Source organism: Rutidosis leptorrhynchoides, chromosome 6 (genome assembly GCF_046630445.1).
Source record: "Rutidosis leptorrhynchoides isolate AG116_Rl617_1_P2 chromosome 6, CSIRO_AGI_Rlap_v1, whole genome shotgun sequence".
Classification (NCBI taxonomy): Eukaryota; Viridiplantae; Streptophyta; class Magnoliopsida; order Asterales; family Asteraceae; genus Rutidosis; species Rutidosis leptorrhynchoides.
In genome coordinates, this window is record NC_092338.1 from 5,702,561 (window position 1) to 5,846,739 (window position 144,179).

A 144,179-nucleotide genomic window follows, 5' to 3' on the forward strand; every position below is an offset into this window, starting at 1 on the left:
AGTCTTCTGTGATACATTTGAATCATGTCTAGTTAATCTTGAACGAATGCTTATTAGATGCGAGCAATCAAATCTAGTACTTAATTGGGAGAAATGCCATTTCATGGTTAAAGAAGGCATCGTTCTTGGTCATAAAATTTCAAAGGAAGGAATTGAAGTGGATAGAGCTAAAGTAGATGTAATTGCTAAACTTCCACATCCCACCAATGTTAGAGGAGTTAGGAGTTTTCTAGGGTATGCCGGTTTTTATCGACGTTTCATAAAAGATTTTTCTAAAATTGCCACTCCTATGAATAAACTCCTAGAAAAGGATGCTCCATTCATCTTTTCAGATGAATGCATTAAATCTTTTAATATTCTTAAAGAAAAACTCACTAATGCGCCAATTATGATAACTCCAAATTAGAATCTACCATTTGAACTAATGTGCGATGCAAGTGATTTTGCAATGGGAGCCGTTTTAGGACAAAGGATTGAAAAACAATTTTAACCTATTTATTATGCTAGTAAGATGTTACAAGGAGCACAAACGAATTACACAACTACTGAAAAAGAACTCCTTGCTATTGTCTTTGCTTTTGATAAATTTCGTTCATATCTCGTTCTAGCAAAAACGGTGGTCTATACTGACCATTCTGCTCTTAGATACTTATTTTCAAAACAAGATGCTAAACCAAGATTAATCCGTTGGATCTTACTCTTACAAGAGTTTGATATTGAAATTCGAGATAAAAAGGGAGCAGAAAATCTCGCAGCTGATCATCTTTCTCGTCTTAAAAATCCCGAATTAGAAGTTCTAAATGAATCGGCCATACAAGACAACTTCCCTGATGAATATCTATCGAAGATAGATTATAATGAAATTCCATGGTTTGCAGACTATTCAAACTATTTAGTATGTGGATTCCTTGAAAAAGGATTGTCGTACCAAAAACTAAAGAAATTCTTTAGTGATATAAAACACTATTTCTGGGAAGATCCGCATTTGTTTAAAAGTTGTCCCGATGGAATAATACGCCGATGTGTATTCGGAGATGAAGTCAGTCAAATCTTAAACCATTATCACACAGGACCAACAGGAGGGCATTATGGGCCTCAGCTCACAGCAAGAAAAGTTTACGATGCTGGATTCTATTGGCCTACAATTTTCAAAGACGCACACCTTCTTTGCAAATCCTGTGATGCTTGTCAAAGGGCCGGAAAAATAAGTCAACGTGATGAAATGCCACAAAATGTCATTCAAGTATATGAAGTATTTGACGTCTGGGGTATTGACTTTATGGTTCCATTTCCAAAATCTCATAATAATCTCTACATTCTCGTTGCCATTGATTATGTATCTAAATGGGCGGAAGCACAAGCTCTTCCAACTAACGATGCACGAGTTGTAGTCAACTTTTTAAAACGTCTTTTTGCTAGGTTTGGAACACCGAAAGCTTTAATAAGTGATCGGGGTACTCATTTTTGTAACAATCAACTTGAGAAAGTTCTCAAAAGATATGGAGTAACTCATAAAATCTCCACTGCTTATCATCCACAGACAAGTGGACAAGTTGAAAATACCAACCGAGCTTTAAAACATATTCTAAAGAAAACCGTAGGATCAAATCCGAAGGAATGGTCCATGAAATTGGAAGATGCACTCTGGGCTTTTAGAACAGCCTACAAAACTCCAATTGGAACCACACCTTTTAAACTCGTTTACGGAAAAGCATGTCATCTTCCAGTAGAAATTGAACACAAAGCATTTTGGGCTTTGAAAACATGTAATCTTGATTTACATGAAGGTGGACGTCTACGATTAAGTCAATTAAACGAATTAGAAGAATTGAGACATGAAGCATATGAAAATTCGTTAATCTATAAAGAAAGAACGAAGAAATGGTATGATAAAAGAATCAGAAGTTCAAAAGAATTTAAGGAAGGAGACAGAGTTCTTCTTTTCAATTCACGATTCAAGCTATTTCCTGGAAAATTGAAATCAAGATGGTCTGGACCATTTATAGTCAAAAGAGTTTTTCCATACGGAACAATAGAGTTAATAAATTCAAATGTGATTGAATTTAAAGTTAATGGTCACATAGTTAAACATTACATACATGGTCCGATGAAAGTTGACAATGAAGTTAATCACAATTTCAACACCAGAGCTAACTAAGTGTGGGGAGGTTAGAATATTTTTAGGGTAATATGTATTTATGTTAGAGTTAGATATTCTGTTTTTGGGTAGTTCTCGAGAATGGAATCCGAATGGTCTTTCCCTAGCAGACCCTAAAGAACTAGTCTTCTCTCCCCATTCTAAATTTTTATTTTTTTTAGGTTTTACGAGATGAAGAATTCCTGTGAGCTAAACCATGGTCTAATGCTACACGCTTTGATCACTAAACGTAATAATGACACACTCCTGAGTGACCTGGTATCAGTAATAAGAGCCAAATTGGACGGAGTAAGAAAAGAACTCAGAAACGATCATAATAAGTTACATTTTGGTAAAGGAAAATCAAAATCCGCAGCGAAAAGAAGAGCACGACACCTTGAAAGATGTCACAAATGCGGAAAATGGTCACACGAAGGAAAATGCTCGACGAATCAGACATATTCCAATACCGAGTTTGTTACTTTATGCAGAGAAGGACCGTTCATATGTTTCGAAGAAAAATCGTTGAATGCTCGAGGTTATGCCTATGTAGCTATGGAAAACCAATTAGTCCAACTATCTTATGAGTGGGCTAAAGCAGGTCACTGAGAATTCTATCTCACAGGTAAGTATGTACAGTTTTTATTTTTATTTTTATTGCTTTTAACCTTTTGATAATAAACAATAAATCGTTCGCTATAAAGTATTAAATTGATACTCAATAAAATTAGATTTTGCGACCAAAATTATTGATATCATAAAAAAATTTATTACATCACTGCGAAATTTACCGTTTATTCTTAAGGTATAAATATCTTCAATCAATCAACCCAAAATATTTCAGAAATTCGTCAGGAGTAAAACTAGGTAATATAACAGAAATTACTTTACCAAAAAGAGGGGCATATATTTTTGATAATATTTGATTGATTAAAGTGGGATAAAAGACCAAAAAGATTTTTAATTTTTATTTTTACTTTGTTTTTAAAATTAATTTTAAATTAATATTGTAAACTTTTTAAAATCAATATATTTAAGTTTGTAAATATTTGAAAAATTAATATTTTTAATATAAGTTTGTATGTATAAAAATAAAAATATAATATAAATTTGGTATGAATTTTTAATAAAATGAATTTTTAATTTTATGCATTTTAAATTTAAGTTTGGTGTGAATTTAAAAACAAAAATTTACTTTATTTCGTTAAGTTAAAAATGTGATTTTTAAAATTTGTCTTGAGTTGAAAACTAGGTCGTTGAACTGAAATTGCTCTACCCAAGGGAGGGACGAGAATTTTTATTATCATTAATTTTAATCTTATTGAATTAAAGTATGCCAAAAACATTAAAAAAAAAACCCAAAAATCCTTACTTTTAAAACCGCGCTTAAAAATGACAAATTTTAAAATTTTGTCGAAGGACGGAGTAGGACGATGATCCAAAACGCCCTCATCCTAAAAAGAAACAAAATTTTAATTTTTAATTAATTATATGTTTCATTAGTATAAGGTTTTTATTAAAAAAAAAAAAAAAAAGAAGCAAAAAGTTATTGTACCTGGACCCCATGCGATTGCATGGGATTTGGCCTTCAGGACCATGCGATCGCATAGAGCTGAATATTTGGCCAGAAACAAAAGTTCCAGCGGGTCTGTTTTTGCACTACACCACACATACAACACACACGAACACTCTCCAAAATCCACCCTAAAATCACCAATTTTTCACCAAAATCAACCAAATTTCTCATTATAATCCGCTCTAAACATGAATTTGATAAGAAGTTTATCAAGAAGGGTAACAATTTCATCCCTAAACCTCTTTAAATTTGATTTTTAGTGTTCTTGAGCTATATTTTACCTAATTTGATTTTGTTAATTTCTAGTGTAATTAGAGTTAAATTGTTAGTATTTTATGCATGTATAACCTAGATTGATGCTATTTAACATGATTTGAAGCCAAAAACTTCAAAAATTTTAGAAATCTAGGGTTTGTGTTTTTGAGCAATTTGGGGATTTTTGATATAAACAGGTTATGGCCGATTTTTGTCATGAATTATTGCTAAATTAAGTAGTATAACATGTTTAGGTAGCTAAATAATCCAAACTTTGATCCTAAACATGATTTTTGAGAATTAAAGTGGACTTTTTAGGTACAAAATTCATGAACTTGATTAAATTGATGTAAATATCATTTGAAACTTGTTTAATTACTAGTAATGGTTGTTTTAACATGTTATTTGAGTTAAATGCTTATGAACTTTGTAAACATTTTCATATATGCTTATTTGAAAAAGTGTAGAATTGTAAAAAAAAAATTGTAAAAATGTGTATAAGTTTAATTTTGATTTAACATGTTATTGTAATTGTTTCAATTTGTTATTTTGCTAACACTAATGCATATTTGGATGCACAAATTTTGTGTTTAATGTGTTTTGCAGAGATTTACAGATACTAATGGTGCAACATCATCATCCAGGCAACCTGCTCCAGAACCTGAACCAGAAATGCAATATGAACCTGAACCGGAGCAACAATAGGAACCACAACAACAACCTGATGAACACGTACCTTATTATGATCCGCTACAATTTGTTGATGTCTTCATAGTATTTCCGATGCATCCGCTAGTGGAATACCCAACGATTCCTGAACACACGTTGCATCCTAATATGAGATTCGATAGAAGCTGGAGAGATTACCCAACATATCAAAGTAACAAATTCAAACTGATATCGAAAAATGTAGAAGTGCTGAGGGTAATCGATTGGGAGCCTTTAGAAAGGGTCCAACTTGCTAACTCAGTTAGACAGCATTTGATCCAAAGGTATGGCAGCTCTTCTTTTCATGATTGGGAACGTCTATTCACCATTCGTAGACCTGTATATAAGGAATGGTGTATTGAGCTTATGAGTACTATAGCGTTAAATGCAGATGTAGATAGATCAGATGATAGAAGTTTTCTTAGATTTATACTTGGCCGTAGGATGTACAGGATGTCCATGCTGGACATGGCCAGGGCTTTATAGATATATACTCCTAGTGAATTACTACTACCCGATTGTATGAATTTGATTTATCGTGGTGAAAGGGTAGATAGGAATTTTGACGCGAACGCCGTCTGGAGGCGTATGTCAAATTATAATGTTTTTACACTAGGAGGAAAACACTCCTACTTACATATTAACAAAGCCGAGCTTCATATAATTCATAGATTTCTGGCTAACTCGATTACACAGAGAGGTCACAATAAGGAGAAAATGACCTTACATGATTTATTTTACCTAAAGTGTATTCGAGACCCAAGAGGCTTTGTTAATATCCCTTACTGTGTTGGTTTTTATTTGTCTAAGATGGTAGAAGGAATACAGGAAGGGGGAATAATAGGAGGAGGTATTTTTGTTACTCTCATTGGAGAGTATTTGGGTGTAGATAGGGACCAAGGGGGTCCACTTTTGGAATGTAGGGAACAGGTTGAGCCTTTAGGATTGAAGGTCTATCAGGGTGCTAAGGTATTAAAGAGCAGACGAAACCAGGCAGTACCCTATGAAGGTCGTCATCCACAGGTAGAGAGAGGATCAGATGAGGAAATGGAGGAAGCGGATGATATTAGGGATGTCATTAGGGAGGTTATGACTGACGTCTACCAGCGTGTAGATGAGGTAGATATGACAAACACGGAGAGATTTAGTCGGATGGAGCAGTGGCAAGCCCGGAATGATTACGAGCATTCCAGGCAACGATAGCATGATAGATGGGACTATCATCAGCGTCAGATCATGAGCCGGCTGTTACCTCAGGATCACTATGTCCCAACCCGACCCGCTTACTATCCTCCACACTAGCCCGAGATGAGACCACCATATACTCTTTACGACCCTAACCAGGCCTACCAGTACACCTATCACCAACCATGAAACCCGGACGACGACATGCACTGGAACCCCTATCCAGATTGATATAGTTCCTATTGGTGATTTTTATGATTTTTATCTTTTTATTATTTCTGTTTATTTATATTTAAACACATTATATTTTGATACTTTTATGTAAGTTTAATATTTTTATTATGTTGTACTAATATTTCATATTTGAAAGTGAGATTTTAAGTCTCATTTCAAATTACCATACATGTTTATATTTGTATTGTATGTATGTATATTGTCAATTGTACACAACAGGGTAAAACAACGCATTTTCAAATACTGGCATTAAGTTCAGCAAAAGCTAGTACTTTTGACGACAAAACAAAAAACAAATGTGATGTAACAACAAGACGGAATGAACAAATGATGTGCACCATTTATCATTCAGCAAACAAACACCAATATGTTTGGAAACTTTGGTAAAATTTAATCATGTTTCTACGCTAATCACCCTCAATAATTTAAATTGTTACCGATTTCTTGCAAATGAGGGCATTGCAAGATCTTAAGTGTGGGAAGGGGTTAAATTCTTTCAGATTTTTAAAATTTTAAATTTAAACACTTGGTTACCATTAAAAATACTAGTAAAGCAGTAGTTGTATTAGAATCTAGTGCTCTCTGATAATAAAGAACAGCCCTAGTCTTATATACTGACTACCCAATTCTAGTAAAAATTTTCAAAATTTTCAATTAAATGAATTCAAAATCATGTTTATACATATTTATGAACGATAAAACTAGGTGTTAACACCGAAATTATTGTTACCTCGGAAAGGACATAAATTGAGAAACAACCCAAAATGTTAGATTTCATTTAAAATGGAATAGAGGACAATAAAAAGGCAAAGAAAGGAAAATAAAAGCTAAGTGTGGAAAAAATTTACCAAGTTATTTAAAACATATATCACATATTTCTGTAACAAATAATTAAAGATACTTTTGCTTTAGACTAAACTAATCAGTTTTACCAAATCTACTGTAATATATTTGAAAGAAAGATGAATCTACACGATGAATCAATTCCATCATTAAAAGGAAGTAAAGTCTTCCGAAAAAGACACGCGCTTCTTGATTTAGGTCAGGAAGTTGTCGTCCAGACCAGCTGTAGGTTGACGAAAAATCTAGAAAAGTCATCACGAAAATCAGCAGGAAATCCACGGACCTCAGCATCAAACAGGGTCGCCAAGTGGTCAGACTTATCCTAACCATGAGAGGATCTGTCTCGTAAAATGGGGAGGACGCCGTGCAAATTAGCTTGATAAGACTAATGAATCAGACCCCCAGAAAAGGATAATCTCCTTAAAGATCAAAAATCAGCTTTTAAGACTGATATTACTCAATCCTTGAGATTGACTTTAAAGATTGAGAATTACAAACTCATGAAATTCGATGATATCTAAACTCGAGCTTGAATGAGAAAATATTTTGATAAAAATTACAAACCGATTTGTTTTATGAAAACCCTATTTTTAATGCGTTCATTACCATTAAACGTAAAATCCTAGGAATTCACCTGGAATTCATTAGATCACCTAAACCAAATCGGGTATCAACCGTAAGAATGGTGGTTGCATAGCATGGTCGAAGACAGGACCTTGTGCCAGACCGAAAAACTATAGGGTGAGCTTTACTATTGCTCCTACAAAGGATAGTAATTGCATCCCGCACGTTATAGACCATAATTAAAAGCATGTCAGGGGACATTGCCTTAACAGTTGCTTGTTCAACGCTTTCCTTTACAACCGGACGGTAGTTTATCGAAAGGTAATATACGAAGCAAGTATACTGGACGTGTTGCTTTCCCAATACAAGGTTAGCAAGTGGGTGACACAAAACCATAAGTTTTGAGCTAAAATTTTCAAATCTGAAACCCACCAAACCCACAAAAACATTTTACAACACCGGTGAAGGGTTATTCCGGAAAACTTATCTAGGGTAAAAACTAGATTTAATTTTCAAAAGATCAAATGTTTTTCTAAAGATCCAATTTCCTTAAGGATCTAAATTTTCATAGTCATGTGGGACTGTAAACCACATCGTTACTACCATTGTTCATACCGCTGTATAGAAATCACTGATGTACAAAGTGTGAAGAATAAAGAAGTGATTCTAGTATTTTTATTTCAAGACTATATTGCTTGAGGACAAGCAACGCTCAAGTGTGGGAATATTTGATAATGCTAAAAACGAACATATATTTCATAGCATTATCCCTCAAGAAAGACAAGCTTTTAGTTGAAATTGTTCTATTTACAAGCAATATTCGTTTAAATAATAAAAGGTGAAGACAAAAGACAGATTCGACGAATTGAAGACGCAAACGACGAAAAACTTAAAAGTACAAAGTACAATCAAAGTGGTTCAAATTATTGATGAGAAACGTCTCAAAATTACAAGAGTACAAGTCGCAAAACGCAAAATACAAGATATTAAATTGTACGCAAGGACGTTCGAAAATCCAGAACCGGGACCAAAGTCAACTCTCAACGCTCGACGCAACAGACTAAAAATTATGAGTCAACTATGCACAAAATATAATATAATATTTAAATAATTATATAAATTATTTATATATTATATATATTTAAAAATAACGTCGACAAGCTTGAAAACAAAATTATGTGAGCTGGTACCTACCTCCATGCGATCGCATGGCCTGTAGGCATATTATCCATGCGATCGAATGGGCCACTTTTTGTGGCCACATGCCTATAAATTTCGCAGTTGGTGATCGAATATCATATCTTTTCCATCTATCTCTCACTCAACGTATATATATATATATATATATATATATATATATATATATATATATATATATATATATATATATATATATATATATATATATATATATATATATATATATATATTATATTTTAATTTTAATTTTAAATTCTAATAATAAGGGTATGTTAGCGAATGTTGTAAGGGCGTAAGTCGAAATTCTGTCCGTGTAACGCTATGCTATTTTTAATCATTGTAAGTTATGTTCAACCTTTTTAAATTAATGTCTCGTAGCTAAGTTATTATTATGCTTATTTAAATCGAAGTAATCATGATGTTGGGCTAAAATATTAAGACGGGGTAATTGGGCTTTGTACCATAATTGGGGTTTGGACAAAAGAACGACACTTGTGGAAATTAGACTATGGGCTATTAATGGGCTTTATATTAACTAAACGATACCTCGTTAATTTAATATATAGACTTATAATTTGACGTATTTATATATAACCACATACGCTTGAATGGGTATGGTGGGCGGGATATCTATAAATACCAATAATTGTTCATTTAACCGGACACGGAACTGGATTAATAGTTAATAGACTTGTTGAAATAGGGGTGGATTACATTCAAGGGTAATTGGTGTAATTGTTAACAAAGTAGTAAAACCTTGGACTACACAGTCGATAACCTGGTGTATTCATTAAACAAAGTATTAAGACCTTGTTACAATTCGAATCCCCAATTAGTTAGAATATTTGACTTCGGGAATAAGAATAATTTGACGAAGACTTCTGCACTTTATGATTATGACTGATGGACTATTATGGACAAATCCGTATGGACATATCGAATAATCCAGGACAAAGGACAATTAACCCATGTTAATAAACTAAAAACAACACGTCGAACATCATGATTACGGAAGTTTAAATAAGCATAATTCCTTTATTTCATATTTAATTTCCTTTATTTCATATTTAATTGCACTTTTAATTATCGCAATTTTATTTATTGTCATTTTAATTATCGTACTTTTTAATTATCGCAATTTTATTTACCGTTATTTTATTTATCGCATTTTTATTTATCGCAATTTCATTATCGTTATTTACTTTACGCTTTAAATTAAGTCTTTTATATATTTAATATTTTACATTATGTTTTAACTGCGACTTAAGTTTTAAAATCGACAAATCGGTCATTAAACGGTAAAAACCCCCTTTTATAATAATAATACTACTTATATATATTTTTGTATTTTTACAATTATAAGTTAAAAATATAGCGTTAAACTTGGCGAGTTCCCTGTGGACGAACCGGACTTACTAAAAACTACACTACTGTACGATTAGGTACACTGCCTATAAGTGTTATAGCAAGGTTTAGGTATATCCATTCTATAAATAAATAAATAACTTGTGTAAAATTGTATCGTATTTAATAGTATTTTGTAGTAAAAATATAACTATTTCGTATACACATCGCATAACTTCAGAAAGTTTATGTCGTTGTATTACCCACACATATATAAAGTTTAAGTACTCGTGCCTAGTATGTAAAACTTAAAATGCGCATGTATTCTCAGTTCCCAAAATAGTTAAAGTAAAAAGGGATGCTATAACTCACAGTGGTTAAGTAGTAGTAAAGTTGACACGGGAAAGGTAAGCAAGTATGTTTGTCCGAAAAGGTCCTCAACCTAAGTCAAAAGTTACTAAGTCAGTAAATCATCCCAATAGGTTTATAAGTATGTAAATTAGGTCTTAAGTATCATCATCATTCATCATTTAACAAAAAGTGTAAAGTACGTTTCATTCAAGAAAAGAGTTTAAAACAAAGGCTGACTTCGATCAGTCACCACGGCCTCTATACCTACTGAAATGAGGTGAGACCAGTGGCCATGGCTCCATATATGAGTCCTTTAGTTGCTGTAAAAATTCCAGAACCAAACTCGTCTTTGTTTGACCGTGGCGACGGTTTAAGTGTGAGTAGGTCAGAATTTTCAGCACAACGTTAAAAGGACATAGTGACGTTCGGAGGGCCATAGATCCTAAAACGTAACTTGGACTAAGACGAGTCTTAAACGAAAAATTATCTAATCGAACAGAGCTAACTGAACAACAACTTTACAGTAGCCCAGGTGTAACGACCCGTCAAAATCGCTATTGACGCAGCACGTTAATCATTGATTCCACAGTGAGGTTTTGACCTCTATATGATACGTTTTGATAAAATATTGCATTCATTAAAATAAGTGACTTTCTAAACATAGAAAGTTATAAACATGTGGGCGAGTGCTTAGGTATAAGCAAAACCCCGAAATACATAAGTCTTTAATTTACAGGTTGACATCACAGTCCAGTTATTTATTACACAACGCAGTTTTATTTTGAATGCAATAAACTTTGTACAAAGCATGAGAGACTCCATGCAGGCAACAAGCACATCACAGCGGAAGCATTCTAAGGACCTGAGAATAAAACATGCTAAAAAGTCAACACGAATGTTGGTGAGTTATAGGTTTAATTGCTCGAGTCATAAACATATATAAAGATAGACCACAAGATTTCATCAAAAGTTTATCAATAGATTCTACGTAACAGAGCACCCTGGTAACTAAACTTAACGCTATAGTGATAATTACCCCATTCGTTTTAATACACGCAAACCAACGTGTCTTAAACTCAAATAACATACGTCCGTTAAAAGGCTAGCGCTCTAGCTCGGACGGGGATGTCAAGCCCTATGGATCCATATACAATTATTCGCGCCCACCAGTCCATATCCTATGTACTGGCAGCTACTAGTTACCAAAGCTAAGGGATTTTCGGTTTAACTCAGTGTAGAATTTTGTATGTACTTGTGTCTTATTGCGTTTAAAATAAATTGCATGTATTCTCAGCCCAAAAATATTTAAAGCATTTAAAAGGGAGACTATAACTCACAGTTCAATATTGAGACTCAATATTGTAGGCAAAGTGCGTAGACGTAATGATGGTAGACGACTGTATGGTTGGCCTTAGATTCAAGAATAATACCCCGGACAATACCCAATATTTCCTTAGCTTAAAGCGGTTTGAAACCCGAATTAAAACACACTCGAATATACTTTATTATTATTAAACTTAAAATTAAAATTAAAATTATAATTATAAATTTAAATTTAAATTGAAGAAGAATAAGAAAGAGTTGAAAAAAATCGTCGAGCAAACTGGTGTATTTATAATACTTTTCCATTTACTGTAGCTCATGCGATCGCATGAGTTTTCAGTGTTTTTGCCATGCGATCGCATGGCCGCCTTTTCTGTTTTTGTTTGCTAGTTCGTCGACATCAAATAGTGTTTTTACTGTAGCAAATAGTGTTTTACTGTAGCAAATAGTATTTTACTGTAGCAAATCACTGTAGCAAACTCGTTTTCACTGTAGCACTGTAGCAAAATACGGGTTCACTGTAGCAAATAGTGTTTTACTGTAGCAAATTGTGTTTTACTGTAGCAAAGTAATTTTTACTGTAGCAAATAGGGTTTTACTGTAGGAAAGTCGTTTTTACTTGTACATATATATATATACATACATATAATTGTTCATGAATCGTCGAGAGTAGTCAAAGGTAATTGTATATATGTAACAGTTCTAAAATTTTGAGACTCAATCTAACAGACTTTGTTTAACGTGTTAAAATAATAAATCGTATAGAGAATTGGTTTAAATAAGTCAAAAATTTTCGGGTCATCACAGTACCTCCCCGTTAAAGAAAATTTCGTCCCGAAATTTTGAGTAGTACCTGTTTCATGAGCGATATCAGTGAACAAATGTGGATACTTTTGCTTCATTTGATCTTCACGTTCCCAAGTAAACTCGGGTCCTCGTCTTGCGTTCCAACGAACTCTAACTATCGGTATTTTGCTTTGTTTTAATTGTTTGACCTCACGGTCCATGATTTCAACAGGTTCTTCGACAAAATGGAGTTTATCATTAATTCGTAATTCGTCAAGAGGAATTACGACATCCTCTTCAGCTAAACATTTCTTCAAATTTGACACGTGAAATGTGTCGTGAACACTACTAAGTTCTTGCGGTAGCTTTAATCGATAAGCAACTGCTCCAATTCTTTCGGTGATTTCAAAGGGTCCTACGTACCTAGGACTTAGCTTTCCTCGTTTACCGAATCGTACAACGCCTTTCCAGGGTGACACTTTCAACATGACTTTGTCGCCCACTTGAAATTCTAGCGGTTTTCTTCTTACATCAGCATAACTCTTTTGGCGACTCATGGCCGTTTTCAATCGCTGTTGTATTTGAATGATCTTTTCGGTGGTTTCATGAATAATTTCTGGTCCAGTAAGTTGTCTTTCTCCTACTTCACTCCAACAGATAGGAGATCTGCACTTTCTACCGTAAAGTGCTTCAAATGGCGCTGCGTTGATGCTCGTATGATAGCTGTTATTGTATGAAAATTCTGCCAACGGTAAGTGTCGATCCCAACTGGTTCCAAAGTCAATCACGCATGCCCGTAACATGTCTTCCAATGTTTGCATTGTTCTTTCACTTTGACCATCTGTCTGTGGGTGATAAGCGGTGCTCATATCTAATCGAGTTCCCAATGCTTTTTGTAATGATTGCCAAAAACGTGATGTGAATCGGGTGTCGCGATCAGATATGATGGAGATGGGTACACCATGCCTGGAAACTACTTCCTTCAAATATAGGCGTGCTAATTTCTCCATACTGTCTGTCTCCTTTATTGGTAGGAAGTGAGCTGATTTAGTTAGACGATCAACTATCACCCAAATAGTATCATGACTACTTGCAGTCCTTGGCAATTTCGTAATGAAATCCATGGTTATTCTTTCCCATTTCCACTGCGAAATTTCTGGTTGTTGCAGTAATCCTGATGGCTTTTGGTGCTCAGCATTGACCTTTGCACACGTTAAACATTTGCTTACATAAGTAGCAATTTCTGTTTTCATATTAGGCCACCAATAAAACTTCTTGAGATCGTGGTACATTTTCCCGTTTCCTGGGTGAATTGAGTACCTCGTTTTGTGTGCTTCATCTAGTACTAGTTGCCTTAGGTTACCATGTCTTGGTACCCATATCCTACCAGCAAAATACAGGGTTCCATCGGCTTTTACTTCAAGTTGTTTTTCTAACCCTTTGCTCATTTCACCTTTTTCGTTTTCTTCTTTTAAAGCTTCTAACTGTGCTGCTTGAATTTGCTTTGTGAGATCAGTACGAATTGTAATATTCAAAGCTCGAACCCTAAGAGGTTTTACTCTTTCTTTTCGACTTAAGGCATCAGCTACAACATTAGCCTTTCCGGGGTGGTAACGGATTTCACAATCGTAATCGTTTAACAACTCTACCCATCGACGTTGCCTCATATTGAGTTGTTTTTGATCAAAAATATGCTGAAGACTCTTATGGTCGGTGTACACTGTACACTTGGTGCCATATAGATAGTGTCTCCATATTTTGAGTGCAAAAACTACTGATCCAAGTTCTAAATCGTGCGTCGTATAGTTCTTTTCATGAATTTTTAGTTGTCGTGAGGCATATGCGATGACTTTTGTGCGTTGCATTAATACACATCCTAAACCTTGGCGTGAAGCATCACAATAGATCACGAAATCATCATTTCCTTCCGGTAATGACAAAATGGGTGCAGACGTTAACTTCTTCTTTAATAACTGGAATGAGGATTCCTGTTCTGTGGACCAATCATACTTCTTTCCCTGTTGAGTCAATGCAGTTAAGGGTTTGGCGATTCTAGAGAAATCTTGAATGAATCTTCGGTAGTAACCAGCAAGACCTAAGAATTGGCGAATTTATGTTGGAGTCTTCGGGGTTTCCCATTTACTAATGGCTTCGATCTTGGCGGGGTCAACTTTAATTCCATGTTTACTGACAACATGGCCCAAAAATTGTACTTCTTGTAACCAGAAATCACACTTCGAAAATTTTGCGTACAATTCTTCTTTCTTGAGTATCTCCAGTACCAGTCTTAAGTGTTGCTCATGTTCTTCCTTGTTCTTCGAGTAAATCAATATGTCGTCGATAAAAACAATGACAAATTTGTCTAAATACGGTCTACAGATGCGATTCATTAGATCCATGAATACTGCTGGAGAATTAGTCAATCCAAAAGGCATGACTAAAAATTCATAGTGACCGTAACGGGTTCTGAACGCTGTTTTAGGAACATCTTCTTCCTTCACTCTCAGCTGATGATATCCGGAGCGTAGATCAATCTTAGAATAAACACTTGATCCTTGCAATTGATCAAACAAATCATCAATCCTCGGTAATGGGTACCGATTCTTGATCGTTAATTTATTTAATTCTCGGTAATCTATGCACATTCTCATAGATCCATCCTTCTTCTTGACGAACAGAATAGGAGCACCCCAAGGTGAAAAACTAGGACGAATAAATTCACGGTCCGATAATTCTTGCAACTGGTCTTGTAATTCTTGCATTTCTGAAGGTGCAAGTCTATATGGAGATCGGGCTACAGGTGCAGCTCCTGGTATGAGATCAATCTGAAATTCTACACACCTGTGTGGAGGTAGCCCCGGTAATTCTTCTGGAAATACTCCGGGATATTCTCTTACAACCGGCATGTCATTAATGCTTCTTTCTTCAGTATCGATCTTCTTTACGTGTGCCAGAATAGCATAACAACCTTTTCTTATAAGTTTCTGGGCCTTCATACAGCTAATAAAGTTCAGCTTTGAGTTGCTCTTCTCCCCATAAATCATTAATGACGTTTCATCCTTACGAGGGATGCGGATTGCTTTCTCAGCGCAAACAACTTCCGCTCTTGTTTTGGACATCCAGTCCATGCCAACGATTACGTCAAAACTTCCTAATTCTACGGGTATCAAATCAATTTTGAAGGTTTCACCAGCGAGATTCATTTCGCAACCATGGCAAATTTTATCGGCTTTTATCAGTTTACCATTAGCTAATTCAATAGTATATTTATCGTCTAGAGGTAATGATGCACATTTTAGTTTAAAACTAAAGTCTTTACACATATAACTTCTATCAGCACCCGTATCAAACATAATAGAAGCTAGTTGATTATTAACGATAAACGTACCCGTGACAAGATTAGGATCCTCACGTGCTTTACTGGCACTAACATTAAATGCCCTCCCACGTGCGGGTTCTTTGTTCTTCTCCTTATCAGGGCATTGATTTATAAAGTGACCAGACTTCCCGCATCCATAACATTTCTTGACATCGGTCAATTTTGTCTTTACTTCAGAAACGGTGGCATAACAATCTTTCGCCACATGTCCTTTCTTGTTGCACTTATCACAGACCACTTGGCAATAGCCTGCATGATGTGTGTAACACCTTTTGCAGAACGGATGAGGTCCCTTATAGTTTGGACTTGCAGTTGCCCCATCTTGTTTACCTTTAAAAGTTTCTTGTTTCTTCAGGTGAGTACTTTTGCCCTTATAGTCTTCCCATTTCCTCTTTCCTTCAGTTGTCTTGACTTCGGTAATTGGTGCCTTAATCGAACTCTCTGTGATCTGGTCCATGAGTTGGTGTGCCATTGTCATGGCTTCCTGCATCGTATTCGGTTTGGACGATGTAAAATTTCCTTTGATATTGATCGATAAACCGTCAATATACATTTCTATCTTTCGTTTCTCGTTTGGCACCAATTCGGGACACAACAAGGCTAGTTCCATGAAACGCTTTTCATAGTTATTGAGATTCGCGCCGATAACCTTCAGATTACGTAACTCAGATTCCATTTTTCTGATCTCGTTTCGAGGACAGTACTCCTCGATTAGCATCTTTTTCAGTTCTTCCCAAGAGATATCATATGCCGTATCTATTCCTTCTGCTTTAGCATAATTGTTCCACCAAGTAAGTGCACCGTCTTGCAACGTACACGAAGCATACTTTGACTTGTCTCCGTTCGCACAATTACTGATTTTGAAAACGGACTCCATCTTTTCAAACCATCGGGTTAGACCGACTGGTCCCTCGGTTCCACTAAACGTCTGTGGTTTGCATCCTTGAAAAGTTTTGTATGAGCATCCGTTTCGTGAGTTTGTGTTTACGGCTGCTGCTTTGGCTGCTGCTTCGGCTGTTGCTTTTGCTGCCTCGGCTGCAGCAATTCTTTCATTCACACGTTTCTCGACTAGTTGCTCAAACTCAGCATCCGACATTTGAGACATGTTTCTTCAATAAACACAACAGATATAATTTAATCATATAGAATATTATAGGTAAAATGAGTTGTCAATAGTTAATCGTAGCATATTAATAATATGAACCGATTATTATAAAAGCCTTTTCTTCTTATTAGCATTTTATAATTATTTCTAGGGTATTACCTACCCGTTAAGTTCATACATAATAGCTAGTACAAGGAATTAACTACTAAAATCCTAATAATATTCCACTATGAAAAATTATAGCGAGTTACTACATTATTATGTAATAATAATAATAAGAAGTAGTAATAATACAAATAATCATTCCATGCATTTATTATTAATAAACCAAAATAATACAATACCATACAATACTGATATTTTACATATGCTTATTTTACATAACAAGATAGAGTAGCACACATAAGCAATAAAATAGCGCATGAAAGATTTATGGTTGCGAGGTCGTTTATTCAGAACTATCAGAAACTTCTTCCCATTTGGTTCTCTCTGCCAATTGTTTGTGTGCACATGGTCCGACAGACATTCTGGCAGTGTATTTTATTTTTGGTTGGGGTTTTGAGGTACCCGTTGCCTCAGTGGGTTTAATACAATAAGGGTGGTTACGGATCGAATGGTCCTGTTCTTTTTTAATAATTAAGGACATTTTATTATTGTGGTTGTTTTTATTATCTATAGCAAGTTGGAATTTCTCCTTAGTGATCTCTTTTATTTCATTAGCGAAATCCTCCTCCTTACTGATCTCGTCTGATGACGAACTGTCTAAGTCATGTGTAGGAGAATATGATGACGAACTGCAAGAAAATGTACCGGTGGTCATGAACCGAAATCTGCCAGGCGTAATCGGCACAACCCGCCCGTCGGCGGTATATCTGGACCAATGTCCATATTTGTTTAGAAATGGACGATCCTCGTTTACTCCAGGGATCATGGGTCCATGCCAACGATACTGTGGCTCCGGAAAACTAAAGCTGGGTGGAGCTGGAACCTCCTCTGGGTTTACCGGGAGTTGAGATTCCCCGGCTAACACAATTTCTTCTTTAATAGGTATTGGAACGCCCTTTTCAGTTGTGGATAGAATAGATTCAGTGTCCGATTCCGAGTCGTACAAAATGATAGGATTAGAAGAAGTCATCTATCACATAATTGAAACAACAATTACGTTAGCATATAAATATATTACATATAATGTTTTTGACCAAATGATAAGCAAAAATCAGTAAAAACAAATATGGTCATAGTCCAGACTCACTAATGCATCCTAACAATTACCAATTAAACACACTAATGTAATTTCTGGTTCCCTATGACCTCAAGCTCGGATACCAACTGTAACGACCCGTCAAAATCGCTATTGACGCAGCACGTTAATCATTGATTCCACAGTGAGGTTTTGACCTCTATATGATACGTTTTGATAAAATATTGCATTCATTAAAATAAGTGACTTTCTAAACATAGAAAGTTATAAACATGTGGGCGAGTGCTTAGGTATAAGCAAAACCCCGAAATACATAAGTCTTTAATTTACAGGTTGACATCACAGTCCAGTTATTTATTACACAACGCAGTTTTATTTTGAATGCAATAAACTTTGTACAAAGCATGAGAGACTCCATGCAGGCAACAAGCACATCACAGCGGAAGCATTCTAAGGACCTGAGAATAAAACATGCTAAAAAGTCAACACGAATGTTGGTGAGTTATAGGTTTAATTGCTCGAGTCATAAACATATATAAAGATAGACCACAAGATTTCATCAAAAGTTTATCAATAGATTCTACGTAACAGAGCACCCTGGTAACTAAACTTAACGCTATAGTGATAATTACCCCATTCGTTTTAATACACGCAAACCAACGTGTCTTAAACTCAAATAACATACTTCCGTTAAAAGGCTAGCGCTCTAGCTCGGACGGGGATGTCAAGTCCTATGGATCCATATACAATTATTCGCGCCCACCAGTCCATATCCTATGTACTGGCAGCTACTAGTTACCAAAGCTAAGGGATTTTCGGTTTAACTCAGTGTAGAATTTTGTATGTACTTGTGTCTTATTGCGTTTAAAATAAATTGCATGTATTCTCAGCCCAAAAATATTTAAAGCATTTAAAAGGGAGACTATAACTCACAGTTCAATATTGAGACTCAATATTGTAGGCAAATTGCGTAGACGTAATGATGGTAGACGACTGTATGGTTGGCCTTGGATTCAAGAACAATACCCCGGACAATACCCAATATTTTCTTAGCTTAAAGCGGTTTGAAACCCGAATTAAAACACACTCGAATATACTTTATTATTATTAAACTTAAAATTAAAATTAAAATTATAATTATAAATTTAAATTTAAATTGAAGAAGAATAAGAAAGAGTTGAAAAAAAATCGTCGAGCAAACTGGTGTATTTATAATACTTTTCCATTTACTGTAGCTCATGCGATCGCATGAGTTTTCAGTGTTTTTGCCATGCGATCGCATGGCCGCCTTTTCTGTTTTTGTTTGCTAGTTCGTCGACATCAAATAGTGTTTTTACTGTAGCAAATAGTGTTTTACTGTAGCAAATAGTTTTTACTGTAGCAAATCACTGTAGCAAACTCATTTTCACTGTAGCACTGTAGCAAAATACGAGTTCACTGTAGCAAATAGTGTTTTACTGTAGCAAATTGTGTTTTACTGTAGCAAAGTAATTTTTACTGTAGCAAACAGGGTTTTACTGTAGGAAAGTCGTTTTTACTTGTACATATATATATACATACATATAATTGTTCATGAATCGTCGAGAGTAGTCAAAGGTAATTGTATATATGTAACAGTTCTAAAATTTTGAGACTCAATCTAACAGACTTTGTTTAACGTGTTAAAATAATAAATCGTATAGAGAATTGGTTTAAATAAGTCAAAAATTTTCGGGTCATCACACCAGGTGGTCTTATCAGTTCCAGAAAACAGTAGCTTTAGTGTTCCGGTGGGTTCTTGGTGCTCGATGCTCATCACGGTTCTCATCCTTGATGCATATAACTTCAAGTGTACAACTCGTTGATGTGTTTGCATCATATTTACCAAGTTTTAACCATCATAACACAAGTGCAAGTCTAAGATATGTAGCACAACTCAATTAAGGGTTGTAAGTAGTTCGAAGAACCAAAGTTACATCAAGATCTTAGATCCGACACATACATGAACTCTAATAGTGATATTAACCAAGTTTTGACTATCATGACACTTGTGTAAGTCTAAGATATGTAGAACAACTCACTTAAGAGTTGTATGAAGTTTGATGAACCAAAGTTGCATCAAGATCTTAGATCCAACACATACATGAACTTTAAAAGTAATAATAAGCTATAAACTTGAAAGTAACCTTATATAAACAAGATCTTAAGTTTGTAGAACATAGTTCTTAGTTAGATCTTGAAGATCCTAGACCCAAAAGTCTAGATCTAACATAAGTGTACAAAGTTATAATTAAAAGTTTTACTTACATGTTCTTGAACTTACAAAGTAGTTTCAAGAAATATGAGATCAAGATTAACTAGTAATACTTGACCAAATTAACAACACTACAACTTTAAATGAATGAAATGAAGAAATAAATTAAAACTACAAGTATTATGTTCATATTTGCTTCCTACTTGAGAAGATTTAAACCAAAGTTTAGATCTTAAGATTTCAAGTCTACAAAACATAAACATAAAGAAGATTATCAAGTTTATGAACCTTAGATCTTGAAAACATTTAAGTGTAGAACCATAAACTAGAAAGTTTAGGTTCTTGCTCTTGGTTCTTTACAAAGCAACCAAGATTACATGAAGATTCAAGTTAGATAACTTGATCTTTAACAACAATGAACAACAACAAGTAATTAAACAAGAATAAAGAGCAAGTAATGATGATGATGGTGTGTTTAGATTTCGGTTTTTGAAGAGAAAAAGAAGAAGAATAAAGTTTGTAACTTACAAGGTTTGAGAGAAAATGAGAGAAAAATGAAAGTGTAAAGTGAGGTATGTGTGTAAAATGAAAGAATGCAAGTAAGTAAGTAACAAAGTAAATTGAAAATGAACTCCCAAACACACCATCAAGTGGACGGTTTTGCAAGCATAAATGGAGAAGTTAAATAGCCACTTTCAAGTGTTGGAAGGAGGTGTTAGCTAGAAGGGGTAATAAGGTTAAAAGAAGTCTTGCATGCTTGAGACAACTTGGTCTCCAAATTAGTTTAATTAACCATGATTATCCTTAATGTAATACTAACATAATACATGGGCTTACAAGTCCATTAAATGTGTAGGGTGGGCTTACTAGTCCAAATCCATTAATTATAGCCCAAGTCCAAGTAAGTATGCAATTAAATAAATAAAGCCCAAGTAATTAACTACTAACCTTAGTTAATTAAAAATGATTAATAATAAATAATCATAAATGTAAATAATATTTGAAAATATTATTCGTGAAAAGTACGCGTGTCACAAAGACGTGTCGGGTCATGGAAAAGTTAAATACGGTAACAAGTAAATGTATACAAATACATTCATTAATGCGCAAGTATTAATAATAAATATTAATAATAAACGTTGGAAAATTCCGGGTCGTTACAGCTCTCCCCCACTTGAATCGGAGCGCATCCTCGCGATCCAAGCTGCATGACAAGCCGGAAGATAGACCAAAACAAACTCTTCAGATTCCCACATAAATTCGGAACCCTTTCGATGACGCCATTGGACTTTGAAAGTTCTAACTTCCTTGTTTCGCAACATCTTAACCTTTTCATCAAGAATTTCAATCGGCTCTTCAACATACTCTAATTTGTTGTTCAACGCAATCTCATCTAACGGCACCCAAGTCGAATCATCCGCAAGACACCTACGGTTATGGGAAACATGAAACGTGTTATGGATCCCCGCAAGCTCTTCGGGCAACTCTAGTCTATAAGCAACCTCACCAACACGTGCCAAAACCTTGAAAGGACCAATAAACCGAGGAGCTAACTTTCCTCGCTTTCGAAACCGAATAACACCCTTCCATGGCGAAACCTTAAGCATCACCATGTCACCTTCTTGAAATTCAATCGTTCGTCTACCTTTACCAGCATAAGGTTTTTGTCTATCTTGCGCTGCCTTAAGTCGAGCCTGAATCATCTCAATCTTACTATTCGTCTCTAGGACCAAATCGGTACTCCCGATTTCTCGTTGCCCCACTTCACCCCAACAAATAGGAGTTCGACACCTACGCCCATAAAGCATCTCATAAGGTGGCATTCCAATACTAGTGTGATAACTATTATTGTACGAGAATTCAACCAATGGTAAGTGCTCATCCCAACTACCGCCGAAATCAATAACACACGCCCTTAACATATCCTCCAACGTTTGATTCGTACGTTCGGTTTGACCGTCCGTTTGAGGATGATACGCCGTGTTCATTTTCAATTGAGTACCCATATCTTCATGAAACTTATTCCAAAACCGAGACGTGAAACGAGTATCCCGATCCAAAACAATAGATATAGGAACCCCATGTCTCGATATTACCTCCTTGATAAACAACTTAGACAAAGTCTTCGACGATGTCATTTCTCGAATGGTAAGAAACAAAGCACTCTTCGTCAATCGATCAACTATCACCCAAATCGTATCATATTGGGTTCTCGCCGTCTTTGGTAACTTTGTAATGAAGTCCATGGTAATGTGCTCCCATTTCCACTTCGGGACTTCCAATGGTTGTAACTTACCGTACGGCTTTTGGTGTTCGGCTTTGACTTGCAAACATGTGACGCATTGTTCAACATACTTAACAACATCACGTTTCATGCCCGGCCACCAATACTCCTTCTTTAAATCAAGGTACATTTTTGTCGCGCCCGGATGAATGGAATACTTTGACTTATGTGCTTCATCAAGTAGCACCCATCGGTAATCACCCATCCTAGGTACCCACACTCTTCCTTAAAAAGACAACAAACCATGCGGGCCTAAAGTAATGAACTCTGTTTGCCCCACGATTCATTCCTCATGCTTGTTGTGAATATACGCTTCTATTTGAATCTCACCAAGCTTTACAAGGAAATCGTTAGTAATGATCATGCGTAACGATCCTACTCGTATTTCCGGATGTTGACTCTTTCGACTTAGCGCATTCGCGACCACGTTCGCCTTCCCCGGATGATAAAGTATTTCACAATCATAATCCTTTACCACATCCATCCACCTACGTTGATGATAATTCAAATCTTGTTGATCAAAGAGATGTTTCAAACTCTTATGATCCGAAGAAATCGTACACTTGACACCATACAAGTAGTGGCGCCAAATTTTCAACGCATGTACCACCGCCGCCAATTCAAGATCATGAGGTGGGTATCTCTTTTCGTGTTCCTTTAATTGTCGAGAGGCGTAAGAAATGACTTTACCCCTTTGCATTAGAACACACCCGAGCCCATTTAAAGAAGCATCACAATAAACTATCATGTCTTCTACCCCTTCCGGCAACACTAACACCGGAGCTTGACACAACTTCTTTTTTAACAATTGAAAAGCAATTTCTTGCTCATTCTCCCAATTAAATCTCGTGTTCTTCCTCGTTAACTTCGTCAATGGAGAAGCAATCTTAGAAAAGTCTTGGATAAACCGACGATAATAACCGGCCAATCCGAGAAAACTTCGGATTTCCGTAGGCGTAGTCGGTCGTCCCCAACTCTTCACCGTCTCTATCTTCCCCGGATCTACTTGAATACCATCTTTGTTCACAATGTGGCCAAGGAATTGAACCTCCCTTAGCCAAAATTCACATTTGGAGAATTTAGCATACAACTTCTCCTTCCGCAATGTCTTCAACACTTCACGCAAATGGTGCTCATGTTCCTTCATATTCTTAAAATAAACAAGTATGTCGTCAATGAACACAATTACCGACTTGTCCAACATAGGTTGGCACACTCGGTTTATAAGATCCATGAATGCCACCAGTGCATTCGTGAGACCAAAAGGCATAACTACAAACTCAAAATGCCCGTAAAAAGTTCGGAAAGCCATTTTCTCTATGTCTTCCTCAAGGACCCGCACTTGGTGATAGCCAGACCGTAAGTCAATCTTAGAAAAATACGTTGCACCTTGGAGTTGGTCAAACAAATCGTCGATCCGAGGCAATGGATAACGATTTTTGATCGTCACTTTGTTCAACTCCCGATAGTCGATGCACATCCACGTACTACCATCCTTCTTCTTCACAAATAAAACCGGAGCACCCCATGGCGAGGAACTCGGTCGAATAAAACCCTTTTCAAGCAACTCTTGGGTTTGATTTAACAACTCTTGCATTTTCATCGGTGCTAAACGATAAGGAGTTTTAGCAATGGGGGTAGCCCTGGAACCAACCCAATGCGAAATTCAACTTGTCTTTGTAGCGACCCGACCAAATCATGTTTGACGGCTCCGTCTACGTAGGTCCTGTTACATGGTCATAAGTCTTTAAGACAAAGTTTGACCGAAAATATGCCGCATTCATTTCATAAGTGTGGATGTTTCAAAGTTTACAAAAGTAGTTTCCATAACTAGTACAAAACGATGTTTAAGTACAAATGAAACACGTGCGACACAGTTTAAAGTAGTCAAAAGACGCTCCACATATGCATGTATACTCGACATCTAAAGCAAGTATCAAAAGAATGAGCGGAAGCATGTATCACCTAATGTTCAAGGACCTGAGAAAAACATAGAAATCTGTCAACGAAAACGTTGGTGAAATCATAGGTTTAAGTAAGTAAGTGAGTAAAAGTAAGTCGAACCACAAGATTTACATCAATGATAAAATAGTAATACATTCTAAAAGTTAATATTCACGAGCACCTAATTATCAAGGCTTAACATTCCGTCCGTTGAACCCCATTAATAGTGCTAGAACAACACTGTTTCTCGAAAATATATTTCATCTGTGGACGGTAGCGAACCGTCCGAGATGAGGGTTTGTCAAACCCATATGGCCATACAACATAAGTTCACACCTACACTTACACCCTGCAAGTGTAACTAATGATAATCAAATTGAGGCTTTCGTTCTAAACTCGTATGTAGAATGTTTGTTTTCCTGTACTTGTGTTCACTTAGTTAAGAAGAAACGTTTATGTTTTCTCATCCCAAATATAAGTTCAAAAGAGTAAAAGTGGGACTATGATCTCACCTTGAGTGCAAGAGTAATAAAGTACTTCAACAAGTAAACGCGTGCAAAGACAAAGCTAGTCTTGACCTAAACAAATAGGGTTGTATCAATAACGATAGTCACGATTGGTCAAAGATGTTCAATTAGTCCTATGGCTCGTTACGACTCGATTATGTAGATGTGAATCAATTTGTCAAGTTTCATGCAAGATACAAGTATAGAAACAAGTTAGGAATGTTGCATAATCATTTGGTTAAGTTTGACAAAAAGTCAAACTTTGGTCGGTCAAAGTCAACAAAAAAGTCAACACGTTCGGGTCGGGTCCCGAACTATTTTTCTGAGGTTTTTAATCATATATGAGCATGTTAGAACAAGTTACATGTGAATCGGAGGTGCATAGCATAGCAAACATTACCTGTACAGAGAAAACTGGCAGTTTTTAAGTTTTATGCACGAACCTAACTTCAAACAATCACCATTTATGACCCGCAAACAACCAAAACATGTATCTTATATCATCGGAAAGGTATTTTGACAAGGAAAACAACTAAATACATTTCAACAATCACATTTACCTTTACAGCAACCAAAATCACATTCAAAGCTCCTCATTAAATGCATTCAAGTTCATAAATGAAATTTGATGATTCGGCAACCAATTTACATGAATGATATGCCGTTTCGAAGGTGATCAAGCATACAATACAACCTAACACTTACAAATAACATTTCATGTCATTCAAAGCATTAAATTTTCACATTAAATTCTATCAAACCCTAACCAACAACATCAAAATCACTAATCATGTTTATGAAGTTTTCTAAAACAACCTACACATCAAATTGAAGCTAGTGATACTAGGAACACATTTAATACATGCATTTATAACTTTTAACAACATTCAAACAACCAAATCACCAAATCAAACACACCAAAGTTCATATTCAAACTAGTTACTTCAAATAACGAAATCGAACATATAAATCATATATTCATGTTAGACTTGAGCCATAGACACTAATTAACAACTTTATAACTTAAAAACATCAAGAACACAAAATCTAGTGATTTTAGAAAGTTACCCAATTGTAATGAAATTGGTATGGAATCGAAGAGGAAGTTGCAAGGATTCCAAATATGCAATTTGTTTTGATTGATGCTTGCTTGAACGATTTTAGATGATGAATCTTTGTATGAGTGTTTGAGAGAAAAATGAAAAGTATTAAATGAAAAGAGAAATGAAAGGGATAATGGATGGTGGAAGGGGTGTTGACTAGTCAAAAGCTAGTCACACCTTTGATCACTTGACAAAACTAGTCCCTCAAGTTCGGTTGCGGGTGCGTGAATTACCTAGACGAGATATTTTTAAAACACGTATTAACGGGAGATGTTATAAACATATAACGGGATTTAAATAGTATAACGGAAAAGTAAACGGAAAAAGGCGGGATGTTACAGTCTTTCCGCCGGAACACCCGGTAACTCATCCGGAAAAACATCTTCAAATTCGTTAACCACCGAAATTTCATGAATGGGTGGTGGCTCATCACGAGTATCAACTACATGGGCAAGAAAATCCATGCCACCACTAACAAGGAAACGACGTGCCCGTGCATAAGTGCATATCGGCACAAGTCTTCTTCTCTTATCACCATGGATAATTAACTCTCCCCCACTTGGGTTCTTCACACGAATGAATTTATCATGGCATGCAATATCGGCTCTATAACGATCGAGCCAATCCATACCAACAACAATATCAAAATCACCCAAAGTCATCGAAATGAGATCAATTTTAAACGTTTCGGTACCAAACACAGCATTACAATTTTTACACACATCAACCACTAGCACCGTCTTGCCATCCGCTATTTCGACTTCTACCGAATGACTTAACTTAGCTAACGATTTATTAAGTTTAGGCACAAATTTTGGAGTCACAAACGACAAATTTGCACCACTATCAAATAGAATCCTTGCCGGATTAGAGTTAACCATGAAAGTACCTGAGACAACTTCGTTAGATTGCTTGGCTTCGTCATTCATCATCAAATAGTTGCGACCCCTAGCCGTACCCGCCGCTTTCTCTAGTCACTTAACATTATCATTGCGCAAATCGGGACACTCCGGCCTCTTATGCCCTTCTTTTCCGCAATTAAAACAAGTGAGCTTGGTTGTGGATGATGGTTTCGGGCACTCACGAGCCATGTACCCCCTTTGCCCACAATTGTAGCAAGCATAAGTAAAATCTCCGGAAGCACCCTTCTTCACACTACCGACAATCTCGAAGCCCTTCTTGTTCTTCTTGTTTGAAAAGTTCGAATGACTAGTAGCTTCAAACTTCCTCTTGCCAAAAGTAAAGCCACTCTTTCTCAAGATGAGCGACTCGAAACCTTTGGCCATATCAAACAACTCATCAAAGCTTTTCACCACGTTCACACTAATCTTTTCTTGATAATTGTCATTCAAGATTCGATAGAAGTCTTCCTTCAACATTTTATCATTCCCGACATACTCCGGACAAAATTGGATTTTTGACAAGAAAACGGATTTGAGAGTGTTCAAATCCATTAACCCTTGCCTCAAGGAACGCAACTCGTCCTTAAGTCTAGTAAGATCGGCCGAAGTTCGGTACTCTTGGAAAAAATTCCGCCTTAAACTCGTCCCAAGTAAAATCGATACACCGGGGTGATGCTGCTGCTGGTGTTTGTAATCTCTGCACCATATTCTCCAAAGTCACTATCCGAGCGCGAAGCTCGTTGACTTCTTCTATTACACCGGGGTGATTGTCAGTTCGGACGAGCGGATAAATAAAATCTAAAATTTGATGTAATATATAATCGTGACGAGATACTCTGGAAATGAGCGAGAAAATGGTGTTTCGGACAGGTTCGCCGGTAAGTGCTTCAGGTTCTTCGTCAAGAGGGCAATGTGGTGGATGGAAGGGATCACCTTCTTCTTGTCTCCAATGATTGAGGAGGCTATGAACCCATCCCCAATTGATCCAGAATAGGTGATGACTGATTGGTTGATCTATTCCGGTCACACTGCTTTCGGAGCTTGAATGGGATTCCATTTCGGAATCTGAGTGACTTGAACTGATGACGAATTCCATTTCGTACGATTGGATAAAGGATTTTTTTTTTTTTGATATGAAATGATTTTGGCTAACGGATGGTATTCTAATTACATAGAATATATATATATATATATATATATATATATATATATATATATATATATATATATATATATATATATAGATTAAAAGATTTCGTAGATTACGGAGGGCTTTGCGGGATATGTCAGGCAAAGTTTAAAGTAACAGATACGATAAGATATGATTTAGCAGATATGCTAAGATATGAATTTTTGTCTATACACTATTCATGCAATCAATGCAGCAAGACGTGTCTTAGACTAAAAATGATAAGCAGGTAATTTCCTGAGGATGATAAGTAGTTAATTTTCGACACAAAATGATAAGCAAAACTTTTGACATGCAGACACGGTCGAAGTCCAGACTCACTAATGCATCCTATCGACTTATCAGTTAGACACACTAATGCAGACCTGGTTCGCTAAGACCACCACTCTGATACCAACTGAAAGGACCCATTCATATATATTATAAACGATTCACAATAGTTGATTACATTGCGAGGTATTTGACCTCTATATGATACATTTTACAAACATTGCATTCGTTTTTAAAAGACAATCTTTCTTTACATCGAAAATTGACAGGCATGCATACCATTTCATAATATCCACTATCCAACTATAAATTGATTTAATAATAATCTTTGATGAACTCAATGACTCGAATGCAACGTTCTTCGAAATATGCTATGAAAGACTCCAAGTAATATCTTTAAAATGAGCAAATGCACAGCGGAAGATTTCTTTAACACCTGAGAATAAACATGCTTTAAAGTATCAACTAAAAGGTTGGTGAGTTCATTAGTTTATCATAATCATTTATTTCCATCATTTTAATAGACCACAAGAATTTCATTTCCAGTTCTCATAAATATACGTCCCATGCATAGAGACAAAAATAATCATTCATATGGTGAACACCTGGTAACCGACATTAACTAGATACATATAAGAATATCCCCTATCATTCCGGGATCCTCCTTCAGACATGATATAAATTTCGAAGTACTAAAGCATCCGGTACTTTGGATGGGGTTTGTTAGGCCCAATAGATCTATCTTTAGGATTCGCGTCAATTAGGGTGTCTGTTCCCTAATTCTTAGATTACCAGACTTTAATAAAAAGGGGCATATTCGATTTCGATAATTCGATCATAGAATGTAGTTTCAATTACTTGTGTCTATTTCGTCAAACATTTATAAAAGCGCATGTATTCTCAGTCCCAAAAATATAAAGGGTAAAATGAAACTCACCATACTGTATTTCGTAGTAAAAATACATATAACGTCATTGAACAAGTGCAAGGTTGGCCTCGGATTCACGGACCTAAATTAATTATATATATTTATATGTTGGTCAATATTTGTCTAACAAATTAGGTCAAGTCATAGTGTACCACAATCCTAATGCTCGAGACTAATAAGCAAAAGTCAACAAAAGTAAATTTGACTCAAAATAATTTCCAAAAATCTATACATGATTAATATATAGTTTAAATATCGTCGTTTAATATTTTTAAATATTTTTAAAAGATTTATTAGAGTAAATAATATAATTTATTTATTAATAAATAAAATTTTATATTAAATTTATATAATAAAATATACTTTTATATATATTAAAGAATAAAATTTATAGGGTTAATTTAATATCATAAAGATAATATGATAGGTATTATTAAAGTAAGTTATTACACGTAGTAAAATATGTTTGTATCACATATTTATTTGATAAAATAATATCTATAATGATAGTAAGTAAAAGTTGTATTATTTTGTAATAATAATTATTATTATAAAAATATCAATATTTATAATTACTAAGATGACATTATGATAAAACGATAATTCTAATTATGATAACTTTAATATTTACGATAATTTTTAATATTATCTTTAAAATAATAATTCTATTTAAAATAATAATAATAATGATATTTTATAGTAACAATGACATTTCTATTAAAATGATAATTTTTGTTAAAATGATAGTTTTAATACTAACGATACTTTTAATAATAATAGTAATGATAAAAATAATAAGAACGATAATTTTATCTAAATCAATATCTTATAATATTTTAATTTCATCATGATACTCTTACTCATTATTTCCTAATCGTTTCGTTTAATAGCTTTTAATCGTCTTTTATATCGTGTTCATAATAATGATAATAATAGTAATCAAAATAATTAGGTGTTACAAATATTTGTTTTAATTACACTAATATTAATAATGATAGTTACTATAACATTATTAACGATAATACTAATAATTATCTTAATGATAATATAGTATAGTAATAATAATAATAACAATAACAATAACCATTTTTAAATAATTATATATATATTAATAATGATAATAATAATAATAATAATACTAATAATAATAATAATAATAATAATAATAATAATAATTGGATAATAATAATAATACTAATTATAACTTTAACGATAATAACGATAGTAATAATAAAAAAAAATAACAATTTCTAATGATAAATCCCTTTTATTGATAAATATAATAATAATCATAATAATAAGATAAAACTAGAACGACGATAAAAACGACGATAATAATAATCATTTTTAATAAAAATATTGAAAATTCAATTGATTATAACTTCTAATCCGTTCATCGAAACCATTCGATATCTAAAGGAAAAGTTCTTAATTTTTCGCTAGCTTTCCAAGGACATGCATATCTTATACCTTATCTCAACTGCAAGTGTAACTAATTCAAGATTCAACCTAACCTGTCTAAGGGCAATATCAAAATTACAAGCATGCATAATCCTAAATACTCGAGCACTAGTCAGGGATACACTATTAGTATGTAAAAGTTAAATTATGAGTACTCACGTATCAATATTGAGATTCAATATTGCAGGAAAGGTACGTAGACGCAACGGAAATGATAAACACTATATTGACCTCACGAGCATACCCATGAACCATACTCAATCACCTCCATAGCTATAACCCATAATTTCCTTAATCCTATCCCACTCGAAAAACAATTTCGAAATCACTCGGACAGCACTCCATCGTAATATTTTATGTATACTAATAATATCTTGAAATAATACGGAGTAAATATATATATGTAAATCGATTGAGAGAGTTTAGAGAAAAATATTTTCAAGTTTCTATGAAATAATGAAACCTATTGAATTCTATTTATAATAGATTTTGAATTATTAAAGTAAATTATTAAAGTATGAATTATTAAAGTGAATTATTAAAGTATGAATTATTAAAGTGAATTATTAAAGTATTAATTATTAAAGTGAATTATTAAAGTATGAATTATTAAAGTATGAATTATTAAAGTATGAATTATTAAAGTGAATTATTAAAGTTAAAGTAAAGTAAAAATAAAGTAAAGGTAAAGTTTAAGTATAGTAAAAGTATAAAACTATGTACGTATAATACATGTATAAATATATATAATATTAATTTAAATCATTATATATATTTAATAAAATAAAATATAAATTGTGATGACCCGTCCTTATCCCTCTGGACGAAATCATCAATATCTGGTTCCATTGCGATGATCGACTTCAAGTAATGTCTTTAGTATGAGCTAATTCACAGCGGAAGACTTAATTTGTACCTGAGAATAACATGCTTTAAAATGTCAACATAAAGTTGGTGAGATATATAGGTTTGATGCTAGCAGCGTTATAACTATGGACCACAAGATTTCATGTTTATATATAATACACTCCTCGTGTATGAAAAGTCGTTGAGCACTTGGTAACCATACTTAACATTTAAATCACAGCAGCATATTCTTAAATAAACCCTACACCGTACCAAGTGTAGTAACGAAACGAAGTATTGTGCAACCGTTAAAAACTGGTCGTCCAGCCCGGTTGGGGTTGTCAGGCCCGATAGATCTATCCACAGGATTCGCGTTTACGCTCCTCACGTAAATATTAGCTACCAAGTATAAAGAGATATGCCATGGTACAACTCAACGTAAGATTTATTTTTGATTACTTGTGTCCATAACGTAAATCATTTATAAAAACAGCGCATGTATTCTAAGCCCAAAAATATTTAGAGTTTAAAAGGGATCTATATACTCACCTAATGTATTTTGTAGTAAAAATACATATAACATCATTGAACAAGTGTAGGATTGGCCTCGGATTCACGAACCTATATCATTTATATCTATATTAACACATATAATTGAGATCGAACGAAATTTTGTATTATTACAGATATATTTGTTATTTTAATAAATTATAAGTTATATGTATTAAATGTGATTTTATGTAACTAATTGTTATTAAGTAAAAAGTTGTATTAGCTTTTAATAATAATAACAATAATAGTAATAATTGTTAATAATAAAAATAATTACAATGTCAATAATCATGAAAATAATAATAGTATTAGTGGTAATCAAAATAATGATAAAAATATTGTTAGTAAAATTAATAATAATGATTGAAAAATAATGATACATATAATAGTAATAGTAGTTTTTAATAAAATGCTAGGTTTAATAATAACGATAATGAAAATATTAATTTTGAATATAATACTTAATACTTACTAATAATAACAATAATAATAATTATAATAATAATGATGAAGATAATAATAAGATAGTAAAAATAATAATAATAAAAATGATAATGATAATAATAAAAGTAATAAAAATGTATACCCTTAAGATCTTTCTCTAAAAAGATATACCCGAGACATGGCTCGAACCCGTGACCACTCGCTCAAACAAAACACACCAAGACCACTCCTCCATTTTCATTTTTCTGTAATTATACCCAATGAAATAACTATAACCCGTTTAAGATTCTTTTTTTTTTTTAATTCTTCTTAAAAACTAAACGATCTCAACCGCACATAACTTTTATCTCGAGTAGACAGGTAAGAAGGTAGCAACCACGACCCAATTCACTTTGACCCAACAGCCCAATTCAGTAATTGGTTAAATGACCCAGCGGTTTAGGACGTTTCTAATCCATTTAGAGTTTAATGACCCATTTGTTTTGGATTATCATTTGGCCCGTATTTGTTCTTTATCACCCGTCATTTTCCAAGTTGATCATAATAGGCCGATGGCTAGCATATAATAATATTAAGTGTATTAAGTATAATACTTTTAGTGTTTAACAAATTGAATTGAGTGGGTGAGTTGCTTCTTCGACCCACCACGAAAAGAATAATCCAAAAATCAACCTGTCGACCATCACAAACCTTTTTCCCCATACATTATTTCGTATCCTGTAATATTCTATCTCTATATTCCAACTAGCGAATATTTTATTGTGTATGGGGTGTTGATTGATTAAAGGTTGTCGGCTCAAAAGAAAAAGTACGAGCAATTATAAATCTAATGCCAATTAAAAACTGAATTGTATTTCAAACCAAAAATAGCTGCAGCAGGTTCGTAGTTGTGTGGTTTGTTCCCAGGTTCAAAACAGAAAACATAAAACAACAAGTTTGCAGGTGGTGTTTGATGGGTGGTGCAAGACGCAAAAGGTGGCGGTTGTGATTTTCTTGGGTTTTGATCGAACAAGGTACCCGACAGAGGACGGTTATGGTGATATGGTTGATCTTGGAGGTAGTTCAAGTAGGGTGAGAGTGATGAAGATGATTATAGAGGTGGTGTCGGTTGTAGGGTGATCGAATAGAACTCATAACATCGAATAGTTAATCATTAATGGTGGTAAAAGGTTCTTGGTGGTAGTAACAGTGGTTGTAACGGTTTGATCGACACATAGAAACAGTAAATTATTAGCGTTTCTTCCTGGGTTTGGTTTGAAGTAGATTTAAAATGATGAAAGGTGGTGTTCGTTTGAGTCTGGGTTCATTAAATATAAACGTAGTAGTATCATGATCAAATAGAAAATACGATGGTTTTGGGTTCCTGGTGGCTCACGGTTTGAAGTGGGTTGTCGAGCAAAACAGAAACAATAGTTGTTTTAAAGTGGAATTAATCGAATCCACAGAAGATAGAATAAAAGGGGGGTGAATGTTTGGCTTGAATTGCATAGTTATTGTCGATTGTAGATATAGTGACCGAAGGTTGATAATGGTGATGAAAAGGTGATGTTGTTTTGGGTTGTTTTGGGAAGGTAGTGATGACCGTTTGATGGTTTTAAAAATATATGATAGCAAGATAGATGGTGAAGTGGTGATCAATAATGAAAAAAAATTTGGTTGATTGAATTCTTAAATATATCAGAAGATGATCTCCTGTTAAATGGTGAGCTGGCTCGACATTAGTCACGAGCAAACAGGATTACAAAATAAATATAAATATCTGATTTGTGAGATTCGTTTTCCTAATGTGCCAAATACTAGAACAGATTTGATAGTGAAGTTAATTGTTTCTAACTAATTTCGGAAAAGCAGAAATTCAAAATAATACAAAACAGATGAGGATATATATATGTACACGCGTATATATCTGGTTTTATAAGATTTTTTTTTTAATAATAATTAATATCAATATAAAGTAATATATCAATATTAATAAAAAGACTAAATGCGATAATAAAAATGATAATAATAATAATAAATATTTTTATAATAATTACAATATTAACTATTATTATCATAAAATGTAATAACATAATTGTATTATTAATAATAATAGTGTTATGATACTATATCCTTAACCTATAATTATATCTAATATTTTAATATTTCATTTTATTAATTATGTATTATTGAATAATTATTATACAATATCTATAACTTCTATATATATATATAATCCAATACACATAATTGTTCACGAATCGTCAGGCGTGGTAAAAGGGTAACTAATTATCCAAACATAGATTTCAAGCTTTCTAGACACAACATTAAGGTTTTTGCTTATCGTGTCGGAAACATATAGAGTTTAAAGTTTAAATTTGGTCGGAAATTTCCGGGTCGTTACAGTACCCACCCGTTAAAGAAATTTCGTCCCCGAAATTTGGTAGAAGTTGTCATAAATAACAATAGGAATGTTTTCATGACGAATATGAGGTAATAATAGAGTTTTATCATTATTGGAAGATACGGATAAAACGATTCGATCATGTGAAGCACACGAGTGAAGCTATCACAAAAGAATGAAATGAGTGAATATGGAATTGTTTTAACCGATGACGTGGTTAGGATTAATTTCCGGAATTTAAGTAATCTAAAGAAAATCTTACGTAATAAGATTTGGTTCTTCGGCGATCAAGATCTTCTTTGAGTTAATGCAGCAAATTGATTTTGATTTCTTTGTCGGATATTTTACTATAAAACTACCCCTTCGTTTCCTTATTTCCATATCCCACATCTCCTACTTTTCCTCCTCTAATTCATACCTTAAGGTATTCTTTAAAATGCTTCATCCCGTTTTGATTTTTGTTATACTTCTAACTTTCATATCTTTCATTCTTCTTTTTCATCTGCCGCCAGAAGAATCTATTCACTTTTATGATTTCCTTGGAATTATAATGTTTCTAATTCTCCCGTGTCTTTACGTTGCAATACGTATTGATATACACGGTTTGTAATTTCTGGGTGGTTGTTGGGTTTTATATTTTCCCTTATATCTCGATGTTCCTACTTCTGTCTTCTATAATCATTGTTATCCACAGTTAATGCTTTCTCCCATTTGCTGCGATCTATACCCCAATTTCTACTTCGAAGCTTCATTCTTTCGTTTCCTCTTCTTGCGTTTAATCGTCTCTTGTAATGGTCCGGAATTCGTAGGTAGGAGATTTGAAATGAACATTGCTAATGCTCTAAGAAAGAAAGGGTATTGGCACGATTTTTGATTTGTTAAATTACCAGAATACCCTGGAAAAGATAGAACTATCAAGACGATATGTTCCTAATACGTTTGGGAATTGGACAGAATGTAAGAGCCGTGTAACATGGCACATGATGACGGTACTGTGAATCATCACATTCCATTAGAAACTTAACATGGCTTACTATAATATAATGAAGTTGATCAAGTTTCATTATATTAAACTAATTCATGTATCAGTTCCCAATACTACTTCAAAACATTCGTATTCTAAACTTGAAGGTTTCAGAATTTAGAAACAAACACAGTTTCTTTTATGTTGTAACACAGATATAACGGAGAGATACATGATCTCAGATAAGGATAGTTGTGAAAATATCTCCAGAAATATGGAGGATGTTTATAATGGAAAATACGGAGATATCTTATAATATTTAAGATAAGATGATAATGATGAATATCATCTGGAAAGGTTTAGAATAAGGAGTAGGGTTCTTACTAACGATTTCAACAGGTGTTGAATCATTTAGATTCTTTGAAGGCAGGTTCAATCCTTGTATTTGTTCTTTGTTTCCTTCACGGTTATCTCAATCCATTTTTCAGTACCAAATTTTCTATCGAGCATTCCTAACACTTCCTTCTTTTATCATCCACTTTTGGTTATTAAGACCATCTACAACATGCTGCTTCGTCAGCATTTCCAAAGTTATCGGATCTGGGTCATTGGTTATCAAACCAAGATGGTTTCAGGAGAATTGTATTTTTAGATGATTAAACGCTGATGGTAATATGATGGGATATAAAAGGTTCCACGGTAACAATAAAAGAGCACGCATGTATATCAAAGTTATAATATGATTATTTCGAACGAAAAGTCGAAGTTGTCTTGTTGGAGCTGTGACAAAATTTGGCTAATTTGGAAAGGAATTGCATAGTTATTTTGGGTAATAATAACGCCAAAGGAATTAACACAGCTATGTCTTAAACGTTTACTCAGGTTTCGAGAGTTTTTCAGATGCATTACTATATGCATAAATCTTTTCTTCCGTAGATGAAGTGCGGATGGTCCATCCTTTCGATCGAAGTGTTTTCAAGAATCATGAAATGTTTAAACGCAGATTGGAATCGTCAAGATACAAATGAGGTTTAAGATGAAATCAAGTGGCAAACTTGAAGAATTGTTTAGTTTCATATGTTATAATTAATATTTTAATTCATTTTAATTGTCCAAAGTTAGCAGTCCAATAGTCCAGTTGTCCACTAGTACAATATATTCATATATAATTTAATATATAATATTTGAATTAATTAATACGTATCGTGACCCGTGTACCGGTCTCAGTATTGATCACAACTCAAACCATATATATATTTGAAATCAACCTCAACCCTGTATAGCCAACTCCAACATTCACATATAGAGTGTCTATGGTTGTTCCGAAATATATATATAGATGGGTCGATATGATAGGTCGAAACCTTGTATACGTGTCCCGTTATTTAAAGTGCGTAAAATAATTAAATATATATCATGACCCATTATACAACGTGTTGTCTCAGAATTAATCAGACGTATTGTTGTACATGTGTCCATACAACGTGTAATATTCGTTTATATTTAATAAGTGCGAAGACAAAAGACGAAAACGAAGAATTGAAGACGGAAAGGTCCAAAATGCTCAAATGTACAAGATACAATTAAAAAGGTTCAAATTATTGATGAAGAACGTCTAAAAATGACAAGAGTACAAGTTGCGGAACGCAAAGTACACGATATAAAATAGTACGCAAGGACGTCTGAAAATCCGGAACCGGGACCCGAGTCAAGAAGAAACGCCCGACGCAACGGACCAAAAATATCTAGTCTACTATGCACAAGAATAAAATATAATATATAAATAATTATATTAATTATTTATATATTTATATTTATTTTATATTATGTCGACAAGCTAGGAGCCAAAACAATGTGAGCTGTCCCTGGTCCTCATGCGAGTCGCATGGCCAGAAGGCCATTTCCATGCGAGTCGCATGACTCCAGATTTCAGGCCACATCTATAAATTCCAGTGTTTTCGCTCGATTTAAATCACACACATACACAAATATATATATACTCCGTAATATTATTTATTATTTATTATTATTATTATTATTATTATTATTATTATTATTATTATTATTATTATTATTATTATTATTATTAAGATTAATATTAATCTATTATTATTAGAATTATACCTAAAATACTACGACGAGGTCATGAGCGTGTCACTTTCAAAATATGTTTTCAAGCGGGATAGAGTTAAGGAAATTATGGGTTATTGCCATGGAGGTTATGGGTAATGTTCGGGGGTATTTTTATGAATCAAACCTCGTGTTTATCATCTCCGATGCGTCTACGTGCTTTCCTGCAATAATGTATATCAATATTAAACAGTGAGTTTCATTACTCCCTTTTTATATATATTTTTGGGACTGAGAATACATGCGCTGTTTTATAAAATGAATACAAAAACTAAAACTGATTTGAGTGAGTTTCATATGATCCCTTTTACTCTCTACATTTTTGGGCTGAGAATACATGCAAATGCTTTATAAACTGATTTACAATATTTATATGCGTAAGTTTCATTTGCTCCCTTTTTAATTGCTTTTGCAATATATATTTTTGGACTGAGAATACATGCACTTTATTTTAAACGCAATGGATACAAGTACATACTAAATTCTACACTGAGTTTGAACCGAAAATCCCTTAGCTTTGGTAACTAGTAACTGCCGGTTATAAGAACTGGTGGGCGCGAGTAGTAGTATATGGATCCATAGGGCTTGATATCCCCGTCCGAGCTAGAGCACTAGCCTTTTAACGGACGTATGCTATTTGAGAAGCGTACACATTAGTTTGCGTGTATTATTAAGATGATTATACAAAGGGTACAAATTATACAAGCATTAAAGTTTAGTTACCAGGGTGCTCAATTTTGTAGAACCGATTGATAAACGTTTCGGATGAAACAACTGAAATCTTGTGATCCACCTTTTATTTAAAACATAATGATAAACGTTTTGAATAAAACAACTGAACTTTTGTAATCCACATTGATTTACGGATTATGTGTAATATTAAAACTATGAACTCACCAACCTTTATGTTGACACTTGAAGCATGTTTATTCTCAGGTTTCTAGAAGTCTTCCGCTGTTTGCTCATACGTGATACAAGTTATGTGCTTGGAGTCATACATGCTATATACAAGAAACTTGCATTCATCAAACCATTACCATGTATCTTATTTTGACTGTATTGTCAACAGATGTATTATTGTAAACCATTTAAATGGTGATTGTCTATACGTAGGAATCATCAGATGTAAAAAAAACCTGGAATTTATATATTCAATTATGAAATACCTTTTCAAACGAATGCAATGTTACAAAACGTATCACATAGAGGTCAAATACCTCGCAATGAAATCAATGAATGACGTGTTCGTCCATATGGATTTGGAGCGATCGTCACAGTGTGTTTACCTGAACTTTTAATTTCATTCTTAATCCTATGTTTGACTTGGTCATTTGCAAGATAAAGTATGGATTAATGACCTTGCGTGTTTTATGTTAAGATGTCAGTCATCACTTATGCGTATATGTGTGTTTCATCAACAAAACATATTCTTTGGTTAATCATACTTAAGTTTATCGTTTAGTGTATTAACCCACATTCAACCAACATTCTCCCCCTTTTTGATGATGACAAACATACAAGTGATGAGGGACATTTTGCTATAAATACGTAAGTGTTAACAATCACTTGTATCCATATTTCTCCCCCTTTTGTCGAAGCAAAAAGGTTAGCTCCCCCTAGAACTAAGCTCGCCCTTAGAACAAAACTCCACCTTAAATTGTGCACGTTGGATAAACATATATATCAATACAACAAGCACGCATTTTATTCAAATCACATACTAGGCACACATAATTCATAGATAATACATGACAGTCACGAGAAGTTCAATCATTGTGATGAGAGGATTGACCCTTATCTTTTCCTCGAGTCGTGATAATCTTCGACCAAGTTTTAGAATGTTTGCATGTATTACACTGTCTTGTCCTTGTGTCGAAGGAGAACAAAAATTGGGTGGATTTTCAAGAGGAGGTTCTTGGATATGCTTGGTTGAAGCTTTGCATATTGGATATGAAGATACTTGAATGGAATGATGAAATGGAGATGTCATTCCAACATATGCGAAAAGCTTGGTTAGATGAAGACCATACGGGAGTGATATGTGGGAATGTTGACTTGCATGTTGCATTCTTGATGCCATGAAGTGTGCAACATTTACTTTTGTGGAGTTCAAAAGACACCACATGAAGGTGACTTCATTTGCATCTAGTTGATCCAGTAGTTCCCCCTTTCCGTAAACATTTGCGGTGATGATCTATTGCCAAAGATCATACGTTGATGGAAGATGTTGACAAAGGAATCCATCCTTTTTGATGAATTCGGGTCTAAGAATTCCGTTGCACATAATGTCTAGTGCATTGTCTTTCTTTACCCATTTAGGAAATTCATTGAACGAATTTGGTTCTAGAAAGAATGTTCGACCTTCACTTGAAACATCCATAATATTTCCAAATTCCTTAAGCGTTAATGAATAGCTTCTCCCATAAAGGGAAAATGAGATTTTCTCATTATTGTGTGAGAATTGAACATTCTCATAGAATTCATTGATGTGAAGGGGATAGAGTGATCCTCTTAGATTAAGAAAGACATCCCACTTGATGTTTGTGAAGCTTTCAAGAGAGTAGGTAGTAAGATGGTGTGTAAGAACTTCTCTTCCTTCAACAATGGACCTTATTGTGAAGAATCTTTGCTTTTGCAAAGAAATCTTTGGAGTAGATGATGGGTGTGTGAATTTGTTAAAGGTATTTGCTTTAATAGACAAATGATGAATAATGTCTAGAAAACTTTAATGGGGTAGGTAGCTAAATTGTGAGCACTTTATCAGAGAAATCAATTTGTCCTTTAGCAATCTATTGATCATTGAATTCGTGTAAGAGTGCCATGATAAATTAATTCTGTCAGGTGTTCTGCGGTCGAACCATGGTCGACTGTGGAAGCAGCCGTACAGTGACAGATTTATATTTTTGCAAGCAAAATCAAATTAAGCACACAATAGGCATCACATAAGCAAAATCAACTTAAGCACAAAATAAACATCACGTTACTAGTTATTTTACACATAATTGTTTTAGTGCCAATAGTTAAGTACTTCACATATTACACAACTAAAGATTATTATCCCAAATACGCAAGTTATGACCTATTACAAGAAATTGTTTTGACAAATCCCTTCAACGCTTTCTTGAACCTAGAGTGATTTTCACTCATCTCTTCCTCACGCCTCAGAATCCTATCGATCTTGGTTTCAAAATTTGAATTAACAAATTCTTGATGTTCCCGTAAGTTAGCTTCCTCATCTTCTATCTCCTCTTCATCCGATTCTTCCTCTGGTTGATAGTTCTCAATCTCTTCGAGATCCTCTTGAAGACTTGATCTTCTTCCACGAGAGGATTCTCCCTGACGACCACTTCGGATGATGGTTGACTTATCCAGTGGATCAAATGAAGGTTGTTGAATAATAACGTGAGACACTTTGAGATAGGTGAACAAACTGTTCATATGCGTTCCATATGGAAGAGATCTAGTTGATTCAGTCATTAGATTGCTCATTCGGGATGCCATCAGAAATGCCACATTAACCTTCATATCTAATTCAATTGCCCACATTGTAACAACCCTGATTTTTCCGTTACTTCCGTTAACCTTCCGTTAGTTTATTTAACGGCGATTATTTAACTTTTATGTGTTTATGTATAATAAATGCATACTTGATCTTCGGAGGGTTACAATAATTAATATGGGTTGATATTAATTCAAATAAATATTTCGGATAATGAAATAAGATAAAAACGATATGATTTTGATAATAGCTTTCTGAGCAACGAAACGCTCGGGTTTATTTTAATAATTAAATTTATTAATTATTAACTTTTTAAAATATTTAATTTATTGGGTTTTTAAGAAATTAAGCGATTGGTTGCGTTTAACGATCGGGTTAGCGTTCCGGGCCTTCGGTACGACTAAACGGCACTTAAAACGGATCACGACTACGCGCTTTTGCAAAACACGAGCCCGGGAATACCCATTGGGCCATGTTCGGCCGATTGTCCCACCCCACCTCACCTTATTTTTATTTTTGGGCTAACTTGTGGACTTATGTGTAACTATGGGAGTTTAGGGCCTAAGTGTAAGTATTAGACTAGTTAACCTAGCACTACACAAACTCTAAACCTAAAAAAAAAAAAAAAAAAAAAAAAAACGCAGCAGCTTCCCTCCTTCTTCTCTCCCTCACGTCGACAACCACCATCACATCTTCATCTTTCAAAATTAGCAAAAGTGTTCTACACGAATCGCGTTCATCTCATCGTTCTCTATCCATTGATATAAACAATTTTGTGATCAAAGGTATATTTACATGAACCCTAATTCTTAAAAATATGATTTTTATGAGAGTTTGATAGTTATGTTGTCAATTGCTCAAGTCTATACGCGTACGTGTTAATCGTTATCGTTATTTTGATTGTTTGATGCGCTAGGGTTTAAAAACGAATTTGTTTTTGCAAGATCAGTAAAATTAGGTTTTTCAAATGTAAATTATTATGTTATAATTAGATTCCTTGTGAAAAACTATTGAGTTCAGGCTTTGAATTCGCTTGATTTCGTTTCCGTATGATTAAGTTATGTCAATTTGAATTATCGTTGTGTTTTTGTTGCTTGATCAGAAATCTGGATTTGTTAGACAATGAATTGAAATGTGAAACTTATACCACTGGGAATATAATTTAAAAACACTCAATTTAGACTAGGATATCATGTCATTTGCTTATGTATAACCCGAGATATGCTTGAATTGGTGTAAAAGTAGTTTTATACAGTACTTGCATGAAAATGACCTTGTATAATAAAATGTGTTAACTTCTGTGATTAAAGCTTTGCATATTTGAAATGTAGACAAACATTACTTCACTTTTCATGTGGATATCATAGGATAATTTTATCTATATCTTCAGATAATCGCGTACGAATGTGACTAGCTAAATGAGAATCGAATCTGCAAATTGCTCACTGTTTTATACTCTGTGGATTGTGTTTATTGATTAAGCATGTATTCTTCTGGAAAATTAAACTTAACATGATATGTGACTTATTGTTAGTTTATGTCAATCTCTGAAACCTTATGCATTGGGCACAATAGAGCCATACTTTATGTGAATTCTGATTTGAGCTGAAAAATGAATGTTCAACTTGCACGAATAAACTGTACAAATTGGCTAAACAAAAGTTTCTATATTTTTGATATGTGTTACTTTGATTTGTCTTTGAACTATGGCCACTGTTCTTGTATCAATTGCATGTTCCTAACTCCGCTTATACCCAAAATGAAATCAGTGCGCGGTCAGAAACTGACTTGGCAAACCCCAAATGTATCCCTTCTGAATCCTGACTTTTAATTGTCGTATGAGTCCCTGGCCAGACTTTTTGGAATCTATTTTAAGTATATTTATGATCTGGAGTTTGTCATGTTTACTTGAATTTTGTACTATGAGATAATGTGCTAAGTATGCTACATGTTCATGAACTTTGTGCATAACGATAAACTGAACTTGTGAAAATGATCATTCATGACCTAAAACATATTGTTTGACTTAGGTATGACATGTTGACCAATATTTGACATGAACCTACTGATGTTGACTTTAGTTGACCACATTGACCAAGTTTGACTTTCGGTTTGACTTCAGTTGACTTTGTTTGACTTGCATGATATAGTTGACTTTTACTTTGAAACGCGTCGAGTCGAGCAATAAGACAACGTACACTATGAAACCACACTTATTTAAGATACATATATTGACCAACCTAAATACGTATACTTAGGTTGCATTACTCGGCTATAAACCATACAAGTTAATTGTCCACTTTTCAATCCGAGCTTTATTCAAAGGTGAGTCTACAGTCCCGCTTTTTACATGTTTTCAGGGATGAGAATACACGCTGTTATACTTACATTTTCAAATGCTTTTGTATTGACATGAGTACTATATATGCATATTGAGTTTGTTCAAAAAGCCTCTAGCTTGAATACTTTTAATACCATCGGTGTAAGCACAATTTATATGGACGGATCCGTTAGGTTGACAACCTCGCCCAAACAATATTAACCGTGGCGCATTTACTTTGAACATTAAATACATTCGAATAAGTGTATAACATTTTACGAGGTAAGGCGGGTATAGTGGCTTCTATACTCGGGTCATTGCTAGTATTCAGGTGCTCATATTATGCAAACGGTTTACGGCTTTGTGTTGTACTTGTAAAATCTCGTGGTCAAGGAAATTAAACTATTTTTCTGATAACTATTTTTCAGATACTATACAATGTTATTTAAAATTGTGGTTTATGAACAAATGAGATAAAACTTGACATGTTAGTGTCAACAAACTTTTGAAACAGGAAACGATGTTGTCTACAACTATAACATTAAACCTTGGTGGTCTTCCACTAATAAACGTTTTCTCAATATTGAATATTAAACATACTGTATTGTTTACCTAAAACCTGTAGATTCACTCAACATTATTGTTGATCTGTTTTGCATGTTTTATTCTCAGGTATTAATTGCTTCCGCTGTAGAATATTGCTGTTACGTAGAAGTTAAGCCAAGCACTGGGACCAGAGTTAACATTTCGTCAAAGGAATTTTCAACGGGGTGTTAAAGTTGGTATCAGAGCTTTGGCTATAGGGAACTAGGATACATTAGTGTGTCTAACTGTAGGGCGCATTAGTGAAGTCTAGTCTATAGCCGTATGTCTTGGACGACTTTTATGCATTATACTTGCACTGTTTGTGACACCATGAGACATATAGGACTACACATTACATCACATATATATACACCCTATACCCATATGATATGGACATGAACTAAACGCTATACTATGAATCACATACGTACCCGCGACGCGGGGTTTAACTAAATTAAGTTGACTACGCCATCTTGAACTTATGGAGTGATGTCGAATGGAAATGTGAGATAGCGTAATGTAATGACCGGGATTACATTACGGTAACTCATATGGAAGTTCCGACATCGCAAAATAAGGAATTGGGGCCGAGTCAAGTAGGTTACTTGGATAATCAACGTTTAGAAAACGAACCGTGTAATCCCAAATATGAGAAGAAATATACAATGTGCAAACTAATTGTTAATATAACTTGTAAGTAACTTGTAATCATAACACAACTCGTCACTGCTTGACACTGACCGCCACCACCGATCACTACTTGTCACTACAAAGACACTACTTGAACACACTCGTCACCTCATACCACTACTCAACACTATTTAACACTATAAACTACTACTCAACGCTGCCTCTCACTGCCAGTCACAACTGATCACTACTTCTCACTGTTGGTCGTTACTAAATACTACTTGCTGCTACCCCTTGCTACTTGCTACTACTCAATACTAATCATTACTACTTACCATTACCAAGTACTACTCGTCACCACTAACACATCCACGCTTTACTACTCACTACTGTGCATCACAACTCAATTTTGATACGTATTTAGAGGAGGATTTCCTGGTAACAGCCTGCACAATACGTAGTAGGTATTGCCCACTCGATTTCCAACTTACCTATCATTCAGCAACCCGCCGTTCATGATTTTGTTTCCAAACACGAGCCTACCGACTGATGACTATTATGCCTTATTGGGTGCATTAGAATACATGTGAATATACTTATGATGCGAGCATGCTACCTAACAACTTATACGTCACTACTATCATCACTGCTTATCACAACCCATCGCTAATTATCGCTAACGCCACCACTCGTTGCAACTAGCAATGCTACTCGTTACCATATCCCTTCTCATTCTGTTCCAACGTACGTCTCTTAAGCGGCAATCATTTTCGTTATACACACAAACATTACCAATCAACTTTGAACTCATCGGCGCGAACTACACTTCATCTATTCTTCTGCGAGGCACATGCATCTGGATGTTTGCACCAACCCCTTTTTAATTAAATATCAGATTTTGTTTGAGTTGCCATTACACCTCGTTCATTTTCGTTTTCCACGAAATTCATCACGTTCTCGCTCATCAACCATAATTTTTATATATGCTGTCAACACTGGTGCTGAGAGAAGCTTTAATGCTAGAGAATTTGGTCACAATGTTTATAACCCTGTACCTTCCTTAGACAACGTGTACTCTATAAAACTATTAAACTTGGAAGTTTTAACTTAGTGGTTGAAACAAACTGGTTATCTAACGATACAACCAAGGTAGCTACGACCAGAAGACTATTCGAATTTCTTTCACCGACGATAATAGTGTACGGAGAAGAGATCAGTACACCGTCATGTTACACTAATTACTCGAAGGTCCAGAAGTACATGAGATGAGAATGTCTCGCAATTCTGGCACATGTGAGTAAAGATGAGCCGACATTTAAGAAACCCGAATATTTCCCAACTATTAGGGATTGCCCTGAGGTAACACGTCCACCCCACTGTGAAGTCGAATTTCGAATTGATTTGGTGCCAGCAGCTGCACCCGTTATGCGTACAATAAACGGACTTGCACTTTTAGAACTACAAGAGCTTCCCATGGTGAAGAACATCAGAGTTGTAATGCCCTAAGTTGTGACAGGTACTAGAAGGTAGGTCACATAGCCATGAATTTCTGAGCTGGAGCTCCAGTCTTGTTTGTTAAGAAGAAGGATGGGTCGATGAGATTGTGTATCGACTATAGAGAATTGAACAAGTTGACAATTAATAATCGGTATCCGCTACCGAGGATTGATGACTTATTTGATCAGCTACAGGAATCTAGTTGTTATTCGAAGATTGATTTGAGATCCGAGTATCACTAATTGAGAGTCAAGGAAGCTGATGTCCCGAAGACAGCATTTAGAATACGTTATGGACATTAGGAGTTTACAGTGATGTCGTTTGGTTTGACGAACGTACCAGTAGTGTTCATGGATCTCATGAACCGTGTGTGTAAGCCATACCTAGACAAATTCGTCATTGTATTTATTGATGATATATTGGTGTACACCAAGAACAAGGAAGGGCACGAACAACATCTACGTTCGATATTGACTATGCTTAGAGATGAGCATTTGTATGCAAAGTTCTCTAAGTGTGATTTTTGGTTACCAGAGGTACAATTTCTTGGCCATGTTGTAGGGGCCAATGGAATACAGGTCGATCCAGCAAAGATTGAGTCGGTTAAGAATTGGGAAACTCCAAAGACGCCAACTCAGGTCCGACAATTTTTGGGTCTAGCTGGTTACTACCGAAGATTCATCGAAGGATTCTCTAAGATCGCCCAACCCCTAACCGCGTTGACTCATAAGGGCAAGAAGTATGAGTGGTCAGAACTGCAAGAAACCGCATTTCAGTTGTTGAAAGAGAAGTTAACAACTGCACCAGTATTGTCTCTACCCGAGGGAAGTGAAGATTTTGTTATTTATTGTGATGCCTCATATCAAGGAATGGGTTGTGTGATTATGCAATGAAACAAGGTTATTGCTTATGGATAGCGTCAGTTAAAGATTCACGAGCAGAACTACACTACACACGACCTTGAGTTAGGAGCTGTTGTCTTTGCACTTAAAATGTGGAGACACTACCTGTATGGAACCAAGTTTACTATCTTCACTTACCATAAGAGTTTACAGCACATATTCGATCAGAAACAACTCAACATGCCACAACGACGTTGGATGGAACTACTTACTGATTATAACTGCGAACTTCAATACCATCCGGGCAAGGCGAATGTTGTGGCGGATGCTTTAAGCAGAAAAGAGCGAGAGAGACCTCTTAGGGTTAAAGCGCTTAACATAGTTGTCCGTACGAATCTCACATCACAAATCTACGAAGCACAACAAGAAGCCATGAAACAAGAAAATGTCGATGTTGAATTTCTCAGGGGAATGGATAAGAAATTTGACATCAAAGAGGATGGAACACGGTACTTTGCTAACCAAATTTGGGTACCAAAGTTTGGTGGATTGAGAGAACTAGTGTTGGAGGAAGCACACAAGTGGAGATACTCAATTCATCCGGGATCGGATAAAATATACCAAGATTTGAAGGCGTTTTATTGGTGGCCAAATTTGAAAGCTGACATTGCTACCTATGTCGGGAAGTGCTTAACTTGCGCTAAAGTCAAGGCTGAACATCAGAAGCCATCAGGATTATTAACTCAACCAGAGATTCCCCAGTGGAAGTGGGAAGGTATTTCTATGGACTTCATTACGAAACTACTAAGAATGGCGGGAGGTCATAATACTATTTGGGTTATCGTGGATCGTCTCACTAAGTCTGCACACTTCTTACCGATAAGGGAAACTGATAAAATGGAGAAGTTGGCTCAGATCTACATTAAGGAAGTCGTCTCTAGGCATGGAGTGCCTATATCTATTATATCCGACCGCGACAGCAGATTTACATCCAGGTTTTGGCAATCATTACATAAAGCAATGGGGACCCGTCTAGATATGAGTACAGCATATCACCCCCAGACGGATGGCCAGAGCGAACGAACTATTCAGACTTTTGAGGACATGTTGAGAGCATGTGTTATTGATTTCGAAAAACGGATGGGATAAGTATTTACCACTAGCTGAGTTCTCGTACAATAACAGCTACCATGTGAGCATTAAAGCTGCACCTTTCGAAGTGTTGTATGGAAGGAAGTGTAGATCTCCCGTTTGTTGGAGCGAATTGGGAGATAGTCAGTTGACAGGTCCTGAGATTATTCAGGAGACAACTGAGAAAGTCCTACAGATTCAGGAATGATTGAGAACGGTTAGAAGTCGTCAAAAGAGTTACGTCGATGTTAGACGGAAGGACATAGAGTTCCAAGTTGGTGACAAGGTTATGCTTAAGGTATCACCTTGGAAGGGTGTTGTACGATTTGGGAAACAAGGTAAACTGAGTCCTAGATATGTTGGACCGTTTGAGATAACTGAAAGAGTTGGACCGGTAGCTTACAGATTAGAACTGCCACAAGCACTCAGCGGTATTCATGACGTTTTCCATGTATCCAATCTAAAGAAATGCCTAGCCGATGATAGTTTGATTATTCCTTTAGAGGAACTACGTATCGACGACAAACTTCATTTCATTGAGGAACCTGTTGAAATCTTGGGTCGTGAGGTCAAACAGTTGAAGCAAAGCAGAATTCCTATCATTAAAGTTCGGTGGAACGCGAGAAGAGGACCAGAGTTCACGTGGGAGCGTGAAGACCAGATGAGGCTGAAGTATCCGCAATTGTTTCCCGAGGAAACTACTTCAGCGGACGATCACTAAAATTTCGGGATGAAATTTTCAATAACAGGTGGGTAATGTAACAACCCTGATTTTTCCGTTACTTCCATTAACCTTCCGTTAGTTTATTTAACGGCGATTATTTAACTTTTATGTGTTTATGTGTAATAAATGCATACTTGATCTTCGTAGGGTTAAAATAATTAATATGGGTTGATATTAATTCAAATAAATATTTCGGATAATGAAATACGATAAAAACGATACGATTTTGATAATAGATTTCTGAGCAACGAAACGCTCGGGTTTATTTTAATAATTAAATTTATTAATTATTAACTTTTTAAAATATTTAATTTATTGGGTTTTTAATAAATTAAGCGATTGGTTGCGTTTAACGATCGTGTTAGCGTTCTGGGCCTTCGGTACGACTAAACGGCACTTAAAACGGACCACGACTACGCGCTTTTGCAAAACACGAGCCCGGGAATACCCATTGGGCCATGTTCGGCCGATTGTCCCACCCCACCTCACCTTATTTTTATTTTTGGGCTAACTTGTGGACTTATGTGTAACTATGGGAGTTTAGGGCCTAAGTGTAAGTATTAGAGTAGTTAACCTAGCACTACACAAACTCTAAACCTAAAAAAAAAAGACGCGGCAGCTTCCCTCCTTCTTCTCTCCCTCACGTCGACAACCACCATCACCATCACATCTTCATCTTTCAAAATTAGCAAAAGTGTTCTACACGAATCGCTTTCATCTCATCGTTCTCTATCCATTGATATAAACAATTTTGTGATCAAAGGTATATTTACATGAACCCTAATTCTTAAAAATCTGATTTTTATGAGAGTTTCATAGTTATGTTGTCAATTGCTCAAGTCTATACGCGTACGTGTTAATCGTTATCGTTATTTTGATTGTTTGATGCACTAGGGTTTAAAAACGAATTTGTTTTTGCAAGATCAGAAAAATTAAGTTTTTCAAATGTAAATTATTATGTTATAATCAGATTCCTTGCAAAAAACTATTGAGTTTAGGCTTTGGATTCGCTTGATTTCGTTTCCGTATGATTAAGTTATGTCAATTTGAATTATCGTTGTGTTTTTGTTGCTTGATCAGAAATCTGGATTTGTTAGACAAGGAATTGGCATGTTAAACTTATACCACTGGAAATATAATTTAAAAACACTCAATTTAGACTAGGATATCATGTCGTTTGCTTATGTATAACCCGAGATATGCTTGAATTGGTGTAAAAGTAGTTTTATACAGCACTTGCATGAAAATAACCTTGTATGATAAAATGTGTTAACTTCTGTGATTAAATCTTTGCATATTTGAAATTTAGAAAAAAACTACTTCACTTTTCATGTGGATATCATAGGCTAATTGTATCTAGATCTTCGGATAATCGCGTGCGAATGTGACTAGCTAAATGAGAATCGAATCTGCAAATTGCTCACTGTTTTATACTCTGTGGATTGTGTTTATTGATTGAGCATGTATGCTTCTGAAAAATGAAACTTAACATGATATGTGACTTATTTTTAGTTTATGTCAATCTCTTAAACCTTATGCATTGGGCACAATAGAGCCATACTTTATGTGAATTCTGATTTGAGCTGAAAACTGAATGTTCAACTTGCATGAATAAACTGTACAAATTGGCTAAACAAAAGTTTCTAGATTATTGATATGTGTTACTTTGATTTGTCTTTAAACTATGGACACTGGTCTTGTATCAATTTCATGTCCCTAACTCCGGTTATAGCCAAAATGAAATCAGTGCGCGGTCAGAAACTGACTTGGCAAACCCCAAATGTATCCCTTCCGATTCCTGACTTTTAATTGTCTTATGAGTCCCTGGATGGACTTTTTGGAATATATTTTAAGTATATTTATGATCTGGAGTTTGTCATGTTTACTTGAATTTTGTACTATGAGATAATGTGCTAAGTATGCTACGTGTTCATGAACTTTGTGCATAACGATAAACTGAAATTGTGAAAATGATCATTCATGACCTAAAATGTATTGTTTGACTTAGGTATGACATGTTGACCAATATTTGACATGAACCTACTTATGTTGACTTTAGCTGACCACATTGACTAAGTTTGACTTTTGGTTTGACTTCGGTTGACTTTGTTTGACTTGCATGATATAGTTGACTTTTACTTTGAAACGCGTCGAGTCGAGCAATAAGACAATGTACACCATGAAACCACACTTATTTAAGATACATATATTGAATAACCTAAATACGTATACTTAGCTTGCATTACTCGGCTATAAACCGTACAAGTTAATTATCCACTTTTCAATCCGAGCTTTATTCAAAGGTGAATCTACAGTCCCGCTTTTTACATGTTTTCAGGGATGAGAATACACGCTGTTATACTTACATTTTCAAATGCTTTTGTATTGACATGAGTACTATATATGCATATTGAGTTTGCTCAAAAAGCCTCTAGCTTGAATACTTTTAATACCATCGGTGCAAGCACAATTTAGATGGACGGATCCGTTAGGTTGACAACCTCACCCAAACAATATTAACCGTGGCGCATTTACTTTGAACATTAAATACATTCGAACAAGTGTATAACATTTTACGAGGTAAGGCAGGTATAGTGGCTTCTATACTCGGGTCATTGCTAGTATTCAGGTGCTCATATTATGCAAACGTTTTACGACTTTGTGTTGTACTTGTAAAATCTCGTGGTCAAGGAAATTAAACTATTTTTCTGATAACTGTTTTTCAGATACTATACAATGTTATTTAAAACTGTGGTTTACGAACAAATGAGATAAAACTTGACATGTTAGTGTCAACAAACTTTTGAAACAGGAAACGATGTTGTCTACAAATATAACATTAAACCTTGGTGTTCTTCCACTAATAAACATTTTCTCAATATTGAATATTAAACATACTGTATTGTTTACCTAAAACCTGTAGAATCACTCAACATTATTGTTGATCCGTTTTGCGTGTTTTATTCTCAGGTATTAATTGCTTCCGCTGTAGAATATTGCTGTTACGTAGAAGTCAAGCCAAGCACTGGGACCAGAGTTAACATTCCGTTAAAGGAATTTTCGACGGGGTGTTAAACACATGATAAAAATCTGGGAGAAATGAATGTTAGTATGGTTTCCCAGCCTACAGTAGATGTTGTGGTCAATGATTTTATTCAAGATAACCAAATCTAATCGGAGATCCTTTCCGGTCAGTCCCTTGGATAGGATTTCTGAGTGATTGGCATTAGGATTGCAAAGTAAGGTTATCACTTCGATAGCTTGAATAAACCCAGGAAGATGTTCTAGTTTGTGCCGTCTGCTGTAGAACTCAATTCCTTCGGTAGGAACACCCAGAATTTCACCAAACGTGCTGAGAGGATATTCCCACCACTTTTTGTTAGAATGAAATCTTATCATCTTAGTTTCTCTGTTGAAGCTAAAGTTGGAATAGAACTCTCTTATCAACTCGGGATATATAGGCCCATTGATTAGAACGAACGAACCTAGATCCCTCTGAAACAGCTTGTCAATTACTTCAGGGAATGCTTCAAGACTTATGATTCTTCCTTCTGCTATTGCTCTAGTTTTGAGCCATTTCTTGTTATATGTTGTGCATTGTCTTGCATCAGTTGGAGGATTATATCTATTCTCTCCTCCTCTAGATTGACCATCTCGGGTCCTTGCCATTTTCTACACAATGATACTTCAAATTAATTCAAGGTGTATAATTCAATTGTAGGCAACACGTTTTGCAAACTTTAATCATCATCAATACTTAGATGTATTGATGTTAATGTTCTTCACATTTTCACTATTCATTAGTGTTAATGAGTTTGCAACTAGATTAAGATTTTCACAAAGTTCATATGTGTTCTAGACTTTTGAAATCATCATCAACACATGTTTTGACATTCAACATTATTACACTCAATTAGCAACAATGTCATTCATATCATATGAACAATGCTTCTATGAAAATCTAACCTTGATGTATAATAAACACTAGAATCATTCAATGTTAAATCAATGCATAGATATACGATAATCATTACTACAATTGTTTCTAAATTGTTCTTTAAGAACAATTTCAATTGTTTGCATTAATTTGGGTTTTGATTCATTCTAGTTACGATTTCTTCTTAACCCTAATTCATCATACAAACACAATTGAATGTTAGGAAAGCAAGGATTAATCATACCGAAAGTAGGAATTGAATTTGAAGGAATGCACGTTTTTCTTCGTGCGGTCGATCTCTTCAGCCGTGTGTAGGTGTGTGTGTTTTGTAGTGGGTTGAAAAGAAATAAGAGTGAGGGTTTAGTTCAATTTAAAACTGAATCAGACCACGCACGGTCGAAGCACGGTCGACCGTGGTGTTAGCCGTGAAGAAATTTTTCCACGAACAGGACAGGTGTCTGCGGTCGAGTACACGGTCAGCCGTGGTGCTACCGTGGATCCTTCTGATCACTCGTTTCTTCACTTTTTCTTTCTTCGAACGCGTTTTGACGATTCTTAGGTTCTATAGAATACTTGAGGACAAGTTTTCTTTTCCTAACATTGAATGATTACATCCTCCCGATGTTTTAATCATCAATGACACGTAATATATATATATATATATATATATATATATATATATATATATATATATATATATATATATATATATATATATATATATATATATATATATATATATATATATATATATATATATATATATATATATATGTTCAATCACATAGTATACACAAAACGCATCAACCTAGTATTTAGCATGCAATACATGTTTTCACATAAACACACAATCCTAAGGCAAGTAAGCTTCCTACACTTAATCTTTTAAAATCATTTTTCAAAAATAATTTGCATTTGTAAGAAAAACCTTCCTTTTATACAAAGTCTTTTGAGAAGGTTATTCTCATTAGTATTTTGATCATTGATTTTGATTGATTTTAAGATTACCCAATCCTTGACTTATCCCTACCATGGAATTGCTAGCTTGGTCCATTTTTTCCATGTTTTTAATTTTCCTAATAATAGATAATGGACTTTGATTACAAGATTTGTGTTTGCTAGAGTTGTGACATACATTCATTTCATGCTTACCTCTTGAAGAATCACAAATAGTTATCCTTTCAAGTTTTCTTTTCAAAGTGTTATTTTCATCAATTAGAACTTTGTTAAGTTGTGTAACTTTGTGTAATTCTTTCTCCAAAAGTTTTACTTTGTCACGACTACTATCATACACAAATTTAATAGTCTTGTAATCATCTAACAATTCTTCATAATTAGAAGGATATAGTACATGTACCTCATTGCAATCCATGCTTGACACATCATCTTCTTTGAATGGAGATTCAACCTCTTCTTCACTTTGACCGTCTTGATCCATGTCATTCCAAGAGCTCATGAGGCAAAAGTCTTCATTTTCATTCAACCCTTTTGCTCGAAAAACACCAACCCTTTCCGAACCCTTCTCTATTCCTTTACCCTTTAAACTCTTAGAGTTTAAATCTTCTTGAGAACATAGTGAGTCCCAACATTCTTTTGCACTTTCACATGAGATTATCCTTAATCTTTCTTCACTAGGAAGAATTCCATGAAGTAGTGAAATTGCATCAAATTGTTTCAAAACATCATTGTTTTGAAATGTTGACTTCACTAGTCTTGAACTAGCTTGTGGTAGTAATCTTTAGATTTGAGATAAGACTCAAATCTTAATTTTCACACATCAATATTCATCTTATCAAAGATTGGTGCTTCTTTCACCAATTCTTTCAAATATCCCATCGTTTGAGTTGATCCGAGAATCGTTGACTCAAGTTTTTGCACAAAACGAATTTTGACGCTTTCTCGATCGTTTGTAGCGCAATGATTTGAGCAACCCCTCTGATACCAATTGTAAGTAACTAGAGGGGTGTGAATAGTTACTTGTGACGATCACTCCAAATCCATATGGACGAACACGTCATTCATCGATTTCATTGCGAGGTATTTGACCTCTATATGATACGTTTTGTAAACATTGCATTCTTTTAAAAAGGCACACCATAAATGAATATTTAAATCAAAGGTTTTCGACATCTGATGATTTCTACATATAGACAATCACCGTAAATAAGTTTACAATAGTACTTCCATTGACAATGCAGTCAAAATAAGATACATGGTGATGATTTGGTGAATGCAACGTTTCCTTGATAAATATGCCATGTAAGACTCCATGCACATAGCTTGTCTAACATATAAGTAAACAGCGGAAGACTTCTAGGAACCTGAGAATAAACATGCTAACAAGTGTCAACACAGAGGTTGGTGAGTTCATAGTTTTAGTGTTTCGCATAATCTGTATATAAAAGTGGATCACAAGATTTCAGTTGTTTCATCCAGAAACGTTTATCAAAATATTCTACGAAATTGAGCACCCTGGTAACTAAACTTAACGTATATATAATTTGTACCCTTTGTATAATCATCTTAATAATACACGCAAACCAACGTGTACGCTTCGCAAATAGCATACGTCTGTTAAAAGGCTAGTGCTCTAGCTCGGACGGGGATATCAAGCCCTATGGATTCATATACTACTACTCGCGCCCACCAGTTCTTATAACTGGCAGTTAACAGTTACCAAAGCTAAGGGATTTTCGGTTCAAACTCAGTGTAGAATTTAGTATGTACTTGTATCCATTGCGTTTAAAATAAAGTGCATGTATTCTCAGCCCAAAAATATAGATTGCAAAAGCAATTAAAAAGGGATCAATGAAACTCACCTTAGCAGCATATAAAGTCGTTCACCAAAATGTGATCGAAACACGGATTACCAAATAACCGTAGATCTCAACCTAGAGAACATATGTTGGTCAATAAATGTCTATCAAGCTAGTTCAGTTCATAGTGTATCACAATCCTAATGCTCGATATCGACATAGAAAAGTTATCCAATGTTGTTTCAAAAAGTCAATTTTGACAATAGTTTAACAAAACGAGACGTACCTTATATAAGGATTCATTTACTCGGTTGGTAATATCCAAAAATCCATTTTATCAATCTTGTAAACAAGTTGTTTAAATCTTAATTACAGATTCAAAAGCAATTTCAATTAACGTTAATCATAATTCAGTTGATCATATCTTTTAATACGTTCATCGAAACTATTCGGTATCTAAATGAAAAGTTATTGATTTTTCGCCAGCTTTCCAAAAACATGTATATCATATACCTTTTACCAGTAGTATATGTATTTAATTCGTGATTCATTATAAACTGTTTAACGACGAAATTTAGCATACAAGCATGTATAAATATATATACTCGAGCACTAGACATGGATACACAATTAATATATAAAAGATAAGATATGAATACTCACGTATCAATATTGTGATTCAATATTGCAGGAAAGTACGTAGACGCAACAGAGATGATAAACACTAGGTTTGATTTGCAAACAATACTCATGAACATTACCCATAACCTCCATAGCTATAACCCATAGTTTTCTTAACTCTATCCCGCTCAAAAACCCATTTTGAAAGTGACATGCTCATGACCTCGTCGTAGTATTTTATGTATAATACTAATTAATAATATTACTACTAATAATATTAAGATTAATAATAATATTAATCTTAATAATAATAATAATAATATTAATAATAATAATAATAATAATAATAATAATAATAATAATAATAATATTATTATTATTATTATTATTATTATTATTATTATTATTATTATTATTATTATTATTATTGAGAGACAGAGAGATTTGAGAAGAAAAAAATAAATAAATTCGAACAAAACTGCGAGCTTTATAGACCTGGCTTGATTTCCACTGTCATGCGATCACATGGCTGGGCAGTGTAATTCCCATGCGATCGCATGGGAAACTTTTCCAGCTCACAATGTTTTGGCAACTAGCTCGTCGACATATTTTTATAATATATATAATATATAATTTAAATTAATTAATTATATATTATATTTTATTCTCGTGCATAGTTGATTTGTAATTTTTGTTTCGATAAGTCGTACGTCGTCACTCGACTTATGTCCCGGTTCCGGTTTTTTGAATGTCTCTTCGTACGCTGATAAAACTTGTACATTAAATTTTGGGACACGTACCTTAGTCAAAATATAGCCTTAAATTATCCCTAAATTATATCACTCAAAATATAACTTATACATTTGAGTGTTTTGGTCATTTACTTCTATAAATCATCGTCTCGCTATTTTTTAAAATACATTTTAAAATAGTGTTTACTGTAGCAAAGTTACTGTAGCAAAGTCAATTTCACTGTAGCAAATAGTGATTTTCGAAAACACTGTAGCATTTTGGGTACTGTAGCAATTTGAAAATACTGTAGCAAATTAGTGTTTTACTGGTTCATCTTAAATGCTTTAGTTAACTTATCTGAATATCAATCGAATCAATAAACGAATGTTACTATCATTTACTAAATAACTTGAAATTATATATATGTATATATCTTTTTAATATACATAAATCAGTTTTTAAATACACATTGGAAGTTATTTATAAATAAATTTTAATAATAAATATTTCAACTTATCATATATATTCAAATAGATATTTAAACCAATAAGTTTAATGTACGGTATCAAACAATTAATACATTATTACCTTTTCAAGTTATAGTATATATGTATCTATTTACATATAATTGTTCGCGAATCGTCGAAAACAATCGAAGAGTATTTAAATATATAAAAGTAGTTCAAAAATTTTGAAATTCAGTTTTACAGACTTTGCTTATCGTGTCGGAAATGTTAATCATACAAAGATTAAGTTTAAATTTGGTCAGAAATTTCCGGGTCATCACATTACTTAATACGTTTTTAACATTTTTTTCGATTGATCACCAAATTCGATTTTACTTTGATCAACCAACTCAACTCAAACTTGATGTGTGTAGTGTAATGTAAAGAACATAGACACAAGGATTTATAGTGGTTCGGGTAGATGTTAACTAATCCACCTTAATCCACTCCCCGATCACACTAATCGGGATTTGTTGCTTCACTAAGCACTTTTCTCCAAATCCGGTGGAGATCCGATTTACAAGTCTTCAATCTTCTTTAGTAGACAACAAACCTAATCTTTCTATCCCTTTGAAAGATCAACTCTAACCTAGATCAACTTGTCTTCACCTTGGACAAGTACTAATCTCCAAATGAGATTAATCAACTTCCTAAGTCCCTTTAAGGAAGTAGATCACTAAGCTAGCCTTTGCTTCCACTAATTGAAGTTACAAGACTCATACACTCTGCAATGATGACCCTAACACAATACTAGGACATACATTACATTAAGTAAACTCACAAGATAAATGATTTTAATTAGTAAGTTTACAATAACCCAATTCTATATCTATAAGATCATAGAATCTTCTCTTGCTTGATCACATTTGAGTAGTAATTGATGCACTTGTGATCACTGGAGATAAGCCTTTTAAATGTGCAAGAGGGTCAGCTTCAAATGCTCTTAAATGTTTGCCTTTTATAGTGGGATTCAAAAAATAGCCGTTGACACACGGTTGTCTTCATGGTCGACCGTGGTGCGACCGTACGTGCTCCAGTCCAAAATTGGTATCCGTTGTATAGCCGTTTGACTCAGATTTGAACACCACATTTTGGCACCTTTACTCCTTCTAGCACCTGCAAAAGAAACCAAACATCCTATACAAGTACTATATGCATTAAGTGTGTGAGATTTGGTCTCATTGCATGAAAGTGACTAATCATTCCAAAAGTGACAAACCCAACATTCTTGGAGAAGTGTCTTGATTGATATTTAGGGAAATTTCAGATTGGTCAAGACTTAGTTAGTCACTTTAATGCTCCTGGTTCAATTCTAAAAGCTAGTCACTATATCATTAACTCCCTAGTTCCAATTAATCACAAGTCATGTTTCATTTGAGTTTAGTTAGGGATTAATTGAATAATACCTCTATAAGATAATCATGAAGTGTGTAGAGACATTAAGGTTAAGTTATTCTTGATCAAGCAATCATACTTAGTTACTTAGACTAGACCAAATAGACAATTGACTATAGTTTCATTGTGAACCATTTTACACTTAATCTATTGGAGTAGTTTAGTTACTTGAATCCTAACTAATGAGCACATGGCAAACATATTAATTAAGTTGACAAGTTTATGAGTATTAAGCATATTAGCAAGTAGCAAGTAATACTCACATAGCAAGAGATAGTTATTCTAAGATCAATCATGTGGATACTTGTACAACTTATAATTCAAGTACTTAAAAAGTATAATGTGCAATATAACACATTACATGATTAATGTGTAAGCACACATTAATGTCCAACACATGAACAAGAGAAGGGCAATCTCTAGTTGGAACTTGGTGACCATCCTAAATGTATCTAAGTGTGTTTTAGGATTACAAGTCATTTCTAGTTTAACCTTGAGATCATTGTTCTTCATTTAGCCTTAATTAATCACTAAGTCATTTCTAATAGCAATCATTGTTCTAGTGACATTGGCTTAAGTGTGTTGGCACTTGATGATCGTACTAAATATATCTAGATAAGAATTAAGATCACAAGTTGTTGATTAACACTTATGTGTTATGCCTAATCTTGGTTAATTTGTCATTAAGATGTCATTAGGCGTAATTAATCATAATTAGTGTTTTTATGACCAAAACTCAATTGAGTATGGAGAGGGCATCTATTCTAAGCATGTTTAGAAAGGTTTCATGAATTATAGATGTCGGGAACTAGTCAAACTTTATTTGGTCAAAATTGGAGACAGAAGAAACTGCGATCGCACTGCGGTTGACCGTGGTGGCGACCGTGCAACTTGTTTTCAGAAAACTACGTTGCAATTCAGTTTGGGGTTTCACGGTTGACTATGCAGTCGACCGTACCTCGACCGTGTGTTTACCTGAACTTTTAATTTCATTCTTAATCCTATGTTTGACTTGGTCATTTGCAAGATAAAGTATGGATTAGTGACCTTGCGTGTTTTATGTTAAGATGTCAGTCATCACTTATGCGTATGTGTGTGTGTCATCATCAAAACATATTCTTTGGTTAATGATACTTAAGTTTATCGTTTAGTGTATTAACCCACATTCAACCAACAATTCAAGTTATTTATTTCATGTTTTTTGCAACAAAAAAAAAAAAAAAAATAAATAGGGATGATATCAGATCGGGTTTAGGTAACCCTAGGCCTGGACTCGGTTATAAAAACTCGTCCCAAACTTTGATCCAGACCCGTCGGGTTTCTAAACGGGTTTCTCCGCGGGTATTCGGGTCCCAATTTACTTACGAACTTACGGGCAAATGGGTTTTTCCACGAGTATTTAAGTCTTTTTTCGAGTATACGAGCCGGTTAATCGGATATACGGGTCGGGTAATCGGGTTCACGAGGCGGACAATCAGGTTTACGGGTCGGGTATATGGATTCGGGTCTTTATTCGGGTATACGGGCCGGGTAATCGGGTTTCTGCCTAAAATCATCCCCGGATCTGAACCCGCGAAAAAAATTAAAACCATCCCCATACCGCCCCAAGACCCATTTACCAGGCCCGGACCCGACCCAAAAATATCGGTTTTGGGTTTCCTATCGGGTACGAGTTTTTTTTACCATCCCTAAGTATTAGGTAGTACAAAATGCAAAATTAATTGATATTATATTTATCATTATTCTCTTGTTATTATTTTACATATAAATATAAATATAAATAATATAAAAAAATTAATATAACAGAAAAATAAAAATAAAATGTCACATCAGTACTGCACTAACAACCAACACAAAAAATTCACACCACCACTACTCCACTAAAAAAGCCAACACATCTTAATTATCAAAAAAGTGTAAAAAACAACCAACGCGAACATCCAACACGAGTCACCACTACAAATAGTCTTACAGTTTATTGTCTTCTTGTACTTTGTAAATACTATCCATTTCTTCGGAATGCTAAATGCATTTCATGATATAACTTACACACTAAAAACGTACTACCAACAACCACAATTTTAAAAGGCACGGTGCATGTACCACATCAATGATATTTAAAAGTCGTTCAAATTTATCCAAACACAATATTACATTCTAAGCTTTTCTATGATGTCTTATATCAGATGCTTCCCTTATTTCTCTCAGAAAACATAGTAATAGGTTGTGTTTGTTTCTCAATTACATCAAGCAACACTATAGGTTCAAGCAGCTCTCTCTAATTATCTAAAATAGAAAAGGCCAATCTCACCAAATGCAATTCGAAATCACTAAAGAATATACGGAAACCAATAGGTAAAAAAAAACACTCGCCAATCACATCATGTGCACGCAGGCTTTTAAAGAACATAATAACTATAAATTAACCAAAATACCCCTCACATGCAGTTCACGTGAAGTCACTTAACGGTTCAAATTTAACGACTGTTGAATTTAAGGTTATCCATGGAATAACTTAAAAGATCGAGGTCAACGAAGCCAAAAAACAGATGAAGGTCGCTAACAATATTTATTGCAAAGTTCAGAAACCATCGACAAAATGTTATATTTTTTTTATCGTTCTTTAATTTCTTACGTGAAATGAAATGTGAACATACAAACCTATATCTACATCTACATAGGGAATTGATAAATTAGACATTACTTTTATTTCATCCATCACAACTGTGTATTAACAGATTATATACTACAACATGTTAATGCATGATTTACGGTGAATTAACTAAAAATTACGGTAGATATATCAAAACCCATCTACATAGTATACTATACTACTTTCCGTATAATATAGTAGACAAAATTTCCATGACCGTCGGATTCAGATGCAGTCACCATTAAACGTCCAGCAGTGGTGCAGAACACTGTAATATCATGGACTCGCGATACACAAAATAACAATAACAATAGTGTTTGTTGTGTATAGATCTCTCCTCCTTCAATCTTCTGTCTTTGAGTTGCAAAACAAGCCCTAAAATTAAAAATTATATGGAAGAAAAACACAATTCACCGACAACTGTCACCGAATCACCACCACCGCCGTTAACGGCGGAGCTACCGTCTTCACGGAGACGAGGTGGAGCTTTAAAAAGAAAAGCCTCGAATTTTGGCAACAACAGCTTATCAACACCGCCACCGTCATCGAAGCGTCAAACACGAGAGAAACCGTCTCCGGTGTTATTTCCCCCGATCCACAACGGTCCGTTGACCAGAGGTAGGTTACAGCCTAATTACATTGACTCGACGTCGTTTTGGGATGCGGTGGCTGTGAACGGTGAAACTGACGTTGGGGCTGTTGCGAAAATAGAAGCGAAAGTGGAAGAGGAATTGGTTGCTAGGAGAGCAGCTTGGGAAGCATTAGAAGCCAAAATTGAAGCTGAATTTGAGAAATTGAAATCACGTGATGTTAATTCACATGTTGTCCCAACTTTTTGTGGTAAGTCACTGTAAATTGGATTGATAGTTGTATGCATATGTATATACTGTATCATTAATTAATATGTATGTATGTATGTAGTATATGTCTGCATGATTAATTTAATTGCAGAATAGAATAGTAATATACTAGTACTGATGATTAGGATGGTCAAATTTAGGAACTTCACTTTTGAAAAGTAATTGAAATGTTAAACTTTGAGCTGGTATGTGTGAAATGACTTGCTGCAGTCGGAATTTGGAAGAATAGGTTTCTAAGTTGTTTTATGCTTTATTTATGTAAAAATTTCCTAATTTGAGTTACTGTTATCAGCTGAAATTATAAGTTTGATTTACTTATGGTTCTCAATATTGGACCTGGGACTTGTGTGTGTTTCTGACCAAATCTTATTTATCCTTTAGTATTGCACTGAAGTTTAGTAGTTTCAAGGGTACTAAAATATAGAAATGAACCTACTGCGAACTGACAAGGGGTGGGATGTGCAGGTTGGTTTTCATGGACAAAAGTTCATCAATTGGAGGAGAAGGCATTGCCGTCTTTCTTCAACGGGAAGTTGGAAAACCGGACTCCTGAAATCTATATGGAAATACGGAATTCCATAATGAGAAAATTTCATGCGAATCCCAACACCCAAATAGAAGAAAAAGATCTTTCTGAGATATCAGTTGGTGATTTGGATGCTAAGAAAGAGGTGATGGAGTTTTTAGACTATTGGGGGTTAATTAATTACTATCCATTACCAGAGGCAGGTGTTGCCACCTCAGTTGGTGGTCCTGAAGAAGCTGCAAAACATAATTCACTGATACAAAAACTTTACGAGTTTGAGGTGGAACAAGTGTGCTCTCCTGCTACTCCTAGGAGTAGTTTTGCTACGCCTGCAGTTCCATCCCGGTTGGCTGAGTCCATGCTAACTGATGAATCGTTACAGCCTGAGGGACCATCTGTTGAGTATCACTGCAATTCATGTGCAGCTGATTGCTCTCGTAAGCGTTACCATTGTCAGAAACAGGTACGTCTTCTCGGACTTGTAACTCATTCTATAAATAGTTTACTGTTATTCCTTTCTGTTGTATCTTTAGTTATTAATAGGAGTAGATATGTACTATGGCACCATCCATAGAGAAAAGTATCACCAAGTGTCAGATAATGGGAAAGTTGTCCATGATTTTTCCCAGGAAAAAGTTATGAAATAACATATGAAATTATACAATATATATGTTTTATCAGAGTTTTGTGCTGCATGTTGATTTGGTTTGTGTTAGGCAGGCAGATTATGACTTATGTACTGAATGCTTCAATGATGGAAAGTTTGATTCTGATATGGCACCATCTGATTTCATCCTTATGGATGCCGGTGATGCTGCTGGGACAAGCAGCGGGAAATGGACAGATCAAGAGACGTTGCTGTTACTTGAAGCTCTGGAGCTTTTCAAAGAGAACTGGAATGAGATTGCTGAACATGTTGCGACTAAAACTAAAGCTCAATGTATTTTACACTTTGTTCAAATGCCAATTGAAGATACATTCCGGGATTGTGACGATGAAGATGATGCAAATCACAAGGAAAGAACTAATAAGAAAGATACAAATGATGAGGAAAAAACTGAAAAGAAAGATACAGATGAAGAGAAAAAAACTGAGACGAAAGATACAGATGGTAAGGAAGAAACTGAGATGAAAGACACAAATCTTGATGATAATGACGAGAAAAAAGAAGTTAGGTCAAGTTTAGAAGAAGAAGAAGAAGCTGACAAAAAAGAAGTTGATGAGGAAAATGGTGATTCGAAAGGTGTAAAAGAAACTGAGGATACTAAGGTTGTACTTAACAATGATGATTTACGTTCTGATAATGGCAAACCTGACGCGTCTCCAATGGATACTTCAGAGCAGGTGGATAATGATAAATTAAAAGATATTAATCAGGAAAATGGTGTGAACATTGCGGTGAAAGCACTCAGAGAAGCATTTGATGCTGTGGGCTCTCTTTCTCCTCTCAATGAGAAACTTTCTTTTGCTGATGCTGGCAACCCTGTCATGGCTATGGTAAGTTAGTTGCTTAAAGAATGGGCACTAAAACCAATATAGATAATTGAATTCAAGAAGCTTCCTAAATGCAAATTTTGATACGTGTAGTGTATAGTGTTTTTAGATGTTTGTTTGAGTTCCGTACCTTTGTTTAGTTGGTTTATCGGTTTTGCATTTTTCAGGCAGCATTTCTGACTCGGTTGGTGGAGCCTAATATCGTGACTGCTTCAGCCCGTACTTCTTTGAAATCTGTGTCTGGTGGTGCCACTGGTTTGCAGCTTTCTGCAAGGCATTGCTTTGTTTTAGAAGATCCAACCAATGAAAAGAAGAAAGCGGATGACAAAGAGAGGTTAATAAACTTGTAGATTCATCTCTAACTAACCCTTGAGGCAAATATCAACCCATTTACTTGTAAATGGGTCATGTGGGCTCTATCTAACTCCAACAGATAATATAGGCCGAAGATAAAACTTAACTAATATGAAATGGTTTTGACAGTTTGAAGGTGACCCAAAGCATTATTTGAATATTTTTATCCTACCGTATCTGTTCTATTCAAAACAATTTGGATGCTTTTTATAAAATTTTTTGTTTATTTTTCTTATAATATTTTTCATTTAAGGAAAAAAGAAGTGTTAGTGGTTTGAGCCCAGCTGACCTGTTTTGACACGATAAATATTTTATATTTTGACTTAGTTAATTTGTTACACAAACTGACCATATTGCCACCTGTAAAACTAACTAACATCAATGTGTACTCAGAGATGACCAAGAAGTGGTGGAGCAAGAAGGCTTAAAAGAGCAGTCTGATCCAGTAAATGAGCATAACGAGAAGGAAGATACGAATGTAGCCGGGAATGAGAAGGAAAAATTGGTGGTCTCTAGTGAAAAGGAAGAAGATCCAATTACACCAGTAGTTGTGGTTTCTAAGAAAGGAAAAAATGCTGGCTCACGAAGAAAGTGTTCTACAAAGAAAGACAAGGTTACGGTTACTGAGAAACAGGTCATTACTGAAGAAACGGATAAGCAAACACAAGTTGAGAATCCTGTAAACATTAAAAAGGAATCTGAGGATTCTGCTGATGCTGTTCCACCGTCAGTGGCTGTCTCTCAGTCGACAGATGCTCCCAAGGATGTGGAGATGGCGGAGAAGGCAGAACCTCCCCAGTCTGCACCGGCTGAAAAAACAGATAATTCAGGTTTGTGTAAGTTATCTACAGCACTAATGTTATTAATATCTTGATGAGGGTAGAAGGGATATAATAGGGAATCTGTTGTACTGTAAAAATTAGCAGTACAAGTTGAGGTTTCAACTTATTTACTTGGGAATTGGTTATTATGGTTATGTTTTGTAATGCAAATAAACGTGGCCAAACAGAATTTAACGATTGAATAATACGAACAAAATAAACAAAGAAGTTTGCTTCGACTTCTTTATTCACGAAAACAAAAAGCTCAAAGCTTTGTTGACTTTTTATTAAATTCAATATCTCAAAAAAACTAAAACAACCGTAACCGGTAGACATATTATATACTAGAGCAAATTAAGGATAAACATAAACTAATAAGGATAAACATAAATTCAAATAAAATTGTTGAACCCTTCCTATCCAATACCAACACGTGATTTTGCATGTCCACCATTTTGTTTTCCAAGCCCAACATAATGATTCATGTATTTGGCCCAATAATCCACCAACCCAATTGTTCCAACATATTGACCCAATCCTGCATCATTTTGTTAAACAAAATCTTATAGATATGAATGTGAACAGGTCAAAATTATTCAAAGTGTAGTATTAATAATCTAAAAACTTCATTAAAAATATGATTATTATATACTTTATAGTTTTGTATTATAAGTGGGCAACTGTCACAGAAATTCCGATTGTTAATTCAGCCACTCAGGAGTAGTTTTATGTCGGTTAATCCTTGCAGAATGTCTTGTCCATGAACATTTCTGAATTGCTAAATCTATAAGGCCATACTATGTTGGGTTTGTCTGGCATTTGCTCCATATTAACACATTTAATTATGTATACGAAATGGTAAAATTTTGATATGGGTCGACGCAACCCTCTTGATCTGTACTAAACGTCACTCATCTTAACTTAAACTGAATATGACCCGCAACCAACCCTCCCATATTAAACATCTATCTCTTAGTAACAGTATGCTCTACTTGAACGAATCGGTGTGCTGGTGTGTGATTCTCCGTCTTTTTCGTGTTAGGGGAAAAAATGTTCTTTCCAGTTATCATGCTTTTCTGTTTCACAACAAGTAAACATATTAGAACCTTTTCAATTATTTGAAAGGGACTCATTTGACATTTTTTTTCTATGGTCTAGTTTAATTTATTTTCTATGTTCAATATTGTAGGCGAAATAGAAGCAATAGACACTGATAATGTGAAGAAACAACCTGTGGACACTAAAGATGACCCAATTATGCATAACTTGACACGTGCAGCTGTTACTGCCATTTCTGCTGCAGCTGTCAAGGCAAAACTCTTGGCGGACCAGGAAGAAGACCATATTCGACAGCTTGCCACGTCATTGGTAGAGAAGCAGGTAATTAGTTACTGACTAGTTTCTATTGAATGTTGATATTCAATATGGGTAGCAATTTTCACAAATCTGCTTATTAATTGGTTGATTGACGTTATGTTTTGTTTCTAATGGATCAAATTGTAAAACACCTAAAATTCGGCTGAAAAGAGAACATGACAAACAGGTTGAGCATCTTCTTCCAAAGTCTATTTTTGAAGTATAGATGAAATTATGTATGTTTTTGGGCAAATACGTCTCAAATCATTTGCCTAATATGCCAGACCCGCCCATTTAGCCACCTCTATTATTAACAACCATAGATCTCTTTTGGTTGTAGTGATAAGTTACTTATGTTACTTATATACTGCAGTTGCACAAACTGGAGACCAAGTTGGCTTTCTTTACGGAGATGGAGGGTGTTGTATCAAGGGCTCGGGAACAATTGGAAAGGTCAAAGCAGAGACTTTACCATGAACGCGCCCAAATAATCACTGCCCGATTGGGCATGTCTGCTTCTTCTGCTGGTAGACCTATGGGACAACAACCATTACCAAACAGGCCCGGAGCGACATTACCAAATACTGTACAAAGACCACCAAATCCAATGATGAGCATGACTCCTCAAAGGCCACCACTTTCAAGACCTATGATGGGGCCCACTCCACCCGTTTCTAACTTGAAGGGTCCCGGCACAGTTGCAGGAAACTCTGATCAGGTTTCAAACAACCAGGGAATGAAGTAATATGGCCCTCATAAATGTTATTTAGCATTATTACCAAAACACGCGAACTACTAACAAGGTATACCAAGTGAGTCATCTGCTTGATCATAAGCTTAATATTTGGGACTATAATAAAATAACTTGAATCTCTACTTGGCAGGTAAGATTCGTCATTGGTGAAGCTTTGAAATCAAGGGTCTGGATGGGTTGAAGGGTCAATTAATTAGAAGGTCAACTAAAGAGCGTATATGTTATCTAAGTCGGTAATAATGTGCAAGTTGGTAAGTCATTTGAGTTAGCGTTGTTGTTAATGCAGTATCAATGGGAGGTGCAGGGGCTGTGGTAACGTTTCATGTTGTGTAGATATACTCAGGATTTGTAGCGGGGTATTATTGACTATTAATAGGCGTGTCATGTCATTCTGAGTTTCAAGAACATCCTAGGGTTCATTTGCACCTGAATATTATTATCTTGTCAAGGTGTGGGTAGGTATTAAATTATCTGTTGTATCTTCATCATGTGTTCTAAATTTCTAACTATAAAAGCTGTGTGTTCTCCCATTTTGTATTACCTTGTATCTTTTTGGAAGGAAATGCGGATACATCCAAAATTACAACTTGGTTGAACTTTTCAAGAAAATATTAAGTTTAGAAAAAAAAAATTATTGATGTTATTGTCTCCCTTTTCAACTTATACACTGTACTTGTTTATATGAGTTGAGATTATATTTTACCATGTGAAAAATTTGGTATTTGTTTAGACTTTAGAGGGAGTAAAAGTCAAGAATTCGTGTTTAAGATAATTTGGTGTTTAGTGAATTGTTTTGTTGGATATCATGTGAATTCTACTCGTCAATAAGTTGGATTTAGAACCGGTAGAATTCTTCAAGGATTGATTCAACAAATCCAGTGCCAACATCATGTTGCATCCATGAATTTTGATAATGTTTTCGTGTTCTGTTCAAGTGTTAATTGCATGTTCAAGTGTTAATTGATGCATAATGCAAGTCTGCTTTGACTTTTTATAATTAAACTTGTATAAAGTACCAAAAAAATATCGGATAGAAGTATATAAGGAATTGGGCGATAAGGTCATATCTCAATCAAAACAGGCGCAAATTGAATAATTACAAAGATCAGTTTGGGCGTATTACCGATCCAAACTGATGCACAAGTCACAAACCTACTATAACCATATTGGCACACATCTATAGTTTTTCCATAACTGGGAATCAACTTACAAGATTGCAACATCCACATGGACTTAAAAAGGATCTATGTGGCAGTATCACACAGTTTATTGCAAATTTACAGTTATAGTCAAATAATTAAAAGAAGTGGGCTAAAGAATTCCATATTTGCATTTAGCACTCGCATTCGGTGGACCTTTGTTGACTGGTGCTTCCTACATCTGGCAAGTATCTTCACAGATTCAGGCAAAAATATTCAGAACGCTCATACAAGAAAGATGGTTAGATGAAAACTTTGACTTTCGATGTACATGAGAAGAAGACTCAAACGTAAGAACTGATATTATACATAATTCATATTTGTGATGTGAGGTGTGATCATCGATTTGTTGCTTCCATGATACGGATTATTATTTTTTTAAGTAGCAAATGGGTAACGGGTCAAAAGTAAGAACTGATAGTTTTAACACCAGCTGTAACAAGTCATGTTGGGTTGTTGACTTGAAACACTTTCTTGTCTATTTTGTTAAGAGTAACAGGAAAAATGGGTAATGGGTCGAAAGTAAGAACTGATATCAACCCTATGCAAGTCAATGGGCCTGAATGGTCAGCTATAATTTTCATACATGCACCCCCCACTAAAAAGAGTAACAGGTAAAATGAGTGAATTTTAGTCCTTACATTTCTTCCTCATCTCCAGTATTCAAGGCATTCTTTGCAATGACCTGAAAAGCTTCTTCAACATTGATTCCCTCTTTTGCAGAGGTCTCAAAATATGGTATACCACCTTTCGAGGCACACCAAGCACGTGCCTTTTTCTCAGATACCTGTTAGCAACCCATTATTCTTGATGGGAAATGGGAAAAGGAAGATAAAAAATGATATCGTGTAGTCCATATAATCTCAAGTACAATATAATAGAAAAACTCGACGTGCACATACCACTCTACTATTGCCACCATCTACATCAACCTTGTTACCTAGAACCACAAATGGGAAATTTTCTGGATCTGAAGGGCTTGCCTGAAAGAATTTTCTTAATCATCAGTTCGTAACACAAGCACACAACTTTACGCTAGAGGTAGAAAATCGGGCAGCTTGGCTAATGCGAGTTCATAAACACTTGTTGCTAGAACATACTTTTATAATAATAAAAATGTACAAGAATCATTTCATTAAATTCTTTTGGAACTTTACTGCATTAAGGTATATGCTTTGGAAGACTTCCAATTCGTTTGACACATCTCCATTTAACCGTTTTTATTTTACCCGTTTGAGATAACACATAAACCAAATCGGCCAATTCATAAGTAAATTGGCAAAAAAATCATAAGCATTCTCTTAAGGTGGGATTAGACTTCAGTTTACAGATGAAGTGCCTGGATAAGGAATTCCTCCCTCCAATTGTTGAGATTATCAAACGATTTCTGCACATTTACATCGTATACAAGGACACAGCAATCTGCACCATGGTAGAAAGCAACACCAAGGCTTTGAAACCTTTCTTGTCCTGCAGTATCCCAAATCTGGAAAAACACAGAAGCCAGATTACATTAAGATTTTGATTGTATTTACTGAATCCTTCAAGATTGTACTCGTAATTGTTTGCAAGAGAATAAGAAGGACAGCCTCCTTGATCATGTTACAAAAAGGATGATAATAAAGCTAGTTTACATATATCAAAAAACAAAAAGTAAGATAAAAAATTAGAGAGTTATTTATTATGACAAGTAACCGAAATCCAAAACTTTCCAATCCCCCATGTACCAAAGAAAACATAACCAAATTCTAGATATCTCATTTAGGATGGAGATGAGAATGGGAAGCAATTATCATATGCAAATCTGATATGATCACAACAAAACAAAACTAAGAAGACAGGAAAGAACTAACACGATAAATCGTATTGACTACTTTTCAACTAACCTTAATAACCAACTATGATATCACTCCAGAGAAAAACAAAGATAACCGGCCTGTAGAGTGAAGAGCCTGTCTTCAAATTGCACTTCCTTCGTCAAGAAATCAGCTCCAATAGTCGCCTTGTATTGATTGCTAAACTTCTTGTTCACATATCTAGAGTTCAACGTTAAAGCTAACAAGAACCATTGCCAATAATGGCATCACTTCTCGCCGTTCACAGTAATTCTTTGACGTAGTAATGGTACAGAAACTCATTCGATATCCATGTATATAAACAAATACAAATCAACAGTTCAAGTAGGATACTGATTCATCAAAGATGTTTTACCAACCCTGCCTCAGCAACAAATAATAGTCTATTAGACAATATAAATGGTATGATAATCTTGAATATATTACTAATTACTATTGTTAGGTTGTCTAGTTTAGTTTAGGTTTACCAAGCATTGTATTGTATTTATTGAGGGATTAACCTCATATAATGATATACATCGAATAATTTCCCCGATCATTATAAAAGACATAATACACTTTGCTAACCAGGACTATGGCTGCTAACTGCTAAGGAGTTGAGCTTTTATAAAACTACTTGAGCCCGAGCTTGAGAATTGAGCATAGAACTAGCTCCCGAAAAATATAACAAGCTGAATTCGATTGTAAAATCGAGCTTGAGATATATAAAAGCAAGGAATGTATCAAGCTTTTTGAGCCTTTATGTAATATACTAATATATGTAGGTGTGTATATACTTATATACAGACATACAGTAATACACAATATTGTAAGAATTAATATTTTTTGCATTTTGACCAATGGTCAAGTAATAATCTCATTTTTAGACATCTAAAATAATTTCTGTTATCATAATATTTTCTACATAGCTATTGAAAGTAATCTTGTATAGATATAGGAGCCGAGCTTGAGCTTAGCCTAAACACTAAACGTGTTCAAGCCGAGCTTGACTCAGTCTGCTGCCTCCCCTAATCAGAACAATAAATAAACACAATTATATATGATTTCTGATACTTTCAAAGCATAAGAAATCATTTCTACAATAGCAATCAATAATTACATGCACTCATATGAAAGGATAAAGTCACTCACTCTAAAACCCTAAGAAGATATATCATTCAAGTTGAAATTAAATAAGGCTAATTATAGATAATGCAAATATAATAAGCTTGTAGTCATGTATAAGTATGAGTCAAAGTAGGCTTCTTTATCTGTTAAACTATATACAATCGATATAATCAAGCAAATCAGATGAAGTACGGATTAATTTTGGGGAATAAATAGGAACGAAAATTGAAGATAAAAAAGAGTGATAAGTTGCAGACCCGCTATCACCGAGGATGATGACCTTAAGCAGCGTTCTTCTTCGTGATGGCATCGCAATCGGATTGGATCTAGACAGAGAATTTAGATTCGTTTTTTAATCGAATTATATGGATTGAATTGAATGGAAACAAAGTAGAAAGGTGATATGTTCAAGTCAAGTGTTTTCGCACAAATTATTTACACTCTGTTACCCAGTTTACTTGGTATAGAAGGAGAAACAAAAAGTGTTATCGTGTTTTCGTGTTTTCGTGTTTTATTTGGTGTTAAAAAAAAAGGAGAACGAGTTTAGTTTGTAACTTTCTTTCTAATCTTTCATTCCAAATTAAAAAAATTTATCACTTACTTTCGGTTCTCTTTCTCTTAGACCATAGGTAATGGTGACTGTGACGTGGAGGCGTAGAGTTGCACTTTTTGGGGAAAAACTGTGACTGGGCCATGACATTTTGAGGGGAGTTGTCATGGGGGGTTTTTGTCTTGATAAGACTGTGACGTGTCATTTCTTATTTGTTTTTATTGTTTTGTTTTTTTTGTATTTCTTTATTTTGTTTAGTAAATTTTAATATATAAAAACAAGTTAATTAAACAAAAAACAACATAAATTAAATAAAAAAAACTTACATTAAAAAAACGTCTAGGAATTAATAAAAAAAAAAAAAAAACGTACAAATAAACATGAAAAACCGTCCGTCATTCGTTATTCAAACATTAAAATACTTAAAAAAAACTACTCGTCGTTGTCGGTGGTGTTGTTGTCATCTTCCTCGTTCTCTTCGTCGGACGAAATCTGCACGATCTCTCTAAATTTAGTACACACCCAGTTTTTTAGCTTTTGAACGGTCTTTTTATCCTTCTTTTTCAACCCGTGCATATCCGTTTTAAGAATTTGAATCCTTTACGCGGCTTGTTGTAAGTAAGCCGCATTTCGAAAAGCCTCGAGTGATGTACTTTTTTCCTCCTCTTTTTTTTCCGAATATTTGGAGGACTTGGAAGAATTTGTTGAACGCGATGTCGTGCCCGCATCGGATGAAACGGATCGTCTCGCGGCCTTTTTTGCCTTGTCTCTACCTTGAGGCCTTTGCAAACGATCGGAACCAAACAACTCTTTTTCAATCGGCCTCGAGTCGGAAAGATCAACATGAAAACTATCATCAAAACCTTCTTCAACATCGTTATCATCATCATCATCGTCGTCGCCCTCGTCCTCTCCCCCGAAAGGCGGTGGTGCATACCATTTTGGATGTTTTTTCAAAACATCCCACGCTTGAACCATGTTAAAATCTTTCAACTTTTCTCTTTTATAAATAAGCAACGCTTTTTTCATGATCACTTCATCATTTTGACCACTACGCCAATTGCGTTTCACATCCTCGTAAAAATCATTAAAATCCTTACACGCCCGATTAACATTACGCCATTTACTCGTCAATTGATCGTCCCCACGATACCAACCACGTTCATTGTTGTTAAACTTCTCATAAATCGTATTCCACAACGTACTTATTTTTTGAGAGTTTTCCTTTTTTGAATCTTCGGACGAGTCAATCCAACAAGTGGCTAACCACGCTTCTTCTTCGGGATCCCACATCTTTTTCTTATATATTTCCTTTTTCGATACACCTACGTATATTACAATTATACCAACAAACTACACATTTATAATCTAAAATTATAATCTACATTATTATCAAAAACTTGTAATCTACAATTATAATCAAAAAACGCATCTTGTAATCATAATCCACATACAAAAACTATATAATCATCTAATTATCTACAATCATAATCAAAACACAACTTATAATCATAATCAACATACAAAAACACAACTTAATCATCTTGTATGCTACAATTATAATCAAAAAACGCATCTACAATTATATTCTAACAAAGCATCAACAATTAAACCATCAATAATTAGGGAAAAATCATCAAAAAATCGAAAAAAAACATGAAAAAATTCGAAAAAACAAGACAAAATTCGAAAAAAATAGCAAAAAATCATACCCCCAATTTTTTTCTTATGGCTTCTTTTCTTTCTAGTAAGCGTGTCGGGTGCTTGGGATTGCGATTGTTCTTGTTGAGATTGTCTTTGAGGTTGTGATTGTTGTTGCAACATGTGTTGATATTGATTTTGTTGTTGAGCTTGCATAGCTTGTTGATGCAACATGTGTTGTAAGTTGAAATTTTGAAGTTGAAATTGTTGTTGTTGCATAAGTTGTTGTTGTTGCATCTCGTTCAATCGTTGACCCGGAAAGTAATTACTAAAATTGGGATATGGTTGAGCATTAGGGTTTGATGAAGATGCACCAAAGTTAGGATTAGAAGATGCCCCGTGATTGAGTAAATGCATAAACGAATTCGGAAATTCGTTTTCATTTTCAGTAGGGAATTGGTTGGAGTTTGTATTGTTGTTGTTGTTTGCCATTTGAAGATGATTTAGGGTTAGGGTTTATGTTAATTTGGGAGAAAAGGGGAAGAATAAATTGGAGGAGATGAAGATAGAAGGAAAAATAAAAAATAAAAACTCGCCTGTTGCTTTTACTCGGCTCCAACGTCCCAATTTGACTAACCAATCAGAAAACGCCACGTACCCAAACGCCAAAACAGCTACAGCGTTTTTCGCTGACAAACGCCCAGGGACAAACGCCCACAAACGCTGCGTTCCGGGCGTTTGTGGGCGATTTAGGGTGAGAAACGCTCGCGTTAACTGTGGTCTTATACTTACTTGACAAGTATAGTAACCCGAACTAATAGACAATAGTCACAACTTATGTATTTTAGCGTAAGTTTGATACAATTAAGTTGACAACTCAACTCTTAGCAAAAGTTTGATACATCTGAGTTAACTACTTAACGTTTTAGCAATATTTTAGTACAATTGAATAGACAACTTAACTTTTAAAGAGAAGTTTGTACAATTGAATTGATAACTTTTTGGCAGAACTATAGTACAATCAGATAAAAAATATAATATCTAAAACTATCTATATACAAAAAAATTTGTCATCTATATACGTTCTCACATCATCAAGTAAACTTACTTGATAATTTTGCTTAAATAAGTGTTTCGTCTACACTATATATATAAAATGTAATGTGATTGTAGGTGAAGATTCAACATATTTTTCATTCAAACTTCACCCACAATAATCATTCACACAATAAATGATTGATGATTGAAAATCGATTGATAAAACTAATAAACAATTAATTTAAAATAAAAAATAAAAATACATAATACATTACATATTACATAGTTTACATAATAATATGAACAATAAAGAGAATTAACCTTTGTATAAAATTTGCATTGACCACTTTGTACAATGATCAAACCTAATATGAGATATGATAAGTTTAAGTGCTAAATTTAGGAGAAATAGAATCGACCGATTGTTTTATCTCCGACAATCGTGCAAACTCAATAGGAATATGAATTCATGTAACGACCCGTCAAAATCGCTATTGACGCGGCACGTTAATCATTGATTCCACAGTGAGGTTTTGACCTCTATATGATACGTTTTGATAAAATATTGCATTCATTAAAATAAGTGACTTTCTAAACATAGAAAGTTATAAACATGTGGGCGAGTGCTTAGGTATAAGCAAAACCCCGAAATACATAAGTCTTTAATTTACAGGTTGACATCACAGTCCAATTATTTATTACACAACGCAGTTTTATTTTGAATGCAATAAACTTTGTACAAAGCATGAGAGACTCCATGCAGGCAACAAGCACATCACAGCGGAAGCATTCTAAGGACCTGAGAATAAAACATGCTAAAAAAATCAACACGAATGTTGGTGAGTTATAGGTTTAATTGCTCGAGTCATAAACATATATAAAGATAGACCACAAGGTTTCATCAAAAGTTTATCAATAGATTCTACGTAACAGAGCACCCTGGTAACTAAACTTAACGCTATAGTGATAATTACCCCATTCGTTTTAATACACGCAAACCAACGTGTCTTAAACTCAAATAACATACGTCCGTTAAAAGGCTAGCGCTCTAGCTCGGACGGGGATGTCAAGCCCTATGGATCCATATACAATTATTCGCGCCCACCAGTCCATATCCTATGTACTGGCAGCTACTAGTTACCAAAGCTAAGGGATTTTCGGTTTAACTCAGTGTAGAATTTTGTATGTACTTGTGTCTTATTGCGTTTAAAATAAATTGCATGTATTCTCAGCCCAAAAATATTTAAAGTATTTAAAAAGGGATCTATAACTCACAGTTCAATATTGCGATTCAATATTGTAGGCAAATTGCGTAGACGTAATGATGGTAGACGACTGTATGGTTGGTCTTGGATTCAAGAACAATACCCCGAACAATACCCAATATTTCCTTATTTTAAAACGGTTTGAAACCCGAATTAAAAATACCCTCGAATATACTTTATTATTATTAAACTTAAAATTAAAATTATAATTATAATTATAATTATAAAATTTACGTACATAAATTTTTATGATATATTTCGTCGAGCAAAACTGACCTTTTATAGTACTTTTCGATTTACTGTAGCTCATGCGATCGCATGAGTTTTCAGTGTTTTTGCCATGCGATCGCATGGCCGCCTTTTCTGTTTCTGTTTGCTAGTTCGTCGACATCAAATAGTGTTACTGTAGCAAATAGTGGTACTGTAGCAAATAGTGTTTTACTGTAGCAAATAGTGTTACTGTAGCAAATAGTGTTTTACTGTAGCAAATCACTGTAGCAAACTCGTTTTCACTGTAGCACTGTAGCAAAATACGGTTTTACTGTAGCAAATAGTGTTTTACTGTAGCAAATTAATTTTTACTGTAGGAAAGTCGTTTTTACTTGTACATATATATATACATACATATAATTGTTCATGAATCGTCGAGAGTAGTCAAAGGTAATTGTATATATGTAACAGTTCTAAAATTTTGAGACTCAATCTAACAGACTTTGTTTAACGTGTTAAAATAATAAATCGTATAGAGAATTGGTTTAAATAAGTCAAAAATTTTCGGGTCATCACAGTACCTCCCCGTTAAAGAAAATTTCGTCCCGAAATTTTGAGTAGTACCTGTTTCATGAGCGATATCAGTGAACAAATGTGGATACTTTTGCTTCATTTGATCTTCACGTTCCCAAGTAAACTCGGGTCCTCGTCTTGCGTTCCAACGAACCCTAACTATCGGTATTTTGCTTTGTTTTAATTGTTTGACCTCACGGTCCATGATTTCAACAGGTTCTTCGATAAAATGGAGTTTATCATTGATTCGTATTTCATCAAGAGGAATTACGACATCCTCTTCAGCTAAACATTTCTTCAAATTTGACACGTGAAATGTGTTGTGAACACTACTAAGTTCTTGCGGTAGCTTTAATCGATAAGCAACTGTTCCAATTCTTTCGGTGATTTCAAAGGGTCCTACGTACCTAGGACTTAGCTTTCCTCGTTTACCGAATCGTACAACGCCTTTCCAGGGTGACACTTTCAACATGACTTTGTCGCCCACTTGAAATTCTAGCGGTTTTCTTCTTACATCAGCATAACTCTTTTGGCGACTCATGGCCGTTTTCAATCGCTGTTGTATTTGAATGATCTTTTCGGTGGTTTCATGAATAATTTCTGGTCCAGTAAGTTGTCTTTCTCCTACTTCACTCCAACATATAGGAGATCTGCACTTTCTACCGTAAAGTGCTTCAAATGGCGCTGCGTTGATGCTCGTATGATAGCTGTTATTGTATGAAAATTCTGCCAACGGTAAGTGTCGATCCCAACTGGTTCCAAAGTCAATCACGCATGCCCGTAACATGTCTTCCAATGTTTGTATTGTTCTTTCACTTTGACCATCTGTCTGTGGGTGATAAGCGGTGCTCATATCTAATCGAGTTCCCAATGCTTTTTGTAATGACTGCCAGAAACGTGATGTGAATCGGGTGTCGCGATCAGATATGATAGAGATGGGTACACCATGCCTGGAAACTACTTCCTTCAAATATAGGCGTGCTAATTTCTCCATACTGTCTGTCTCCTTTATTGGTAGAAAGTGAGCTGATTTAGTTAGACGATCAACTATCACCCAAATAGTATCATGACTACTTGCAGTCCTTGGCAATTTCGTAATGAAATCCATGGTTATTCTTTCCCATTTCCACTGCGGAATTTCTGGTTGTTGCAGTAATCCTGACGGCTTTTGGTGCTCAGCTTTGACCTTTGCACACGTTAAACATTTGCTTACATAAGTAGCAATTTCTGTTTTCATATTAGGCCACCAATAAAACTTCTTGAGATCGTGGTACATTTTTCCGTTTCCTGGGTGAATTGAGTACCTCGTTTTGTGTGCTTCATCCAGTACTAGTTGCCTTAGGTTACCATGTTTTGGTACCCATATCCTACCAGCAAAATACAGGGTTCCATCGGCTTTTTCTTCAAGTTGTTTTTCTAACCCTTTGCTTATTTCGCCTTTTCCGTTTTCTTCTTTTAAAGCCTCTAACTGTGCTGCTTGAATTTGCTTTGTGAGATCAGTACGAATTGTAATATTCAAAGCTCGGACCCTAAGAGGTTTTACTCTTTCTTTTCGACTTAGGGCATCAGCTACAACATTAGCCTTTCCGGGGTGGTAACGGATTTCACAATCGTAATCGTTTAACAACTCTACCCAGCGACGTTGCCTCATATTGAGTTGTTTTTGATCAAAAATATGCTGAAGACTCTTATGGTCGGTGTACACTGTACACTTGGTGCCATATAGATAGTGTCTCCATATTTTGAGTGCAAAAACTACCGCTCCAAGTTCTAAATCGTGCGTCGTATAGTTCTTTTCATGAATTTTTAGTTGTCGTGAGGCATATGCGATGACTTTTGTGCGTTGCATTAATACACATCCTAAACCTTGGCGTGAAGCATCACAATAGATCACGAAATCATCATTTCCTTCCGGTAATGACAAAATGGGTGCAGACGTTAACTTCTTCTTTAATAACTGGAATGAGGATTCCTGTTCTGTGGACCAATCATACTTCTTTCCCTTTTGAGTCAATGCAGTTAAGGGTTTGGCGATTCTAGAGAAATCTTGAATGAATCTTCGGTAGTAACCAGCAAGACCTAAGAATTGGCGAATTTGTGTTGGAGTCTTCGGGGTTTCCCATTTACTAATGGCTTCGATCTTGGCGGGGTCAACTTTAATTCCATGTTTACTGACAACATGGCCCAAAAATTGTACTTCTTGTAACCAGAAATCACACTTCGAAAATTTTGCGTACAATTCTTCTTTCTTGAGTATCTCTAGTACCAGTCTTAAGTGTTGCTCATGTTCTTCCTTGTTCTTCGAGTAAATCAATATGTCGTCGATAAAAACAATGACAAATTTGTCTAAATACGGTCTACAGATGCGATTCATTAGATCCATGAATACTGCTGGAGCATTAGTTAATCCAAAAGGCATGACTAGAAACTCATAGTGACCGTAACGGGTTCTGAACGCGGTTTTAGGAACATCTTCTTCCTTCACTCTCAGTTGATGATATCCGGAGCGTAGATCAATCTTAGAATAAACACTTGATCCTTGCAATTGATCAAACAAATCATCAATCCTCGGTAATGGGTACCGATTCTTGATCGTTAATTTGTTTAATTCTCTGTAATCTATGCACATTCTCATAGATCCATCCTTCTTCTTGACGAACAGAATAGGAGCACCCCAAGGTGAAAAACTAGGACGAATAAATCCACGGTCCGATAATTCTTGCAACTGGTCTTGTAATTCTTGCATTTCTGAAGGTGCAAGTCTATATGGAGATCGGGCTACAGGTGCAGCTCCTGGTATGAGATCAATCTGGAATTCTACACATCTGAGTGGAGGTAGCCCCGGTAATTCTTTTGGAAATACTCCGGGATATTCTCTTACAACTGGCATGTCATCAATGCTTCTTTCTTCAGTATCGATCTTCTTTACGTGTGCCAGAATAACATAACAACCTTTTCTTATAAGTTTCTGGGCCTTCATGCAGCTGATAAAGTTCAGTTTTGAGTTGTTCTTCTCCCCATAAATCATTAATGACGTTTCATCCTTACGAGGGATGCGGATTGCTTTCTCAGCGCAAACAACTTCCGCTCTTGTTTTGGACATCCAGTCCATGCCAACGATTACATCAAAACTTCCTAATTCTACGGGTATCAAATCAATTTTGAAGGTTTCACCAGCGAGATTCATTTCGCAACCATGGCAAATTTTATCGGCTTTTATCAGTTTACCATTAGCTAATTCAATAGTATATTTATCGTCTAGAGGTAATGATGCACATTTTAGTTTAATACTAAAGTCTTTACACATATAACTTCTATCAGCACCCGTATCAAACATAATAGAAGCTAGTTGATTATTAACGGTAAACGTACCCGTGACAAGATTAGGATCCTCACGTGCTTTACTGGCACTAACATTAAATGCCCTCCCACGTGCGGGTTCTTTGTTCTTCTCCTTATCAGGGCATTGATTTATAAAGTGACCAGACTTCCCGCATCCATAACATTTCTTGACATCGGTCGATTTTGTCTTTACTTCAGAAACGGTGGCATAACAATCTTTCGCCACATGTCCTTTCTTGTTGCACTTATCACAGACCACTTGGCAATAGCCTGCATGATGTGTGTAACACCTTTTGCAGAACGGATGAGGTCCCTTATAGTTTGGACTTGCAGTTGCCCCATCTTGTTTACCTTTAAAAGTTTCTTGTTTCTTCAGGTGAGTACTTTTGCCCTTATAGTCTTCCCATTTCCTCTTTCCTTCAGTTGTCTTGACTTCGGTAATTGGTGCCTTAATCGAACTCTCTGTGATCTGGTCCATGAGTTGGTGTGCCATTGTCATGGCTTCCTGCATCGTATTTGGTTTGGACGATGTAACATTTCCTTTGATATTGATCGATAAACCGTCAATATACATTTCTATCTTTCGCTTCTCGTTTGGCACCAATTCGGGACACAACAAGGCTAGTTCCATGAAACGCTTTTCATAGTTATTGAGATTCGCGCCGATAACCTTCAGATTACGTAACTCAGATTCCATTTTTCTGATCTCGTTTCGAGGACAGTACTCCTCGATTAGCATCTTTTTCAGTTCTTCCCAAGAGATATCATATGCCGTATCTATTCCTTCTGCTTTAGCATAATTGTTCCACCAAGTAAGTGCACCATCTTGCAACGTGCACGAAGCATACTTTGACTTGTCTCCGTTCGCACAATTACTGATTTTGAAAACGGACTCCATCTTTTCAAACCATCGGGTTAGACCGACTGGTCCCTCGATTCCACTAAACGTCTGTGGTTTGCATCCTTGAAAAGTTTTGTATGAGCATCCGTTTCGTGAGTTTGTGTTTACGGCTGCTGCTTTGGCTGCTGCTTCGGCTGTTGCTTTTGCTGCCTCGGCTGCAGCAATTCTTTCATTCACACGTTTCTCGACTAGTTGCTCAAACTCAGCATCCGACATTTGAGACATGTTTCTTCAATAAACACAACAGATATAATTTAATCATATAGAATATTATAGGTAAAATGAGTTGTCAATAGTTAATCGTAGCATATTAATAATATGAACCGATTATTATAAAAGCTTTTTCTCCTTATTAGCATTTTATAATTATTTCTAGGGTATTAACTACCCGTTAAGTTTATACATAATAGCTAGTACAAGGAATTAACTACTAAAATCCTAATAATATTCCACTATGAAAAATTATAGCGAGTTACTACATTATTATGTAATAATAATAATAAGAAGTAGTAATAATACAAATAATCATTCCATGCATTTATTATTAATAAACCAAAATAATACAATACCATACAATACTGATATTTTACATATGCTTATTTTACATAACAAGATAGAGTAGCACACATAAGCAATAAAATAGCGCATGGAAGATTTATGGTTGCGAGGTCGTTCATTCAGAACTATCAGAAACTTCTTCCCATTTGGTTCTCTCTGCCAATTGTTTGTGTGCACATGGTCCGACAGACATTCTGGCAGTGTATTTTATTTTTAGTTGGGGTTTTGAGGTACCCGTTACCTCAGTGGGTTTTATACAATAAGGGTGGTTACGGATCGAATGGTCCTGTTCTTTTTTAATAACTAAGGACATTTTATTATTGTGGTTGTTTTTATTATCTATTGCAAGTTGGAATTTCTCCTTAGTGATCTCTTTTATTTCATTAGCGAAATCCTCCTCCTTACTGATCTCGTCTGATGACGAACTGTCTGAGTCATGTGTAGGAGAATATGACGACGAACTGCAAGAATATGTACCGGTGGTCATGAACCGAAATCTGCCAGGCGTAATCGGCACAACCCGCCCGTCGGCGGTATATCTGGACCAATGTCCATATTTGTTTAAAAATGGACGATCCTCTTTTACTCCAGGGATCATGGGTCCATGCCAACGATACTGTGGCTCCGGAAAACTAAAGCTGGGTGGAGCTGGAACCTCCTCTGGGTTTACCGGGAGTTGAGATTCCCCTGCTAACACAATTTCTTCTTTAATAGGTATTTGAACGCCCTTTTCAGTTGTGGATAGAATAGATTCAGTGTCCGATTCCGAGTCGTACAAAATGATAGGATTAGAAGAAGTCATCTATCACATAATTGAAACAACAATTACGTTAGCATATAAATATATTACATATAATGTTTTTGACCAAATGATAAGCAAAAATCAGTAAAAACAAATATGGTCATAGTCCAGACTCACTAATGCATCCTAACAATTACCAGTTAAACACACTAATGTAATTTCTGGTTCCCTATGACCTCAAGCTCGGATACCAACTGTAACGACCCGTCAAAATCGCTATTGACGCGGCACGTTAATCATTGATTCCACAGTGAGGTTTTGACCTCTATATGATACGTTTTGATAAAATATTGCATTCATTAAAATAAGTGACTTTCTAAACATAGAAAGTTATAAACATGTGGGCGAGTGCTTAGGTATAAGCAAAACCCCGAAATACATAAGTCTTTAATTTACAGGTTGACATCACAGTCCAATTATTTATTACACAACGCAGTTTTATTTTGAATGCAATAAACTTTGTACAAAGCATGAGAGACTCCATGCAGGCAACAAGCACATCACAGCGGAAGCATTCTAAGGACCTGAGAATAAAACATGCTAAAAAAATCAACACGAATGTTGGTGAGTTATAGGTTTAATTGCTCGAGTCATAAACATATATAAAGATAGACCACAAGGTTTCATCAAAAGTTTATCAATAGATTCTACGTAACAGAGCACCCTGGTAACTAAACTTAACGCTATAGTGATAATTACCCCATTCGTTTTAATACACGCAAACCAACGTGTCTTAAACTCAAATAACATACGTCCGTTAAAAGGCTAGCGCTCTAGCTCGGACGGGGATGTCAAGCCCTATGGATCCATATACAATTATTCGCGCCCACCAGTCCATATCCTATGTACTGGCAGCTACTAGTTACCAAAGCTAAGGGATTTTCGGTTTAACTCAGTGTAGAATTTTGTATGTACTTGTGTCTTATTGCGTTTAAAATAAATTGCATGTATTCTCAGCCCAAAAATATTTAAAGTATTTAAAAAGGGATCTATAACTCACAGTTCAATATTGCGATTCAATATTGTAGGCAAATTGCGTAGACGTAATGATGGTAGACGACTGTATGGTTGGTCTTGGATTCAAGAACAATACCCCGAACAATACCCAATATTTCCTTATTTTAAAACGGTTTGAAACCCGAATTAAAAATACCCTCGAATATACTTTATTATTATTAAACTTAAAATTAAAATTATAATTATAATTATAATTATAAAATTTACGTACATAAATTTTTATGATATATTTCGTCGAGCAAAACTGACCTTTTATAGTACTTTTCGATTTACTGTAGCTCATGCGATCGCATGAGTTTTCAGTGTTTTTGCCATGCGATCGCATGGCCGCCTTTTCTGTTTCTGTTTGCTAGTTCGTCGACATCAAATAGTGTTACTGTAGCAAATAGTGGTACTGTAGCAAATAGTGTTTTACTGTAGCAAATAGTGTTACTGTAGCAAATAGTGTTTTACTGTAGCAAATCACTGTAGCAAACTCGTTTTCACTGTAGCACTGTAGCAAAATACGGTTTTACTGTAGCAAATAGTGTTTTACTGTAGCAAATTAATTTTTACTGTAGGAAAGTCGTTTTTACTTGTACATATATATATACATACATATAATTGTTCATGAATCGTCGAGAGTAGTCAAAGGTAATTGTATATATGTAACAGTTCTAAAATTTTGAGACTCAATCTAACAGACTTTGTTTAACGTGTTAAAATAATAAATCGTATAGAGAATTGGTTTAAATAAGTCAAAAATTTTCGGGTCATCACAATTCACAAGGCTCTAAAATAATCAATCGATTAATGAGCTCGATTAGATTAACTAGTTAATATATATGGTGATGAATTACGATGAAGATGATTGGATTTCAATCGGAGTTATGCGAACTTATATATGAGATATGATTCTGGCAAATTAAGTTTACATTGTGCGTGATATGTTCAAGTGAGTGACCTAAGGGGTTTATTTATAGACGGAAAGTTTTATTGCATGAGTGGTTGGCGTGACACAAGTACCACTTGTGTGTGTAACAAACTTTTCTTAATATTTGGGCTAACGTGGCACAGAGGCTCCGCTCGTGTGCGACTGCCTAGATGGGACACGTGTGCAGGTTATCGGATAACGTGCATAATGATCTAAAATTACTTTATTAACATTTTAAATAAAAAAACATTATAGTTGTTTAATAAGTGTTATTGGTAAGCAATCGAATGGATTACTGGGCTAGGGTTAATGGAGTTTTTAAATCGGGCTGAGGTTTGAAGATTTGGCAAGCAATCGAATTGATTACCGGGTACATTATTTGAAAAAACCGCAATCAAAAAGTGTTCAATAACAAATGGTGGTGCGGATCGACGGCTTTAAACGAGATACAAATTAAGAGCTTTGAGTGAATTTCTTGTTGTTTGTGGAAGATAAAACTAGAGTGGCTACAATGGCTTTCGACTCCTCATCTGTACATCTAATAGTACATAACTCGTTATATCCAAAGCTGTATAATTGTTAGAGTATATTGATGGGCTTTAGGCATTACTTTGGCCCACTTGTAAGTCTCTTTGAAGTTTTATTCTAATAAAATTTGTTGTTTTTAAAAAAAAAAAAATATATGTTATTGGTAAAATTTAAAGAAAATATTAAATAAATCTATGTGTTTAATTGTTAATGGAGTATTTAAACTTTAAATAGTTCAGCACTGAATTTTGAAATATCTCATTCAAAGGTTCAGAAACAAATGCCCTAAAATCTTAATCGTTAAACCATACTATTAAGAGGTAGTTAAACGCACCCTTACATAATATATATATATATTTTTAATATAACCGACTATACAATTATACTTATATATTATAGAAAATTTAGATACTTATTTCAAATATTAAAAATAAACATGATTAAACGTTAAGGTAAACAAACATACCCTTACATTTAGGCTCTGTTCCAGAGTTATTTAAGGAAGAAAATGAAATGAGATGAAAGGGAATGAAGGGGAGGGGAGTTGAATACTTCCAATTTAGAAGGAAGCATATGAAGGAAAATTGCATTGATTCATCACTTCACTTCCTTTCCTTTCTCTTCAAACCAAAACTCGGAAACACCAAATATTTAAATTTTCTTCACTTAATTTCCTTTCCATTAAAATCAAACTAGGGAACAAAGCGTTAGTTATTAGGGTTATAGTCATTAATAGGTCATATACTTTCAGTTTTGTCTCAATGTAGGCTATATACTCCAAAAAATACTAATTTAGGTTATATACTCTTAAAAGTTGTATCGATGTACAAAAATTTAACAAGTTACCTGCTGAACCGGTAAAATCAATTATTTAACATTTTTTTTGCATTTTATATGGCTACAAATAGGTCATATACTTTCAATTTTGTTCCGATGTATGCTATATACATTCAGTTTTGTTCGAATGTAGGCTATATACTTTCAGTTTTGTTCCGATGTATCACCAACGTCATTCTCCACGTAGGATGCCATGTCATCGTTTAGTTGTTTATCCGGTTAATAAGTTTTGTTCGTTCATATTAGTACAATTTATAAAAGTATATAGCCTACATCGGTGTTTTTTGGGTATATAGCAACTAAAATGAAAGTATATGACTTATATGCTTATTATATATTATATATACGGGGTTATATGGCGAAGTTAACTAAAATACTAGCGTAATACAGTACTCCGTAATAACTACGGTATAAAGTTTGAAAGCTCAAACCCGTAAATAAAATAAGATCAAATCTGCACCTCATTCTTCAATTGGTGAATAAAATAAAATACCTTTAATCTGGCTCACACACTCACATAGATCTATTATACTTTCGCGTAATCCACCTTTTAGGTTAAATAAATCTTATCAATGGCGCAGTTCGTTAAAAAAGATGACGATCGCGACGAAGACGGTACGTTTTTTCTATACACTATCACAATTCTCACTATAAGTGTACTCGTTTTCATCACTATGCAATTTAATCATTCTTTTATATATCTATAGATCTGTGTATCGCAATGAATTTCATAGTAATTTATGTTTTGATGAATAAATTGGTTGTTCTTATACACATCAGAGTACTCTCCGTTTCATGGAATTGAGAAAGGAGCCGTGCTTCAAGAAGCTAGGGTTTTTAATGATCCTCAGTTAGATTCAAGAAGGTGTTCTCAGGTGCTTATTAATTTTATTAGTTATATTTGATCTGTGTTATTATAATTGTTTATTTTTATTTATTTAAAAATTGCGATTTATGTTTCTGTTTCTAGGTTATTACTAAGCTGCTTTATCTTCTAAATCAAGGGGAAACCTTCACAAAGGTTAGATTTTGTAACTGATTGGATTTCGTTGCTACTAAGCATATGGCTAGGCTTATATATTGTGCACTTGTTATGTTAGACAAAATATTTGCCTTTGATACATGCTGATTATGTTGCCACACACAATGCATACTTTTCGATATGTAGAGGTGTCAGTTTTTGTTAATTGTAAAATGAGTGTATCTAAACACTATATTAGTTTCATTCTAGTCGTGTAATGTTGCTATCTATGAACCGCATTTATATCATTTCTACTACAAACTTTGTACATTTCGACTAAATTTCTCTCTGAGTGACTGAAATTTAGTACATAGAGAGGAAGGAGATAATGTGTTGCAAATTCTCGTTGTGCTCTCTTGCCCAGTGAGGTTCTAATTTGTAACCAATCGCAAATTAGTATGTTCCTTCTTCAACCCACAGTTACTTTGCTTTGCCTTGCTTCTCATATGTTTTTAGCTTGTCCATGTTATTAGCTGTTCTTTTGTGATATCCATAAATACAAACGAGAAGTATATATAGCTGATCATGCTAAGGATGTTCGTATTTTGCATCAATTGTCTGTAGATTGATCTATGATTTGAAATTTCGAACTCAGATGTTTTTTTTTTTATTGATAGGTTGAAGCAACAGAAGTGTTCTTTTCAGTCACAAAGCTTTTCCAGTCTAAGGATATCGGTCTAAGAAGAATGGTTTATTTGATAATAAAGGAGCTTTCTCCCTCTTCAGATGAGGTTATATAGAGTAATTTTATTTCTTTCTACTCCTGGAATCTTAATTATGGTTTTTTTGACTAACATGTCACATTTTACTGTCCACGAAAGGTTATTATTGTCACCAGCTCCCTCATGAAGGATATGAATAGCAAGACAGATGTGTATCGAGCAAATGCTATTCGTGTTCTGTGCCGCATAACAGATGGAACACTTCTAACTCAAATAGAGAGATACTTGAAACAAGCTATTGTTGACAAAAATCCCGTAGTTGCCAGTGCAGCCCTTGTCAGTGGTATCCACTTGCTCCAGGTACAGCCATGCGATTAGGAATTTGCGATATTCGGTTTATAGGTGTAATCGTGTTTATAACACGGTTTGTTTATTTTTGCATCTTAGACAAACCCAGAGATTGTTAAACGATGGAGCAATGAGGTACAAGAAGCTATGCAGTCAAGGGCCGCACTTGTACAGTTTCATGCTCTTGCTCTGCTTCACCAGGTTTGATAAACATAAGTTTGATGCTTGCCATATAGACATGTCATCCCTCTGCAATTTTTTATAACAAATCCTCGATAATATATCAACAGTCTTTTACAAGTGTATATGAATAATGAGCTGATAATTGTTATAATGATGTATTTGCAGATACGACAAAATGACAGATTAGCTGTGAGCAAATTAGTTACCAGTTTGACAAGGAATTCAGTTCGTTCACCTTTGGCTCAATGTTTGTTGATTCGTTATACCAGTCAGGTATATAATTTATTTCTATGAAGTCAGTTACTTTGACCTCTATTCCTTGTGACAGTAGGGTTGGCTATGTTCTAATTTGCGGCCATATTTATGATACTATCCACCTTAGGTTATTAGAGAGTCAAGCGCGAACAACCAAAGTGGGGAGCGCCCGTTTTATGACTTTCTGGAAGGTTGCCTTCGCCACAAAGCAGAAATGGTTATATTTGAAGCAGCCAGAGCCATAACAGAGTTGAATGGCGTTACTAGTCGAGAACTGACTCCTGCAATTACTGTCCTACAGCTTTTCTTAAGTTCATCTAAACCAGTGCTTCGGTTTGCTGCTGTGCGCACACTAAACAAGGTGACTATCCTTACATTTTCAAAAAAATTATTTGCTTGTTAGTTTCCATGGTATCATTTTTTATCAACCTTCTAAAGTTTTTCCTTGTGATGAATATTTTATTTAGTATATTTGTTTTCTTTATCTCCATTTTTTATCCTGTAATATCTAACATTGATTGTTCTTTATAGCTATATGTAATACATATGCACAACTTTGTGACATGTGTGTTGTTATTCCGGTCCCTGATCCCAAATCAGTAAACATTGCATGTTGAGTAACACTTTTGAAATAGGATTAAACCAAATTACAGGAATGAGTATTATTTTTATTGGTTTTTGCTGTACATCACTCCAAATAGGACAAAACATGTGTTTTAAGTCTAAACCGCAGTAAAATTCAATAATTTGATCCTTTTGATCTCCGTATCGTGCAGGTGGCGATGACCCATCCAATGGCTGTAACTAACTGTAATATAGATATGGAGAGCTTAATTTCAGACCAAAATAGAAGCATTGCTACCCTTGCCATTACCACACTACTGAAAACAGGCAATGAATCCGGGGTTGATCGTTTAATGAAACAAATTACAAACTTTATGTCAGATATTGCTGATGAATTCAAGATTGTTGTGGTTGATGCCATTAGATCCTTGTGCTTGAAATTTCCACTCAAGTACAGAACACTGTGAGTGTAAATTGTTTTTTGTTTTCTTTGAACAGGATGGAAGTTGGTATGACTGCCTCTTATGTAACTTTGTCGTCTATTTTTTGTTTTATCAAGGATGAATTTCTTAAGCACTATACTTAGGGAAGAAGGTGGATTCGAGTACAAAAAATCAATTGTTGATTCAATTGTGATCCTCATAAGGGATATCCCTGATGCAAAAGAAAGTGGGCTTCTTCACTTATGTGAATTTATTGAGGACTGTGAATTTACGTATCTTTCAACACAGGTTAGCATGTTACCCCTTCCCAGAAGTGACAAAATTATAGAACTTTCTACAAATTTTTTTTTAAGTTTTTACTCATCTTTTTTTTTTTAATAGAATATATGAGTAAATGATATTACTTAGTTGAAAATCATTTCCATAAGGTATACACTCGAGGCTACTTTTGACCTGCTTGACCTTACCTCTAAGGGTTTTTTTTATCTGTTAGAGAGTGAATCCACCAACAGCTCAACCGGGCATTGGCCTATGGTATCTGGGTGGCCTATCGACCAAGAGGTTGTGGGTTGAAGTTTCGATTGAATGTTTTAAAAAAGCATATAACGGTTGTTTTTATTCTCATTGCTGTTCAAAAATAAGCTTGAAAAAAGAAGTTAATTTGAGCCAGCCATTCATTATTAATTGGGATGTAACTTCCACTTCAACAATTCATGTGTTTGTCAATATCTTGTTGATTTTCTCTAGAATTATAACATTGCTTGTCCTTACTTTAGCTATATTGTTCTAACTTCTTTCTTATACGTATCATCAGATTCTCCATTTTCTCGGTGTTGAGGGACCAAAGACCTCTGATCCTAGCAAATACATAAGGTATATATATAACCGTGTTATCCTTGAAAATGCAACTGTTCGGGCCAGTGCAGTAAGCACATTGGCGAAGTTTGGTGCTATGGTCGATTCTTTGAAGGTAACTTAAATTTTAATATCGTCTATCAGCTCTTCTACAAGGAGAATTATTTGCTACTAATGTGCTATATATTGTTTTGCAGCCCCGTATATTTGTTCTTTTGAGGCGCTGCCTGTATGATAATGACGATGAGGTCAGTTGCCTTTGTAACAGTAGTTTTTCTTTGAATTAAACCTAGTAAACATGTTTTGATTATTAACATCAATATTTTAGAAATATAGGTAGCCTGGTTTGATTTATGGAATCCTTAATTACTGTGGATCCTTAAAAATGAACTGTTTTTGTAACACTTTTTTTTTTTTTCCAAAAAAATTTAGCTTGACTTTTTGATATAATCTTGTTTGGGGTTTGATGAGCCTTTTCTTACGTTTCATGTTTTTGTAAAAAAAATTTTTTTTTGTAATTTCTGTTAAATACCATATAAAGTCAATACGAAACTATATGCTGTATTTACGTTTGATATCCATTGCCCTTTCCATTTCATTCTTTCATCATTCCGTTCCATTCCATCGAACCAAACAAATGATAGTTACTAGAATTATTATGCCAAGTCTTTTCACAAACTCTTTGCAGGTTCGTGATAGGGCTACCTTATATTTAAATACTCTTGGAGGAGATGGTTCAGTTGTTGAAACTAATAAAGATGTAAAAGACTTTCTCTTTGGATCCCTCGATATCCCATTGGTCAACCTTGAGACTAGTTTGAAGAACTATGTAAGTTGCTTTGCTGCACAGATTTTCTGATTCTCGTATGACTTTTTCTGCCACAAGTTTCTTTGTTTACTATATATATATTTTTTTCATTGCTGCAGGAACCTACAGATGAACCCTTTGATATTAGTTCCGTATCCAGGGAAGTCAAGTCTCAGCCACTTGCAGAGAAAAAAACTGCTGGTAAAAAGTCCACTACTCTTGGTGCACCACCAGCTGGTCCCACTTCCACAGTTGATACATATGAGAAGCTACTATCATCTATTCCAGAGTTTTCTACCTTTGGACAGCTTTTCAAGGTTCTTTCAGATGTTTATTCTTTAAAATAGAAAGATGTGGAGGTGGCCATTTCTACCCATGTTAACAATGGGTTGATATGGACTGTGTTAGATCTTAAATTGATCAAATAAAATTTTAGCTGAGAGAGGAAGTGGTCGAACAAGTCAAATGGATTTTAAGTCATCAAAGTCGTTTGCTATTTCATACAACCTCTTCTTTAATTTTTTTTAAAAGACTTGATCCCCTAACACAATAATATTGCCTTTCTTTTCTTAATTAATAATTTATCAATGCATTTATTGATTATTTCTTAGTATTTTTTTTTTGTTAATGAACATGAAAGTGGTTGTGGGTCAACCCATTTCAACTCTGTTTGACGCGTTTCATGACCACTCATATTACAGTCTTCTGTATATGGTTACCTGGCTTTCATTCGTATTGGCTAATATTCTTTTATATGGTTCAATTATGTTTACAGTCTTCTGCTCCAGTGGAGCTCACTGAAGCTGAAACAGAATATGCAGTCAATGTTGTGAAGCACATATTTGATAAGCATGTTGTGTTCCAGTACAACTGTACCAATACGATTCCCGAGCAGTTGCTGGAAAATGTAAGCTGTCAATTATAAAATTAAAATGCTATTTTACAAGTAAATTACTATAATTCCTAAATCCATGTATAAATCTCTCAATTTAATTCCGGTGACCTGTTTTTAGGTGGTGGTTGTTGTGGATGCTTCAGAAGCAGAAGAGTTTGCTGAAGTGGCAACCAAGCCATTGAAAGCCCTTCCATATGATACACCTGCTCAAACATTTGTGGCATTCGAAAAACCAGAAGGGGTCCCAGCTGTTGGCAGATTTTCTAACGTGTTGAAGTTCCTTGTTAAAGAGGTAATAATAACTTCTCATCTGCTGTGTTTTCTTTACTTGTATGATGTATGTATGTATTAAAAAATAACAGTTTTTTTCATGAAATTATCATTGCAGGTTGATCCCTCCACCGGTGAGGCTGAGGAAGATGGTGTAGAAGATGAATACCAACTGGAGGACTTAGAGATAGTTGCAGCTGATTACATGCTTAAAGTCGGCGTGTCCAACTTCAGAAACGCATGGGAAAGCTTGGGCCCAGATTTTGAGCGAGTTGATGAGTATGGGCTTGGTCCAAGGGAAAGTTTGAGTGAAGCTGTTAATGCTGTCATCAACCTTCTAGGAATGCAACCTTGTGAGGTATGTATTATTATCGATTTGAGGTGGCAAATCATGCAGGTTGGATTAGGGTCAAGACAGTTAAAATTTGTTTTTTGCTCCGATCTGTTTGAGTTGACACGAAATACTTTCGTCAGAAGTTCTCCATTATATATACTATTTATATTTGTGTTAACTATGATTACAAATTTTCATAGATTCATCAATAATCCAATATTTCAATGAAGCGGTTTAAGTGGTTATATGCTTCCTTCTACTTTGAGCAAATCGAAACCCGTATGATTTGTTTTCCCATTATAAGAAAGTGCATTGAAGTTGCTTAGCATACTTGATTTATTTGTCATGTTTACTGCTATTTAGTAAATACTTATAGGTAGTAATACCTATTTCTTTGAACAGCAATTTATGGCAACTTAAAACTCTGCTCCCCATTAGTGTGTAGGTGAGCAAAGTATAATCGGATTGAGCAATATTGGTTCTTGTTGTTGCTAAAAAATGAATTTATTGTTATCATTTTTTGCAGGGCACAGAGGTAGTTGCAGCAAACGCAAGATCACACTCATGCTTGTTATCAGGAGTATACATGGGTAACGTGAAGGTACTGGTTCGTATGTCATTTGGAGTTGATAGCTCCAAAGAAGTGGCAATGAAACTGGCTGTTAGATCCGAGGATGAATCCGTGAGCGATGCAATTCATGAAGTAGTAGCCAACTAATTAGTCCATTTTCATTTTTATTTACCATCATACAGATCCAAAGAAGTTGCTTGTTGAAGTCATTTAATGGCAGTGTTTTTTGTGTAGTAGACATTTTGGAGCGTGGTTTCGTTAAAGGACTAGTAGTTCCAGAATGTCCTTGAATCAACTTATATTCGGTCTTACAATAACAAGCGTGTTACTTGCCTCAAGTTGATTTGTTATTATTAATATTAATGTTGAGCGTTGCATATATGTCAAATTTATTTATTGGGTAGATTATGAATCTGGCTGTTTACCAGCACTGGTATTCATTTTCATTCATTATTAAAATTGTAATGAAAAGGCACTTATTTTATCATGCTCAAGATATCCCAGAGGTCATTGGTTAGAAACTTGTACTCAGGTTACTTTCCCATAGATTGCCTGGAGTGTATCGAAACACATCGTGAAAGTTTTCAGAATCATTAGCATAATCAGAGGAATATATTTACAACTACACAAACAGTCGATGCTTGCTGCACAAACATAGGTCACCACAACAGCCACCAGGGTTGTTACATTTTGTCTTCAAATCACTCTTCTATGCCCTCCAAAAGCCCAAATCTGTAAAGATAATAATGGGTTACACGAAAAGACAAATATAGCAAGCTAGAATGAATGATTTATGTTGGTTCTTGGTAAAAATAGAAATCAGTTTTAGAGATAGGGATTTATAAATCCTAATAGCATGTATCAAAAATGTACAGGTGACAAATAGAATCTATTTATATTATATGATGATAACCTCCGGGTTGTCCTTGTTCAACAGAACGAATGAGCTGAACAGAAATATAGGTAAACCCATTAACAAACCCACCCGTTCAGCCACCTCAATAAGCAATACAATACCATACAAACTTTCATGATATATTACTGCATTAGAAAAAACTGATGGCATAATTTGAACCAACCTTGAGATTTGTATCCCAACTTCCGGTGCACAAGGCACTGCCATCAGCAGACAAACCCAAACAGCTGACACGGGCCTCATGCGAGTTCTGAAGAGAACCCAAGTTCAAAACCACCTATTATATTATGTAAAACCACAACCATTATAACTCATCTTTCCACCTTTAATAAAGGTTTAAAACTTAACAAGCATATAAATCTGGCTTAAAATTATACAGTCACCTTAGCCAATAAAGTATCCCATACAAAGCAATCACCATTGGAATAACCAGCAAAGAGAAGCCGTCCTGATATAGAAAACGCAATACAAGTCACAAGTGGGGCATCCGTAACACCCTGCTTCTGCTGCTGATGTGGCGGGGGGTAAACTTGTAACTGGTGACCCGTCCTTATGTCATACAATCTGCAAGTTCCATCATCTGATCCGGTTCCAAATCTATTTCCATCTGGGAAGAATTTTACAGAATTAACATCCCCCTCGTGACCATGAAATGTCCTTACTGCTCTACTTGCAACACGAGTGTCCCAAAGGCGTGCAGTTGCATCACAAGACCCGGATACAAACATTCTCGAGTTTGACCCATTAATAGAAACACTGAAATATATATAATAAATGCATTTCAGTACTACTCTAAGTTTGGAAAAGTAGACTTGAGGTAATTAGAAAAGCATATATGTAATGTACACAAGCATACTATTACTGAAACATTTATTTTTTACTCACAGTTTACAGGATAATTATGTATAGAAAATATAAAACTTTGGTCCAAAAAGTGTTTCGGGCCAAACCCAACTCCTTGGCCAGTCAGCCCATTTTGCCACTAGTGTCTATGGCCAGTCGATCCAAAGTGTGTTCAAATGTATAAACACCTTCTAACATGCATTTACTAAATAACGTTCTATTATAATTGTGTTTATATAGCTATTACCATACATAGCACACTAAATATCTATTATTACTATACAAAAAAAATGGATAAAAAGTGTTTTTAACTGGAACCTATATTGAGTTGTTACCCAACCCGCCCACTATCCAACCTCTACCGATTCCTAATGAGACTCAAATAAAAGTTTGGGTTAAACCAAACACCTCAAAACATCAGCAGTGTGTCCTGATTGAAACTCTCCTCCAAAAACAGAAGCTCTGAGTCCTGTAGTGATATCCCATAAGACACAGGTCTGATCACCAGAGCTGGTTATTAAATGATTATCTTCATCAGGAACATACTGACAAGACGACACGTAGCCCTTGTGTCCAGTCAGCACTCTTGATACTGGTATATTACCATCTTTATCAGTTGGCGAACTGAGATTGAAGATGGAGCATACACTATCAAGACCTCCACATGCAACCGATTGTCCACTCGGAGAAAATGCACATGTCATCACCCATGCACATGGTAGTTTTATTGCATGTGTTTTTTGACTTGTTAGACCATTCCAAACTATCAATCTTCCATCTTGAGATGCACTAACTATCCGATTCTTTTCAAGAGTCCAATCCATTGAATAAACCTGAGTTCTTAGAATGGTTTAAAGATGCATTACATGTCAAGGTAGAAATAAAAACTTATTAGAAACATATAGGTTACATGAAGAGAATTAAAAACTTAATATATTGGTTATAACATGTAGATGGAAGCTATCGTAAAAGGTCTAACTTGTCAAGAAAATGAAAATCAGAACCCTAAAGTGAAGTTATAAGTTGGCTTCATAACAATAACCAAATGCGAAGTGCATATGTTAATTTACTACAGCTTGAAAACTGAGCAAAACATTTATTTCAACCATCTTCATTTTCAAAGGATACTTTTAGATGAATTCATAACTACTTGTATGATTTTCAATCATTGATTGGAATGATGTCTATCTCTTCAAATCAACAATTGATAATTCATTTGAATTTGAACCCATTGATTTGTAACAAACTCAACTACCTCTATTTATAAAACAAAACAAATTCAGTTATCTTTATTTTCTCCTATATAGAAAAAGAAACTAATTTTTTTATTATTATCATATTAAATATTAATATTAAATATAAAATTAAATATTGATATTGATATAAATTATAATTAATGAATTATTAATTCCAAGAAGTCACGGTTATATACTGGTATTCGATAAATGATTATAGAATATGAACGATTAAGTCAAATTAGGGCACAACTTATCACAAACCAGAATATATTTTAATCTATTGCAATATTTTTGAATATTTATTATATTTAACATTACTAAATCATACTCCGTATTTCATTCGTTAACACTATTTATAATTAATCTAGCTATTTAGAATATATTAAAATACTTGATAATGAAATAATAATTAAAAATAAATTTTGACATAATGTAACAGATTCGTTATAACATTTTTTATCTAGCTATTTAATGGTTATTAAACATGAAATATATAGTACAGTAATAGATTAAATTTAAAAAATGCACTACGTACTATTATGTAGCTTCTTGACGTTTGACTTGACATGTGTGAAAAAGTTTTGGTGGTAGAAGCGAACAAGTTTGAGTTCACACTAACTAGAGTTCTCCATCAATTAAACATCAAAACATAAAATAAACTAAAGACAGGTTTCATCATTAAATTGCATCAAACCAAAATAAGAAACAAAAACTTGAAATGAAAATTAAAAGAAAAAACATGAAATTAAAATACCCGGCTATCATTTACCAAAATCAAACCTAGCTATGCTTCATGATCATCATCCTTGCATTCAATCTTTCTACCCTCATCAGTGGTACCAATACAGTCCTGCCATCGCCTTTAACATCATCCACCCTCTCATCAAAATAGTTGACCTCTACTTCATAACCTTTGTGAATACAATATTATGTATATATTACAGTTCATTTTTAGAATATTATTTAATGTTTCGGTTAGAATAATTTCTTATTAATGCAAAAGAACCAAAGTAGGTGCAACAAGCAGTTAAGCATTAAGCCATTCTTGGTAACTACGTTTCGTATGACGGAGCAAGAAGACAATTTAAAGTATATTGGACCTTATGAGATTTTTCTGAGTCCACCTAATCTTTCCTTTCAGAAGATAATGGGGTTACACAGTTTTTTGTTCCCTTAGATGGGTTTGAAAAAAAAGAATATGTAGCTAAAGAATTATGGGCGTTTACGATTTTTGGCTACTTAAATGGTGAAGGTCAAGTAGTGATTGAGCTCTTCTATGCAGTTGCAGATAGAAAATTCAACTCCAAAGATTATCGAACTTATTGGGGTGTGGAGAAGAAAGTTTTAATAGTACATATCCACTATTATTATGCTCAAGTGAAGGTTGATGTAAAAGGAGAGACTAGTGGTAATGCTGATGAGCGAGAAAAGGTAAAATATGAAGATATTAATCATGAATCGTAGTTAAGTTTAGTTTTGTCATTATAGCAGGATATTTCAATTTCATGTATTTTTTTCTTCTTTTTATTTCATTTCAAGTTATTGTTTTTTATTTGGTTTGATGAAATGATGAAAGCTGACTTCAGCTTATTTTATGTTTTAATGATTTATTGATGAAGTATTCTAGTAAGTGTAGACAAATTGCGGTTGAAGCGAACAATTTACAGTCTATGGTAACTAAAGAACTCCATCAATCAATCATCAAAACATAAAATAAACTAACAACTAGGTTTCGTCATTGGATTGTATCAAACCAAAATACAAAAACTTGAAATGAAAAAAAAAAAAAAAAAAAAAAAAAAAAAAAAAAACATGAAAAATTTTTACCCAACTATCATCGCCAGACTCAAACCTTGCTACGCATCATTATCAACATTTTGCATTCTACCATTCCTCAATCATCAGCGTTACCACCACCCTCTCCTACGCATCATTATCATCCACCTTCGCTTGTGCAAAATAATAGAAGATCTCCACTATTAAAACCTTCATCTCGTTGTCCCAATAAGTTCGATAATCTTCGAAGGTGAGTTTTATATCCACAACCGGATAGATGAGCTCCACCACTACTTAAACTTCACCATTGAAGTAGCCGAGAACCTTCATCGAACGCAAATAGTTCTTTAGTAGCAAAAGTTCTTATCAAACGCAGCCAAGGAACAAAAAACAGTGTTACCCCATTCTCTTATGATATAGACATTTTAGATGGATTCAGAAAATTCCTACAAGGTCTCTCGAACCCCTCACCGCTCCAAAATACTTTAGATCGTCCTGTTCTTTCGTCATTCGAAAACCTAGTTCCGAAGAATGGCTTAACTGCTTCTTGTAATCACTCGGTTCTTCTGTTTTAAGACGAAATTAAATTAAAAAAAAAAAAAAAACATTAACTAACATTTTAAAAACGAACTGTAATACATACATAATAATGTATCCACAAAGGTTTTAGAGTGGAGACTATTATGATGCACATGTGAAGGTAGATGATGTTAGAGAAGAGGGTAGTGTCGTATTGGTACCACTGATGAAGGGAGGAATGTAAAATGCAAAAATGTTGATCATGAAGCGTAGCTAAGTATGAGTTTGGTGATGATAGTTGGGTATTTAAACTTCATATTTTTTCTTTATTTTTATTTTCATTTCAAGTTTTTATTTTGGTTTGATGCAATGCAATGATGAAACTTGATTTAGTTTATTTTATGTTTCAGAATCTATTAATGAAGTACTCTAACTAGTGTAGACAATAAATTGTCCGCTTCTACCGCAAAAACTTCTCACACACGTCAAAACAAACATAAGCAAGCTAGAGATTAGTACATAGTGTGTTATTAACATTTATTCTACTACTGTAATATTTATTTCAAAATTAATTATTTTAAAAAAAAAAATTGAAAGCTAGAAGAAAAAGAAGTGTTATATCAAATAAAATTATGTCAAAACTTATTTTAAATTATTTATTTCATAATTTAAGTATTTTAATATATTTAAATAGCTAAATGAATTATGAATAGTGTTAACCGATGAGAGTGTTACCCGCTAATTTTTAATATATATATTTATTATACCTACATATTAATTTATCATAAGGTTTGAACTCATTATGCATATTTAATAAAATATATAATAATTCTCAAACAAGCATACACTATTACTAAGACATTAACTTTAACCATATTCATTTTCATCTAAATCTTCACAACGGAACAAGAAATTTACTTTACCTATTTTCTATTTTTTTCGGATTTATGTTGCTTATTTAACTAATTTCATTTTCATCTATAGCATATTCCAGGTAGTGTGTTTTCTTAACTAATTGCATATATCATCAACTTATTAATCAATTTAAACATCTTCGAAGTAACTAATTAGTTTAAACCACATTAATGATGAATGTACTTATTCAAACATGTTATATTCAAGAAATATACATATATTCAAAATGTCACCTTCCCAGTGTGTCCTTGTAATGTCCGACAACAAACCAGATCAGTCGGACCGAAAGCAACCGGAGTCTTCCCTTGCGATTTCGCATATCCGGCAACTACAAATCAATTAGAAAAATCAATCAATGATAAAAAAATAAATAAATAAAAAAATAAGAGGCCTAAGTACATTGAGAAAACAAAACCAAAATATGAGAATTGATTATTATATTTATACCATCAGTATCAAGAAGTTGAAGTCTTTTTTGCTTCAATCGTTCTCTGAGCGAATTCACGGTTTCTGTAGCAGCGATGTGTCGCTCTTTAAGCTCCGTTACAGACATTATTTCGAGCAACTTATGAGATTTTGTTCGAATTAATATCAGTTATGTGTTGGCGAGTTGAGAATCAAGGTAATTTGGAGGATGTGATCAGATTTGGGATGAATATCTGGGATTGAATAAATTAGGGTTTTTGAAATGGTGGGTTTATGTTTATGTTTATGGGGGAAAATGGGAATCAATTTGGGGGTAGACGTTGTAATTAAAGTGGGCCTACTGGATGTCTGATGTGGCGCACATGATCTGATGGAAAATAGTAGGTGGTGATGTGATGTGACACTGTGTATTGCGGGTCCACTATAATCTTTTTTGAAATACGATACGTACTCCGTATAATTTATAATTTAGATTTAGATTATTATTATTATTATTATTATTATTATTATTATTATTATTATTATATTATTATTAATAATTACTCCCTCTGTCCCATATTTATTGTCACCAGACAAAAAACACACAGTTTTAAAAAATTCCACTAACTTTATTTCTCCACCAATGAAATATCTTCTCTCTCCAGATCTACCAATGAAATATCTTCTTTCCTTTCTATTTATGGAAGTGGACAATTAATTTGGGACATTCCAAAATGGAATAGTGGACAATAATATAGAGACGGAGGGAGTATTATTATAATAAACTTAAAATTATTAAAACTTACAAAAAATTAGTGGGAAGCCTAGAGACAATCTGGGCCGCCACACCTCTAGCAAATATCTTGCGCCATCGAACTCTTCTGAACCCGCTTTAGCAAAGAAACAGCATCCTTTGTTGTTGTTATTATTATTATTATTATTATTATTATTATTATTATTATTATTATTATTATTAATTATTATTATTATTATTATTATTATTATTATTTATAATTTATAATTTAGATTATTATTATTATTAGACAAAATTTCATTCTTCGTCCCCGAACTTTACATCAAATTTGACTCTTCGTCCTTTTTCTTTTTTTGTGCATCCCTCGTCCATAATGTATCACAATTCTACATCCCTCGTCCTTTTTAGGGACGAGGGATGTAGAATTGACAGGAAGAAAAAGGACGAGGAGTCAAGAAAAATGACGAGTGATGTAGAATTAGAAAAAGGACGAGGAGTCAAGAAAAATGACGAGTGATATAGAATTGTGATACATTAGGGACGAGAGATGCAAAAAAAAAAGGACGAGGAGTCAAATTTGATGTAAAGTTCAGGGACGAGGAATGAAATTTTGTCTTATTATTATTACGATTATGATTATTACTTTCCCCGTCCCACATTAATTATCCTCATAACAAAAACATAGTTTAAGAAATGTTATTATCACACTATAATTTTCTGGACAGTTTTTTGACTTTACATTTATACCTAACAATTAAGATCCATACACTAAAAATTGAGTTCATTAAGGGTACATTTGATAAAACTGAATGATTTAGCGCTGAATGGTTCAGAATCTGAATGATTCAAAGCTTCTGAATAAAGTTTGTTCTGAATGAAAATAAGCTGTTTGATAATGATTTAGAATAAACGATATAAACTGAATAAAATTACCTTATCAAAGTGTAAAATGAATAAAATATTCAATATATTTGTTAGTTAAGTGTTCAGGATAAGATTTGAGGAGAAATTTACAGAAAATTTAGGCTCTTAATGGTTAAGAGAGTGTTTCATCTCTGAATGGTTCAGCACTGAATTCTGAACCATTCAGCACCATATCTCATTCAGAGGTCAGAAACAAACGCACTGAATGCTGAATGGTTCAGCATTCAGCACTGAACCATTCCATTAAGAGGCAAACAAACGCACCATAAGTCAACCACTTGAACCCATTGGGTCACGAAAAAGCAAAGAGAATGGGCTGAATATCAATATATCTTTAGTCCTTTAATATCTTATCTTAGAAGACCAATCAAGACCTGTTTAAACTCATTTCAAACCCATTATACGAAAAAATTAGAAAAATAAAAAGAATAAAAAAATAAAATCTTCAAAATTAAAAAAAAAATTAGAAAAATTAAAAAACTAGTAATAGCTGCATCTAAAAAAGTACAATAAAAATGAAAATAAAAAAATAATTTTTTTTAAGTTAAACCTTTTTAAAGAAAGAACATTGACTTTAAATCTTTTCATTTATGTCATATAATATTTAATTAAATAATATCAAAGAAAACACATTCTAAAACTTACATATAATTTTTATCAAATATTATATATCACAAATAAAAATATATAAAGTTAAAGTATGAAAACAAAGACTTTGAAATGTCAAACGAAATGGTTATTTTGAAACGGTGTGAGTATTATATTCTAAATTAACTGTTGAGTATTTTTTAAGTATCTTAAATATATATATATATATATATATATATATATATATATATATATATATATATATATATATATATATATATATATATATATATATATGTGTGTGTGTGTGTGTGTGTGTGTGTGTGTATGTGTGTGTGTGTGTGTGTGTGTAGGGAGAAGATCCAGTGATAACTTTTTTAGTGTGAGAACTCTAAGAACTCCAAATACACTCTAAATATGTGACAACCCGGAAATTTTCAACCAAATTTAAACTTTACCTTTATATTATTCCGACACGATAAGCAAAGTTTGTTAAGTTAAATCTCAAGAATTTTAAACTGTGTTCATACATTCATTATAACCTCGACCAAATTCCGACGATTCACGAACCGTTATATATAAATAGATATGTATATATATGTATATATATATTATAACTTGAGAATATTAATAAAGTATTAAACGTATAATACTTTACACGAACGTATTTGTTTCAATATGTTTATCGATGGAATTAGAAGATAATATCAAATGATTGATTTATCAGATACATTGTGATATGATTACGGGTCCATGTTATGAGGTCCACTGTGATTTAAGAAATCTATTCTTTTTGACAACATTCGGAAAATGGTAAAGTGATTTATAAGTAAGAACGTGGAGTGTAAATAACTTAGATGTTGGATATCGACAAGTTAAGTAACTCGACATTTTTCATTAAGATGATTTAATACTTCTATTTAACCTTTGGACTTTATCTCATGCTTTACCAACAGATTGTAATTTAAAAATTTGAAACCTATTATGAATATATATGATTCTACTTTTCTAAAACGTTTTATGATATAACGATTTCCATTATTTTAACCTTTAAACAAAATGATTCTTAAATATATTTAGTTTTGGAAAACAAAATTATCATATTTATTTGATTTAGTTTCAAACGTACAAAAAAGTTTTCAGTTTAAAAAGAACTTTATTATTAAAACGTATATAACTTTTATAAATATCTAGAACCACTTTTGACAACTCATTACTTAACCAGTATGATAAATTTAACATCCCGTTTTTCCCGTACATATGTAAAGGTACAAACTTAATTATTAGTACGCTTATAACTTGTTCATTTATATGATTAAAAGACCTAAGTATTAGTTATTGTGTAAATATATGTATACAAATATGTATGTATATGTATATAGATATGTCTAGAATATATGCGTGTATAGGTATATGCATGAGTCTTTGTTGATGTTAAGTCTTGTGAGACTAAAATATGAAGGTTAGACGTGCATAGGAAGCGTAAACAAAGTTTACAAGTTGAATAAATCGTTGAGCTGTGTAAGTTGTCGAATGGCTCAGTTGAATGCAATTGTCGCGCCGCGGAAGCCTTTGTCGCACCGCGACATTGAACTCAAACCAGAGTCAGGAGGCATGTTAAGAAGGGTCGAGTTTCCCTTTATATGTCGCGCCGCAGAGAAGAGGGTCGCGCCGCGACAAATAACTTGAATCTGAGTCAGGAATGATTTAAGAAAGCTCGTAAAATACGTTAAACACCGCGCTGCGACAATTGGGGCCGCGCCGCGACCCACTGGGTGAATTGGTTCCGGATTTTGTTTTTAAAATAAGTGGTTCAAGGGCAAAATCGTCATTTTACGTCTAGATCTGAGTGGAGCACTAAATCTCCACCACTTATCCATTTTATTCATTTTCATTTCCCTTTTCTTCTCCATTTACTCTCAAAACTTAAAAACCCATTTGATTTCAAGTGAGATTTGAGAGTGGAGATTGGTGAATCAAACCTTGGAGCAATAATTAAAGTCGTTCTCCTTGTTCTTAGCTACAAGAGGATAGTGTTGGTAAGTCCTAACTCCATGTTTTGAGTTTCAATTAGTTTATGCTAGGGTTTGGTTCATTTGGAACTTGTAAGACCCATTTGGGGGTAATATGGGTGGATTTGGGTTAGGTGATAAAAGGAAACCCTAAATAGCCATAATCTAAGGTTTGATCTTATGATTTGGAGTTGTAAGTGTTAAATGGTGTTTTTAGTCACTAATGCACTTGTAATTGAAGGAAGAATTGTAAATGGGTCATGTTTGACTAAAATTGTAAGTTAAGTATTAAAATGGGTCAAAAGAGTAATGTTGACCTAGTTTGGGCGAAATGAGTATGAATTACCCTAAGTTTGCGTTAGTTAAAGTTAATAGACTTTAATTCACTAGCTTTAGTGATTAAAGTTGAGTCTTGGCCATTTATGGGCGGTTTTGATGTAGTTGAGCCATTTAATGCAAATTGGATCATTAAATGCTCAAGAGTGAGTAAGGTGGTTAATTCCACTTGTTGTGTATTAAATGTGTACTTATGTACTAGGTACTTTTCTCGAAGCATACGGAAGCATTAAATCATCACCGAATCGTTAAGGTGAGTGGAATAATTATATGCGTAGGTATATAATGTATCTAATTGTTGTAGCGTGAGATGTGAAGTGTCGAGGTGTTAAGACACCACGTTTCACGTGACGAGTGAAGTGTCGAGGTGTTAAGACGCCACTCGGAGTGAAGCATCGAGGTGTTAAGATGCCACTCTAAGTAATTGACGGGTGAAGCATCGAAGTGTTAAGATGCCACTCGGGGTGAAGTATCGAGGTGTTAAGATGCCACCCGGGGGTTAGTGATACGAGGTGTTAAGTACACTAATGGATGTTGTGAACTCCGATGGTCTTTTGCGGGCACCATTCCCTTGTACGATTGGTTAACCATGGTTATTGTGTTGTAAGCGAAGGCTTATTATTTTGTTCGAGTTATATATATATTTATGCGATTGTTATGCTAGCTTGTGGTATTGGATGTTGGTAGCCTCGTATGGATGATAAGCTAATTATGTTGCTAGCATGTATTTCGGTATGTGTATTCGAGTGTTTACAAGTAGGTATATTATATATGTATGTGTATAATTATTGCATTCACTAAGCTTTAGCTTACCCTCTCGTTGTTTATCCTTTTAGATGCAGGTGCGGATAGGGGAAAAGGGGTTGTTGGGCACTAGGTGTCCTTTGATGATGTTTCGTTGGAGCTTTTGGAAGTTGGCCTAACGTTTTGGATAGTTTAGTCCCAAACCATGCTCGAAGTGTCGTTTGGATTATAAACTATCATTTGTAGTGGGTCGAACTTGTATTAAACTTAATTAATGGCCTTCGTGCCTTGTAAACATTTAAATTGTGGTACGTTTTAAATGGAACTTGTGGAATGGTTTACATATTTAATTGGCGCGTAAATATGTATTAATAAAAAAAAAATTATCGTATGGAATACGGGTTGAGTTGTTTCAATAAAGATAACGATATTTATATTTTATTTTATTAAATATATATAACGATTTAAATTAATATGATATATATTTATACGCGTATTATACGTACATAGTTTTATACTTTTACTATACTTAAACTTTACATTTACTTTATTTTTACTTTACTTTAACTTTAGTAATTCATTTTAATAATTCATACTTTAATAATTCGTACTTTAATAATTCACTTTAGTAATTCATACTTTAATAATTCACTTTAGTAATTCATACTTTAATAATTCACTTAATAATTCATACTTTAATAATTCACGTTAATAATTCAAAAATATATTATAAATAGAATTCAATAGGTTTCATTATTTCATAGAAACTTGAAAAATATTTTCTCTAAACTCTCTCAATCGATTTACATATATATATATATATATATATATATATATATATATATATATATATATATATATATATATATATATATATATATATATATATGTATATATATATATATGTATATATATATATGTATATATATATATGTGTATATATATATATGTATATATATATATGTATATATATATATGTATATATATATATATATATATATATATATATACTCCGTATTATTTCAAGATATTATTAGTATACCTAAAATATTACGACGGAGTGCTGTCCGAGTAATTTCGAAATTGTTTTTCGAGCGGGATAGAGCTAAGGAAATTATGGGTTATAGCTATGGAGGTTATGGGTATGGTTCGGGAGTATTGCTCGTGAGTCAAACTAGTATTTATCATCCCCGTTGCGTCTACGTACTTTTCCTGCAATATTGAATCTCAATATTGATACGTGAGCCCTCATAACTTAACTTTTATATATTATTAGTGTATCCCTGACTAGTGCTCGAGTATATAGGATTATGCATGCTTATACGTTCGTTATTGTCATTAGATAGGTTATGTCGAATCTTGAATTAAATACATATGCTATTAAGATAAGGTATATGATATGCATGTCGTTGGAAAGCTAGCGAAAAATTGAGAACTTTTCATTTAGATATCGAATGGTTTCAATGAACGGTTTACAACTTATAGTCAATTGAATTTTTGTAAAAATAATTATTATTATCGTCGTTATTATCGTCGTTATAATCTAATTATTATTATTATTATTATTATTATTATTATTATTATTATTATTATTATTATTATTATTATTATTATTATTATTATTATTATTATTATTATTATAATTGTCGTTATTAATAAAAGATATTATTGTTATTTTTATTATTATTATTATCGTTATTATCGTTAAGGTTATAATTAGTATTATTATTATTATTATTATTATTATTATTATTATTATTATTATTATTATTATTATTATTATTATTATTATTATTATTATCATCATCATTCAAATAGTTATTAGTATTATCATTAATATTATTATTATTAGTATTATTATAATTAAAACTAATATTAGTAACATCTAATTATTATGATTACTATTATTATTATTATTATTATTATTATTATTATTATTATTATTATTATTATTATTATTATTATTATTATTATTAATAATATGAACGCGATATAAAAGACCACTAAAAGCTATTAAACGAAGCGATTAGGAAATAATGAGTATGAGTATCATGATGAAATTAAGATATTGTAAGATATTGATTTAAAGGAAAAATATCGTTTTCATTATTTTACTATTATTGTTATTAAAAGTATTATTAATATTAAAACTATCATTTTTACTAAAATTATTATTTTTAATAAAAATATCATTATTAATATGAAACATCATTATTATTATCATTTTAGTACTATTATTAATAAAAATTATCATTTTTTCATTTTTAGAAAATATAATTATTGTTATTTTTATTAGTATAATAATAATAATTATTACAAAATAGTACAACTTTTACTTATTATTATTATTATCAATATTATTTTATCAAATAAATATGTGATACAAAAATATTTTACTACGTATAATATAATTACATTAATAATACCTATCATATTATTTTTATGATATTAAATGAACTTTATAAATTTTATTACTTAAGATATATAAAAGTATATTTTTATTATATAAATTTTAATATAAAATTTTATTTATTAATAAAAGAACTATATTATTTACTTTAATAAAATCTGTTAAAAATATTTAAATATAAAATGACTATATTTAAACTATATAATAATCATGTATAAATTTTGGAAGACATTTTGGTCAATATGACTTTTGTTGACTTTTGCATATTTAGTCTCGAGCATTAGGATTGTGATACACTGAGACTTGACCTAAATTGTTAGATAGATATTGATCAAACATATAAATATATATATAATTAATATAGGTTAGTGAATCCAAGGCCAACCTTGCACTTGTTCAATGACGTCATATGTATTTTTACTACAAAATACAGTATTGTGAGTTTCATTACTCTTTTTTTAAATGCTTTTTGCAATATATATTTTTGGGACTGAGAATACATGTGCTGCTTTTATAACTGTTTTACGAAATAGACACAAGTACTTAAAACTACATTGTATGGTTGGATTATTAAATCGAATATTGCCCCTTCAAGTCTGGTAACCTAAGAATTAGGGAAATATCCCCTAATTGACGCGAATCCTAAAGATAGATCTATGAGCCTAACAAACCCCATTCTGGAATTTGGAATGTTTTAGTACTTCGATTTAAATGGTGATTGCGATTGCCAATATTAATGGCATACTTGCGAGTATGCGGGGGATATTCTATATCCATTATGTTAATGTCGGTTACCAGGTGTTCATCGTACGAATGATTTTTATACACTTGCGAGTGTAATGTTATTTATGAAAAATAAAATCTTGTGATCTATTAAAATTATGGAATTGATGGATTATGATAAACTAATGGACTCACAAACCTTTTGGTTGACACTTTAAAGCATGTTTATTCTCAGGTATTAAAGAAATCTTCCGCTGTGCATTAGCTCATTTTAAGGATATTACTTGGAGTCATTCATGGCATATTTCGAAAGACGTTGCATTCGAGTCATTGAGTTCATCAAGATTATTATTAAGTCAATTATAGTTAGATGTATTATGAAATGGTATGCATGCCGTCAACTTTAGATGAAAAGAAAATTTGTCTTTTAAAAACGAATGCAATGTTTGTAAAATGTATCACATAGAGGTCAAATACCTCGCGATGTAATCAACTATTGTGAATCGTTTATAATGTATATGAACGGGTCATTTCAAAATACACTAAAATTCGAGCAAAAAAGGTACGCGGGCGAGCAAAAAAGGGAAATTCGAGCAAAAATATAAAACACGGACGAACAAAAAAATCATAGTCGAGCAAATTTTTTTTTTTTTTGAATTTCAAAAATGTAGAACACATTTTTGTTCGACTATCATGTGTTCTACATTTTTTGTTCGAATTTCAAAAATGTAGAACACATTTTTGTTCGCCCGCCTTTTTTTGTTCGACTATTAATTTTTTGTTCGCCCGCCTTTTTTTTGTTCGAATTTCAAAAATGTAGAACACATTTTTGTTCGCCCGCCTTTTTTTTGTTCGACTATCATTTTTTTGTTCGCCCGCCTTTTTTTGCTCGAATTTTCCCATTTTTGCTTGAATTCGTTGTTTTTTACTCGCCCGCCACTTTTTTTTTCTCAAATTTAAGTGTATTTTGGTGTATTTTTGAGTTCTCAGGGTTCTCACATTAAAAAAGTTTTCATTTGATCCCTCTACTATATATATATATATATATATATATATATATATATATATATATATATATATATATATATATATATATATATATATATATATATATATATATATATATATTTGGACAACAGTACGAGATTACTCAGGCATGGAGAGTTAACCACACACGCGTTTATCTCTCACAGTTGCATAACCCGCCCTAATCTGAGGGCATGGGCGGTAAAACTCCTCCTCCCCCACTGCAGAAGGCACTCTTGGGTGAAATTCAAGGGTAAAGGGGCAACTTTTTGTGAATTGCTGCACCTCACGATAGTCGAACTCCTAACATCTCGTTAAGAGAGACATACCACTAACACATAACATAGAGGTAAACAGTATACCCTTAATGTATGCATGTAAATAAAAAATTAAGTAAGAATTATTTATGAGTAAAATTATAAAGTAAACAAAAAGTATAACATTTTTAAAGTGCATAATTTTTATAAGATGTGATATATTCACACTTCATTTTAATAGGTCCACTACTTTTTTCACAAAAATTCCTAAAACAGCCTTAATTGCGTAGAGCATTTAGGAGAAGATTGAAAACTTGATGAATATACACAAGATAATCTGACTAAAAACTTGTTAAGGGTTAAAAAACGAAAACTTTTAAAAACTATAGGGTTTTCCTTATACTTATAAATAAATGTATATTATCTAAATCAACGAGCATATATAAAGGATAAAAAGCTTCCATTGCCGGGAATCGAACCCGGGTCTCCTGGGAAAAAGCCAGATATCCTAACCGCTGGACGACAATGGATTACTTGCATTCAAATATATTTGAAGCTTAATATATCAATCCACAAACATCATCTTGAATGAATGAGAGTAATAATTGTTTTGTTGTATGCTTGTATATGAAAGTTACAAAATCTATGCATTTCCAGTGACGTTTCTTTTACTAATGACACCTAATAATTATTTTCCGTAAAAAACATATCTCGAATTGGATGCTTGAAAATCATGATAAGATTGAAAATCATACTCTAATCAATATGTGTCAAGATGAATGAAAAAGTTAGGCATATCTTTAGATTTGCATATTCAGGTCTATGTATGAAAAACTCGATTACTTGAATGTTTTATGTACAACAAGTCAATAAATACAGCAATATGGTAAGAGGAAGAGTTTGGTTACACAGATTTAATAGCTCACAAATTTTGTAGGGATGTAACTATAAACAAGATTTAGTATAGGTTCTTTCTATGAAGTTTGTTGTCGCACTTATTTTTGATAATATTAGACTGTGATAACGACAAGGAGTTGGCTTAGTGGTGTGACCTAACTTCCCATACGAAGGTCGAGGTTCAACTCCCACTCGTTACAAAATTTCCATTGCTGTTACCCGTCCATTTCATGGGCCTCGGAGGTTTTGAACGTCTTGCGTACGAGTCTCACCGGAGAGGGTTTTACCTGATGCGATGCCCATATGGATTCGTCGTGAGGGTTCCTTCCTAAGGGGCAGTAGGACTGTAATAATTTGTCCAAGAAAATGATCGGGCGAGCAGGTTTTGACATCGCGTTCGGACCCCGTCAGTGACTCCTAACCGCCGATACAAATAATAATGGTAAACCGCCGATACAAATAATAATGGTAATAATAATATACTGCAATGGCCAACATTTATTTTTTTCATATTTGAATCACAGAACAAATATATGAAGTAGCTACAGTTGAGTTTTGAGAAAGAGAAGTAAAATTTATTTGAGAAATTTAGTCTTTAAGGTGCAACCTCATTCTGCACTTATTTGAACCAAAATGTTTTCAAGATGATGATGATAGTGCCAGGGCTATTATCAAAGCAATCACTACTGGCAAAACTAAAAACATATAGTACAACCACTGTCTATCATTAACGTAGTTGCCATTACTCTCCTTACTTTCGTTACTCTCGTTATTTTCCTTATTCTCCTTACTCTCCTTAATCTCCAGCTCCATTACACTTTTAGGTGCAGATAACCTGTAACCATAAAGCAATGTCTTAGAAAGAAAACAATATCTGTATCTGATACAATTGATAGACATGAGTAATAATGACCCATTAACTGACTCGAGACTCTCGATCAGAAATTGAAATTTAGAAACTCAAAAGCAACATCATTTTGAAATGTAAATGTCAATAAATAAATAAATAAAATGGAATTTATTTTATGAATAAAAGAAAGGAATGTAAGAATAGGAAATGGCTGAACTTGCATTCATATTTGACGGATTACCCTCCAGAGTGGGAGACGGGTGTCGTAACAAAGTGGCCATCCTGGTACGTGTGAATGTACTGCTGTGGCAAAGCATGTTCTGCCTGCAACAAAACATCACAAATTTTTAAACATTTAGACACATACTTGGTAATAACGACAACATTAACCCATTAGCGGATAAATGGGTCAGTCTCATTGGTAAAAAACATTTTTTGATCCAAATGAGAACGTCTTGAACGGGTCGAAAGTCGCCCAAACTGTATCCACAATACATAAAACCTTCTAACTAGTTTAACTTTAATACTTGTTATTGTGTTTCTTAATTCAAGAAAATACTTACAAAATTTTGGAAAAAAAAAAAAAAAAAGGATAATAAAAAGAAGATGGAAGCATATATGTATATATATACCAGATCAGCATTAGGATCTTGAGCAGGAACCATGACATTAACTTCACTTGCTTTAGCAGTTGTTATAGAAGAACCAAGAGAATCTTTGCTCAAAAATAACTGACAACCTGCCGTGTTGTCTATCGAAATTGTTGGTGCTGCACCCTGTGCGATCGCACGCGTTGAAATGGGTGAGTTATTAGAAATGGTTGCAGTTATTACTACTATATAGGCATTCTTCAATACAGCGCTATAAGATTGTTCAAGTGAGACGCATACTTACCTGGCATTGCACCTCAACGCCGCTACAATTCACAATCTCAAAAGCAGCAACAACGTCCTGCAATTAAATCTAACATAGGTCAAACCGGCGAATAAATTGATTTTCATACGCGTAAAATTGGAGCATATTAAACATGTTGAAAGTAACCATAGAAGTTATCTGGTTTTCCTGTTCGGGTTACCCAAGAATGCGGGTATTTATAACTATGATGTAGTCATGTTTGACAAAATTGACAAAATTTGACCAATTTATCACTGACCGTAAATACAACACCCATTTTCGTGCATTTGTCAACAGTTATGTTGTTAACTTTTCCTGCACAAAGCAAATAGATATCTTATACATAGAACATAGTAACGGTAAACATAGGTTAAAGTTTAGATTAGAAAAAAATATGTTGTACCTTTGATCTGTAGAACTGAATCTTTGCATCCAAAGATATAAACTGTCTGCTTTGGATCACAGTCATCAATTGATAAATCCTTCACGCCAATTTGATTCTCAACAACCCATCTACATATCATTTAAAAAAGTATATACAGTCACCATGAATAACCGAATGTAATAAATCTTTGTTACAAAGAATACAATGTATGTACTCACTTGCGGCCCATCACAAGCTCGAGCTTTGGGGGTCCAACTTTAGCAGCTGACGGTGCGCTCTTGCGGACTTCTTTTTCACCAGAACTCACAAACCCTGCTCTATCTGTGCGGTTTTTAGTCTTCATATCATCTGTAACTTTTTTTAATCCTGATGAGATCAAACTGAAAGTCAATAACTATTCAATGCACCTAGAAACTCAAATTTTTTTTATTTCAACCAATTTTTTTAATGTAGTATTTCAACCAATTTATGTATGAAATTAGCTCCATATAAGGATCAACTAGGTTGAATGGGTTAAAAGTCTTCTAAATTATATCTTCAAAACATAAAACCTACTAAATATAGTTTTTCAGAAAAGAAAAGAAAAACCCTGCTAAATATATCACTTGATGATACAGTAATTATTTATAGATACTTTTGGAAGGATGGTCTTACATGTCAACTTGACCTAACTTATTTTTAACAGACCAAAAACTCTGTTTTTTTTTTTTTTTTTTTTTTTTAGAAACTGAGTTTGACTTGTTACCCAACCCACCCGTATTGCCACCTCTAGAAGTTTATAAAAGGAAGGGTACCAGCAGTAACAGGCTTTGAGCTAATTTCTTGAAAAACTGCAGACATTCCTTGTTGTGGCTTAGATGAAGATGATGATGCCGATGAAGAACTTGAGCTGGCAAGTGACGCTGGTGGTGGAGGATTCGGAGCGCTCGGACCACCTGGAACCGAAGATTTGGCTGCAGCTGCTGATACAGTATCAGTAGACCCCCCTGTTGAACTCCAAGCGGGCCCCAAAGGATAGTGACTTTTCACATAATCTCTCAAACCCGGTACATAAAGTTCCTTCAGAGCTTTAACCCATTCCACATGAGCTGCATCTTTATTTTTGTATTCAACTAGAACCTATCATAAAAATAATATACCAAAAGATCAAGTAATTCTATAATACATAATTTAAGGCAGAATTAAAAAAAAAAAGCGACATTCGTTTAAGTACCTTGTTACTGTAGAATTCGGCTGACTGCCAACAGTCTTCTACATGTTTAATCGGCATGCTCATTCCTGGAAACATAAGAACATACAACAGTGATGCAACATTCCGTACTTTTAACCGAAAAAACACGAAAAACGAAGAACAAATTATACTAACCGCAATCTTTGCCTGTATATGCAATCCATGCTAAAGCAGTTAGACTCTCGGAAGCAGCTTTTATATGGTTAAAGAAATCAGAACGCGGTCCTTCTGACATCTTATTCGCTTCTGTTAACTTTTCATTTAACGGCCTCAGAAATTCGGTCAGTCCTCCCGCAGCAGGTTTCTGCACCATTAATACATCATATCATTTAAACGATTATAAATTCATTTCCTTTTATTTATTTATTATTGTTCAAATGAATTCAGCTAATATTGGACGATATTAGCTGATATTGGACGATAAACGATATAATATGTATTGATAATGTATCTGCATGAAACGGGCAAACATCCACTAATCTACATCTTCTCATAACACAATACATTTATATATATTAGTACTCTATAACGAAACGATTAATCGATCCCGCACAGACACAGATTTCAAACACGATATGTGATATTATAATCGCATGATCGATCACAATATATTTTAAAGTGTAGATTAATAATTAATAATACGTAATAAAAATCAACCTCGGTAATTTGTTTCATCTTAACAAGAAGATCCTTCTGAGCAGCAAAAGCCTGACTAAGAATATTTGTAACATCCTTAACCTGTCCACCAACCTTGTTACCGACATCAGACACATTACCGACGTATTCTCTGATCAGATTATTAAATGCAACGATCGACGGTTCTGATGATGCTGATGCAGGGTCAAACGACACAGCTTGCGGTTGAGAACCGCCTTGAGGGTGAGGGATCGATTCCAGCCGCGTTACAGCGGCCTCTAATCTTTTTATTAATATTTCTTCCATTGTGGGGAGTTTTTGCCTGTGAACAGATCTGGTGTTTTGGGTGTTATTGTAAAGGTGGCGATTTTTTTGGTTTTGTAGCGTTTACTGGTTGTTTCATGAGATTAGTTAGTTAACATGCAATTGACCGTGTGACACGTGTCCGTAACATTTTCTACTCCGTATTTAATTTACCTTTTCCCATTGATTAAATCAATCAAATTAAGAAGGTTAAAAAATCATTATTGTTTCCATATTTTTCTCCTTTTTATTATCTTCTGATGTGTTTGAGATCTTGTTATACTCCAATTTTAACAACAAAAATCATAAATAAACCTTTTTGAAAGTCGTTGATCGCCATGAAATTAGTCCGTTCGTAAAACTTGTCGGATAACCAGTTTTAAAAAAGTGACAATGTTGTGATTTCTCCTTCCTTCAAAAAACTAATTATGCTTATAATGAAGTATAACTGTTTACATGTAGCAAAAATAACGAATAATGTCAAGTACAATCCGATATTACTCAGCTATATTTACAATACAGTGCTCATTGAGGTCAATATTTTGAAGCATTTACCGTAACCAGACGCACATACATACTCGAGAAAACTAGTTTATTGAACGCTCTTTACTTGCAGGATCTGAACCTGAAAGGAGAGCGTTCGTGTCTCTAGGCGGGCGAGAATCCTGCAAGATATAACAAGGGGCAAACATAAGGACTTACAGAAACAATAAAGTTTTCGCGACATGAATATTGCTTATTTGTGACTAGATTTGGCAAAATGGGTCAAAAGAAGACTCACTGTGCGGTAGGGGAAATCATCTGCTTCAAGCATGTGCACAATTTGTCCCATCGTTGGGCGCTTATTTACGTCCATGTCTATACAACGAAGACACACCAATAATACGCGCTTTAAACCTCTTGAAGGAGGTTGTACGGTTATTTTGGGGTCCACCAACTCTTCACTACGACGACTTGCCACCATTCCCTTAAACCAGTCAACCAAATTCATCTATAATAAATCCAATACCAAACGTTAAAACATGTATCCATTAAGTGAAAATACATCCAATATACATTTTGGGTAACTTTCGACCCGTTTGACATGTTTCACCCAAGCTCTTCTCAAAAACTAAAATTCAAAATATAATTTATTTTACCTCGCCGGGTGCTTTGGAATAATCAACAGGGCTTCTTCCTGTAACGATTTCCATGAGTAAAACACCGAAACTGTAGACATCACTACGCTCGTTTAGCATCCCCGTGCTTGCATAGTCAGGTGATACATATCTGGATATTTAGAGTGTAGTATAAGATTAGAGTGTAACAAAAAGATTGGAAAAATCACAAGATTTGTAAAGTTCACTAACCCAAATGTGCCCATTACTCGTGTGTTCACATAACTTTCCTCAGATCCCAACAACTTCGCCAGTCCAAAGTCGGATACTTTCGCATTGAATTTTCTATCCAGGAGAATATTGCTTGATTTTACATCACGGTGGACAACTTTTGGTTCCAACCCTTCATGTAAATATGCTAGCCTAATGCAAAAAAACTATTGTTAGTATCACAAATCATATGCACTATTAGTTACAGCTAGCAAGATAGACGGAGTTGGTATCGGGTCAGATTGAATTTCAGTGACTTGTAACCCGTTCAAAGCATTTCCCTTTTAGCTACTTTTTTCTTCTAATTTTGATTTTACCCGTTCATAAATAAATGGGCCAGAAATGTCATGTCTGCTACTAATGGTTCAACAATACCCCTACATCAACCATTTGGGTCTTGCCGGTATCAACAACAATAAAAGAACAACCAAATGGAAACGGAAACTATTTGCTCGATTCGTCTTACATATTTGTTAATTCTATTATAATATACAATTCTGGACAAAAAACGTACCCTTTTGCAGTCCCGACTGCAATCTTCATTCGGATATCCCAAGTCAATGGGCTGACAGGTCCAACCTCCCCATGTAACCATTGTTCCAAATTTCCATTGTCAACATACTCATACACGAGTAACCTACGTTACAATTAAGCACAGCCATACTATATTAGTAGCTGGCAGTAGTTATTTAATTACACAAGTTTTTGTCTTTGTGTTAATTATTCTACCACTATGTAAGAGGGTAAAAGTCGGAAAAAAATTCTAAAAATTAAAATCAGACTAATAATTGCATTCACATTTCATTTTCAATTTTGAACCTACAAAGAGTATATATGAAGCCTAAATGCAAGGCTGCAAGCCTTAAGTACCTCTTAGTACCATCCACACAAAATCCGATTAGACCCACGAGGTTTTTATGTCTTACTTTTCCAATGGCTTCGACCTCCACCTTAAATTCCTTCTCTGCCTGGCCCCTACAAAGCATGTGACATTAATAAAGTTAAGTAGTAGTAAGCATTTGGTCATTGAATTATGAATCACGCCAAAATATATTAAATGAATGCACTTGCAGAACAAAATAGAAGAAAATGGATTATCTGCATCTAAAGTCTTCTCCAGCTACTTTACTAAATAAGTTTATTATGAACCATAGTTACTTGATGCAGATCAAGTGAATAAAATAAGACTAGTGCAAGTGCAAGTAGGCAACATTATATAATAAGAGATTAAAAATATGTTACATCACCCTGTCTCCTAACATTATATAATAAGAGATAAAAAATATGTTACAACACGCACCTTCGTTTCACAATCGACCATGTGATCCAGTTTCTTCTGAGTTAATAAAACCTATCATTTCTAATGTAGATGGTAATCAGATCCATTTTACATAATATTATTCTCCATCTCAATTTATTAGTTTTAACTGGCTTTTATAGCAATTAAAGGACAGTTCTAGCAATTATGCAGAGAAAATACTAAAGTTTACAAGAAAAATCAGTCCTGTACACAAAAATGTGCATTTATGTTTTTTTTTTTTAGTAATTTATACCGATAATCCTTGTGGTTTACATGGAATTACATCAATCCTCCTTATCTTTTGCAAAATACACCGATCAACCCTCCTTATCTTTTTGCAAAATACATCGATTGGTATAATTCACCATCACAGTTACTTTAATAGTTTGACCATTTACAAGATGGAATCTAAACCATTTTATAAGTAAAAACTGAAGAACATAGTGATGGCTAATAATCATCTTGTCTAGACTTTGACCCGGATTTTTTTTTCTTTTTTGATTTAAAACATTTTCCAATGATGACTGGGATATTTTTATTGGTGAGATCTAGATTCAAGACAAAGTTTGCATTTTTTTAAATGGAAGAACCAATATGCTTAAGGTAGAAGTTACTCCCTAAGATGGATTAGCTTCAAAAACCTAATCATCTTAATTATTACTATATCTGTACACCATGACACCGTCAACGAGTATATTACGAACATTTATTGTGTTCTTTACGAAAAAAGGACAAGTTGAGGCTGTAAAATACACTGTATAAAGGAAACTACAACGCTTAACGTTTTACAAGTAAAATGAGTTACATCTCAACCAAAAGAATGAATGAATGGAATTGCACATTATACAGTAAGTACTGTGTGCAATATTACAGTATAAAATCCCAAAAATCAAACGTTTTCCTTTTTTTAACGATATGATAAACTTACCATTTGCTTAATTTTTATTTTTAAATCCAAGAATTTTTTTTATATGCAATACCATCTTCAAAGCTAATTGGGACAGCTTGCTAATATGCAAGTATCAAATTTAGATCTAACAAAATCTGATCACCTACTACTCCAAAGCGAATCAGTCAAAATCTCAAACCAATAAACATAAACAGAAACCGAATTAATAACATTAATAGAAAGAAAACTAACTTGTTATTAAGCAGATTCTTGACGGCAACAACTGAACCATCCCGTAACACACCTCTATACACAACCGCATACCCACCTTCACCAATCACATTCTCAACCGAAAAATTACCAGTCGCAGTTTCAAGTTCATTCAACCCGTACCATCTCCCCCAACCCATATTACTCAAACCCTCTGCAGATACTGATGAAGCCGCTCCTTCACTCCGCCATGTACCCGATTCGTTACTACCCGAATTCGTATTCCCACTCCCAATATTACCATCAATAACTTGAATTATTGGTTTGATCTCTTCCTCCCCACTTGCATTCTTCTCAAACACACTAAGTTTCGACACATTGTCAACTTTTTCATTTTTTTCCACGGTGACAGCGTTTGAGACCGTCGGTAACATTCGTGACCCTTCAAACGCATCGTACTTGATGATAATAATGAATACATAATACATATAAAGATTAGTTAAAGATACTCGAACAAGGAAAACTTCATAAAATTTTTAGCTGAGTGTATCTTGTATGTAACTGCAATTTTTTGATTAAATACAGAACTGGTTATTGTAATTTGTAAACCAAAACTTACTGGCGGTAATAATAAATAAGAGAAAGGAATAAGACCGGTATACTTCAGTCAAATCGCCACAATTTCCGTCTTATTTTATTAATTTATTTACCATGACGTTTTATTTAAAGTGCAATTAAACGCAAAATACATACAGCTAGCATTGCACATCATTGTATACATAAATGGAGATTTGAGATATGCATTTTGAATCAAAAGTAGTATTAAACATGACTGACTACGAAGTATGAAATATACAAAACAGAAAGGTTTCATGATCAGTACCTACGACGTCGTTTAGTACTTGAATTACGACGAATACAAAGGAAGATCAAAACGAGAGCTAGTGTAACTATTAAGACGGTAACCGCAATGATGACGTATAGTCTTTGACCAAATATAGTTGTTTTGGAGGCGAGACTAACTCCGCCAGTGGTGGACGGTGTGTTATCGGAAACCGCCATTGTTTCCGACGAGGTCGGTACTGGAATTCAGTGATTTTTTTAATGGTAATAAGGATTTAATGAAATGAGCATTTTATTTATTTTATTTTAGTTAAAATTTGGAAGAGAAAATGAGAACAGGGGCTTTAAACGGACATAATGATGCGGAACGAGTGATGTAAATGTAGGCCTAAGATTGAACTATTACAGTTATGCCATTGTAGAATGTAGAAAGATAGTACTGTATATGAATTTGATTGTGGAAATGACAGAATTGCCACTTGCGACGGTGTGTTTAGAAAATCAAACTTGTAGAGGTTACCAGTTTGGTAAGGGCTTAGTTGACCAATTGAAAACTCGATCACCGATTTCAATAACAAATTCTACAATATTAATTTGTTCTAAAACATTTTTTAAGATATGGAGTAATTTTGTTGTTGCATTTAAAAAAAAAAAAAGTGTTTGTATACCTCCCTTCAAAATTTTATCGATTATTTTTAGGGAAATATATTATTAATAATCTATTTATTATTTTTTAACTTTTTTCTCAGTTGGTCCCTCTATTATACCCCAAATCGCTAGTTTGGTCCCTCGGTTTTTAATTTGGCAATCAGAGTCCCTGAGTTATTTTGATTTTGCAATTGGCGTCCCTCCGTCAAATTTCTGTTAAAAATGTCCGTTAACCTTGTCATGTGCAATGCATGTGAGGGTAAAATCGTCTTTTTACTAAAAACAAGGGACCACCGGCGCAAAAATATCTAAACTAAAAGTGAGGGACCACTGGCGCAAAAAAACTTATAATGTTTATATTTTTATTTTATAAATTTATAAAAACATGAATCTATAAATTATTATTATTATTATTATTATTATTATTATATATAAAACCTTACTTTTACTCAACATGTTCTTCACCAAAATCAACATGTTCTTCCCCAAAATTGCAAGCCCTAATTAAAAAAATAAAAAAATCTAGTACATATTACATAATCCCCTTATGAAACCTGAAAAGAAACTTTCTTAATTGTTTATTCACAAATTCATCAAAACTCAAAAACACAAAATCATATTCGAGTTTCATAAAAACCAATTCTGATCCCAATTTCATTTAATGATCTCATTTCTATCTCAGATTATAACAAACACAAAAATTACATATTCATGAATCATATATGCTGAGTTCTTCTTCGTACATAAACATGTGTTCTACATTCAAATCCTAATCTACGAGATCAATTGGATCGAGTTCATCTCTAAAATCGAACACATAACCGTTCTGGTCTCCGGAAACATTTAGCGAAAAGTAAAAGTGCAATTAGATTAAGATTCACATCGTGAATCTCTCTGCCAAATTTCAGATTCAAATTCGTTGTTCTAATCATTATCAACTCATATCTTCTAATTTTATCACCAGGTGAGTGTTTAATTTCGTAAGTAAGGGTTCTGTCATCAATTCATTTAGCCCCAATTATGTTCAAAATTAAGGCACCATCAATTGTTGTTGCTGTTCAACTTAGTTGAACTTTATTATCAATTACATGTTCTTATATAACGCATTAAGCAAATTAAGCAATTAATGGGAATGTTTATAAGTTAAATTTGATTTGTAAGTTCCATAAATTCATCCTTGTTCCGTAGCTTATTTTTTTAATTAATTTTTTTGGAGCAACAATATGTAACTTGGTGTTCATGTAATTTGGTGTTCATGTGTTCAAACGATATCCACAAATTAAAAACACAACCAATCGTTTACCTCGAGAATAAGAAAGGATAGTAGATCGTAGGTGGTGGTCGAGAATAAAATCATCGGAGATAGTGTCGATTGTTTATGTTGTTGTAGTTGTAATGAAGGACCGAAGCTTATGAATTGAAATTTATAAAACATCAAGGGTATAATTTATATATTTTTTATATCATATAAGCATATAAATAAAAAATATATAAATTATAAGATTTTTTGATTTTTTGCGCCGGTGGTCCTTCGTTTTTAGTGAACAAAAGAGTAAAAAGACTATTTTACCCTCACATGCAATTCACATGATGAGACTTAACGTTCGATTTGGATGGCAAGTTGACGGAGGGACGCTAATTCCAAAATCAAAATAACTCAGGGACTCTGATTGCCAAATTAAAAACCGAGGGACCAAACTAGCGATTTGGGGTATAATAGAGGGACCAACTGAGCAAAAAAGTCTTATTTTTTTGCATTAGATTTATAAACGAGCATATTGACTCCTCATAGAAGATAAATTTCGGGTAATCAAGCCCTCCGAGTACAAAATCTATGTCATGATCTCCTGGGACGAACCGGAGAGATCCAAAGCCGACCCTGGGATGAACCGGAGGTGTAACGACCCTGGATTTTCCAACGTTAATTATTAATAATTATTATTATTAATACTTGTGATTAAACAAATGTATGTTATTACATTTACATGTTGCCATGATTGCCCGTACTTGATTTTAATTGCCCGAAACGTCTTTGTGACACACGAAACTTACACGAATAATATTTTCAAGTATTATTTACATTCATGAATAAGTTTTATTAATTATTTTAATTAACTAAGGTTGTTATTTAATTACTTGGGCTTTACTTGGATTTATTTGTTAATTACATACAACTTGGGCTTTATTTTTGTACATGGACACATGATATTGGGCTTATAAGCCCACCCTACATTTTAAGTGGACTAACTAGCCCACTCTTGCATGTAAGTATCAAATTAAATGGAAACTAGTTAGTTAAGAACAATTGGAATCTTGTTAGCTCATAATTCCCATGAAACTCCATCTATTAACCACCCTTTTGAACTTTGACATGCTAGTAACCATCAAACAAAGTCCTCCCTCTTTTTTTTTTTTCAGCTGGCCGTGGCCTTGTAGGTGCACAAGAGGGTTTGGTTGCTTTTTTTTTTTTACTACATATACTAAGTATTACTCTTCACATTCCATAACACACTTTTACTTGCTTTCATTTTTACTCTCTTTTCTCTCAAGGTTTCTTTCTTTCTTGTAAGTAAATGGAACTTCTTTTCTCTTCTTCTTTTCTTACAAAAACCTAATTACACACCCTTAATCATCATCATTGTTTGTTGTTGTTTACTTGTTCTTGCTTAATGTTTAAATACATGTAGTTACTAGTTGTTATTGTTATTTACTTATGATCTTCTAAGAAGCAAACTTGTTAGTTTGATTCTTCATCTATCTTGTTATAACAAGAACACACAAGAACTAACTTATTAGTTATGTTCTACAATTATTGTTTTAAAAAGATTTAGAGTTCATGTGTTGCAAATCATACTTGTAAGTCATGTTAGTAAACTTTAAAGTTTACTTTCTTAAAGATCAAACTTTGGTTTGAATCTTTAAAGTATGAATAACCATGACTTATTAACTTGTTCATTTAGTTTACTATTTCATTTACTTGCACTTTAATTTTGTGATTTTGGTTGTTGTTGGTCAAGTACTACAAGTTAGTCTTGATCTCATTTCTCTTGAACTAAAAGTTAACTTTACTAGTTCAAGAACATGTAAATGAAACTTTTTAATTATAACTTTGTACACTTATGTTTGATCTAGACTTTTGGGTCTAAGATCTTCAAGATCTAACTAAGAACTATGTTCTACAACTTAAGATCTTGTTTGCATAAGTCTACTTTCAAGTTCATAACTTAATATTACTTTTATAACTCATGTAGGTGTAAAATCTAAGACTTTGATGCAACTTTGGTTCATCAAACTTCATACAACTCTTAAGTAAGTTGTGATACACATCTTAGACTTACATTTGTGTCCTAATAGTCAAAACTTGGTTAATATCACTTTATAGTTCATGTATGTGTTAGATCTAAGACTTTGATGTAACTTTGGTTCATCAAAACACTTGCAACACTTAAGTGAGTGGTGCTTCATGTCTTAGACTTACACTTGGGTTATGATGGTCAAACCTTGGTGAAAATGATGCAAACACATCAGCGAGTTGTACACTTGAAGCTATATGCATCAAGGATGAGAACCATGATAAGCATCGAGCACCAAGAACCACCGGAACCTACTGACCCTACTGTTTTGCTGTTTCTGGGTCTGATCAGTAAGACCTGGGCTGTTTTAGTGTTGATTTTTAGATAGCTCTGTTTTAGTAGATAATTTTTCATATAGGACTCGTCTTAATCCGAGTTACGGTTTAGGATTTATGGCCCTCCGATCGTCACTATGTCCTTTTAACGTTTTGCAGAAATTTCTGACCTACTCGCACTTAGACCGTCGCCACGGTCAAACGAAGACGAGTTTGGTTCTGTAAATTTTACCACACTTAAAGGACTCATATACGGAGCCATGGCCACTGGTCTCACCTTAATTCAGTAAGGGTAGAGGCCGTGGTGACTGATCGAAGTCAGCCTTTGTTTTAAATTACTTTCATAAACGAAACCTACTTTACACCTTTTGTTAAATGATGAATGATGATGACCCTTAAGACCTTATTTACATACTTTTAAACCTATTCGGACGATTTACTGACTTAGTAATATTTGACTTAGGTTGAGGACCCGTTCGGACAACCTTCATTACTTGCTTACTTTCCGAGTCATACTTTACCGCTACTTTATCATTGTGAGTTATAACATTCCCTTTTTACTTTAACTTATTTTGGGAACTGAGAATACATGCGGATTTTATATTTTACATACTAGGCACGAGTACTTAAACTTATATATGTGTGGGTTATATAACGGCAGAAACATTCCCTTTAGCTCGGTAACGTTTAGTCATTGGTTTTTGAACCGGTGAACGCGAATCTTAGATATGGATCCATAGGGTTTGACATCCCCACTCAGGCTAGTAGCGCTAGCATTTAACGAGTGTTTAATACTTCGTATACATACGCACTTGCCAAGTGTACTTTCAGGGGGTATAAACGTTAAGTTAGTTACCAAGTGCCCACGGTTAACATATACTTTATCATACTGTTTTGAAACGCTCTTTGCAGCACTAAAATCTCGTGGCCTACCTTACATACTGTTATACTTAAACTATAGCTCACCAACCTTTGTGTTGACGTTTTTAAGCATGTTTTTATCAGGTGCTTAAGGTTATTTGCTTTCGCTGTCGTGCTAGTCTTGCCGTAGACATCCGCTGCTCTAGTGTTATCACCACATGAACTGTTTATCTTGCATTCAAACTTTAATACTTTTGAACTATGTTTTGTAACAACCTAAGGGTCACATACATTTATTCATGCTTGCTATTCGTAGAAGCATACTGTTGGTGTAAAACAATTGATGTCGGTTATGACGTCATCTTTTTTATCGTGAATGCAACTTCTTTTATTACAGCATGTAGTACTTAACCTTGTAATGATCTTGTTGTTGATGATTCGTACACGATGGTTTTGTACGGGGCATCACAGGAGGTAAGCTCGGACTAGCCATAAGTTAAGTGTAGAACTCACTCCCAAAAGCTAGCTTGAAGGAGGAGGGGACATCTTGTCTTATAAGCCATCACCCAATTCCATACTTGGGCGATGTGTGATCATAACAATACCCCACCCTTAAAGAGCCAACGTCCTCGTTGGTCACGGCTATGTTGGTTACGGTTGGCACGCTCTCTTCGGGTCCAAATCACCACTCCATAGGCCACCAATCCGAGATGTGGGGTCCCAAAAGATGAGGCTAGCTCTGATACCAATTGTCATGATCTCCTGGGACGAACCGAAGACATCCAAAGCCAACCCTGGGACGAACCGGAGGTAAGCTCGGACTAGCCATAAGTTAAGTGTAGAACTCACTCTCAAAAGCTAGCTTGAAGGAGGTGGGGACACCTTGCCTTATAAGCCATCACCCAATCCCATACTTGGGCGATGTGGGATCATAACAATCTAATGCTGAGTGAACTGTGCATTACACGCTTATTATTGAAAGACGATAAACATAGTCTTTATACTTAGTTGTTTACTCGTATTATATAAGGGTTTGTAAGGTGTTAACTCTCACACAAAGGCGGATCTATTGTGTGTTGAGTAGTAGTACTAGCTATCGGTGAATTATGTAATGCAGTGAAATTTTTTTTGAACTTTTAATTATTTTTTTTCGAACAACAGAATATATATAGAAAAACTAAAGAAAGGCTAGATAGGAAAATTACAAATAGTTCATTGGATTTTGTAACCACACCACTCAATCAATTGCTTATTCTATAGTGTGAATTTTTTGAGTAACACAATTAGATTGTGTAACATTTATTGGGCTTTTAACTAGTGATACTTGTGACTACGAGATTCACTAGAACTCGCATGAAGCTTATAATTTAAAGGGCTATAATCCAATCATCTATATCTATCTTTGGTCCGTTTATTTACAAATTTTTTAAAATTAATAAACTACTTTTTTTTCTTTTTTTTGTAACCTGAGTATCCAACATATTTAACTGACTAATCCCAGGATGATCACCCGTTTCGCGAGCAGCCCGGAGTCATTGCAGGCAATCTTCCGTGGCCATAAGGGATAATAACTTTGTGGGTGCAAGGAATCGAACCCTTGACCTTCACATTGAAAGATTAGGGTCTTACCATGTCACCACCACCCCCATGGTTAAATTAATAAACTACTAATAAACAACTAGGTCCATGTTATAATTCAGTAGGCTTATAACTACCTTTAGTGGCTTGGTTCTTGACTGTAGAAATTTTATGAAGAGTAATTGGTAGGTATTGGTCGATGAGTAATTGAAAGAAACAAAGGATTGGCCAAGAGAAAAATATATGTTTTTAAGTGTGTGTATTATGTGTTCATAACACACATATATATACTAAAAAAAATTTACTATACAATGTTTATAATAATAATAAAATTATCATCCATGACTTTATAACACTCCCCCTTGGATGACAATTTTATTATAGAATAACTAGTACTGCCTCGTTAAAAACCTTGCTAAAGAAAACCCATTGGGATAAAACTTTAGCTAAGGGAAAAAGAGTGCAACATAGAGTTGACTCCCCCTCAAGTAGGCAACGCCTGAGTTGTTACATCTTCTGAACATGCCTCATGCCAATATTATGAACGTGTGTTCTGAAAATAGCAGTTGGAAGTGCTTTGGTGAAAAGGTCAGCAGAGTTTTTGCTGGACTGAACATATCTCATTTCAATCTGGTTGTCCTTAATGAGATTTTGAGTGTATGAGAAGAATCTAGGAGGTATGTGTTTTGTTCGGTCACTTTTGATATACCCTTCTTTCATCTGTATTATGCAAGCTACATTATCTTCATAGATAGTTGTTGGACTTTTATCGCGTTCTAGTCCACAAGAATCAGTAATGAATTGTGTCATTGATCTCAACTAAAAACATTCCCGAGTAGCTTCATGTAATGCAATCACTTCGGCATGATTTGATGATGTTGCAACAAGTGTTTGTTTTTGAGAACGCCATGATATTGCGGTACCTCCATTTAGGAATACATATCCATTTTGAGATTTAGCTTTATGTCGATCAGATAAATAACCTGCATCTGCATAACCAACCAAATCTTGTTTCGATTCGTTAGAATAAAATAGTCCTAAATCAGTAGTTCCTCGAAGGTATCGAAATATGTGTTTGATCCCATTCCAGTGTCTTTTGGTAGGAGCTGAGCTGAACCTTGCCAACAAATTAACTGCAAAAGAAATGTCAGGTCTTGTACAATTTGTAAGATACATAAGAGCTCCAATTGTACTAAGATATGGTACTTCTAGTCCCAGGATATCTTCATGATCTTCACAGGGACGAAATGGATCAGTGTCAACATTAAGTGATCTAACAACCATGGGAGTACTTAATGGTTTTGCCTTGTCCATATTAAAACGTTTTAAAATCTTTTCAGTATATGTTGTTTGATGTACAAGTAAACCATTAGGCATATGTTCAATTTGTAAACCAAGGCAATACTTGGTTTTTCCGAGATCTTTCATTTCAAATTCTTTCTTTAGAAGTTGAATGGCTTCATGAATCTCTTTATTTGTACCTATGATATTAAGATCATCAACATAAACAGCTATGATCACATATCCAGATGTTGTTTTCTTAATAAAAACACATGGGCAAATAAGATTATTGGTATACCCTTTGCTTATCAAGTAATCACTTAATCGTTTATACCACATGCGACCCGATTGTTTCAACCCATATAAAGACCTTTGTAACTTGATTGAGTACATTTCTTTAGGTTTTGCATTGGTTGCTTCTGATACCTTAAATCCTTCAGGTATCTTCATATATATATCACTATCAAGTGATCCATAAAGATAAGCAGTCACAACATCCATGAGATGCATTTCTAAATTTTTAGAAACTGTCAGGCTGATTAAGTATCTAAAAGTAATTGCATCCATAACATGAGAATAAGTTTTCTCATAATCAATTCCTGGTCTTTGAGAAAAACCTTGAGCTACAAGTCTAGCTTTATACCTTGTAACTTCATTCTTCTCATTTCTTTTTCGCACAAAAACCCATCTATATCCCACAGGTTTCACATCTTTAGGTGTGAGAATGATAGATCCGAAAACTTTTCTTTTATTGAGCGATTCAAATTCAGCTCGTATTGCTCCTTTCCAATGATCCCAATCATGTCTATTTTAACATTCTATGACAGATTTTGGTTCTGGATCATCATCATCATTCATGATGTCATATGCAACATTATATGAAAATATCTCATCAAGATTTTTCATTTCATTTCGGTTCCATAATATTTTTGAATGTGTATAATTGATTGAAAATTCCGTATTGACATCATCAATCTCCTCTGCAGAAGGAGTATTGATTTGTAGTTCTTCTTGAACACTTTCTTTTACCTCATTATCAGCTGATTTTCTTTTTCGAAGATTTTTATCTTTGGAACCAATTGGTCTCCCACGTTTCTGGCGTGGCAAAGACTCAAGAATGACATTATTGCCAGTTTTTGGAATTTCAATTCGAGCTGGAGCATTTTCTGCTGGTATATATGATTTAGTCACTCTTTTTGTATCTGAAAATGCATCAGGCAATTTATTCGCAAGTTCTTGCATATGCATTATTTTTTGAACTTCGGTCTCGTATTCTTTTGTGCGAGGATCAAGATACATTAATTGAGGTTCACACCATGAAACATCATTTTCTTTATTTTTTATTTCTCCCCCTAATCTAGGGAATAATGTTTCATTAAAGTGACAATCAGCAAAACGTGCTGTAAAAACATCACCCGTCATGGGTTCAATATATCTTAATATTGAAGATGTTTCATAACCAACATATATTCCCATCCTTCTTTGAGGACCCATTTTAGTGCATTGTGGTGGTGCGATAGGGACATAAACCGCACAATCAAATGTTCTAAGGTGGGAAATATTTGGCTGATGGCCAAAAGCAAGTTGCAAGGAAGAATATGTATGACTTGCGATTGGTCTAATGCGAATCAATGTTGCAGCATGCAAAATTGCATGACCCCATACAGATACTGGGAGTTTTGTTCTCATTATCAATGGTCTAGCTATTAGCTGCAATCGTTTAATTAATAATTCAGCTAAACCATTTTGTGTATGCACATGGGCAACAGGATGTTCAACAATAATCCCAATAGACATGCAAAAGTTATTAAATGCTTGAGACGTAAACTCACCGGCATTATCTAGTCTCACCCTCTTAATAGTATAATCAGGGAAATGTGCTCTCAATTTAATAATTTGAGCAAGAAATTTTGTAAATGCCATATTTCGACTTGATAATAGACAAACATGAGACCATCTACTAGATGCGTCTATTAGAACCATAAAATATCTAAATGGTCCACATGGTGGATGAATTGGTCCACATATATCACCTTGAATTCTTTCAAGAAACATTGGTGATTCTTTTTCAACCTTAAGAGGTGATGGTCTTATTATCAACTTTCCAAGTGAGCATGATGTACATGGGATAAGTGCATCATGAGGGATCCTTTGATCCGCCAATGGATGTCCATGTGTATTTTGTATTATTCTTTTTATCATTGTTGATCCTGGGTGGCCTAATCTCTCATGCCACAAACTGATCATTACAGGATCACATGATTTTTCTTTAACTACCACATCTACTTCAGGTACATTTATATGTGTATAATGTAAACCAGAATGAAGTCTTGGTAGTTTTTCAATTACACGATTCTTATCAGTGATACTTAAATATTTTTCATTTTATGTTGTCACTGACTGATAATCATATCCATTTTGGTATATGTCAGAGAAACTTAACAAATTTCTCTTTGACATTGGAGAAAATAAGGCATTATTTATCAGAAAATTCGTACCATTTGGTAACATGAATTTTGCCTTTCCCATTCCTTTTATTAAGTTCACAGGACCTGATATAGTATGTATAGTTCCTTCCGTTGCTTTCAAGTCTGTGAAATATTTTTTAGATTTGAGTATGGTGTGAGTGGCACCACTGTCTGCAATACAAATATCTCCACCATTTAACTGATTTTTTACTCCAGCAGTATACATCATGAACTTCAAAAAAAATATGAGAAACAAATAATGAGTACATAATTCATCAATATATTACATTCAAAACATGTTACAAACGATAGCACATAATAAGAAAATATGTAGTAAACTAGATATGGTGTAGATTGAAAATCTACAACCATTTATTTAACGGGAACATATATATATATATATATATATATATATATATATATATATATATATATATATATATATATATTAGAAATTTATTCATTAAAGTAGTCACAAGTTGGCTCAGTGATTTTTTTATCAAGGTCATCTACAAGATTTGCTTCTTTTCGTTTTCCCTTTAGGGATTCTTGATGCCGATTAACAGAATTCTGATTTGTTCGGCAGTTTTTAGACCAGTGGCCAATTTTACCACATCGGTAACAAGAATCTTTAACATTCTTTGAAGAGCCTTCTTCAACATTGTGATTTGTGGGATTGTATGGTGTTTGAATTTTATAATTTTGTGGATTATTATTTCTTTGTCCACGACCACGACCACCACGACCACGACCACCACCACGACCATTACCATAAGGGTGATTTCGAACATAGTTATGATTTTTATTATTGTTATGGTAATTTTCATGATGATGGTTTTGGCCAATATGGCCACGACCTTGTCCACTTCCTCGTCCATGTGCATTTCTTCTTTTATTATTATTATTGTTAATAGCATTAGCTTCAGGAAATGCTAGCGCACCGGTAAGACGAGATTCTTGATTTTTCATCAGTAATTCTTTATTAACTTCTGCAACTAAGAGATACGTTTGAAGTTTGGAAAAAGTTTTATAATTCTGCAATCTTAAATTTTCTTGCACAGTTATGTTTGCAGAATGCATTGTGGAGAAAGTTTTCTCCATCATATCAGCATCACTTATTTCTTGACCACAAAATTGAAGCTTTGAACGGATCTTGAACATGGCCGAGCTGTATTCACTTACCTTTTTGAAATCTTGGAACCTTAGATTTCTCCATTCTTCCCTCGCAGCTGGGAGTAATATTTCCTTTTGATTATCGAATCTACTCTTGATACTTTCCCATAAAACATGTGGATCTTTGATAGTGAGAAACATATGTTTTAAGGTGGTATCAATATGTTTGCGAATAAAAGCAATTGATTTTAATTTATCTCGATCGGAACAAGTATTGTTTTCTTTTAAAGTTTCTAGAATACCCAATGATCCAAGATTTATTTCTACGTCCATAACCCATGATGTGTAGTTTGTTCCCGATACGTCTAAGGCATCAAACTCAAGCTTTGATAAGTTTGACATTTTCTATTTTCAGAAAGATGAACAACATAAATCATAATCATAATCAAAAATTTTTTTCATGGACAAATAACAACATGAAATTAGAATTAGTTTAGATTCATAAGTAGAAAACAAATGAATAATGGTATGATTACAAATAATAAAACCATAAGGGAAAAATAAAATATAGGTTCATCTAGTGGTGTAAAAGCAACAAGGATGATAGCTATTATGACCAATACAGTAGGAAAAATCATCCTTGAGTTAATCATCTTTTTTAAAAAAAATTGAGAGTAAAGGGAGCAAATGAAACTCACCATACTGTATTAACATTTTATGATAGCAACGTTCATTTCATCACACTCTATCTTAAACAACTTAGAATTCGCTTTAATATACTTTATTATTAAATTAAAATTCATGAAAGGTGTTAACAACTTAGGATTCATTTTAATATACTTTATTATTAAATTAAAATTCAGGAAAGGTGTTAACAACTTAGGATTCGTTTTATTTTTCATCTCATCACACTAACCCCACTAAAAGCTTATCATTCAATTGGCTATTACCTTTCCACTTTAGTTTTTAATTGTTAAAAGTCCACTACATCATAATCCCAGCTGCAATATTTTTTAATGGTGTGTTTTGAGCTAAAAAAAAATCACGGGTAGTAGTATTAAGTGTAATCAGGCCGAAGGTAATTTTATGCATAAATAAATAATAATTAATTGCATAAGTAATTATAAATGTTAGATAATATAAATATAAATGTTAGTAAAGTTAATAAGAGTTAGATTACAAAAATATAATTCAGGCGATATAACCGACCATGTATAACATAAATATAAATGTTAGTGAACATAACTGTAAATTTTAGTATACATAAATAAATGTTAGATAACATAAATGTAAATGTTAGTATACATAAATAAATGTTAGATAACATAAATGTAAATGTTAGTATATTTAAATAAATGTTAGATAACAAAAATGTAAATTAGGCGACAGTGTCGACCATATATCATTTAGGTGGTATAACCGACCATATATTAGTTAGGTGGCAGAGCCAACCATATTTAGTATAAATGTTGAGATAATCGTGCTGATAACGTGTTATAATTCAGTAGGCTTATAACTACCTTTAGTGGCTTGGTTCTTGACTGTAGAAATTTTATGAAGAGTAATTGGTAGGTATTGGTTGATGAGTAATTGGAAGAAACAAAGGATTGGCCAAGAGAAAAATATATGTTTTTAAGTGTGTATTATGTGTTCATAACACACATATATATACTAAAAAAAATTTACTATACAATGTTTATAATAATAATAAAATTATCATCCATGACTTTATAACAGTCCATTCTTTATTAATGTTTTGTCATTACGTTTTCTATAAATTTTCTATTTGATACCAGTACTTGTTACATATTTTTTTAGTATTACAGAAACCTTATATATAAAAACTTTAGTATACAAAGATCTATATTTTACTGATCCATAAAATTAACATGATACTTAAAGAAAATCATCAACTATTTTATTTAATTTTACTTTTTCTTATTTTAAAAAAGTTATTATGTTATTATATTATTTGATTGAACAAACAAAAAACTAAAACTATTCTTAAAACAAAAGGTAGAGGTAGAATATTTGGTAGCTTTTAAGGAGTTGTTAATGCATTCAATGATTTATATGCGATAATTATTATGAATTTTTTAGTTATGGCATTTGACTTTAGCATATCGGAGTATGATATAATAATAATAAATTAGTTATTGAACCTCGCTTCGCGCCGGGGGTTCGATTTTTAATGTATTTTATTGCGTTTAGTAAAATTATTTTGTGGCTAACGATGATGTCGTTGAAGCGCAACTCGAGTCGAACTAAAAGGTATAACCCGTGAGAGATTTAAATGTTATTTTAAATTAACAATATATGTGTATCTCCGCATTTCGCTATGGAATTGTCGACTTTTAAAAATTTAACGCAAAATCAACGTGTATGAAAAGTACCCCAAATATTTAGCGTTTTTTAAAAAGCGTCCGTTTTGCGTATAGCTAGTGACATTGTGTTCCTAAAATTATTTCGAGTTGAACGATGGTGTCGGAAAAATTTAAATCGTTGCGAGCGAGAAGATATGACCCGTTGAATATTTGGGTGGAGTTTATTTAACATTTTTTATGAAAATGATTATTTGACACTTTATCCCCTGTTTGGGGGTCGATTTGAATTTTTCAAAAAAATGTGGAGGCCTTTATTGGTAAAATGAAATTTAGTTAAAATTAAAAAAGGTGAAAAGTCGAAAATGCCCATGGTAATATTCATAACTTTTGTCTAATATGTAATATGTAATAATAAAAATAATTGTTATAATAATAATAAGATTTGTGATGATTTTGGATAGGTGATTACGACGGAGAGTCGTACTATGCACCCTACTTTTCCCCCCTTGCAATTTCCATCTAACGCTCGTGTTTGAATACTTAATAGCCTATGTTTTCCATTTTCCATCTAACGCTCGTGTTTGAATACTTAATAGCCTATGTTTTCCATTTTCCATCTAACTTTTCATGGCCGAATGCCTCATTAGAAGCGTTCTGACATTGTGCACAATACACTTCGTTGACGCATTCATGTTACGATGGGTTTTGACGTAATTTTGATGTTTTCACGTAGGTTAATGGAGTAATGATTTATAATATGTTATGTGTTTTAGATATTTAATTTTGTTTTATAATTTATATAATAATAATAATCTAAGTTTTTAATAACTAAAGTAGGCGTTGCTCGAATGGTATGGAAGCTTTGTGTTGAGACGGGTGCACACCCATAAAATAATCGGTGTGGGTTCGAATCCTGAGGATGTTTTTCTTCAGGATTCTGTTGTGGTGACAAGGTGTATGTCGTAAGCCCCTCGATTTAATCCAAAACACACCAGCCAAGGTTGAAAAAGACGCGAGACGGGGCCGAAACGGTAGAGACCTCAAAACGTCGCAACGGTAAAAACGGGGCCGAGACGGGGTCGAAACGTATGTTGACTAATGTTGACTTTTATATATATAAATATATATTTACACATATTATAGAGCTAAAAAACCTTCGTTGATAAGTTTGTACCTATAATTGCTATTAGCGTTAATATAATACAAAATGGAATACTAAACTAAGTCAATTTTGATTGATTTGACCGAGTTATGACTGATTTTAATAGAATTTTTGACTTTTGATCGGCGTTGACCCAATTTTTCCTGCATTTGACCTGACTTTTGACCGTTGATCGGCTTATAAGAAAACGGGACGGGGTCAAAACGGTTTAGTCACCAAAACGCCGTAACGGGCGTCGAAACGGAAGCAACAGACGCCGTTTACAACAGTAGGTATGCATTGCGCGATGGTGTGTGAGGAGTTTCCCCCTAATGTGTGTGCGAGTGACATATGATCGCGAAGGTGGTTAAGTCCCCTCTGGGTTGCCATTTAACCCTTAAATTCCACCCAAAGTTGTCTTCTGCACGTCGCGTTGCGGGGGCAGTGGGGGAGGGGGTTTTACCGCGCATGCCCTCGGATTTGGACGAGTTTCCTTCTGGGCAGCAGTTGAGAGCGGGTTTTGCAACTGCAGGAGATGTGCACGTAGGTGGTTTAGTTTCTCCTGGTTGATCTCGAACTGTTGTTTAAATAAAAATAAGTTGTGATATATTTAGTGATCAAGTTTAAATAAGAATTAAGTTCAACTTGAAAATATTTCATTACTTAAATGCGCAAAATTCATCATAACTAATCTACCAAGTAATAATAAGAATTGAAATTATCATATGTTACTACTCTTTATATATATATATATATATATATATATATATATATATATATATTTTAAAAGCAATATATTTATATATATAGATATATAAACTGTACAAGATGATGGGCTTTCAGCCCATATAAAACACGACCTACACGATGATCTATCCAAACATTATATGGTATACTCTCGCTATACAGGAAATATACATGGTCATAAACAAGCACGACTCAACCCTAATGGAAGTGATTCAGTCAACCCGGATCGTAGTTGTTGTTGCGGCCCAAGTTGATCGGATCATTTAGCCATTGTAGCCAATCTTTGTGAATCTTTATCGATCGATTACTAATCCATTCAAAGGTTTTGACTTGAATCTCGCATATGATTTTCGGAGTGGACCATGAGTCATTATTAAAGATTTTTTGGTTCCTGTTTTTTCAAATGATGTAGCTCGTCGACCACGTGGATGGTTGTCATATCTTGGATGTAGTGCCCAAAAAGTTCCCATAGCCTGAGCCCTCAAGTAACTCCTTGAGAGTGAGATTCAAAGGAAAGGAAATATTCCACCATTTGAGGATTCCTACCCATATGTGACGACCCGTCCTAATCCACCTGGACGAAGTCATCAACATCTGGTCCCATTGCGAGGTACTGACCTAAATATGCCATGAATGACTCCAAGTAATATCTTTAAAATGAGCAAATGCACAGCGAAAGATTTCTTTCATACCTGAAAATAAACATGCTTAAAAGTGTAAACCAAAAGGTTGGCGAGTTCATAAGTTTATCATAACAATAATTTCAATATTTTAATAGACCACAAAATTTCCGTTTATAAATATATGTACACTCGCAAGTGTATAAAAGTATTCTATAAGTTATTGAGCGCTTCGGTAACCATACTTAAACGATTAATATGGCATATTCCCTTTATTATGAAATCTCCCTACACTGTACCAGTGTAGTAAAAACGAAGTACTATGCAACCGTTTACGATACTAGAGCGACTAGCCCGGTTGGGGTTGTCAAACCCGATAGATCTATCAATAGGATTCGCGCTTACATGTTCTTACAACATGTAAATATTAGTTACCAAGCTATTAGGGAAGATATGCAAGGTGGTACAACTCAACGTAGAATATATTTTAAGTACTTGTGTCTATTTCGTCAAACATAAAAGCAGCGCATGTATTCTCAGCCCAAAAATATATATTGCAAATGCAATTAAAAAGGAAGCAAATGAAACTCACGATACGATATTTTGTAGTAAAAATATGCATACGACTGAACTGAACAATTTGTAGGGTTGGCCTCGGATTCACGAACCTATATCAAGTATATATATATTAACACATATAATATTAATCAACTAAGTTTATATATATTTATAATGTATTAAGACTAATATCCTTATATATAATTATATTAATACTTATAATATTATAATATGTATATGATATATAATTTAATTAACGTTATATCAATATAATAATATTTGTTGTAATAATAATAATAATAATATTAATAATACTATTAATAAAAATACTAATAATGATAATGTTAATAATAATGTTTAAAAAATAATAATAATAATAATAATAATAATAATAATAATAATAATAACAATAAAAATAGTTATATTGATAATATTTATTTATTCAATTAATAATAATAATCTTAATAATGATAATGATAATAATAATAATAATAATAATACTAAGATATAATAATGATAATGATAATAATAATTTTTGATAATAATAATAGTAATAATAATAAATATGATAAAAGTAATAATAATAATAATAATAATAATAATAATAATAATAATAATAATAATAATAATTATAATTATAATTATATTATAATTATACCTAAATAAATGATCTACGCGTGTTTTGTTGTCTCCCCCAATTCAGATCGAGAATAACCATGGCCAAAGCAAATCGCAGAGAAAAAAAATATACAACATTATCGCAAAATCCATAAACAATCATCATCATCGTTAACAGAGCAATCAATGAACAATCATTAATGAATAGCACATCATCGGTTCATCATCATCTTTGTTCAAAGTCATCATCAGTCTTCGTCTTCATCGTTAATCATCATCTTTCATCAATCGATCAAGTAATGGTTCATTAATTGATCAAATGGGTAATTAGTTCATTTATATTTTCTTAATTTCTTCATCCATTAATATTTTCTGCACTTTCAATTGGATTGAATATGAGCAGTAATAAATGGTATTCATGAAGGGTTTAGTGATAATCTATTATAGTTAAAGATTTGTTTGTGGTTTCGGTTTTTAATCGCAGTAATAGCTAATAATATAGAACAAACAGTGGTATGTGTTATTTGATTGAATAACAATTAGGAGGCAGTCATTTGTAATTGGCTAAGTAGGTCTTGATAGAGGTGTTCATGATGGTTTAGAAATAGCTATTTAGTAGCAGAAACTGCAGGTCATATAATTTGGTAATCGAACAGAAATTTGTAATGAAATAGTGGCAGTTGTAAGTATTTGCCTTTAAGTATCTAACAGTAGGAACAGAAGTGGTTGGTTTGGTGTTAACCGAACATAACACAACTGTAATAGTAGTTTCATAAGAATGGGTGGTGATTGAGTGGTGTTTTGAAGGTGATGGCAGGTGGTTTGGGTATCATGGTATCTCTTAACATCTGTTGGATGATATTTAGTTTTCAAAATTTTGATTTTAATTGTCAAACTAGTCATAATTAGTAAGTCAAATTCATAAAGATTTACCCAATCTCAATCAAAAACTATAATAGTACACCTACGTACATGACAATACTTATTGATAAGAATTAGAACACACCTCATTCATCTTGTTTTGTTTCTCCAGGTGACAAATGATCAAGGAACCAATCAAAGACAATTCAACTAACTTATCAAACAACTTAAGGCTAACTCAGTCATATGAGGCACTTTAATTCGTAAAGGGTCATACTTGATAGTAGTCAAATCATCTTCAGTAACAGGTGACATAACTCTCTTTGTAGTCCCCATAACTTTTGATAATGTTTGAGTGGTGGTTCTTGTAGAAACAAGGAGCTGAACATCAGCAATAAACGGTTGAGTTGTGGTGGTTTTAAAATAGTAACAAACAGATGTATGCAGCAGTTTGCTAGTGAGTTGTAGGGTGTGTGTTGGTTCTCTTGATAGAATTCAAAAGCAAGTATAGCAGTCGAGCAGTGAGCTGCCTTTGTGATTTTCGATTTGAGTTCAGCATTCAAACAGAAACATGGAAGTGAGAAAGAGAGAAGAGAGAAAAGGAAGCTGGTTGTTTTCACGATGGGCTGCAGTAGCAGCAGAAGTAACACGCTAGCAACAACAGCAAAAATAGAAACGAATTAAAATAGAAGTAGAGGTGCTATATCTATGTCTTTCCTTGTAGTGATGTCGCATCCTTGGTAGAATATTTGTACTATTTGACAGGTATCTAAACCATGTTGCGGACATCCTCTTAATAACTTTCCAAATCTTGTTCACGCCTCATATAGAGTTTCATTCGGTTTCTGTGTAAACGTAACAATTTCTCCTTGAAGTCTTACGGCTTTAGATGCAGGAAAGAATTGTTTAAGAAATTTTTCAACTAAAACGTCCCATGTATCAATCGCCCATTCAGGTAACGATTCCAACCAATCTTTGGCTTCTCCCTTTAAAGTCCAGGGAAATAACATGAGATATATCTGTTCATCCTCCACTTCTCAGATTTTAAATAGTGTGCAGATCCTATTAAAGGTACGAAGATGTTCATTTGGATCTTCCTTCGACGCACCACTAAATTGGCATTGATTAGTCACCATGTGTAGAATTTGTCCTTTGATTTCATAATCTGGCGCATTAATGTCTGGATGAGTAATTGCGTGACCTTGGCCAGTGCGTTTAGCTCTCATTCGGTCTTCCATACTTAAAGGTTCCAGATTCTCCATAATTGAATTTGTTGAATCGGAATCACTAGAGGATTCTGATTTAATGGTTCGTTCCTCAACAATCTCTGTTTGAATGATTGGTGGTTCCGGAGGAAAATTTAATGGTTCAGGATCTATGAATCGTCCCTGAATATTCTCCGGATTCTCAATTGTGAAGTCGGGTTCAAAAAATGGATTATCGGAGATTTGAATTGGAGTACTTGGTCGACTGGATGACGATTCTAAAGAAAAATCAACGGCGGTAATATTTGCTAAATGTCTTGATCTAGTTACAGGTGGTGAACGTACAAAAGGTGGTGAACGTCTTGTTCGGTGCATTCACTGAATATCCTATTAGTTTTTAAAAAGGAAAGAAAAATTATATAAGTTATCCAATCAATAGACTTTTCTGATTTTGCCCACGTTTCGAATAGCCAAAAGATGCAGCAGAGGGGCAGGATTCGTTTGGTCTCAATATAATTGAGGACTGTTTGGCTCCAATAACCCGGTCCACGTACAAATCCAACTATTACTACGAACCAGAAAATTTTGATGTCTATCAATTTAACCACTTAAAATAAATTTTTGTAATTTTAAGAAATTTAGATAAGAAGTAGAATAAAAATCTATGTCCTAAAAACTAGAATAGCGAGAAATAAGAAAGAAAAAGAGCGCGTCGAAAAAGGTCGAAAAAGAAAAGAAAAATTGAAAAAGGCGTTGAAAAATAAGAAATAAAAAGAGTGACTTATAAAACTTTAAAACATTCGCCTAACCCAACCTTATTACTACCACTAACTTAAAATTATAATCGCAAATTGAGATTACTAATTGGAATGATAATTGATACATAGGTAAAAGGCGTCTAAAAATATTAAAGCTTACAAGTAAAACTATATCCCAAATGGAAATAACTTAAAAAGGTACTAAAACTTAAAAAGGCGTCGCAAAATTCTAAAGCACCTAAATCTTAGTCTAAAGAAAAAGCACTTAAGGGATTTTACGGCAAGGCCTAAAAATCTAGAAATAAAAATAACTATGGCAAAAACTATGAATTAAAAATAAATACGAGCGAAAAATACAAAAATTACGCTAAAACTATTAAAAACGGACAAAATTTAGCTTAAAAGCCGGAAGCGCAACGCTATATAAAAAAAAGATTTTTATTTTTAGTTTACTTTTATAAAAATACGTTTTAAAAATTCAAAAATTTATATATTTTTAAGAGTTTGTTAAATATATAAGTTTTATAAAGTTTCTTTATTTTTATTTTTAGTATTTAAAAATATAAATTTTATTTAAATATTGTGTTTTTTTTTATAACACATCAAAACAGCAAAACAGAAAAAAAATATAAAAGTTTACGGGCTACACTGTAGCAGCCCAACCCATCTGGCCCAATTTTCTACGTCATGCGATCGCATAAATATATAGCATACACTCCGTGCGATCACATGGAGTGATTTGACTCGTCTGAAACATAAGCTGTACGAAATTAGGGTTTATAATAATAATTATTATTAATTAATAACCCTAATTAGGTTATAATTATTTTATTATTTAGTTTAGTTTATTTATAATTTGTATTTTAAGTCTAAATTAGTTTTAATAATTTATAAAATTAATAGTTTTATAAAATAAATAATATAAAAATAATATTTTTATAAAAATTGTAATTTTTACAACTTTTTATATATTTTTATATTTTTCCCTTTTTAATAGTTTTAGCCTAATTTTTGTATTTTTCGCTCGTATTTATTTTTAATTCATAGTTTTTGCCATAGTTATTTTTATTTCTAGACGGACATATTAAATAATTCAGGACAAAGGACAATTAACCCATGGGCATAAAACTAAAATCAACACATCAAATATCATGATTACTTTGTTTTAAATAAGCATAATAATAACTTAGCTACGAGACATTAAATTAAAAAGGTTGAACATAACTTACAATGATTAAAAATAGCGTAGCGTTACACGGACATAATTTCGACTTACACCCTTACAAAATTCGCTAATACACCCTTATTATTAGGATTTAAAATTAAAATTAAAATTAAAATATAAATTATATATACATATACTACGTTGAGTGAAGAAGAAAAAGATGTGTTTTTGTGGTGCACCAAAACTCGATTTTTATAGGCATGTGGGCTGGAACTGGGCTCATGCGATCGCATGGATTTATTCCTTCTAGGCCATGCGATCGCATGGCCAGCTGGGGAGGCTTACATTTGATTGTTTTCTTCTGCCGACGGTTTTATAATATAATATAATATATATATTAATTTTAAGAATTAATTATATATTATATTATATTTATGTGCATAGTTGACTTGTAATTTTTAGTCCGTTGCGTCGAACGTTGAGAGTTGACTCTGGTCCCGGTTCCGGATTTTCGAACGTCCTTGCGTACAATTTAATATCTTGTACTTTGCGTTTTGAATCTTGTACTCTTGTAATTTTGAGACGTTTCTTATCAATAATTGGAACCTCATTGATTGTATTTTGTACTTTTGAGCTTTTTGGTCGTTTGCGTCTTCAATTCGTCGAATCTGTCTTTTGTCTTCACCTTTTATTATTTAAACGAATATCACTTGTAAATAGAACAGTTGCAACTAAAAGCTTGTCTTTCTTGAGGAATAATGCTATGAAATATATGTTCGTTTTTAGCATTATCAAATATTCCCACACTTGAGCGTTGCTTGTCCTCAAGCAATATAGTCTTGAAATACTAGAATCACTTCTTTATTCTTCACACTTTGTACATCAGTGATTTCAATACGGCGGTATAAACAATGGTAGTAACGATGTGGTTTACAGTCCCACATGACTATAAAATTTAGATCCATTAAGAAAATTGGATCTTTATGAAAACATTTGATCTTTTGAAAATTAAATCTAGTTTTTACCCTAGATAAGTTTTCCGGAATAACCCTTCACCGGTGTTTGCAAAATATTTTTGTGGGCTTGGTGGGTTTCAGATTTGAAAATTTTAGCTCAAAACTTGTGGTTTTGTGTCACCCACTTGCTAACCTTGTATTAGGAAAGCAACACATCCAGTATACTTGCTCCGTATATTACCTTTCGGTAAACTACCGTCCGGTTATAAAGGAAAGCGTTGAACAAGCAACTGTTAAGGCAATGTCTAATGACATGCATTTGATTATGGTCCAAAAACGTGTCGGATGTTATTACTATCCTTGGTAGGAGCAATAGTAAAGCTCACCCTTATAATTTGTCGGTCTGGCACAAGGTCCTGTCTTTAACCATGCTATGCAACCACCGTTATTACGGTTGACACCCGATTTGGTTCAGATGACCTAATGAATTCCAGGTGAATTCCTAGGATTTTACGTTCAATGGTAATACTTGATGTTATGCGAGGTGTATATAAAATAGCTTTATATTTTACAAAGAAATACTATTAAATACGATACAATTTTACACAAGATATTTATTTATTTATTGAATGGATATACTTAAACCTTGCTACAACACTTATAGGCAGTGTACCTAATCGTACAGTAGTGTAGTTTTTAGTAAGTCCGGTTCGTTCCACATGGAATCTTTTTCACAAAGCTTAACGCTATATTAGTTTAAATTTATAAAAATATAAATATATATATATATAAGTAATATTATTATTATAAATGGGGGTTTTTACCGTTTAATGACCGGTTTGTCGATTTTAAAACTTTAGTAGCAGTTAAAACCAAATGTAAAATATTAAATAAAAGACTTAATTTAAAGCGTAAAGTAAATAACGATAATGAAATTGCGAATAATAAAAGTGCGATAAAATAAACTTGCGATAATTAAAAGTGCAATTAAATATAAAATAAAGGAAATTAAATATGAAATAAAAGAATTATGCTTATTTAAACTTCCATAATCATGATGTTTGACGTGTTGATTTTAGTTTTATGCCCATGGGTTAATTGTCCTTTGTCCTGGATTATTTAATATGTCCGTCTGGTTTTTGTCCATAACAGTCCATCAGTCATAAATATAAAGTGCGAGTGTCCTCGTCAAATTATCCTTATACCCGAAGTTTAAATATTCCAACTAATTGGGGACTTAAACTGTAACAAGATTTTAATACTTTGTTTAATAATTACACCAGGATGTCGACTGAGTGTAACCTAAGGTTTTAATATTTTGTTATCAATTATGCCAAGTGTCCTTGTACATAATTTCACCCCTGTTTTAATAATTCTAGTGGCTATTAATCAATTCCCGTGTCCGGTTAAATGAACGATTATTCGTACATATAAATACCCCGCCCATCGTGTCCGATCGAGTGTATATGGTTATTTATAGGGACGTCCAATTGTAAATCTTTATATTAACATTAACAAACTATCATTTAGTTAAACAAATATAAAGCCCATTAATAGCCCATAGTCTAATTTCCACAAGTGTCGTTCTT

General features: G+C 33.9%; 6 protein-coding genes and 1 non-coding gene across 15 annotated transcripts; 2 read left to right on the forward strand and 5 right to left on the reverse strand.

The window, feature by feature from the left end:
* Positions 1-62,486: 62,486 nt before the first annotated feature.
* Positions 62,487-68,955, forward strand: LOC139855955 (SWI/SNF complex subunit SWI3D). Of its 3 annotated transcripts, none has more exons than XM_071845191.1 (8): positions 62,487-62,998; positions 63,484-64,007; positions 64,265-65,041; positions 65,206-65,372; positions 65,786-66,228; positions 67,403-67,593; positions 67,943-68,381; positions 68,454-68,955. In XM_071845191.1, the coding sequence occupies exons 1-7, from the start codon at positions 62,551-62,553 to the stop codon at positions 68,312-68,314; spliced, it is 2,922 nt and encodes a 973-aa protein (XP_071701292.1). In that variant the 5' UTR covers positions 62,487-62,550; the 3' UTR covers positions 68,315-68,381; positions 68,454-68,955. The 3 variants fall into 3 exon arrangements, with proteins under 3 accessions (XP_071701292.1, XP_071701291.1, XP_071701293.1); XM_071845190.1 differs by having other exon boundaries at positions 62,488-62,998; positions 67,943-68,372; positions 68,454-68,953; XM_071845192.1 differs by having other exon boundaries at positions 62,488-62,998; positions 65,786-66,222; positions 67,943-68,372; positions 68,454-68,952.
* Positions 68,956-69,379: 424 nt separating this feature from the next.
* Positions 69,380-72,900, reverse strand: LOC139851486 (ras-related protein Rab7-like). Its single transcript, XM_071840552.1, has 7 exons — positions 72,743-72,900; positions 71,712-71,738; positions 71,459-71,558; positions 70,862-71,008; positions 70,425-70,505; positions 70,164-70,309; positions 69,380-69,714 (listed from the first exon to the last, which is right to left on the reverse strand). The coding sequence occupies exons 1-7, from the start codon at positions 72,793-72,795 to the stop codon at positions 69,657-69,659; spliced, it is 612 nt and encodes a 203-aa protein (XP_071696653.1). The 5' UTR covers positions 72,796-72,900; the 3' UTR covers positions 69,380-69,656.
* Positions 72,901-87,125: 14,225 nt separating this feature from the next.
* LOC139852651 (coatomer subunit gamma-2) lies at positions 87,126-94,250 on the forward strand. The gene is made up of 18 exons (XM_071841964.1): positions 87,126-87,275; positions 87,441-87,535; positions 87,631-87,681; positions 88,299-88,412; positions 88,503-88,703; positions 88,791-88,892; positions 89,040-89,147; positions 89,257-89,490; positions 89,906-90,156; positions 90,253-90,424; positions 90,951-91,106; positions 91,189-91,239; positions 91,680-91,820; positions 91,919-92,116; positions 92,575-92,706; positions 92,813-92,986; positions 93,083-93,322; positions 93,825-94,250. Exons 1-18 carry the CDS (start codon positions 87,233-87,235, stop codon positions 94,014-94,016), a joined length of 2,655 nt encoding a protein of 884 aa, XP_071698065.1. The 5' UTR covers positions 87,126-87,232; the 3' UTR covers positions 94,017-94,250.
* A 146-nt stretch (positions 94,251-94,396) lies between these two features.
* LOC139852652 (guanine nucleotide-binding protein subunit beta-2) lies at positions 94,397-100,784 on the reverse strand. 6 transcript variants are annotated; one of them, XM_071841965.1, is made up of 6 exons: positions 100,524-100,784; positions 100,310-100,404; positions 96,037-96,461; positions 95,169-95,541; positions 94,949-95,062; positions 94,397-94,601 (listed from the first exon to the last, which is right to left on the reverse strand). In XM_071841965.1, the coding sequence occupies exons 1-6, from the start codon at positions 100,627-100,629 to the stop codon at positions 94,566-94,568; spliced, it is 1,149 nt and encodes a 382-aa protein (XP_071698066.1). In that variant the 5' UTR covers positions 100,630-100,784; the 3' UTR covers positions 94,397-94,565. The 6 variants fall into 6 exon arrangements, with proteins under 6 accessions (XP_071698066.1, XP_071698067.1, XP_071698071.1 ...); XM_071841966.1 differs by having other exon boundaries at positions 96,037-96,468; XM_071841970.1 differs by lacking the exons at positions 100,310-100,404; positions 100,524-100,784 and adding exons at positions 97,621-97,716; positions 98,694-99,163 and having other exon boundaries at positions 94,398-94,601.
* Positions 100,785-110,713: 9,929 nt separating this feature from the next.
* TRNAK-UUU (transfer RNA lysine (anticodon UUU)) lies at positions 110,714-110,785 on the reverse strand. Its single transcript has one exon. It is a non-coding gene; the product is annotated as a tRNA-Lys (tRNA).
* Positions 110,786-112,239: 1,454 nt separating this feature from the next.
* Positions 112,240-115,454, reverse strand: LOC139852742 (cyclase-associated protein 1-like). Its single transcript, XM_071842073.1, has 10 exons — positions 115,170-115,454; positions 114,648-114,816; positions 114,495-114,559; positions 114,076-114,400; positions 113,500-113,647; positions 113,300-113,409; positions 113,156-113,211; positions 112,897-112,953; positions 112,635-112,778; positions 112,240-112,326 (listed from the first exon to the last, which is right to left on the reverse strand). The coding sequence occupies exons 1-10, from the start codon at positions 115,452-115,454 to the stop codon at positions 112,240-112,242; spliced, it is 1,446 nt and encodes a 481-aa protein (XP_071698174.1).
* Positions 115,455-115,948: 494 nt separating this feature from the next.
* Positions 115,949-120,279, reverse strand: LOC139856056 (probable receptor-like serine/threonine-protein kinase At4g34500). 2 transcript variants are annotated; one of them, XM_071845289.1, is made up of 8 exons: positions 120,105-120,279; positions 119,260-119,659; positions 117,689-117,793; positions 117,333-117,455; positions 116,801-116,971; positions 116,591-116,720; positions 116,233-116,442; positions 115,949-116,116 (listed from the first exon to the last, which is right to left on the reverse strand). In XM_071845289.1, exons 1-8 carry the CDS (start codon positions 120,277-120,279, stop codon positions 116,039-116,041), a joined length of 1,392 nt encoding a protein of 463 aa, XP_071701390.1. In that variant the 3' UTR covers positions 115,949-116,038. The 2 variants fall into 2 exon arrangements, with proteins under 2 accessions (XP_071701390.1, XP_071701389.1); XM_071845288.1 differs by having other exon boundaries at positions 119,260-119,675; positions 120,101-120,191.
* Positions 120,280-144,179: the final 23,900 nt, after the last annotated feature.

Excerpts from the sequence above, each read along its gene's own strand:
- LOC139855955 (XM_071845191.1), top strand. The coding sequence starts at position 62,551 with ATGGAAGAAAAACACAATTCACCGACAACTGTCACCGAATCACCACCA. Across the intron at positions 62,999-63,483 it reads TGTTGTCCCAACTTTTTGTG|GTTGGTTTTCATGGACAAAA; the intron begins GTAAGTCACTGT and ends TGGGATGTGCAG. Across the intron at positions 65,373-65,785 it reads AAAGCGGATGACAAAGAGAG|AGATGACCAAGAAGTGGTGG; the intron begins GTTAATAAACTT and ends ATGTGTACTCAG.
- LOC139851486 (XM_071840552.1), bottom strand. The coding sequence starts at position 72,795 with ATGCCATCACGAAGAAGAACGCTGCTTAAGGTCATCATCCTCGGTGAT. Across the intron at positions 71,739-72,742 it reads ATCATCCTCGGTGATAGCGG|GGTTGGTAAAACATCTTTGA; the intron begins GTCTGCAACTTA and ends TTGCTGAGGCAG. Across the intron at positions 70,506-70,861 it reads GGGAGGAATTCCTTATCCAG|GCAAGCCCTTCAGATCCAGA; the intron begins GCACTTCATCTG and ends AAATTCTTTCAG.
- LOC139852651 (XM_071841964.1), top strand. The coding sequence starts at position 87,233 with ATGGCGCAGTTCGTTAAAAAAGATGACGATCGCGACGAAGACG. Across the intron at positions 91,240-91,679 it reads TGTATGATAATGACGATGAG|GTTCGTGATAGGGCTACCTT; the intron begins GTCAGTTGCCTT and ends AACTCTTTGCAG. Across the intron at positions 92,987-93,082 it reads TGAAGTTCCTTGTTAAAGAG|GTTGATCCCTCCACCGGTGA; the intron begins GTAATAATAACT and ends TTATCATTGCAG.
- LOC139852652 (XM_071841965.1), bottom strand. The coding sequence starts at position 100,629 with ATGTCTGTAACGGAGCTTAAAGAGCGACACATCGCTGCTACAGAAACC. Across the intron at positions 96,462-100,309 it reads TACAAGGACACACTGGGAAG|GTTTATTCAATGGATTGGAC; the intron begins GTGACATTTTGA and ends CTAAGAACTCAG. Across the intron at positions 94,602-94,948 it reads GTTGGGATACAAATCTCAAG|ATTTGGGCTTTTGGAGGGCA; the intron begins GTTGGTTCAAAT and ends TTATCTTTACAG.
- LOC139852742 (XM_071842073.1), bottom strand. The coding sequence starts at position 115,454 with ATGGAAGAAATATTAATAAAAAGATTAGAGGCCGCTGTAACGCGGCTG. Across the intron at positions 114,817-115,169 it reads AGATGAAACAAATTACCGAG|AAACCTGCTGCGGGAGGACT; the intron begins GTTGATTTTTAT and ends TTAATGGTGCAG. Across the intron at positions 113,212-113,299 it reads TTCAGTTCTACAGATCAAAG|GAAAAGTTAACAACATAACT; the intron begins GTACAACATATT and ends TGCTTTGTGCAG.
- LOC139856056 (XM_071845289.1), bottom strand. The coding sequence starts at position 120,279 with ATGGCGGTTTCCGATAACACACCGTCCACCACTGGCGGAGTTAGTCTC. Across the intron at positions 116,972-117,332 it reads GCAGTCGGGACTGCAAAAGG|GCTAGCATATTTACATGAAG; the intron begins GTACGTTTTTTG and ends TTTTTGCATTAG. Across the intron at positions 116,117-116,232 it reads ATGATTTCCCCTACCGCACA|GATTCTCGCCCGCCTAGAGA; the intron begins GTGAGTCTTCTT and ends TATATCTTGCAG.